At 57.8% G+C, this 139,072-nt stretch overlaps 2 protein-coding genes and 1 long non-coding RNA gene across 9 annotated transcripts; 2 read left to right on the forward strand and 1 right to left on the reverse strand.

Moving 5' to 3' along the window:
- The first annotated feature begins 4,977 nt into the window (after positions 1 to 4,977).
- Positions 4,978 to 14,987, forward strand: RSAD2 (radical S-adenosyl methionine domain containing 2). Its single transcript, XM_016121086.2, has 6 exons — positions 4,978 to 5,491; positions 8,760 to 8,921; positions 10,341 to 10,570; positions 12,373 to 12,522; positions 13,071 to 13,103; positions 14,739 to 14,987. Exons 1-6 carry the CDS (start codon positions 5,140 to 5,142, stop codon positions 14,901 to 14,903), a joined length of 1,092 nt encoding a protein of 363 aa, XP_015976572.2. The 5' UTR covers positions 4,978 to 5,139; the 3' UTR covers positions 14,904 to 14,987.
- Positions 14,988 to 15,086: 99 nt separating this feature from the next.
- LOC118605042 lies at positions 15,087 to 22,651 on the reverse strand. Its single transcript, XR_004951869.1, has 2 exons — positions 21,593 to 22,651; positions 15,087 to 21,009 (listed from the first exon to the last, which is right to left on the reverse strand). It is a non-coding gene; the product is annotated as an uncharacterized LOC118605042 (long non-coding RNA).
- A 218-nt stretch (positions 22,652 to 22,869) lies between these two features.
- Positions 22,870 to 86,927, forward strand: RNF144A (ring finger protein 144A). Of its 7 annotated transcripts, XM_016121080.2 has the most exons (9): positions 50,098 to 50,833; positions 51,109 to 51,431; positions 69,951 to 70,096; positions 73,229 to 73,333; positions 73,479 to 73,539; positions 77,601 to 77,808; positions 80,423 to 80,570; positions 83,472 to 83,561; positions 86,431 to 86,927. In XM_016121080.2, exons 3-9 carry the CDS (start codon positions 69,962 to 69,964, stop codon positions 86,560 to 86,562), a joined length of 879 nt encoding a protein of 292 aa, XP_015976566.2. In that variant the 5' UTR covers positions 50,098 to 50,833; positions 51,109 to 51,431; positions 69,951 to 69,961; the 3' UTR covers positions 86,563 to 86,927. The 7 variants fall into 7 exon arrangements, with proteins under 7 accessions (XP_015976569.2, XP_036079994.1, XP_036079995.1 ...); XM_016121083.2 differs by lacking the exons at positions 50,098 to 50,833; positions 51,109 to 51,431 and adding an exon at positions 22,870 to 22,927; XM_016121085.2 differs by lacking the exon at positions 51,109 to 51,431 and having other exon boundaries at positions 50,097 to 50,833.
- Positions 86,928 to 139,072: the final 52,145 nt, after the last annotated feature.

Here is a 139,072-nt window from a genome sequence, read left to right on the forward strand (position 1 = left end):
GGAGAGACTGCTGTGAACCACGTGGGCAAGGTACTAGGCTGTTTTTCCAAGGGGCTTGTATGGGCCTCCGAAGTCAGTCTTAATTCCTTAAAGCTTTCTGGTGACATCCAGAGTCTGTGCATGTCTCTTCTACACATGGCATTCAGTCAAAGCCTTATCAAGGGTTTCCAATTGTGTCCTATTTTGAAGAGAACAGATTCCTATGGAATTTATGCAAGTGACTTTATTGCTGTGAAAATAATAATACTCATTCAGAGTCTCCAAATTTCTGGAGGGATCAGGTAGGGAGAAAAATATAAATGTTTTAATACCACTTAGAAAAGTACAATTTACCGAACTACCCTGAAAGAGAGAGAAAAAGAAAAGAAGCAAGTTTAATCCAGTTATTCCTTACATGTCTACAAGTTGTCATCCAGTTTAAAGCCATGACCCAAAAAATTCGCTCTCAGAAGCATGTCTCCTAAGCCAGAGTCCTCTCCACAGATCTTTCTGGAGATGAGACTCTTGTAAAAATGTCAGCGCAAAGCAAGGACCACCTGTAAATGCTAAGGCTCAAAATGACATGGTTATAGATCTGATTATAGTGTAATTGACAAAGGACTTTACTTTCCTGTGACATGTAACAGTGTGATGTAACAATGAAAATTACAAATGAAAATATATCATGACTTTGGAGATGGACCGTTGGAGATTTTTATGCTTCTGGACAAACACAAACTAGCGTAGATACGTGGGTGACGTATGGTTACCAGGCAAAGAGTAATTCCGAGGTGAGGAGGATTTAACCCTTTGCAAACAGAATCGTTTTCACTCTCCATGAGCAGTTTGACTGTTGGACACTGGCCGTGCAGAGATGTCTTCGTGTGTGTAGCTCATGCGAAAATAAAAAAGGAAGGAACTCCTTTTTATCCTTCAGGACAGGGCCGGCGCCCTCCCATGGGCCTTCCCCGACCCTTTTCCATGCCTCCCCATCAGGTTTCCCTCTGCACCTGCACCAAACTGCCCCCAACGAGGAGACCGAAAATGAGTGACGCTGCAGCATCTGAGCTCGGTCGGTGTCAAAATAGGTTTCGAAGGCTGAAGATCCAGTACCTGCTTTCGTAAAGGACGGGGAAACCTCCATGGTGTTGTTGAGCTCCAGTTTCAAATTTCCAAGACACGGGATCTCATGGGCCCAACTCGGGTGGATGTTTAGATTAAATAAATTTGCCCATGATTTCGAGAGAGGGACAAGCTGGGAGCTGGAAGAACGCTTCGAAGAAGTCTTTGAATGAATGAATAACACGGCTTTATTCATTTAAAAAGCTACATCGTCTTCGGCACTTACAGTATCAAAGAGAAAAAAACTAAAACTATTCTAGCCATTCTGCTCATAAAAAAGCAGAGAGGATTCACAAATATAAATGTAGTGATTAATAAGAAATAAAATGAAAAATAGCATTTATTTTGAAAGAGATTTGGTTTTCGAACACCTATGTAGATATACACGCTTCTAGGTAGACCAGGTGGATAAAAAGAATGAAACCGAAATCAGCATCACAGGGACACCAGAGAGGAGGGGACCACCAACGAAAAAGGCCACGGAAAAGACGGAGACTGTGGCCTGCAATTTGGCGTCAATAAGCCTGGGCGTCACAAGGTGAGCGGTGCGTCTCCAGGTGGTTTGGCATGCATCTGTTGCTGCTGCGCTCGCTCTGCACCTTTCACCTGAAACAAGTCCTACTTGTGCGTGTGACCGGCTCCTGAGTCTTACGAGTGCTTTCGGCCAATTAGCCGACCTGAGGCTCATCTTGAGACCACTAAAACAATCCGGCACGCGCGCGCGCACACACACACACAGAGACCTCTGTAAATTGGTGACATTACACTCACTGACAAGCAGTAAATAAGTGAGCAGTAGAGCCAAAGAGTGAAAGAAGGTGTTTGCAATACCTAAAACCAAGGAAGTGCGTGGTATACGAGGAATTCCTATAAATTAACGATAAAAATGCAGAAAACCCAACACAGAAATGGGTAAGAGATTTGAACAGGCACTTCAGGAAAGAGAATAGCTAAATGGCTAATAAGCATATAAAAAAAAAGGTGCTTAACAGCATTAGCCAGAGAACCGGAAATGAAAACCCCAAGGAGACGCAGACTATAACCTCCTCGGGATGGCTAAGAGTAAGGAAGACAAGACGGGAAGGCGCAGGGGCGACCGGGCGGCCCCCCTTTCCGGTCGGAGTGCGAACTGGCCCAAGCGCTCTGCATGTCCGCGCGAGGCGCACAGGCCTCTCCCCCTTGCGGACCAGAATTCCACTCCTGGGCGCGTACCCCACATGAATGCAAACGTGTTTTGACCAGAAGACACGTACCAGGAATGTCACAGCAATGTCACAGGAAAACGTTCCAAAGGCTGGCCGGGATAGAAGATTAAATGAGTTGTGATAGATTCGAACCATGGGATCCTGGGTAGGTACGAACATGAACGCGCTATTGCTAAACTCGGCGCGATGGATAAGCCCACGACTACCGGGCGAAGAAAGCTGGGCAGAGGAGACCACATGCTGCGCGATCCCCTCTGTATAAACCTCGGAAACAGGCACCCCGGGAATGTGTTGTAGAAAACAGCGCGGGGCGATTCTGGGCCCCGGGTAGGGGTTTAGGGACTGGGAGGAGGTTTTGGAGACTTTGTGGTTTTGGTAAAGTTTTATTTTTCTATCAAGATGGTCATTTACATACATGTGTTCATTCCGTCGAAACTTTGCTGTGCTGTCCGTTTATGAGTTAACGCACTTTTCTTTATGTACAATGTGCTTCAATAAAAGATTCGCCAAAGAGATAATACGATGGTTGCAAGTGGTAAACCGATTCCACAGTCTGCTGATGCATGGCAGCCACTGAGTGACGCTGCTCCAGGTGACAGTCCTCGCTGGGGACCGTGGAGTGTTACGGATGTGCATGGATGTAGAGGGAAAAAAAGTCCTTGGGCAAAAAATAAAAAAAAAAAGATGGTGACCATTGATTGGGTGTTAACCCGGATGTGTGTGGATGCCGTCAGAGATAGCCAGCTTTGAGGGGGGCAGAGCTGCCTCGGCCTCCCTCGGCACGTCCGTCCTGAGCAGAAACGCCTCCTTGGCCTTCACAAGCCGTGGCGTTGAGGAAGAAAGTCTCCGACTCACTCGTAGATGGGTGGAGAAAGACAGGTCAGGAATAAACACGCTCGTGCCAATAGAATATCGTAATGACTATTGACTTCTGTGAGCTCTTTGTCAGAACAAACTTCGACTTATTTTATTTACATTTTTTTATACACGTTAATATTTTATCTGATATATACGAAGCTCCCAATGAACACTTGTTGAAGGGAAGAAGAAAAGAAGGAAGGAAAGAAAGAAAGCCTGAATGGACGAATAAATGAATGAGGGAATGAATGAATGAACAAATGAATGAATGAAAGAAACTGAGCTGGGCAGAATCAACTGAGGAAGTAATCATAAAGTAACATGATAATAATGCTCACTTGTAGAGCAGTATTGCAAGTGCTTCAATCCCAGTTCAGACGTATGTCCTGTGTGACACAAGTTTTTCCAGGCGTAAAATGAGTGAGCCCATGCAAAGTACGACACAGTGCCCGGCGCACAGAGCGGCCTGTGTGTAAATGTTTGTATTTTCTTTTGTCCAGTAGTACTCACAGCGCTGAGGATACATTGTGCCATTTAATCCTTAAAACACCCCGTGTGAGTTAGACACTAATACTCACACTTGCCAGAGGCGTCGAAAAGATCAGGCAGGTAAAGAAATTCACCCCCGACGAACTATTATCGGCTCACCTAGGATTCGAACCTTAAAACGGTTTAGCTTCGAAAGCCCGCATGTGTCAGTCACACCCGGTATTCGATTCGAAGTGTCAACTGACTTAGTTTTCATTTTCCTCACGTGCACGTGATCTAGCAAGAACAGTGTTTGTTGTTTGCACCAGACCGTGGTGCAAGTTCAAAACCTTTCTGGCCGAGAAGATTTCCACGACCTACATGGCAGCCGCCCTTGCACAACAGGAAGCCGCAGAGGACGACGCCCGGGCTGTGTGCTGCAGGCTGCTTTCAGTTTCCATTCTGAGCAAAACGCAGTCCTCTGCGCTCCCATGGGAGCGGACCAAAACAACAACGGCTCCCAGCCCAACGTGTTTGTTTAACACTTTTCCTGGAATGCCTCCCGGTGAGTCACGTAACTCAGGAAACTCCATGCCCGAGCTGGCTTGCCAGGCCAGGAGCGAGATCCCAGGAAACGAAACTGATCAAAGGCACTCAGCCCAGGAGCCAGCGAGGAGCTCGGCTGGTGGCCCGGGAGCGAGGGGTCTCCGGCTGCTGCAGCTCTCCGTGAGTCTCCTGGAAACAGAAGACCACAGCCTCGGACACAGACCTGCTGGAAGAGGGAAAGCGTCAGCCCGGAGCTCGGCGATGCTGTCTAAGGAAACCGAGGAAGTAAAGAGCAAGCCACAGCAGTTCTTGCCAATTAAGAAACATCCGTTCTTCCTGTCGTCTGTTGCAAATAGTACAGAAACGCATAGAAATGCAGGAAAACACTAGTGTCTAGATGTTAACCCTGATATTGCATCACTCAAGGCTTAAGGCGAAGGTGCCACTGTGTGCCTGTGGGACGGCCGCCCAAGGCGGGGCTCTGAGGCTGGGGGCGTCTGCTGTCAGCCTCGGCGGGCAGGTCACTCTTTTCACTATTCGGCCTCCTAGTGAGCTGTCGCTGAGTGCACACAATGTCAAGGGCGATAGGGTAGAAGCTCCTGCACGGTGTGTCATGTGTGAGTCACGCAGCCGCTAGAGAGACGGCTGCTTATCCAGCCCCTTCCCTCTGCGCCAGACAGAGATGCAGGGAGGTAGCGCTAGGCGGTCTGTGCGGGGGCGGGGGGCTGTGATTTGCACCGGGAGACCGAGGCCAGCGGCGAGGCAGCCGCGGCCCGAATCCCGAGCCTCAGTCTTGGCTCTGCTCCAACTTTCATTTTCATGAAGATAATAACTGAAACTTAAGCTCAGCCGAGTCTGAGTCAAAGGAGGCGTGTCCGTGCTCCCCGTGTGACAGGTTGCTCGGGAGCCTATAAAGCCAGCCAGACTCCCAGGTGCAGGGCAGCTGCGGGCATCTGGCGCCATGTGGCTGCTCGAGCCGCTGGCGTTCGCGGGAAGGCTGCTGAGCGCGCTCGGGGGGCAGCTGGGCTCGCTGTGGGACAGCCTGCTCCCCCTGTGCCTGTGGCTCAGGGCGACGCTGGGGCTGGCCGGGAGCGACAGGGCACAGAGGCAGCCGGGCGGGAAGGGACCCGAGGGGGCCAGACGGGAGGCGGAGGGGGCCGGCGGCGACCAGCCCCTGACCCCCACGAGCGTCAACTACCATTTCACGCGCCAGTGCAACTACAAGTGCGGCTTCTGCTTCCACACGGCGAAGACGTCCTTCGTGCTGCCGCTGGAGGAGGCCAAGCGCGGGCTGCGGCTGCTGCAGGAAGCCGGTGAGCGGCGTCGCGGGGCTCGGGGCGTCCGGGCACGGGGGGTGGGGGGGCGGCTCGGGGCGTCCGCGCACGGGGGGTGGGGGGGCGGCTCGGGGCGTCCGGGCACGGGGCGGGGGCGCAGGCTGAGCATGGGGGGGCGTCGGGGCGTCCGCGCACGGGGCAGGGGTGCAGGCTGAGCGTCGGGGGGGCGGGGGGCGGGGTGTCCGCGCACGGGGCGGGGGCGCGCGCAGCCTGGACAGTCCCCGCAGCACACGGTGAGGACACTGTGCGGGGGAGTCGCCCTGTGAGCTGGGGAGCGGGCACCGGTGGCTGAGCGGGGCGCCCACCCCGGCTCCTCCCGCCACCTCCGCGGGAGTGGAAGCGTGACCCGCAAGCGTTTGGGAAGGGGCCGGGTGGGAACACTGTGGTCCTCTGAGTCTCTCCAAAGCCCTCGTGGGTCGGGGGCTTCCAGAAACAGTTAAGGAGGAAAGTCGAGAACAAAAACGCACCCCTGGACTTCAGAGCCGCGGCGCCAAGTCGTCCCTTCGGGGTCCCATGCGCACGCCTCCCACGACGCAGCGACCTCGCCCCCGAGACCCTGCAGCCCCCACTCCGCGTCTGCGGCTCAGCCGCGGGGCCCCCCGCCACGAACCCCTTCTCCTTCCGCTCCGGATCCGCCTTCCCCAGCGAACCCCCTAAGCCGATGATCCCAGCAACGGCACCCGCTTTTTTTTTTTTTTTTTTTTGCAACTGGTTGAGCTTTGTCCCAGGAGTGCGACGTGCGTTGAGCTTTGTCCCAGGAGTGCGACGTGCATTCACAGAGCGACTGCCTCCTAAGGGTGGGTCTGGATTTCGCCGCTTGACCACGGAGCCGGGGAGAAGGCGCCGCAGGCCGGGGGCGGGGGGCGCGGGGAGACCTCTGCGCCCCTAGCGCGTCCACGCGGATCCCAGACAGACCCGCGCGGTGGGGTCCGCCCACGGGGTCGCCGTCCCTCGCCAGGAGGCTGCGCTCCGTCTCCCCGTCTCTGCTGTGCCGGCGGGAGGTGCATTTTTGATGCTTTGACTCCCCCGCCCACTTTAACTCTCTTGCATGGCTCCCCCCCCCACACACACACACTTGTTAGCACAGCCTTCGAGGCCCGTGGCCAGGCCGGCGCTGCCACCGGCGTCCGCACCCCAATGCCGTGCGCCCCTGGGCCACGGGCACGTTGCGCACACCCGGGTCCCCTCCGAGGCAGCACGATGGAGCCTGTGGCCGTGCTGTCCCCTCCCGGAGTGCGGACACCCCCTCTCTGCTGGCGACTGCTCAGACGCCCTAGAGGGGCCCCCGCCCCTCCCCCTTCGTTCACGCAGGTCTACTTACCCATGGCGTGTTTAGTTGCATTCCCGCCCATCTCTCCTCCGCTAAAATCACAAGAAAATGCTTGAAAGCAGGGGACGGACCCGGCAGCAGTCAGCACGCGGTCACCACAACTGCCCGGTGGCGTGGGGACAGCCCCAGCAGGCGTCTGCCGGGCGTGGACTCGCCAGCCTGCCGCGTGCAGGGCAGGCAGGGTCCGGGCGGGAGCCAGCGAGCATGTCCTGCAGAAGTGAGGCTGCGAGGGGTAAGCGAGGCCCGGGGCGGGGTCAGACCGGCCTACCCCTCTCCTGACCACAGTGGGGGAGCCCCACCCCGGTTCCTGCAGGTGACAGAGGCTCGTTTGCTGCTAGAGCTGAACCAGGAGGGCCATGCTCAGGGAGCCCCAGGCGGCAGGGAGGAGGAAGGGTCCACAGTGAGGACCCGAGGTAGGTGCCCGTCTGCCCGCTGGGCGTGCGAGTCCCGCGAGCCCGAGGGACAAGCAGCTGGTGTACATGGCAGAGGAGGAGAGTTAAGAATCTTCTCCAGGAAAACAAAAAGGCCCGGAGAAAAGGCCAAGGCGCCAGCATGAGGGGCATTAGCCAGTGACCCAACCGGCCGCCCTCCCGGTCCCTGCCCAGAGAAAGCCGCGTCTGAGTGGTCCCTTCCGTCATCACAGAAATGCCGTCCGTCTCCTTCGTGCCTCGCTCCACGATGAACCGACACATAAAAACACCGAGTGAAAAGGCAGATGGTAAAACGGACAAGAGAGAGGATATGGAAAAACGAAAACTTCGAACGATCTGTAATTAAAAGTCGCGGACGGCTGAGCGAGAGGGCTGTGTGCTCGAAATCAGACGCATCCTGCACAAGGAAGGGTCAGGTTAGGGCAGAGGTTTGAGAACTAACAACTGGATTTCTAAAATTAAAGTTTTAATACAAAGTCTCAAAGGTAAAATCTTAGGACAATTGGACGAAAGGTGAAACAGGAGAGACAATAGGAAGACGAATAGGGCTTAAGTCCAGAAGCTCCCGCACGCCGCTAATGGAATTTCCCAGAAGAAAAAGAAGTAGATTTGAGAAGCGGTGGGAGTTACATAAGGAAAATTCCCATAACGGAAAGAGCCGTGTTTTGAGCCCGAGTGCCTCCCAGGTGGCCCAGACAATGAGCAGGGACAGATTCCACTGAAGCACGTCATCTCGAAATTTCAGGACATTAGAAAGAAAGCGTCTGTAAGAGAAAAATGCATACACTTAAAAAAAGATGATTTACGAGAGCGTTACCAGACTAATGAACAAAAATATTAAATCCTAGAAGACAATAAGCAAAGCTCCCAACATGCAGAGTATGGAGCGATTTCACCCAGAACAAGGCCAAACTACTGACCACGAATCTCTAATAAAACCTTCAGGTCCTCATTTGGAGTCAATTATGTTTTTGTTTTTGTTCTTGTTTCAGGAAACTCCTAAAATAATTTTCCAAAATAAGGGAGTAAACCGACAGAGCGGGTCAAGGATTCCAGGACGAGGGACATCCCGTGCACCGGAGAGGAGGGGAGGGGACCCCGGGACCGCACAGAACGGTCTCCGAGGGCCGAGTGTCCTGACGGTTCTGGGGGGGCGGGGCAGCAGTGTTCACAAGTCTCTGAGGCATCTTCTCAGCAGGTGCCTCATCCGTGTAACTAATTCCTTACGGTACAGCGCGTCCGTTTTAAAATAGGGGCAAAACACCTTGAGATGCTTTTGTCCTGGTTTCGCCCTGGATTCCATACATGGGCATTCCCTTAAATAAGCGAGACTGACGGGTCCCCAGCGTCAGAGGAGGCGAGGAGAGTGAGAAGTTTAATTTCACGTCTGTCGCATTGAGAAAATACGACTTGTGCCATTAAGATAGTAACAGATGTGTGTGCCGCAGAGCACCGGAAGGGACCATGTGGCTGTCGCCCCTCCCAGGTATGGAGAAGATCAACTTCTCGGGTGGAGAGCCTTTCATTTACCAGCGAGGTGAGTACCTGGGCCAGCTGGTGAAGTTTTGTAAAGAGGAGCTTCGTCTGCCCAGCGTGAGCATCGTCAGCAATGGGAGCCTGGTCCGTGAGCGCTGGTTCAAGAGTTACGGTAGGACCCCCCCCACCCCCCCACCCCCCCACCCCCCCCACCCCCGTCCCCCTTGCCTGAGACTTCCCCGTCCTGTGGTCGAAGGTAGCTCTATCTCCTTCCATCCTGGGCCCCGGGCCAGGCCTGCGGGGCGCTGGCGGAGAGAGAGCCTAGCAGGCTTATTCTAATCTTCTTTCAAGCTGTGCACGAAGTTAATGGTGTTTTATTAGCTCTGGAGGGCTCTCGGTAAACAAGTGTGGCCAGACAGATAAGGAAAGCATCAGGAAGCATACCTCCTGCGAGTCTCAGCGGAGCGAGTGCCGAGGGCGAGGCCGCCGGGGAGAAGGTTCACACGGCTGCGGCCTTGCAGGCCGCAGCCTCACTGTCGATTGCTCTCAATGTGTATTTATTTTTTTTACTTAACACTCACAGAGCTATTTATTTTTCATGAGTCTCATATAAAGTAAGCAACCGGACGACAGCAGTCCTTCTCGCTGCTTTTGGAATCCCCGGTTTCTGTAATTTGAGAGCGGTTTTGAGAGTTGCGAACTGACGTTGAGAATTAACTTTGCAGTCGAGGCTGCGCAGCCACGAGAACTAGGAAAACTCAAAGCCAGTCCCCTGCGAGGACTTGGCAACGAGCGACCAGGCGGTGAAGGACGCCCGTGCTCAGGGGACAGGTGGATCGTAGGGGGCAGAGGAAAGCGAAGGGGCAAAGAGAAACGCGGAGGAGGAGGCGGCATTACAGAAGCCACGAAACGGGGGCCCCGACAGAGATAAGTCCCGCCAGCACCTTCTGGGCTCCGGTGCCGCCCACTAATCGCGGCCCGCAGTCTGCTGCATTGTGGGGGGTTTGGGGTGTGTGTGTGTGTGGGGTGGGGTTCTGTGCACGGTCCAGCAGCTCCACCAGACCCCCATTATCTTCGCTTCCTCAGCACCTCGTACGGTTGCACATGGCACATCGCAGGATGTCTACACATATGTAGATGATGAGTCATGTTTATAAAAGATGTCGGTGTGCGTGGCAAAACTGATAGGCTTCTTCGAATGAGCGACTTTATTTATGTGGCGGCTAAAGCAGTCAAGCTCTGAGTGCCCAGGTCCACGACAGCAGCCCGCCTCGGAAGTTCCCTGACCCTCGGGCGGCCATTCGCGAAAAGCCTCATTTTAATATATTGATAAATGCTCTGTCTGGTATAAGAATCTCTGTCATCTCATCATCTGTGTGTGGGTTTTTTTTTTCAAGATTATTTTACACATGTGTCAAGTACAATGCACATTTCACTGAGTTTTGTGGGTAGGAAGCAAAATGTTTTCAAAAAAAAAAAAAAAACTAAAGCAAAAATTCAAGCAAGATATGTTGTATCACAAGGAGGTAGGACCAGCTGGAGGGGCCTGGTCCCTTGGGGCAAATGCTTCACGATGATCGTCTTCCCACAGGTGAATATCTGGACATCCTCGCCATCTCCTGCGACAGCTTCGACGAGCAAGTCAACGTCCTCATTGGCCGCGGCCAAGGAAAAATCAACCACGTGGAGAACCTTCAGAAACTGAGGAAATGGTGTCGCGATTACAGAGTGGCCTTCAAAATCAACTCGGTCATTAATCGATTCAACGTGGGAGAGGACATGAGGGAAGCTATTAAAGCCCTGAACCCCGTCCGCTGGAAGGTAGGTTCGCGGCGCCGCCTGGCTGACTGTACTTAAACTGGAGGTAAAAACATAACAAAAGCGTGAGGAAGAATCGAAATGATAAGGACCCAGAGAACGCGGAAGCCGGAGTGCCGGCCGGGAGGCTGGGCCCCTGGTCCAGCCTTTATCTGTTCGACTTTAAACTCCTCCCAGGCCCTTGGCCTCAGTTTTCTCTTCTGAAAACTGGAATGGATTCCCGTCGGGAATCGTGTGAGGATAGAGGCCAGAGATACAATGAGCGCTTGGGATGGTCTGAAGAATATGCCCGCAGAAAGCTTAACCTGTATTTACTTACGAAATACAATGAGACTGAATTTCTTCTCAAAACTCCTGGGTTAAGAATAAATGGACAGTCTTCATAAATCCCGTGAATCCATTCCTCATTGAATTAGTAAAAGATATTGAGGGCCAGACTCTCCTCAAGTTGTAGCAACGTTCATTCACCAAAATTCGTGCTTTGAGACTGGCCCCGATTATCAGCTACTGAGATGTCTGACGTTCAAGGACACGTGAGCCGGTTCAAGGTGTAGCACCCGCAACGTGCGGACGCTTGCACGTACTTATAAATTAAAGTTTCCTACCCCTGGCTGTCCTTCAGAATCAACTCGGACAGTTGTTTAAAAAGCGGCTTCTTGGGCCTCACTGCATAACCACCTTGCTGAATCGGACCCCTGGCGTGGGGGTCGGGAGGGGTAGGACTTTAGCAGGAGGGCTTGCACGAATCTGCATTCTTAACAAGCTCCCCTGGCGATGATGGTCACGTAGCCATCCCAACTCTGTGCCTGACCTCAGACTGGACGCAACTGAGGATAAGACGTCGAGTTTGATTCTAGTAATGAAAAGAGGCCAGGAAACTCATTCAGTGCAAGGCCGTGTGTGTTAGCATGACATGGGGAGGCGGACCAGGCGTTCGGCTCTGCCGGAGTGCCTGGAAGCCTTCCCGTAGGAGGTGGTATTTGGCCCAGCCTGCCTGGAGTGCGTTTTAATCCCATGGGTGCATTCAGGACAGAGTGATGGATATGGGGGAAAGGGTTATTCTGTTACCTCCCTGAGGTCACTCTGCAATAGGTGGAAATGGGTCAGGAAAATAGAAATTACACATTTTTAAAATTTTAAATTGGTCTGCAGAACCTGAACTTTGGTTACATATAAAAGCATGCGAACTATCAGCGACTCTCCTAGGTCTAACAGGGTCTAGAAAAAGTAAATAAATAAAAGAATAAAGAGGGGTGATAGGAGGGAGAGAAACTGTGATCCAACAGCCTGGGGCCAGAGGGCGGCTCCGAGTCCTCAGACCCTCTCTCTCTCCCTCTCTCTCTCCCTCTCCCTCCCTCCCTCTCCCCCCCCCCCCCCGCCACCTCCATCCCGGCCTCCGATGGCTCATGGCTCCTTGTCTCTCATTCTCTATTGCATGACTTTTGCCCACTGTCTTTTTCAGTTCAGGCTTCCACTTGCCTCCCGACCTCTGGAATTGCCTTTTCAAAATTCCGATTTTGATTCCAAGTGATTTGTTTATTTTATTTTTTTCACGCTTTTGTATATGGCCCATATTGCCTTCAGCGAACGTCCATTATCTTGTAGTCTAAAAAATTAGATTATGAGACTAGATCAAATAGAATCTAGGCCAGTTTTGAAAGTTTCCATTTTAGAAACGTGTGTGCTTTCTAACTTTCCGAGCGGCGTCTTCCTAGACTGCTCCGTAGTCAGGGGGTCTGGTGTCTTGGGCGGCGAGGCGGGGTCCGGGGAGGGCGGGGGTCCCACAGTGCCCGCTTGTCCCCCAGGTCTTCCAGTGCCTCCTGATCGAGGGCGAGAATTCCGGGGAAGGCGCAGTGAGGGAGGCCGAGCGGTTCCTCATCAGCGATGCGGAGTTCGAGGCATTTCTGGACCGCCACAGAGAGGTGTCCTGCCTGGTCCCCGAGTCCAACCAGAAGGTGGGCGCACGAGCGCTGGCCATCCGCGCTCGCACCTCGCGCTGGGCCGGCCGCGGGCGCTCCGGGGCGCGCCGTGGGGAGGCGCGGGGGGCGGCCTCGGGCCTGGGGGCCTCGTCGGCCCTGCGCCCTCCAGCCGTGGGGCCTGGGAGGAGCACAGGGCGGCCTGTGACCTGTGCGTGACGTGCTGCCGTGGACATGGAGACGAGCCGGGTCTCTCCGCCCGGGCCGTGTACACTGAGCAAGGGGAGGATCTGGGCGCCAAGTGGACAGAGCCACCGGGAATAGTGATCAGTAAAGAACAGCCCCCCCCGCCCCCCACGCACACACACAGAGCGACCCTGGACCCTGGTCAAGGGGCGGAGGCTCTAGCCCGCGAGAATCTGTTGGACTCTGACGGGACACAAACACGCTTCCGGGATGCGGGTCACGTGGGGGCGGCCCACCTTGTGAGGGAGACACCCAAAGGTGCTCAGGCGAGTGAGGAGCGCTGATCCAGAAGCAACAACAGTGCGCTCGAAACTAAATCTGTGTTCCCGTCCCCTTTGCAGATGAAAGACTCCTACCTTATTCTGGATGAATACGTGAGTATGCTTAATGGCTTGTTTAAATGGTCGCGTAAAAACAATCGAGCAGCGGCGAGGGGAGCCGAGCCGCGCGATTCCGAGCGTGACCCTCAGTCCGTGTTTGTTCCTCTCGGCCAGCACGTCCCACGCTGAGGCCGACGGGCGTTCGCGGCATCGACTCCCGATGTCGCTGGGCCACGTCCTGAGCTGAGCGCCTGGGGGGTGGGGGGTGGCGTTAGCCTGGACCTGGGCCTCGTATGAGCGCTGCTGCCCCCGACTCCGCTTTCTCCTGTGTGGTCACGAACCCGTGGATGTCGCGCCGAAGCCGACGTCACACAGAGCAGGGCCCTTCGTGATGCTAACAGGGCACCGTGGAGGGGGTCACATCACACTTTGCAGGACACGTCAACGCCCCAGAGACGGCCGCTGTCCCTCCGGCCGTGACCTTGGCTTTGGTGAGAAGGGGTCGCAGCCCCTCTCCAAAAGCCGCAGACACTACGCCTGTCCCCGTGGCCTCCGAAGGAAAAGGAAAACCCGCCTCGCTCAAAACCGAACAAGGTTTCCTTGTCGTTGCTGTTGTTTAGATTCCCAAACCTTCGCCACTGTTTCTAGCACAGAACAAATAATTCCACTCGAAGCCCTGTTTTAGAGAAAGGGACTCCAGCGAGAGCCACGGCTTCGGTATTTAAGTTGGGTTTGGTGTTCTGGGAAATGCGTATTGTGGTATTGCATCGTTTTCAAGTTAGTCAAAGACACTTCGCAGCCATTTCATTGTTGTCGTGGGAGCTTCCTTTACGGGTCATAAGGAAAAAGGGGACAAGGCGAAGTTCCAGTCTGTGGATTCGAGGCGGAGGGGTGCGTGCCAGCGGAACTTACGCCTGGAACCCGGATCTCCACGACTGGAGGTTTTGACCGAGGTTCCTCAACCGCGTCTGGTCTCCACACGGCTGGAACAGAGGCCGACCTTTGCTGTTGGCGATTTCAGGACGTCTTGATCCCGCGAACGTTGCGGGAGCCGCTACGAAACGCCCGGTGCCGAGGGAAGGCTGTGGAAGCGCGCGGGCCGCGGGCCGCGTGCCGGCGGTGGCCGAGGTCAGACGCCGCTCCCCCGACCGCGCTCGCGAGTCTCGTCTGGAGCTGGCGCCTCGGCCTCTGCGGCGCCTTCCCCACCCCCGCCCCCCCTTTCTCTAGAGAACGCTGTGTCGATCGTCACGCTCAGGGCTCCGTGCGCACGGCTCGCCTTCCAGCGTTGTCACCCGGCCGCGCGGCGGGCCCACGCCTCTGGGTTTCGGTGCTTCTGTTCCTTGTCGCTGCGAGTCCGGAGCGTCACTTAGACGCCCGCACTTTCTGAAAGCCTGTGCTGATTACCACTGCCCTCCCGGCCCCATGGAGGGGCGTGCGCCTCCCGCGGCACGTCCAGGGTCCTGTCTGCCGCACCCCGAGTCGATGCGCTGCGTTTATCTCGGTCAGCGAGCCCGGGGGGAGTCGAGAGAGGGGGTCTGAGGGGCTCCGCGTGCTCGGCACAACCCCTGGCCCAAAGCTCTCAATAGACACTCGTCGAAATGAGTGGAATAGCAAGTCATTTGGGATTAAGCCCCCAAATTGAGTTTACGGGATAACTTATACAAACCCCTCGACTTCTGAATTTTCCAGATGCGCTTCCTGAACTGTCAGAACGGGCGGAAGGACCCCTCCCGGTCCATCCTGGACGTCGGAGTGGAAGAAGCGATCAAGTTCAGTGGATTCGATGAGAAGATGTTTCTGAAGCGGGGAGGGAAGTACGTGTGGAGCAAGGCGGCCCTGCGGCTGGACTGGTGAGGCCGGCGGCGGGCCCTCCGCGGCCTCGGCCCCGCCGCCGCCGTCTGGGCCGCGTCCTGCCGGCGCCCGCGGCTGCCCCACGTGGGATCCGATGGTCTGTGGTGACTGGACACACGGATGACTGGAATCCCTAGAGAATGCAAAACCATTCACTTCAGTTAGTTAGCCTATTTCGATATTGGGTTTTTTTTTTGAGCTATGTCTACTGTGACTCCTGCATTGCCATTTTGAAGTTATTTTTTTTTCCCAGTTTGTTCATTGGACAGTCAGTTCTTTTCTGCTAAATAATGAAGTGCCGACTTTCACGTCTGAGAAAAGTGAGCTGCTTGCGGGGACACTCTCCCCCTTTCTGCCCTCATCCGATCCCAATCCTGGCCTTTCTGCCAGGAAAGTCAGAAGTTCAGAAACAGCCAGCAGATGTTTCAAAAGACAAGACGTGCTACGCGGAGCCGTCTCCGGGAGGGACCCGGGAGGAGATGGCCAGCCCCCGGCGCGGGGGCCCGGCCCGCCCACACTGACCGCTCCCCGTCCCGTCCCCTTCCTCCTCTCCCAGGAGTCTCAGCAAAACCACGATGCGCCTTTCATTTCATGACGACGGTGACAAGCGGTCAGTGCTGGGGTTGCTGTGGGCAGCTGCTAGTCAAGCCACACGGGTCCCTCACGCAGCAGCACGCGACTCGACTCGGGTAGAGGGCTGTCCCCGCATCTCCCCGCATCTCTGGACGGGCTCTCTGAGCAGCCTGCAGGCACCGCGGTGACCAGTCGGGGTCGTGCCTGTATTTTATGTACGTGAAGCCGCGGCAGCTCCTCGTCTCCCCCGGTCAGCTCTGATTCACCTGAAATAAGACTTAATGTGGGCTAGAATGACAAGATCCAGCGGCTCCCCTTCCAGCACTAAGGAAGTACCGAAGGGGGGGGAATGGTCACGTAAACCGGGTCAGGGGTCGGGATCTTCTCCCACAAACACACTGCATGGCCGCATCACATGCAGTTTGTTTATGTGACCTAGATATTATCTTGTTGCCTGGAAAATAACAATTTCCTGCCATTGTTTTAAAAAAGCCAAGTCATGGAAAAATTTTTGCCCAAGCAAAAAAAAAAAAAAGATTAGTTTTAATCCAGCTGCCATCCCACCCACCATCACTAGGTGGCGTCCAGACGTTGCCTGATGCCATTAACACACCACCCCGAAATTCTCCTTTATAACTGACTATTTTCAAGACTTGGTGATTTTGAAAGGTTTGTCTTTGTATTTTCTCCAAAAAAAAGTCCAACTTCAAATTTTAAGTCACTATAATTCAACTGAAAAGTGTCATCCCGTTGACTTGCCATGTATTTTCAATTTTATATTGATTTTTTTTTTTTAAGAGGACAATGAATTAGGAAGGTTTTTTTCCCTTTACGGATTTTGATAGTGTCTAGTCTGTGATGGTGTTAATGTCATCGGTATAAACATAAAACCTATTTCTAACTTAACATAAGTATACTTTGCTGACCTTCACATTATTCAAAAAGGAGTAAGTTTAAAAAAGAAACCTCGCACACATGAGAACACCGTGGAACTGTCTGGTGCCCAGCAAGTGCTCGACCAGTATTGTCTGACGCAAAACCTCAGTCCGAGCCCAGATTCTCTGAGTTAGGATAAGTTTGTCTCAAGATGAAGAAAACAAAAAAAAAGCTGCACTTACGAAATAAGCTATAGCATTTTAAATACATTTTCTAGCTCATTTTATAGTATCCTCTCCTTTCATTAGGCACTGTCAGGATTTGCAAAGCCTTAATGTTTAAGATAGTTAAATGTTCATTTTTCTTAAAGGGAAGAAACACGGACTTTTAGCATTGCAGGAAAATTCAGATCTGGATTATACAATGTTTTGCTTGATTTTGTCAGGTTTAAATGTGAGTCTCCGGTTTTATTAAATATGTTCCTTTTTATTGGGAAAACAAAAGATGATTTCACCGAGGTATCTCAATTGACGTGTGTGACGGGCAAATATTTTGTGGCACCTTTAATTGTTGCTTGTCTACATTGTAATAACGTGAGTGGAATTTTGTCTTAAGAGACCTAGATTCATCAGACATTCGTAATAGCATATTGTTTTAAAAATGTGAGTTTTCTCCGTTACTTAGTGATCAGTGATATGACAGTTGCCTGTTTCCTTTGAAAAGGGAAGAGGAGGGAGGGAGGATGTGCACCTGAATCACCTGCAGTGCGGGCTCCTGTCCTATTTCTGTCTGGAGTTTGGAGTCCGGTTGGTGGGTCCATAGAGAGAAGCGTGATACCAGTACGAGGGAACGAAGTCGCGAGAGGGCTCCGGGAGGAGACGACGCGGAGCCTAGGCCGCTCCCCTGGCGAAATGACGGTTTAACCAGCCGTGGTTAGGGGGAGACAGATCTCACTGTGAGATTTTCGGGCTCCATCCTGCATGTGTACGGGAGGTCTGAGTTTTTAGGGAAGTATATGTATATATTTTTTCTCCACGTGTGATTGAATGTTGGTCTGTTGTGTTGTAAGATATTGTAATATATTAAAATATATTTTGTACACTGCCTTCGCTGTCAGCGGGTCATTGTGAATGTTTAAAGGAACCGTGTGTGTTACAAACTGCCATTGCTGAGGGCAAGCACGCTATCAAAATCAACAAGGTTCTCAATAATTAATAAGCGCGCCAGACCCCATTCGGCAATAAGACGGAGTGGGGATGAGCTGCTGGGGAAAATATTCTTCTTTTCTGAGATGAAAGGCTCGTGGCCTTGCCGAGTGGGACCTGGTCAGCAGTCCTGGCAGCGGGCGTCACAGAGTCCCAAGGAGACGCAGCCCCCGCCCCTCGCCCCCAGCACCCTGATTTCTAGCTGACGTTGCCTGGGACGCGTCTGGCTGGCCTGCACCCGTCTGCTCCGTTAGCACACAACAGCCAAGGCGGCCCCATCCCCTGCCGCCCCCTTCTCAGCTCTCTGAGCCCAGGGACCCACGACCTCGGCCCCAGTGTCCACCTCGTGGCCTGCGGGCTCCGGCTGGCCCTCCTCGGACGCGCGGCGTTCTCTGACATGCGCCTGCACTTGACCTCGGGCTGCAAGCGCTCGCTCGTGTCCGGGAAGGATGTGGCCGCACTTCTGTCCCCATCCTGACGTGTGCCAGCCCACAGGACGGGGGCAGGTCCAGCGGCCCCACGGCGGAGAAAGCGACTCCACGGGCAGCAGGCATCCCCTGTCCTCCTGGCCGGGCCACTGTCGGCCACATTCGGGGGGTCTGAGCCCCTGAGGATGCCTGCCTGACTGCCAGGAAAAAGATGGGGGGATCGCACAGAAAACCCGCATGGTGGGTCCCACTCGCAGGCCGGAATGTGCGCTAGATCTGAGCCTGTTCGTGTCCCTAAAAATAACACGCACCGGAGCGTGTCTGAAAAACAGTGAAGCGAAGCGGCGAAAACAGGAACGGACCAGAACCAGGTCAGCGGAGGCGGCTCTGGATCCACTTCCTCTTCTCAGCCGTGCACACTTTATTTTACTCATTTTATTTTATTTTTTTATCATTTATGATTAATTATCATTCAGCCGTGCGTATTCTGATAACACTGAGCCCATGCTCGATTTCATTCTCCGCGCAGTGTCTTCCGACGGCGTCTAAAGCCGGCCGGTGTCCTCATACCTCGCTGGGAGCCATCACTAATCGGGGAGAACGGACCGGACGGAGCTGCTGTGACCAACGCTGCTCGAAACATCAGTAGCTCGGCGCACGTGAGTCTGCGCCCTCCGGGCACTGTCCTGCCGCGGCGGCCCGGTGCAGGCTGATTTTATTTTGTGGTCCGTCTCAGAGGGCGGCTCTGGGTCGCTGTGATGGGGACGGGGGGTGGGGGGTAGGAGGCCGCGAGGGTCTCCCCTGCCTTGGCCCGGCGGTGACCCGCCCGCCGCCATGGTCTGTGTGCACATAGATCTTCAGCGAGCGTGAAATGTCTGGCCGCGGTCATGTCCCCCGGATGCTGACGGCCACCTGATCGCGCCTTCAGACTCATAAAGCCTTTCACATCCGTCACTCTGCCAGGGCCACATCCTGCCGATTGCCGTGGAAAAGCCGTGTGATAAAACGTGAAAAAGAACTGACTCGGCCGAGGGCGTGGCACACCAGCACCGTTTACTCCACTAGCCAGCAGCGCCCTTGGAGCCGCCGAGGGCCGAACACTCGAAATCCAGCGTTTCCGTGTGTGAGGTGACAGGATGAGACGTTTCCTCTCTGGTGTGCCCGACTCCTCCGCCACCGCGCGGCAGAGGGTTGCAGGAAGCAAGTCGCTTACCCACTCGGCGACTGTGCAGCAAGCGTCCAGGACTCGCCCTTCCTGTGCTGGCCGCAGTGGTGATCGGGACAGAACACGGCTCGCCTTTCTGGGAGGACGCCAGGGAAAACATTTTCCCTTTTTTGTTAACGTAGTAGCCTTCTTGGTTATTGTCCTTTATTTTACCACCTTTGTGTGGCGCTTCATTATTACGATGACGCTTACCGTTTAAATCGCAGTCACACGTGGGCCCCGCGGGGCGCGTGTGAGTTTGCTAAGGGCGCTGAGTGTCTTCAGTGACAGGAACTCATCATCTCACTGTCCAGGGGCTGGAAACCCGAGGGCCGGCGTCCGCAGGGCTGGCCCCCTCTGAGTCCCTGGGGGGCTCTGCTCTGCGCCTCCTCTTAGCAGCTGGTGCTTTGCCGGCCACGTCCGGGCATCGTGGTCTGGTAGAAACGCCGCTGACCTCTGCCTTCGTGTTTACAACGTGTCCCTACTGTGTGTACGTCTGTCCTCAAATTGACCCTTTTTACAAAGTCGCCAATCACACTGGCTGAGGGCCCACCCTGCTCTACTCCAGGGTGACCTCGCCCAAAATCACCGCATCTGCGAAGACTCTGTTTCCACATAAGTCACCGTAAGAATTGGGGAACACAGTTCAAGCCACGCTAGATACACACGGGGGAGCATTTTCTTCTTCACCTGTACTTTGTTTCTTGAAGTTTCGTTTTTCTGCCGCAAGCTCTTTGTTGGCTCGAGCACACACATTATTGCGAGTTATGTGGATCATTTTTGGCATCTTCTTTCCAGGTGTTCTAGAAAAACCGCTGCAGCGTGCAGTTTTTCTCAGCTCTGGGGGTGTTTGCGGAGCCGAAGGCAGAGCTGCCTGAGGACACCCTCCCCGCGTCCTGTCTGACGTGGGTGCCGCACCTGAGGAAGAGGTTCCTGGGGACATCCGTGCCGGGAAAGACAGAGGAGAGGCCCTCGAGTGGAGGGGAGCAGCGGTGTGGACAGGGAAGCTCTCACGAGGAGCCCCGAGAACGTAGGGACGTGGCGTCGCCTAGAGAAGTGGGGGCCTGTCGGGCCTCCTGGCCCCCCCCGGGGAGCTGTGCGCTTGGTAGAGAGGCCGTGCGCAGCCCGCTTGGCAATGGACCACGTGGCGTGGAGAAGGACTCTGTCAGAGGACGCTGCGGCGACAGGCTGAGGACCGGTCACCCCACTCCTGCCCCCGCCCATGGAATCTCCCAGATTCCTGTGTGTCCCAACAGAGACACTTTGTTAATTGCTGCTCTCTAAAAATATGGAATTGAATTTAAGTTAATTTTAAAAATTCAATGTGAGTTCAATGTCCTTACAGAATGTGTGATTACAAATTCATACGAACCCCGCTGTCTAAAAAAGTCTCTATTTTAAGCTGCGAGTATGACTCTCGAGCCCCCCTCCATTGGTGTCCAGAGGAGACACTTGGGGGGGGCTCCCCTCTCTCCGGCCTCTGCACTGCTGAGGGCAGCGCTACTCCCCGGCCTGCTGACCCTCTGTGCCTGCCGCGGCCATCACAAAGACACGTGCTCCACGAGCACATGATGACTCTCAAACACTGAGGAACACGAGCTGTCGTTTCGAATGGGCTTGACACGAGCCAGCTCTGGGAGAGACGGGTCAAGGTCACGACCTGGGCAGGGAGGTGGATGGAAGACCAAGCAGTGACGAGTGGCCCGACCTTGGGAGACACCGGCAGCTCCTCGCCGGAGGGAGCCGAGTCAGCTGCTCAGAAGCGGAGCTCAGGGTGGATGAAGTCACTGTTTACTCATCGGGCTCTTAGGATGCTCGAGGCCCTATCAGAGATACACAGAAAAATGACTTCGCTATCCTCCTGAATCTTAAGCATTAAGAATCAGAGAGTAAATAACCAAAACACGAAGTGAGGTTGATGATCAACACAGAAACCAGCTAAGTATTACCCAAGCACGGAGAGCCGGGCCTGGGGAAGGCGGCGACGGCTTGGGAAGACCTCACAGAGGGAAAATGCACTTCAGATGCGTTTTACGGCTTGTTCTAAATCTCATTACCCTCGACATCCATCCACGGTGACAAAGACAAACAAACAAACAAACGTGGGCGAAGTCCCACACCGCTGCATAAGCCCGAGGCTCCGCTATGAAGAAGCCGGGGAAGAGGTTGCTCTGCACCCCAGCCCCCCGACCCAACCACCAGCCCCTAACGCCCTTCCCGCTCGATTTCTCCGCCCCTCTTTACTACAGAAATGTCTGCACCTCAGTGTGAGCCGGCTCACCGCGGAACGCAGCTGCCCGCCCGCTCGTCCGTGCAATCATTCACTCGGCGGCGGCGGCACCCCAGCGCGTCCTCGCACCTCGATCAGAGTGAAGGGGCGCTGGCCTCGTGCAGAGCCACGCTCACCTCGTGAGGGGGGGAGCAGCCAAGCGTCCTTGGGGTTCGTCCCAGAGTCCCTTGCTCTGGAGTGACGTTTCCACAAGGTAGAGCTTCAGAAAGCGAGCGCTCCTTCACGTCTCGGAGGACGGGAAACATTTGCTGGAATAACTTCTCAACGTCCATTAGACGGTTGCGTGGTTTTGTTTGTTTGTTTTTTGTTTTTCGTTTTTTAAGACGTGCACATAGCAGAGGAGGACATCATGCAGTGTGATGATAGTGGAGAACCTTGTGTTTTAATCGTTCGGGGGCCGACAAGACACGTGGCAGCTGAGAACGACTGAGTTCCTGCAGTCGCCAGTGGTGTCGACGTTGTTTTATACATATTCGACTTATTTAATCCCTTCCAAGATCTCTGTGACACACGCACTATTACTCCGTGCGTTTTCAAGTTTAAAAGAACTGGAGCGTGAGGAAGTAGCCGGTTTGACGTCACAGGCCGGCGGGCGGTGACGGCGTCAGGGTTCGGACCGACGCTGGGGAAGGAACAGCGCTGAGGAGAAAAGGTGCTGTGGTGTGTGTCCGCGTCGTTCTGGAGGAGAGACGGCGCGTTGGGGCAGACACTCCTTCCCACACGGGAAGTTTCGCTCTGTTATGAGTTCCTGGCGGACAGGTAACTTACCTGTGAACCTTGTGTCTCCCAAATCTTACAGAAATTCCACCTTCAAAGACTGTCCGGTCTAACAAACTGGAGCCCTAAGAACAGAAATTGAGTCGTTTTGCCTGGATCTGGGGCAGCCACAAAACTGAGGGACCATCGGGTGGGCCCTTTCTCTCTATGGACAAAGCGACCAGGTAGTGAGATGCAAAGACGTTTCCCGAGACCCTGGCGTAGAAAGGCCCAGCGTTCACGGCCACGTCCGCCCCTGACAAGGCGTCGAGCTGAGCGTCTGGGATGCGCCGTGGGGAGCTCGCGTGTGGTGACATTTCCCCCCGGAGTGCTGGCACCGGGGGATCGTCTTCTGGCGGCCACCAGGCCGGGAACCGGCTTTCGTCTGGGTGCCCGCGGGCCACCCCGGGGCGGAGGGAAGGGGGGTGCAGGGCGGGGCGGCAGGGGGCGCGGGCGGGCGGCAGGGGGCGCTGCGCGCAGGGCGGGCGCCGGCGAGCTCCGCGCTCCGCGTCTTTGTGCCGCCGGGCGCCGCGCCCTGTCCCCCGGCGGCCGCGCGCCCCGGCTGGAGGGCGGGCGGGACCAGAGGGCGGCTCCGGGCGCGGACCCCGGCGGCGGACGGCGGGCGCGGCGGCGTGGGAGCCCCGCCGCGGCCGAGCAGGAGCGGCGGCCCGCGGAGCCCGGAGCGCGCGGACCAGGTGGGTGACGCGCGGCGCCTTTGTGTCGGCGTCTCCGCGGGGGGCGCAGCCGCGGGGCGCGCAGGCGGGGGGCCGTGCGGCGCCGGCCTCGGCCTCTCCCCGCGCCGGCCCGGCCCGGCCCGCGTCCCGGGTGGCGTACGCCGCGCCGCCGGGCCGGCTCCGCGCCGGGGGCGCCCCCCTGGCGGCGGCCTGCCCCCCGGATGCTGGGGCACCCCGGCGCCCCCGCCCCGCCCGCGCGCGGGTCTGCGCGCTGCGCCCCGTGCTCCGGCGGCGCCGCAGTGGCCCCTGCGCGGGGCGCGCCAGCAGGCCGCGGGCGACCTGGGCCGGGGGGCGCCCGCCGGGGCGCGCGGGGCGGGGGGGGCCGCCCGGCGGGAGTGCGCGGGGCGCCAGCGTCCTCCGCTCTGCACATCCCTGCGCCCGCAGCACCGCGGCCAAGCCTCCCGCAGCCGAGGGGCGCGCCGGGGGCTCCCGCGGGACCCCCCACTCCACCCTCGCGCCCCCGTGGCCGCTGCCCGCACCGGCCTCCGCGCCCAGCCCGGTGGCTCGCGCAAGCCGACATCCCCGGGTCGCTTCTTGTACCCTAATGATCTCCATGGGGAGGGCTGGGGACGGCCACCCCACAAGTGGCCTCTCGTCCTGTCTCTCTCCACCCCGCGCCCCCCTTCCAGCCCCTAGTCTGTTCTCCACCCCCCCCCGCCCCCCCCCCCAGGGAATTGAAAAATGAAAGAAAAAAAATGTCCGTTCAACCGAAAACATCCGTGCTGGCCTGTGCCAGGTGGCAGGCGGGGCGAGGCAGCCCAGGCCCCATGGGAGCTCCCCCGCCCCGGGGGAGGGGGTGTGGTCCCTGCGCCCCCACGCCCCGCTTTTAACAGTCCTGGAGGGAGCTCTTTCCTGGGAGAGGGGCCGGCGGGTCTGGTGAGGACACGGCCGGTGACTGGCGGGGTGACTGACGGGTGCTGCGTCCTGGGGGCGAGGCGGGCGGGGGACACCGCGTGTTCGTAAGCGCCAGGCGGGAAGTGGGGGGCGCACGTGGCTGTGCGCCTGGGCGTTTCCAGGACGCCGAGGCAGGGCCGGGGCGGCTGCGTGCGGGTGGGGGCCCGAAGGTGGGGCGGGCCCAAGCCCCTGGCCAGAGAGATCCGCCGGGCAGGGGAAGAGGGCCGGGAATTCCAGGCGAGGGTCAGGGAGCGGTCCCTTGGGACCTGCGCCAGATGCTCTGCGGTCCGGGCCCCTTCGCCAGCACTGCTGATAGGGACCTGGTCTTCTTCAGTTTTCTAGTCCCTTTTTAATTTTTGTTTTATTATTTTTTTTTTTTTTAGCGTGCAAAGGGATTGTGACCAGAGAGGTCTGATGGGGACAGATCATGACACATTTGAGTTCTAGGCCATGGGCTGGGTCCTGAAGGGGGGGGTGTGTGGGCTGAGCGCTGCTTTGGGGGAGGAGGCAGGGCTGAGGGGAGGGGCAGGGCCCAGTGCGGGCTTTAGAATAGCCCCCCCCCCCAACCTGTGCTGTTATCACCGGAGGGTCAGGCATAGACTGGGGTCCTCGTGAGAAAATGAGAGGCAAATAACGTAACTTCAACGGCCTGGACAATATCCAGACCCAGCACAGTGGGAATGTGGCCGTTTGTGTTCAGGGGGGCCCCAAATCCAGTGTCGGCGGCCTTGGGAGGGACCGGGGCAGGGGGGGTGGAGGGGGCCGCCCCGGCGGTGGGCAGGGCTGCAGCCAGCCAGTGCCTGACGCGGGCGCCCGAGAGAGGCTGAAACGTTCAGATTCACGCGTTCCGTAACGCGCCCAGCGCCCGGGGTGGGTGGTGCGAGCCGTGTGCCCAGGTCCTCACCGCGTGCCGCGCCTCTCTGTGCTGTGGGACGTGGAAGGGACCTCGCACACCGTTCTGTTGACGCTGCTCACGTCCCCGGGTGAAGGGCCGGGCCGGACGCTGGCAGCCCCGGTGCCTGGTCCCCGCCGGGGTTCCCACATTTCTCTTGGGTGCCTTTCCCTGCGGTATGCACGGGACGAGGCCCCTGTCCTCGGCTGGAGGGCACAGAGCAAGATGGTCGTCACGGATGCCGGGCTTAGCCCGCATTGTGACCATGAGGTGGCTGTAGACTCAGAGCAGAGGTCATAGACCCCAGCCACACAGAGGGCCGTGGCTGGCCGGCCTGGCACCTAGCTGGAGAGGATGGGAGTGTGTCCACTCGGGATGACGTTTGTCCCTCAGACTTCCAGGGCATCTGGCCAAGCAAGGACCCCCTGCTTCCTGGGTGGGGGCGAGCAGAGGCGGCCCAGCGGCCAGGGACAGAGCAGGAAGCCTCTGAGGACGACGCACCTCCACAGTCGCTGTGGGCAGCGTCCAAGGACCACGTGGAAGGTGACTTCCTCTAGGCCTAGGACAGCCATCTGAGGCTGTCATTTCCAGTCCCGGCCTCCTCCGTCCTCTGTGCCCGTTACTGAGACACATGAACACCTTTTCTTAATTAGACGAAGAAATTAATTGGAAGCAACTGTTTGCACACCTGCTGGGGGGGGGAGGGCCGAGGGGCAGGGCAGGTACAACGGTGACCCAGCTACGCGCCCGTGGGGCACAGCCCACTTCCTCCAACTGTGAGACTGAGGTGTCGGCCTCACAGATTTCCAGGGCCCAGGAAGGGAAATGCGGGGTGCCGAGCGCTTCCGCAGCAGGGTCGGTCCGCGCTGGGGGCCACCGTCGCCGAACGCTGCGCTTAAAGGTGGCCACAGCCGACCACGGAGCGCCTCGCCGGCTTCCCCTAGCCTGCCGCGAGCCGGGCGCCGGGCGAGGGGCCGTCTCTCTGCGCTCGGTCTCTGCACGCGAGACGCACGTCGGCCGGCCAGCGACGGGCCGGCGAGACCACCTGCCCCTTCCGTCGGCGTTTGGTGCTTTCGTGAGGGCCAGAGAATCGCGGTCCTGTCCTGTTCGTTTCTGTGTCCCTTGGCACATAGTAGGTGCTTGATCAACATTCATGGAGCTGAACAGGCTGCTTTTCCCTCCGGAGACGTTCGATCCAGAAACAGCCTCATCCATTCGTTCTTGCTTTCGTGCATTTATTTGCTCATTTGGCAAAACCTTTTCCGTGCTGGGGGCTCGGGGCAGATTAAGGGCTGCGTGGTGACAATGAGGATGTGGGAAGGGGAAGGGGAAGGAGCTGGCGGGTCTTTCTAGAACAAGAGAGGGCACCGTGCTCTGCACACAGCAGGACAGGGGTTCGTCCGTCACGCTTTTGGAACCGTGTGAACTGCAGCCTCACCTTGGGGCGAGCAGCCCGTCGGGGCGCAGGGGAAGGAACCCCTCCTCGCCCAGGGGCGCTGCTCGCACCTCGCTTCTCCCGTTGGCGGAGCAGCTCGGGATTCCACGGGCGAGCTTCCTGACGCGCTGAGTAAATGCCCGCGGACCTCCGCCCTCCGCCCTCCGCCCTCCGCCAGGTCCTGGGCTGGGGACGGTGCACGTGCGAACGTGGCTCGGGAAGAATGCGCTCGGTTCGGTCTCCCGTGGCTGCGCTCGTCCCTCGCGGGGGGTGGTGGGGGCGGGGGGGGGAGCAGCTCTTATCTGCTAATACTTTAATCGCTCCTGGGACTCTTTCTCCTTTGGCCCGAAGCCCTGCTTCCTTGGCAGTGACCTCGTTTTCTCCTGTCCCTGGCCAGTGCTGCGGGCCGGCTTCTCTCCAGTTGGATCCGCCCTGCTAGCCGGAGGCCTTGGCCGTGTCCTGCCGGCCTGAGAGATAAGGCTGCCCGCTCAAGGACTGCGGTTATCTGCAGAGGGCAGGACTCGCCCCGGGGCAGGCCCTGGGGGGCCGCCAGGGGAGCCGGGCTGCCCAGGGGGTGGCTCCTGTCCTTGAACTGCAGCCAGGCCCAGGTGGGCCGGGCACCTTAGTCCCCAAGACCCAGTGCGGAAAACAGTGTAAACTATCTCAGAGCTTTTACCGCGATGCCATGTCGCAGTGATTTCGGCTTGTTCTGTGTGGGGTCAGGTAAAGTATGCCGCTCACATTCATTTCCCTTGCTTATTTTTATTTATTTATTTTTTAAATTAATGAGGATGCCAGAAAATTTTAAATTGCATAGGTGGCTCCCATATTTCTTGGGACCGATGACCTGGAGGGACCTGGGAGACGGTCTCTCTTTTGTGGCCGACAGGTGTAGTGCTCTCCCAAGGGTCTGGCCACCCCGGGACTTGGCACGGCCAGCAGAGGTGGGCCGAGCAGTCGCGTGCGTCTCCCTGGTTTGTGCCGTGCTGGCACGGTCACCTGACGGTCCCCACTTCACGTCTTGAGGTTCCGAGCTCCCCGACACGGCCCATTGGGGCTCCCTCTTCTCTGTGGCCTGTATGATCGGGACTGAACTGATTCAGCTCGCTTCAGTCTCAATTCAGCTGCGGGAGTCCTTGGACTTGTTTTGTTTTATTTTTTAACGTGTACGATGCGGGGCTTGGGTTAGGTGACGTGACACGTTTTCTCGCCCAGCTCCGCGGCTGCTGAAACCCAGCCCGACTCGCAGCTCCGCGTCAGGTCATGGCGCCGGGCCCTCCTGATGTCCCTCTGTGTCCACCTGTCTCTCTTGCCGCTTCCACAGTGTTCGCCCTTGAACAAGGCATCCCCCCCGCCTCCCTGCGGCACAAACCGGGGAGACGCACACCGTCTCTTCCACGTGGCCGGCGCCCGGCGCAGGCCGGTCGGGGGAAGCCGCCCCTCGATGCCGCTGCTCTTCGTGAATTCTGCCGCCTGCGCCTGGCATGTCCCATGTCCCAGCTTCGTGCTAGAGGACGAAGACGCGGCACCTGCGGCGCCGAGCCCTTGGCCCGGGCCCCCCCAGCTGACCCCCGCCCCCTCCCCCCCCCCCCCCCCCGCCACGCGCGTTTCCACGTTCCCAGCTGCCCAGGAGTTTTCTTCCGCCCCTTGGAGACGTGCGGCTTTTCTGGCCTGGGCATTCTCCGGCCCGTCCTCCGCGGCCGGACGCCTTCCCCGCTGGCAGCCGACACTGCCCCGCGTCCCCGCATCCCGGCCTCGCCTCGGCTGCCCCCGAAGCCGCGCTGCGCCTTCTCTGCAGGTCACCCGGGTTCCCGCTGTCTCTTCCCGTGCGCTCCGCCCGGCTCCTGCAGGCCGCCTCGCGTCCCCGAGCTGCGCTGGCGTTTTGTGGGTGACATTGAGTCCGCACCCTTTTTTCTCTCTGGACCCGTGGGCATGGCTCCTAGGCCTACCAGCTTTGCACATTTAATATTTTAAAATCCTGGAACAAGTATCAACTCCAAAGAATAAAAAAAACAAAAAACAAAAAAAACACCATTAGAATTGACGTCATCCTGTGTCACACAACGTCAATAAAACGTGAAGGTCGTTTAGGCATCTGGAACTCAAGGCTCAGGTACATGGAAATTGTTTTTCATCTGGAGTGAGCGCGTTTCAGTGCGTGGCGTGGTGCCTGGGAGGCGGCTGGAGGGAGCCCCCCGAGTTGCCGAGGACCTCCCTGCTCTGTCTTCTTTCCTGCTCCGCCCGGCAGTAGAGAGGAGCCGCAGTCACTCTCCCTGGGCGCCTGGAGGAAAGGCGCGTCTCTCTCTCATTTTCGGTCCCCAGCACAGGACCCAGGACAGCCAGCTCTGGTGTGGCAGACCTTCAACTGGACTTAATACATTTAAAAAAAAAAAAAAAAAGATCGTTAAGATCCTGCCTCAATATTTATGTTTTCGTTTTTCTGGAATGCCGCCGTATGGGTTTTTTTTTTTTTAAACCACTGACGTCGATGAACTGACCCCCAATGGCACAGACCCTGAGCCGAGCTGCTAATGAAAATAACCCCGGAAGACGCATGCTTTTCGCTCGGTTCTCCTTGGAGCTCCCTGGCGCGGTTCTGTTATCGGCCCCACACTGTCGGTCTGGAACTCAGTCCCCTTACGCTCAGTATCACCATGTGCTCACACATGCTTCGGGTGGCCAGATAAAGGCGTTCTTGATGAACGTGAAATAATTATTTACCATTCTCTTCTAAGCGAAACTGGGACAAGGAGCCTTTGCTAAGGTGACCATGACCGAAGTGGCCTCCGCTGCAGAGCGGGAAGCATTTACATGTAAATCATGTCACACCGGGAGGGAGGACTGTCCAGGCCTCCGGGGGAGGGGCTGGCTTTAGGGTAAAGGCAGGATTTTTCTTTGCAAATGTGTGATTACATCAGACAGTTGCTCTTGGGAATCAGGCTCAAGGAAGTGATACTCAATGCGGAGGAAAATAAATGCTTTCTGCACAAATGCCTCTTCACCTTTTTTTTTTTTAATCATAGCCTCCAATGGAAAACATCTAAATGTGGTTAAATTAATATTAAGCTGTAATTAGATTAGGTTTTTAGAGATTGTGGACATGGGGACATGCTTATGGTATATCACTAAGTAAAAACGATTATGAGACTGAATTATGTGTGCGGTTCATGTACAAACATGGAAAATATGCAGAAGAAGGGAACCATAACTCATAAGGATTGTGACTGTCCTATATTTGTTTTTTATTTATTTATTTTTATTGTGGGTATATTTCATTTTATAGTGAAATAAATGCCTTTAGTTGGAAAGTTTTAATTGTAAATTTGGCCTCCCAACACACACACATTTTAATATCGCGTATACGACACACTTATATTTCAACAGATAGATGAACCCCGGATCTCAAGAGCATGTTTTGCTGCAGGGGGCTCGGAGAGGGCTGAGTAATGCGCCAAGAGAAAGCCCCCCTTATCGATACACAAAGCAAAGCGAAGCGAAGCCAAAAGAGGCAGCGTGTTTCCCGAAGGGGCGTTCTTCCAGGCTGGCGTTTCTGTCATACCCCTGAACGTCTGAGCAGTGAGGTTATTGTCGGAACCGTGACAGCGTGGCCCCGAGAAGCGCAGGTCACCTCGCGCGTAGCCCAGGGGCCTGATGCCCGGAGATCAAAGGGGTGGGGACTGCCGGCCCTGCCACATCCCGTCTGAGGCTTCCGCCAAGGCCGTGCGCTCTCCGTGAACGCCCCCTTTTTATTCATCTAAAAAGCAAAGTGCGGCAGAGGGAATCGAGTCCATGATGTCGTAGTAACTATATGTAGTTCTGGGTGGAACTAGACTGATCGGGGGAGCACTTTGTAAATCACATAAACGTCTACCCACCGTGCTGTACCCTTGAAACTCATATCAAATAATGTTGGCTGGCAACTCTAATTGAAAATAAAAATATCAAATAACGTTGGCTGTCAACTCTAATTGAAAAATAAAAATTAAAAAAAAAGAGAGAGAGCATAGTCGTAGGGTTCCTTCTTTTTCCAGGCTCCTCTGAGGATTAAAGAAACCGTAAAAAAGAACATTTAAAGAAAAACATTTAATCCCGTGCAGACGGCAGGTTCGCAAGTCGCCCCGCGGAGTCCCACGGGGGGCGGGGGGGGGGGGCAGCCAGGTGTGCAGACCAGGTGTGCAGACCAGGCGTGCAGGGCGCGGAAGTGGTGAGAGCTCCGGGAACTTAGACAGACACTGCCGGACACGCTCAGCCTCCGCCCCGAGAACACGTCCCTTCTGCCCAGTGACACGCTGCCCTCCTGGTCCCCATGCAGGTGAAGTACGAGGCCCCCCAAGGCCGTTCCCATCTCCCCTCGCTTTTCGGCCCGAGGCAGGACGTCCTCCCTTGGCGAAACGGGCGGTTCCCCCTCCCTGTTTTCCTCGTTCCACCGCGGTTCTGCTTCAGGCTTTCGGGGAGAACGCCGGCCAACCGGGGCGCTGCTGGTAGACGTGGCGGATGCCTGGCCGGGGGCCGAGGTTAGCCATTCATCGTTTTCCGGAAAGCTCACACCGCGCAGGTTTTATGTTCCCGTCGTCGCCTCCACGGCTCAGCCCGAGTTGACGCCGATCGATCTCACCGATCGGGCGAAGACCCAGCTGTAGACGCCGTCGCGGCTCTCGGCGGTTCTCCCGCGTGTGGTTTCCTGGACCCCTGCTTCGGGTTCGTTACGTCTTTTCTTCCACTCGCTTTAGGCCTGACTCGCTCCTCTCCCTCTGGTTTCCTAAAGAGGAAGCTCGGAGCATCGACTCTAGATCTTTCTTCTTTTCTAATGCACGCACTTAAATCTCCGGATGCCCCCGGGAGCACCGCGCTTGCTGCCTCGTGCTCGTTTCGACGAGCCGTACTTTTACTTCCGTTCACTTCTCAGTGCTCCTCAGGCTCTCACGAGGCTTCGCCTTCGGCCCCTGGGCTATTTGGAAGTGTGCTGTTTAATCTCTAGGCGTTTGGGGATTTTCCAGTCGTCTTCCTGTCATCGACGCCTGGTTTCATCCCATTTTGATGGGGAAAGCACGCTAAGTGTGATTTCTTTTTCGTTTCGTTACGGGTTAAGCCGTGTTTTCTGGCCTAGCATGTTGCATGCGAGCTAGAGGGATGCGTCTGCCACTGTTACCGGACGGGACGCTCTGTGTCGAGTCGGGTCGGTTCTTGGTGCCGTTCACCCGACTGTGCCTTTGCTGATTTTCCGCTGTCCGCACCTGCCAGTCACTGAGAGGAGCAGCGAAGCCCTCGGCGTTGAGGGGGGTGTGTCCGATTCTCCCCGCAGGTTTGTCCGCGTGCGCTCCACGAACCGTGACGCTCTGTCGTTAGGCGCATTCCTGTTCCGTATTGTTACGTCTTCTTGGCGCTTTTCTCGCTTTGCGGTGCCTCTCTTTATCCCTGACGACTTTCCTTCTTCTGAAATCCGTTCTGTCTGCAGTTAACAGAGCAAACCCAGCTTTCCTTCGATTAGTCTCAGCATGGCCTGTTCGGTCTCCGTCGCTTAACCTGAGTCTTTGTTATTTAAAGTGTGTTTCTGGAGACAACATATTGTTGAGTCTCGTGTTTTTATCCACTCTGAAAACATCTGTATTTTAACTGCTATCTTTAAACTATTCGCATTTAAAGTGATTATGGATCTAGTTGGATCGATACCTACCGTGTTTAGAGTTGTTTTCCATTCATTACATCTATTCTTTATTTTTTTCCCTTCCTCTTTTGCTGATCTCCCCGGTTCTGAGTATTATATATCATCTCATTTTATTTATTCTATTAGCATATCATATTTATTTTCAACATTTTTAGTGGTTGCCCTAGAATTCGCAATTTCTATTTTTAAGCTAAATAAAATCTAATTTCAAATAACACTATGCCATTCGACATGTAGTAATGGTATCTTATAGCAGAGGATTCCCGATTCTTCTCTTCCTTCTCCGATGATATTGCTGTCATTATTTTCCATTATCGTCGCCCAGTAGTTATTATTTCTTTTAGCAATTTTCTTTTCGATCAATTAAGAATAAGAAGAATAGCATTTTATTTTTATTTTCATATATTCCTTCTTTAATTCCCTCCCTGCGTTTATGTTGATCCGAGTTTCCGACACGTAACTTTCCTTCTCTATGAAAAATTTTTAACATTTCTCGCAAGGCAGAGCAACCGGCGACAGAGCCTCTCAATCGCTGCTGATCTGACAAAGTGTTTATTTCTCTTTCGTTTTGGGGGAGAGTTTCGCTGGAAATAGAACTTCAGGTTGGTGGCATTTTCCTTTCGGTGCTGCGAAAGTTTCACTTCCCTCTCGTTTGCTCCTGTGGTTTCTGAAGGGACGTCGAAGCCAGCCCTTCTCACTTCTCTGTCCGTAGGGTGACTGCCACCCCCTGCCCCCTCCGCCCGCCTGTCCCGACTATTTTCAAAATTCTCGCTTTCTCTTTTCTCAGCTGACTGTAGTCCGTCTGGGTGCACACGTTTGGTATTTATCCTGCCGGATGTTCTACGACCTTCCTGAATCTGTGGTTTTGGCATCCGTCATTGATTTTGGAAAATTCTCGGCCATTCTGGCTTCAAATACATATTTTTTTCTGCTCTGTCGTCTCCTGGTTTTCCAATCATGCATGTGCCGCGCATTTTGAAACCATCCTATAGCTCTTGGATGTGGCGTTCTGGTTTGTTGTCGTTGTTGTTTCTGTTTGTATTTATTTTGAGAACTTCCCATTGGCCTCCCGCGAGCCTCACTGACTCTGCCCTTGGCTTCCCCCGTCTGTGGGGGAACCTGACGCAGGCATTCTTCGTTACGGTGTTTTCATTTTGGCATTTCCCTTTATTTTTCAAAAACCCCATCTCTCTGCTATGTGAGCCGTTCACTCTTGCCTTATTTTCTCCTTCGTCCGTTAGGACCCCCGACGTCCGACTCGCCGTCATTTTAGCTCCCGTCTGCTCGTTCCACAGACCGCGGCACACCCGAGCGTGGCTTCGCGCGCGCTCTGGCTCGCGGCCCGGGTTCCCTCGCCCTTCGCCTCCCCCTCGTTGCCGCCGTCGGGAGCCGGGCCCGATGCACGTGCTGGAGGGAGCGAGGGCTCGGCCTTCCGTGCGGGGCTCCGTGTCGGCCCGGCCGGGAGCCGAGCTGAGCTGCGTGTGCGACGCTGGGGCTGCCGGGGGTCTCGGATGCCGGAGGGGCCTCCCCTGCCCCCTGCCCGCGGGCTCCGCCGCCGGGGAGCGTGTCCTTGGGTCGCGCCTGCTTCACGGGCTCGTCCCGCTGCCGGTCGCGGTCTCACGGCGGGAACCGCTCGCGGGTCCTGACTCCACGGGCTCAGGGTTGAACCCCTGTCCCGAGCAGGCCCGAGGGCCTGGGCCGTGTTCGCCCCTCCTTAGGGGACACGGGGAGGCTGGGTGGGGTCGTGCCCGGGTTAGCGGAGGTCTGAAGAGGGGGCCTTTGTTACAGAGACCGCCCGGGGGGGTTTCAACTGGTTGTTCTTTCCTTGTGCCGAGCAGCGGCTGGAATTTTCTGGACTTTTCCCTGCGAGACCGTCGTGGGGGCGTGGGGGTCCCGGAGGGCAGACCCCCAAACGTGTGCGGCTCCCTCCAGGCGGCGGGCCCTGGAATTTTGCTTTTCACTCGAAGCTCGCGCAAACCCAGCCTCTAGCAGCCCAGGAAAACTGCCGTCGGTCCCGGCCCCAGCAGGTTCTCCTCCGGGCGAGAGGATCTGAGCTGCGACTCTCCGATGTCACCTCTCTCCAGGCGTTAGGGGATCGGTTCGCCCTGTGGCCTCAGCGTCCCGATGGTTCAAAGAAGTGGCGGGTCGTCGGCTGGTCCAGCCTCTTCTTGTGAGGGTGACTGACCGCCCCCGGCCGTTGACGTGCTGCAGCCGGAGCCGCGAGCCTCCGCCCTCCCGCCGGCCCCCACGTGGGCCCTCCCGCCTCCCGCTCCTTTGTCCCCTCGCCAGCCAGTGACGCGACGGCGCCGGCCGTGGGCGTGGCGCGGGCGCCGATGGCGACAGGGCTCTCAGGACCGCAGCGTGCGGCTGGGCCGTCCTGTGGGTCTCGACCTCGACTTTGGAGCTTAGCACGGAACGTAACGAAGCTCCTACCTCCTCCTGGCTCTGAAGCTGACGTTCTGTTCCTTCTTCTAAATCACTCGCAATCCCCGGAAAGGTGTTCTGTATAGTTCGGGTGGTCAACATTTTCTTTCGGCTGACTCCTTTTTGCCCTACTGAGCAGAAAAGAATTATCTGGATAATCTTTGCATGGATCGTTTCATTTTTCTGTCATCTGTGGGGCATGATAATTGGTTTACCGATATTAGGCAATCAGACATTTTTGAAAAAAAAAAAATGTAATGAGTTACATGGATAGAATTTTTCCAGGAAATGTTTTATATGGATTTTAGTTTTAAAAATCAAGTACGGAAGAAGTCAGACACAAAAGGCCACTTATGGTATTATTCCATTTACAAAAAATATCCAGAATAGGTAAAACAGGAGAGACCTACAGCAGGTTGCCGCTCGCGAGGGGCCAGGCAGAGGGGAGGGGGGAAGAGCCGTGTCGCGGGGCGTGGGCTTTATTTTGGGGCGATGCAGGTGTTTGGGAATCAGGTGGAGGAGCCGGTTGCACAACATTGGGGAATACCAAACGCCACAGAATTGTTAACTTTAAAATGGTTAATTCAATGTGATGTGAATGTCACCTCAATGGAAAAGCATATAGTACATTAAAAATGCAAAAGTCGAAGAGTGCGGGCACTGTGACAAGACCCGGCCGTTAGCCCCCTGCCCAGGCCTCGGTCTTCGGGGGGGCATCTGCTCACCGCGTCTCACGGGCATCTGCTCAGTGTCTCACAGAGACTCGCAACCCCCTCACCTCCCTTTGTAAGGGAAACTACCGCATGTTGCTTTTTTTCAACTTAAATTGGGGATTTTTTCCCCTTAGCACATAAAAATCTACACGATTCCTTTTCCAAACTACATAGTCAAAGGAATTGATTTCTAAGTTCTTTAAAGTCGGGGTACGTTTTATCTTCCCATGCTAAATACACTTTCTCCCCCGGGGCGTGCCTCTACTCCGAAGAGCTTCTCACTTGGTTCCTCGTTCGGGGTCCAGTTGGGTAAATCAGTGTGTTCTTTCTGAACAGGTTTCGAGCCTAAGAACCAACTTCATTTTGTGAGTCATCTCTTAGAGTCGGAAATGATGGTGGAATTAGCCAAATGCCTTTTATGACAAGAGAATTAAAAAAAAAAAATCTCATGTAATTAATTGATAGTCAATAAGCCAATCAATTTGTTCCAGAGCGGTAATTTGACAGACAACTCCATTGCTGGAGAATGGGTTTTATTTTCCCCCAGAGAGGACAAATGCGAACTAGCTAACTGCAGGACAAATCTGAGCGGCTGACTGTGGAGCCCCGTCTCCCAGGGTGACAACCGGTAGTCTGCAGTGTCTAAACAGAGGTGGCTTTATGGAAGCCGGACAAGACGGCCATTCACGTTAACGCCGAACGAATCGCACAGCCGAAAACGTCCACTCATGGCTGCCTTGCTGGACGTGCCCAGAGCTCACTGAGTTTTAAGGCAGTGACTTGCAAGTTCGTCAGTAGCTAAAGGACGATTCTCGATTTGGAAGTCGATAGGCTGGGGAGCAGCAGCAGCAGGGTTGCCTCGGGGTCCCGTTCGTGTGCCCGTAAGGAGTTCCAGGTAGGTGGGAGGGTCTCTCTTTGGGAGCAGGGTTCTGCTGATGGCTGGCGGGCACCAAGTCGGAGAGAGGCAGGAAGGAGGGGGGCGTGCCCCGCCCTGAGGGGCTGCCGCAGGGAGCCCGGAGGCAAAGCCACGGGGCCTTTTAGTGGGGTTTTAATTCAGAGTTTGCAGTACGTGGGATGTAGATGCTCTTTTTGGTGTGAGGCCAAAGTAAAATAGCTACTTTCTCTCGATGTGTATTCTCTCTTCTCTCTCCTGGGTGGTATAGTACATCAAAAATCTTCGGCTCCAGAAGTTTAGAGTTATAAATGCAGAAGGTAAAGAAAACCAGCTCAATAAGGAGTAAAATGAAGAGCAGAATTCCCTTCAGCCTAAAGCGGTTATCGATAGTCTTCGCTTTACGTCCTCCTAGAAAAGTTAGGTGCGCGCGCGATCGCCTCAAACTCGCATCCACGAGTCGGGCTGCCCGAGCTGTGTGCGCTGGGCCTCCTTATTTGCTGCCGCGTCTCAGACATCTCTTCGTGCCGACCTTGCGGGTCCCGTCACCCACTGAGATGGGTGACGCTGGCGTCGTGGGCGCTGGGAGGGCACAGGGGCTGCTGGGGGGTCGGACCGTGACGGGCACGTGGGTGCCGGGGCGCTGGCGCCCGCGGGAGCAGCCTGCGGTTCTTCTCGCTTCTGTTTTCTGTGTGAAATAGGAAACGAAGTCGCCGGCTGAGATGCTGTGTGTGTGTGGCGGGCAGGGGGGTGGGTGTGGATGGGAAGTTTTGGGGGACAGCGAAGGAGGAAGATGTCCCTAGGAAGAGGGAGGTGCAGAGGGGTCCCCCGGCAGCACTAGCAGCTCGTGGCCAAGCAGCGGGGTCAATGTGATTCTCTAGACAGCTCAGCTGCAGGATCAAAGGCACACAGTAGGTCAAGAACTGAATTCTCCTTTGGCCGAGCAGAGAGGGGCCCCTCGCGCTGGACCCTCGCCGTCCGGCGTGGGGCGGGGGTGTGGCCGGTGGAGAACCGGACGGATTTTACGAGAACACACGAACGTGTCTCGGGCCAAGTCGCTGGTCGGCGCTGTGGTTCCGACGTGTAGCGAGGACGAGAAGCAGTGAGAAGAGTCAGAGGACAAGTCGCGTCATGCGGCTCGCCGGCGTTGAGGCATCGTTCCCCTCTGCTTCGAGACGCGCCGCGCTTTCTGGGTCGCGCCCGAAGCCCGGCAGAGCCGCGGAGACACGCGCATCCGCGTTAGCCGAAGAAATGTCACGCCTCCTCCCACACGCACGCTGCCATCGACGACTAACGCTTTAGCTACACTCAGCGTCGTTTTATTAACCGGCGACGAGGGACCCGTTAGAGTCTGGTCATCGTAATTATTATAAAATGAACGACGCATCTCCGTTACCTCAATCTCGTTTTAGTCCTGACTGTACTGATTTTAATAATCGATCTGACGAGCGTGTCCCATAACTCGTTTCTCAGCGTTTCAACAAGTATCTAGCCACACACTTATTCGCATTTAAAGATGAGGTGAAACTTGTTCTGATAGGAAGGCCGTCTCCGGCTGACGGGTTTGACAGTGAACTGTCTTTGCCTCAAGTCATTAGAATGAGCTAAACGTGCAAATAATGTGGACAAGCGTAATCGAAGCATCGTTATGATAAAATCACGCATTAAGATATTTAAACGGAAAGGTGCCCTGATAGTAATCCTCGTTGCGAGCACTTTCTGGGGCACCGGTGGAAGGAAGCAGGGCGCCTTCCGAGAGGGCGCGTGATGAGCACCATTGGGCACTTCCCCAGGTTTGGGGCCTGGGTGACTGACAGCCCCGTGCCCCTCCCCCGCAGCCCCAGCGGTTCCCAGAGGGTCCCCCTCCAGATTCAATGGTCAGCTGATCGCTGAAACTGACTGTTTGTTTCTGTGCGGTTTTTGGCGTCTCCGTGGAGGAGCTTCAGAGCCGAGTTTCATTTTCACGAAACGCTGTCCATTCTCGTCTGTGTGCTTAGGGGAGCAAGGGGGTACGATCAGTACACATGCAAAAACGAAGAACTGGAAGAAAACCGATCTCGAACTGGGTCGATATGCGTGGGAGGTACTTCTCTACAGATCCCCAAGCTTCAGGAGAAAACGGTTCAAATCTTTTTTATTTCTGAGGAATACTAAGTAGTTTCATTAACCTCTTTTTTTTGTTTGTTTGTTTGTGTACTTGTTGAGCTTTATCGAGGTGTAATTGGCAAATAAGATCGTGGCGTGAAGTGTCCAGCGAGTCCACGTGGAGGCGACGGCATGCGGGACCTGCCCCTCTCTGCGTGGCTCGTGTCCCTTGGCGTATCGCCTCGAGGTGACAGCATGCGGGACCCGCCGCTCTCTGCGTGGCCCGTTTCCCTTGGCGTAACACCTCGAGCCCCGTCCTGTCTAGTGGCTGAATAATAACCGCCGTCTGTGCAGCTCAGCTCTTCCTCATGCGTTCGTCGTCGGTGGGCACCTGGGTGGGATTCGCGCCTCGGCTACCGAGAACGTCGCTGCAGAGGACCGTGGGCGCGCGGACATCTCTGCGAGTAACGGCCGCGTTTCCTGTGGATGAATTCGCGGAGCGGGCTTGCCATTCTGCAGGCTAGTTTTGCTTTTACTGTTCTGAGGCTGCGGCAGTTGGCAGCCCCGCCAGCGGCGCACGAGCACCCCCTTTCTCCGGACCCTCGCCAGCCTTCGCTCTCGCTCGTCTTTTTGCTGTAGACACCCTAACAGGTGTGAGGTGGCGTCTCCCCGTGGTTTTGGTTTGCGTTTCCCTGGTGATGAGTGACGGCGAGCACCTTTTCAGGAGCGTGTTGGACCTGTACGTCTTCTTTGAAACACATCTATTTAAGGTCTTTGCCCATTTTTAATTTTACACACACACACACACACACACACACACACACACACACGAATTGCCCGAGCTCCTCCTATGTTTCGGATACGAACCCCTTTCGGGGAGGTGGTTCGCAGACACTTTCGCTTTGTGGACGGCTTTTCCTCTGCTGCGCAGAAGCCGCGTCATTCGATGCGGTCCCGCTTACTCCCGCTCGTTTGTGAGGCCTTTGCGTGGGACGTCTTCATTCAAACAGTCGTCGCCGAGACCAGTGTCAAGGAGCCGACTCCCCGCTTCCTTCTGGGACTTCGATGGTTTCAGGTCTCATCTTCAAGTCTTTGTAATCTGGTTAGAGTTGATTTTTCAGTGTCGTGTAAGGTGGGGGTCCAGTTTCATTCTTCTGCGTGTGGATGTCCTGTGTTCCAAACGTCATTTATTGAAGGGACCGTCCTTCCCACAGTGTATATTCTGGGTGCCTTTGTTGAAAACTAATTGACCATATACACATGAATTTATTTCTGGGCTCTCTATTACGTTTCATAGGTCTGTGTGTTTGTTTTATGCCCGTACCGCACTGTTTTTTTAGCTGTAGCTTTGTAACATCATTTGGAGTTAGGAAGTGTTCAGCTTTCTCCTTCTTTCGCAGGATTGCTTTGGCTATTCATGCAAATTTAGAAAAATAAGGGGCATAACTACAAATCACATTTTTTCCCGACTGCTGTGGCTTTAAAAAGACATTATTTTCGATATGCCGGAAATTATGTCTTTTGCAACTATTTAAAATTCTTATGTAATTTTTAGATGGCAACTGAATAATGTGCTAACGGCCTTTGTACTTTTAGAAGTTATTTTGTCTGCAGCCAAGCCAGCCAGCAGCACATAAATCTCCGCTTTGGGCCACACAGAGCGGGCGAGAGGCTCTGCGGCATGGCACACGGGGAGACGGGGGTCAGCTGGGGACCCAGCTCTGCCACTTCCTGCCCCGGTGAGCGTGGGAAAGTCAGCGAACTCTCAGAACCCGGATTTTTTTTTTTTTTTTTTAATAGGAATGAAGCAGTGCCTTCCTGCCTGCCCGGAAGTCGCTTGTGAGCCTCAGACGTGCCTAAGTGCACACAGCAGTTAGGTCATTAGTTCCTCAAAGGTTAGTGACTGGTTAGGAATGGAAAGGAAATGGAGTGGTCAGCTGCAGTCCGCTCTGGGACCTGGGGAAAGAGGAACGGAGGCCAGGGTGTGCGTGTGCGTGTGTGTGTGTGCGTGTGCATGTGTGTGCGCACACGCACATCTCTGTGTGTGCACGTGTCTGTGTGCACACACGCGTGTGTGCATGTGTGCGCATGTGCGCACATGCGTGTGCACACACGCAGTCTCTGTGCGTGCGTGCACACGTGTGTTTGTGCATGTGTGCACACACGTATGTGTACATGTGTGTGCATGTGTGCGGATGCATGTGTGCACACACGTGTCTCTGTATGCGCATGTGCATTTGTGTGTGTGCATGTGTGCACATGTGCGTGTGTGTGTGTGCGCACACACACACATGATGGACCTGGGCACCACGCAGATGCAGACGGGGTGTCGGGAAGCACCCTGGCCCGCAGCAGTGAGGGGGTGGGGCGTGTCACTGGCCGAGCACGTTTTGTTCCTGGGACGCGAATGCTCCGATTGCAAGGAGGGAGGGGCTGTAGGAATCTGGAGGGTCTGGCCAAGGCCTGTCCCCTATCGCAGCTCAGAGAGAGAGGAAGGGGCAGCCTTAGACGGGCTTGGCTCTGATCGCAGGCTCCTGGCGCCCCAGCCCAGCTGCCCAGGGAGGCATGGGGTAACCACCGATCGCTGCAGCTGGGGTGGCCGCCATTCGAATATTGCCCTGTGGTTTGTGAGTGAGCCCCCACCTCCCTGTGCGCTGCTGGAGCACTAGCTGATGCGGCCCCTCCGTGAGTGCAGATGCTCTGCCCGTTGCCCGGCCGAGAACGCCAGGACGGAGAGGGCCTTTGTCAAGACGCGTGAAGGGGTGCGGGGTGGAGACGCTGCACACCGAGGAGGCCCCGGGGCCGGATCTCACGCGACCTTTCTGGGTGCGACGCCTGGGAGGTGGATCTCTGCACCAGCGGGTCAGGGAGGCCTGGGGCGTCTTGGGCCGCGTCTTGTCTCAGAACGTTGTTCACGATCGATTGCAAGACACGTGGGACCCCGATGGGCAGGCGGTCGGTGGGCGGGGGGTGGGGGTCATCTCTGGATGTTGGCGTTTTGGAGGAACCCCTTTAAGGGGTGTCGGCTGGTGCTTTATGAGTTTCCGAAGGTGTCTTGGTCCCCAGCAGGAGCTGGGCCCAGCCGTACGGGGGTCCTGCTAGTATACGATGCATTGTTGGCAGAGCGTGGGCGCGTCGGGCGAAGTCCTCTCCCGGGCGGGGCCGCTGTGGGCAGAGGGGAGGTGCCGGCGTCTCCGGGGGGCCTGCGCCCGGACGCGGGGGCCCGGCGAGGTGACCACGCAGCACGTCGTCTCTTCGTTCTGGGCCCTCTTGGCCCGATCCAAGTTCAGCACTGTGCTGCCAGGTGAAGGGGAGGCCGGGGACACGAATCGTTTCGCCGGTACCCCCGAGGAAAGCCTGCAATGCGGGGTTTCGAAAAATCGGGGTGAAGCGCATGCCGTGGGCCCCCCACGGCCTGAGCAGGTGGACCAAATGTGAGGATCGACGGGAAACAGGAGGTCGAGAGTCCACGGTGTGCCAAGATGGGGAAAAGCCATGTTTCCTAAGCTTTCGGGAGGGGGCTCGCCTGCCGGAAGCGTCTCGCGGTCATTTTTTTTTTTTTTCTTTTTTTAAGAGAATCAAAAGGTTTCCAGTAGAACAGAGAACAAACGAAGGCGTGAGGAAGGGGCCGCGTCCTGCGGAGGCCAGCGCGGAGGCCAGCGCGGAGGCCGCCCCGCACCCGCGGGGCCGGGGTCCCGCCAGGTGTCAGGCGCAGGGGCCGCGCCGCGGCCGCCCGGTCACCGGGTCGCGGCCTCGGAGCCCCGCCCCGTCTCCCGCGGCGAGTCCGGCCGTTCTGGGGCTTCACGGAAATATCAGAGTCAGTTCATGACGCAGCACCAGCAATGATAAAAACAGCAAGCAGACCCCTTGGGAATTCGCTGGGATCGCCTTAAACCTGTAGGTCATTTAGAAAGGACTGACTGTTTTTTTTTTTTTTTTTTGCCGTGGTGGACCTCTGCCTTTAACACCGTGTTGCTGTCCGTCTGTCTGTCTGTCTTCACACGTGTCTTTTGGCGAAGGGTTACACTCTTCCGTAGATGAGTCTTGCTCATCTCCGTGGTCCCAGTTACGTCCGGCGGATGTGTGTCCGTCCCTCGGGGCCACAGTTCGGGGGAGGCGGTGGCCTCTTTGCTGGAGCATGAGAAGTATAATCGACATTTGTACGTTGATCTTGCTTTCGGCCACTGTGCTAAGCCTTTAGTACTTGTACTATGTTGTCTGTAGATCCCCCCACGTGTAAAAGTCCGTATGTGAGTGTAAAGTATTGCCTGTTTCTTTTCATTTCTCAAATACGTCTCTCCTTGTCCTCCTGTTTGAGTTAGGGCAACTCGAACGTACAGTGTTCATGCAGCGGTAGAAGGCACCCTTCCCCCCTTCCCGATTTTTACGAGGAATGTTCTCATTTAATCACAAATGATGTCTGCTGTCACTTTTTGCCTCAAATGACCCTATCGGGTTAAGGAAGTCCCTTTAGGTATCTGTTTGGCAGAGTTGTGGGTCATGATTTTAATCATAAATGCGTGTCGCATCTTACTGAAGGCAGGAGCCTTTGATGACCATATGGTCTCTCGCTTTCCTCTTGGTGTGTGATGTTAAATGCACGGATTTTTCCAGTATGAAAACTTTCTCGTACTCCTAGGATAAATGTAGCTTGTCTGCTTTATGTTTTATTTTTCCTTCCTCAATGCACAGCCGATGAACATCTGGGTTTTATTTGCTTTTATTTTGTTTTAAATTTTTGTTTCTTTACTCATGAGTGAGGTTGGCCTGCATTTTTCCTTTAACTGCTTTTGTCTGGTTTAGAGGGAAGTTTTTTCCCATATTTTTTTTCCCCTATCCCTTGCAAGATTTTGTGCATGATTTATCTGCTCTTAAAACTTTGGTAGTACTCAGCTAAAATCAAAATCTAGTGATTTTTCCTGGTCGTAAGATTTCTATCCAGTTTTTTCAAGGATTATGAAATTATTTGAACTCCTATTTCTTTATGAGTCAGTTTTCTTAAATTGTATTTTTCTAGGAGTATGTTCTTTGTTCCCTATTTCGAGTTAAACATCATAAAATTTTTCATTTAGTTTTCAATCTCTACTATCTGTTTCACTACAAATATAGTTTATTTAGGCCATATCTTTTCCTTGACTAGAGAGTGTTGGTTTTCTTATTATTTTCAAAGAAAAATACTTTTGACTGTTTTGACTCTATTTTGTGTGTTTTATTTATTTTTGTTTTTATGTCATAGGTCTTTTCCGAATACTTGCTTTGCGTCAATTTTGCGCTTGCTTTTCTTACTTCTTAAGCTAGAGACAGCTCATTAACTTTGTCTTTTTTAATATTAGCATTTAAGATTATGAGTTTTCCTCTCAGTACTGCTTTAATGGCATCTGATAGTTTTTGTTAAATAATATTCTCACTTTTTAGTTCTACACGTTTTTAAAGTTCTGTATTTTCTTATAAACCCACTAGTTATTGATCAGTCTTTCATAGTTTTCAAACCTGGAGAATCTTTTCATCACGATGTCTATATTAATTGCATTGACGTCTGGATACATGATCCATACGATACCAGTTATTTGAAATTTACAAGGTTATTTTTTATGTTCCTGTGTAATGTCAGTTTTTGTAAATGTTCTGTGCATTTTTGAGAAGATCGTGAATTCTCAGCTTAATTATGAGATTTACATTGTCCGTTCAGATCGTTAATAGTGCTTTTCATATCTTCTACATTTTTGCTAATTTTCTGTTTGTTATATTAAGCAGTGTAGTGAATTTCTTCACTGATGGTGTATTTGTCATTTTTTTCAATAACTGTATCATTTTTGTTTATATTTTGAAGCTATTTGATGTATACGAACTTTGAATTATTGAATTATAGCTCCAGAGTAGATTGGACTTTTTTTGTTGTTGTTATATAGTCACCTTCTCTTCCTCTAGTTACGCTTTTTGCTTTACTCCTATTTTGTCTGACAAAAGCTTTCTTTTGGCAGGCATTTTCTCGGTTACCTTTCTCCACCCTTTACGTTATAATCTTTCCAATGTCTTGTGGTTTTATGTGTATCTCTGTCTTTTTAAAATTAAATTTTAACATGTTTTTCTTTTGGCTATCAAATTTAACTTATTTATGTCTTATGATCTTTAGTAAATTTGGATTTTTTTACTCCCAATTATTTTTATACTATTTTCTTTAAAAAAATTCATCTTCGTTTCTTTGTCTTCTTATTCTAATTTTTCCTTTTGTATATTGTACAAAGATATACGAAGAACACGATGTTAAAATTGGTTATCATCACCATGGTAGTCTAGGTTTTTATTCTATAATTTCATTTTATCTTTAATTTTTATAGTATATCAGCATTTATACAGAGACTCACAACATCCTCCCCAACCCCCGCCCCCGAACAAAAGATAAAAATTAGAAAGGTCGGTGGTGCATGTTTTTAAAGAAACCTCTTTGTTCCACGAGTTCCTCAGCGACTTGCCACTCCGGGGCGTGGACGTCTCATGACCAAATGTGTTTACTAGGTGTCGGTGGCACTGTGCCAGGCCCTGTTAGGGCAAGGTCAGAAGTCCCTGTCCTCCTGAACGTTTCATGGTGACACTGATGGGTCTCGTGGCCCCCACGTGACGTCGGGGAACCCCAGAACCCACACAAAGCTCTTTCCGTTTCAGCCCCGCATTCCAGCGGGGGAGACGCCGGAGCGCCGGGGACTCTGGCTGGTGGCTGGACCAGAGTTCAGTCCCTCACAGCCCCTTCTACACCCTCCTGCCTCCTCCCTCCCCTCGACCACCCTGTGAGGGGCAGGGCGGTGTCCTTGACCCTAATTTTTTTTTTTTTTTTGACAGTGGAAGATTTTATTTTCCCTTTTACTCTTATCCAAACACATCCTTTTCTGGAAAACATCAAAGCGTGCACACTGGCGGGTTTCTTACAACGAAAAACGAAGCAGTAACCAAGCTGTAAATCACCAACAATTACAACAGAAACAAGAGCTTAGGTGAACAGGATCATCGGCTCCTTTCCCCAGCCAGGCAGCGTTTCCCTCGCTTAGGAAGACAGTCGGCTACGAGGCGATGTGCACGTTTCCCCTTACTCCAGGTCACGTCTGGGTGTCTTGCTCGGGTCACCCCGGTGTGCCAGCCGTGCGTCCACGCCTTGATGTGCAGTCCTGGGGTCTGCGACTGGCTTCCCCGGGGGTCTCTCAGACCATGTGAAAGCACGTCTGGTGTTTGTGACAGGGACGTGGTGACAGAAAGCCTCGTTTGGTCCCCCGTGTTTGCCACCTCCTCGGTGTGAGGTCCCAGAGGGACCGGTCCTGGCGGCCAGACCACACGCTATTTCTGTGCCGTGCATTTCCAAAGCTGCCAGCCAGCCACCCCTGCGACCACACGCTGGAAGGACGTGTTTGCAGCTATAATCGGCACACTTAACTACTAGTTAAATTCGGAGCGAGCACAAAATCCACACGGCTCCCACGGCTCCCGACTCGGAAAGAAGCTCTAAAAATACCCCGTGGCTGCGGGCCCTCTGAGACCTTTGCCCATGAGGCGGTCCCTCCAAACTTTTTAAGGCTCGTGGGGTGTCCCAGAAGAGCCCAGATTCCATGTTAGGGGGTGTCCGATCCATGGAGGGCCGGGTGTGACACCGAGGAGTCTTGGCTGCCGACTGGCGGTTTCCTTCCTGGCTTCTCTTTTCCTGGATGAGATGCAGTGACAGCCATGTCTAGCTCCTAGAGGGCACCCGCCTTCACTGTCTCCATGTCCTCCGTGTCTGGCACATGGCAGGCACCGGGCACAGTTGTGAAGCGGCCACCGTGGGGGTTCAGGGGTGTTTTGAGTCGAAGGGGCGTCCAGGTCCCTGCCCAGTGGTCATTTGTATGCCCGGGACTTCGGTGTTTCAGGTGCGTGGGTCACCTCTCTGATCCCGTTGACCCCCCTGTGAGAGGCAGGGCGGTGTCCTTAACCCTGATTTGCAGGTGTCGGAACCGAGGCTCCCAGGGGCGTCTGGAATCGTGAGTTTGGCTCGCAGCTGGGTCTCGAGTCTGGGTCTCCCCAGTCTTAGAGTCCACTTCTCCCCTGACTCCAGGCACCTCCTCAAAGACGCTGTGTTTTAATGACCCAACAGCTGGGGCCCTGCTCAGCCTCACTCTCCGGAAGGCTCGGTGCTTTCTGGTCCCCTCCCTCCCTGGATCTGATAGGCTAGTTACCTCCGCACGCTGGGCTCTCACTCACGTGGGCCACATTCTGACCGGCCTGCCTGCCTCTCAGGTGCAGAGCCCGCGTTCTGCAGTGGCAAATGTGTGACCCTGCTCTGTGCGAAACCCCACCAAGTGCTCCCAGGGCCTCGGGGGCCAAGTTCAGACTTTACGGGCACCCGCAAGGCAGCTCCTGGAGGCACCGCAGCCTCCCTGGCTCTGGCCCCCCACATTCACCGGGCTGGGGACCAGGGAGTGGCTACTCAGGGGCCACTCCCTTTCCACCATTGTGCGTCTGCAGGAGGCCCGTCCTGAGGCCCGGGCAGGGGGAGGCCGTGCTCCACGCCTGAGCTTGCCCCGGTGGGCGCCGCATCCCTCTGCCCGGTGATCAGGGGCACACTCAGCTGCTTCTGGACCATGAGTCCAGCGCGGGAGGCCGTGCGGCTTCTCAGCCTTCGAGCCCGCAGGTCCGATGCACTTAGTACGTGTTGCTGGACGGGTGACCCGCAGTTAATAATCCCATGTGGCCTCCCCGCGGGCGAGCGTGGGAACTGCTGCTCCGCAGACGCTGTGGTCGAGGCGGGAAGCCCGGTGTTGGGATCGCTCGGAGGGGGCCTGGCCACCCGCTGTCCACCGTGGCGTCCACTGGGCTCGAGGGACGCGACGAGCAGAGCGTGCCTGGAGCGTGCGGGGGAGCGGCGGCCTCGTGCCCGCTCCTGAGGGGTCCCGAGCAGCCGTGCGAGCTCGCACACGGCGCCCCCGTGCGCTCGGGCGGCCGCAGGGCTCCGCCGCTTCTCGGACACGTGGGCGCTGGGGCCGCCTCGCGCTGGGCCTCCCTGTGGTCCCGGGACGCGCGGCGTGCGCGACCCCGGCCTCGGCCCGCGCTTGCGTCTAGTGAAGGACAGGCTCCCCCCCACCCCGCGTCTCCTCCAACCGTTTGGCCCCTCCTGGGCGCAGGGAGCACCTCTGACCCCCTCCCAGCACCGCGCCCCAGGGGGCCTGAGGCCCCCTAGTCTTGGACGCGCCAGGTGGCAGACTGAGGCGGGGGGCGGGGTTAAGTCCGGGAAGCGCGCGGCTCGCGGGGGCGCTGCTGTCACGTCGCGCTGGGAGGCGACAGGTGCGCACGCAGCAGTCGTGCGGCGAGGCCGCCGCCGGGCGCCTGGCACGCTCGACCCCAGGAAGCTGGAACTCGGTCGCCGCGCGCCGTGGCCGGACTCCCGTTCGCTGGCCCGCTGCTCGGGGCTGCGGCTCGCCCGGGAGGGCTGGCGACAGGCCCGGACGCGAAGAGGCAGGATTTAAAGACAGACGCACTCGCTCCCCAGCTCCGCGGCGGCGACGGCGACGGCTTGCACGCGGGGCGCGTGCTTCACCCCCCCCCCCCCCCCGCAGCCGTCGCCGTTTGAGAGAACAGAAAATCCGGTTGTGCTTCAGGCAGAGCGGCCCAGGGCAAGGAAAGTTCCAGACGCAGGGGCTCGGGCGCCTGTCGCCGTCTCGGCGTGAGCGGCCGCTGGGGCTGCGCGCCCCTGGGGACTTGCCGAAGTCGCTGGGGCGCGCGCTCCGCCCACCGCGTGGCGACGTCTCCCGAATCCTGGGGCTGAGTCCGTGGAACGTGGACGTGGCCTTCGTGCCACGCAGAGCGGCGGAGCCCGCCGTTCCAGGAGTGTCCGTGGGACCAGACGGCTTTCTCGGAGGGCCCTGGGCTGGCCGCTGTCCCCATCGGGCCCCGTTGCCGTGACTAGGCAGGGGGCGTGGCCGGGCACCTGCGTGCGGGGGCGTGGCCGGGCACCTGCCTGCGGGCGGCTCATAAAGGCATGGCCAGCCAGTCCGTGCGTCAGACACCAAGGGCCTCACGACAGGTGGGCCCCGTGTTTCCACTTTGTATTGGCAGAACTCCCCACCCCCCAAATCAGATGTCACACGTAATCTGTCCTTTCCGTTTCCCCCCCGGGGCGGGGGCGGGTGGGGGGGGGCGGCTCAGGCGAGATGCAGGGCGCAGACCCCGTGTCCCCGGGGGCATCTCTGCCACAGGGCCGGCCCTCTGGGGTCTTCAGATCAACGCGTAGAGCCCGGCTTGCTTGCCGATTTTTCCAGACGCCCCGGCAAGGGCGCGCGTGTGCCCGGCGCAGGGCGGGCAGGCCGGGGCCGCCCGGCTTTCGCTCGCTGGGGAGATGGAGTGGGAGAGAGTTGACCTGGGTCCCTACGGTCTGCCTCCCACCGAGTCGAGGAGAGCGGCCAGGACGTTCTCCGGAAGGTGATGGGGGAACAGCATCACCTGAGTGTGGGCCAGAAGCGGGCGCGACCCGGCGGGGCCGTGGGCTGCTTGGCCCGGCACGTCCCTCGTGTCGCCGGCCCCCGGCGCCGGCCTCCGTGACGGACGAGGGCGTGCTGCGTGGCCTCCGCGCCCCCACAGGCATGCTCTGCGGGGGTCGGGCGCTGCCCTCGCACTCACGAGGGGTTTGTTACTTCCCCCAGCAGGGAAGACCAGAGGGAAGCGCTGGCCGCGTTTTGTGCCGAACTCGGCGGCGGAGGGGTGGCGCGAAGTCCCTGGCCAGCGCACCGCGCGTTGAGAGCGCGTGCACGTTCGATATTGAAAAAAGCTTTAAAAAAAAGCAACCCTTCTCTGACATGAGAAATAAACCCGGCCCCCTCAATCTTTCTTGGTTTGTAGATTTATTACTTGTCATCTTTATGCCTTTTCTTGTGTTTTCCCTTGGAAACATCACAGGATAACTTTTGCCCTTGGAAAAGAAGTAAAACAAGCTTTTCTTTTCTAAGCCTAATGTTAAGTCAGCCGGGGTTTCTGCCTGCCCAGCGCTGTGTCCAAGGAGGGTTGTTGCTTCGTAGGTATTCGATTTATTTTCAGATTATGTTTTCTTTCCTTCATGTTATCAGATGTTAAAATGGTAACGTGCAGGACGGATCTGGCCAGGAATAAACAGGTGCTTTTCTGAGGCGCGGGGGTATTTGATGGTCAGGATCGATTCCTGGGAAAGCACATGCCGAGGCTGGGCCCGTGGCCCGCCCCCCCACCCCCCTGACGCCTGCGGGTAGTGGCAGCCACGCCGGCGGCCCCGTGAGCGAGGCCCTGCGGTCCCACGGTGTTGGCGTGGGTCCAGCCCTCGCTGTGTTCGCCGGGGGCCGACATGCCTGCCAGGACAGCGTCCGCGTCCGCGTCCACAGACACGTGGCAGTGGGAAGTGGCGATGGGGGCGGTTACGCCGCGGGTGGCGTCCACAAGGTCACGCCGGCCTTCCTAGCCCGTGGCGCGCGACGTGGTCACTGTCTGGCCCTTGGGCCTGGCACCTCTCTCCTCCCACAGAGCGACATCTGCCGGCCTCTCCGGCACACCCCCCGCCCCCCGCACACTGCTGCCCACCGCCCCCCACACGCCGTCACCGCCACACCCGGGACACCGCTGCCCCCCCCCCCCCGCTTCCTCTTTTTCTGTCCTCGCGCCTTCACTGAGGTGCTCATCAGTCCACACGTGGATTCTAATGACTTCTAGCCCATCCGTTGCGTTTTCCCCAGTTAGAGTCTAATTCGTCTCATGCAGATAACCGCAAGTCCAGCTTCGAACGTGCTTCGTGAAACATGTAGTTTCTCATCTGTAGAAAGACATAGCTCGTTTGTCACTTCCCCTCTGCAGGACACCTGCCTGGGGGTGCGGGGTTTGGGCACACGCTGGGGGTCGGGAGGACAGACAGACCCTCTGTGGTGGCTCCTGTTCCTGCACCCCCGCCTGGGCGTGGGCACCCCCATCTCCCTGCCTGAGCGCCTTCTCCGAGGGGCCCCTCGTCCTGAGGGCCACAGGTGTGGAGACGGCACCCCAGCCCGGAGCCGCCCCCGCCGATGGGGGCAGAAGGTGGGGGACGAGCTCCCTGGCCATGCCCCCGAGGAGGGGTGACGAGGGCGTGACAGACCCCCGAGCGGCCCAGACGGAGGCCTGTTGACCACGGCGGCGTGGCTTGGTGACGCGTCCTGCACTGACTGTCCCCGCCTGCTCACTCCACGACTGTCTCCCGGGGTCCCTTCCCGGACAGGCCCCTCCACGGGGACCACCGTGTCTGGGTCTGCTTCTGAGGGAAGCCACCTCAAGGTGCTTCCATGGATCTCTGCTTCCTCTGTGCAGAACGAGGAAGAAGCCACGAGCTCGCCGGGAGAACCCGAGGAATCGACGGGCGGGGATGCGTCTCGAAACGCGAAGCCCTCCGCGCTCTGGCTGGAATCCGGGCTCTGGCCTCAGGAACACTGACGCTTCTCAGAAGCGGGCCCCGCGTGCACGCGGCGAGCCGCGGGCCTCTGCGGAGTGGGGGGCGCGTTCCCCTGGGGAGGCTGTCTCCTTCCGGGACATCTGCCGTCAGCTGCTTTCGAATCGTGTGTCCCTCCCGCACTGACACCGCTGCTCCCCGAGCACTGCAAGCGCGTCCGGAACAAAGCGGAATTTTGTAAGAAGACGGCAAGTCACTGACCGAGACAGCGCGATGCGAAGCCCGCCCGGCGCGGGCGGAACGTGCTGGACCCGCGGCCAGCCGGCCCGCCCTCGCCAGCCCCGCCCGGGCCCCCTCGTCCAGCCCCTGCTCCCCTCCAGGCCTCTCTTACAGAGGCTGGAAGAGCTATGCTGCAGAACCTTCGGGCCTGCTTTATTTGCACTCGGAAATACAGAATAAGACTGTCCTTCGGGGTGAGTCAGAGATTAAAATACGCTGGTGGAGTGTGTTTCTGCTTCCTTTGGTGGAAGGGGGAGGACAGTGGACGCCGCGGGCACGGCCGCTGGCCAGGCGGGTCGGGCGCCGGCACCAAGCCCCGGCCGGCACAGCGGGCGGAGCCGGCGGCTGCTCGCCCCTCCCTCTGGGGCAGCCCCGGGCACAGTGCGCTTATTCCGGGAACGCAGAAAAGCACCCCAGTCACCGAGGCGTGTCCTTGTGGCGGTGGCAGTAATGAGGGCCTCGTGCTTAGTTGCAGGACTCCTGGCCTTGAAGACACACACGCCCCCTTCTCTGAGTCAGCCCGTGCTCGTCACGAGGAGCAAACACACTTGACAGAACGGTCATTTTCTCTAACCATTCGGAACAGCGCCCCGAATTACCTGCAGAGCTGGGATTTTTTTTTTTTTTTTTTTTACAAATCGAGTTAGCCACAACGTCTAGGAAAACAAACGAACTCTTCTTCAGGACGGAGGAGATACCTGGAGTCGGCCCGACTTCGGTGGCACCGTGAGCCCTGGCGGGTGGCTGGGGGTCCCAGCCGTGGGCACGCCGACACCGACGCTGGTCAGAAAGGTACCGCCTGCTGCAGATTAGAACGGGGGCCACTGGCGTGCCGTGGCGGTTAAGGCTGGAGAGCAGCCGGCGCTCCGGGGTCAGCTCCAGGGTGACCGGGTTTTCCTGGACCTCTGCTCTCGCAGACTGGGCGCCCTCGGCCCATTGTGTCGGCTCCTAAGACGGGGCCGCGTGTCCCCTGCACGCAGACAGCCAGGGGCTCGGCGTGCGGCCCCGCAGTGCCGCTGGGCAGGGGACCGGAGTCCGGCCGCTCCTTAGATCCTGCCGCTCGGCCCTGGGGCCGTGGCCGTCACCTGTCTCGGAGTGGTGAGGGCTTGGAGGAGGGCTGGGCTGCGTGGTCCCGGGCGGTCCCTCGCGCTCGGACGCGGGCTGTGTGTTTGGCGTGGATTAAGCTCCCCGCTTTTCCGCTCTGCAGCCGCCCTCTGCACGAGGCTTGGCGCGTCTTGCTGCAGGTCGAGGAAGCAGGGGCTGTGCGTCTGGCCTCCCGCTTCCGTTCCTTTGAACGTGATGCCGTTTTCTTTCCGGTCTTTCCTTGCTGGTTTGCAGACGGGACCTTGCAGCCTTTTGGGGGGCGGTGGGCCCTGGAGGGAGCCTGCTTTCCTTCCACACGGCCCCGGGAGGGACCCCTCTTCCAGGCTCCAGCTTGTGGTGTGCCAGCCCCTGGAGCCATGGCCACCCACCCCCCGCACCCCTGAAGCTGGGGCGACAGCAGCGCGCACTTGCGTGGGCCCTAACCCCTCCTCCTCGCCCCCCGCACCCCGGGTCTGGGGCTGGGGCTCAGGCGCCCTCGTGTCCCCAGCGAGGCTGAGGGACGGTCTGGAACCTGCCTGCTCCTTTGTGCCTTTGTCAGACAGGGAGAGAGAACTTCGCCCGGAGCCACTCGGCGGATATTATGCAACTCCCCCGCCCCCGCCCCCCACACACCTTCCCAACCGGACACTCTTCCTGTGGAGCTTGCTTTTCCCTTTCAGAAGCACTTTTCCAGCGGCTGGGCTGAGTGGAAACAGCCCAGCTGGTTTCTTTGTGGGCGAGCCGCTAGTTCTTGGAATGCGAGGGTGGGGTTCAGTTCCCCTTAGAAAACCCTCCCCTGCCCCTGCCCGCCTTGCCGGCCTGTCTGCTTCGTGCGCCAGTTTGCCTGAGGGGGGCTGCCTGCCGTAGGTGCCCTGGGACCGCAGCTGGCCCGGCGGCTGGTGCGTCCAGCCCTGGGTGGGGGCGCTGTACGCACTGCCGAGGCCAGCGTCGGGGGTCCCCTCCCCGCCGGGTCCCGGCCCCAGCTCCTGGAGGAAAACGCCTTGTAGATGCTCGCGACTGCAAGCAGGGGATCAGGAAGGGGTGTCGGTGAGGCCGGTCCGCCCGCCCCTTGCGGGAGGAGAGCACGTCCTCGGCCCTGGGCCTCAGCGATGGCAGGAGCAGCCCACGCCGGCCAGCAGACGCCATCGCCAGAGATGCGGCTGGCCCAGTGCGTGGCGGGGGGCGCGGCGCGAAGCTCGGCCCTGACCTTCCGACTGGGCGAGCGCCGTCCGCACCGAATCGCGTGCCCCTGGCCGCACCCCGAGCCGCGGACGGCTGTCGGCGCCAGCGACTGCCGGTTGACGCCACGGACTAGCCGGGCTCGTCGACTGCTCTTCCTCGGCTTTTCCGTGTATGTCAGCGTTGGCAAGCCACCACACTGTCATCGAACCCGCAGGACAGACGCCGCACACGAGCCCAGGGCGCGCGGCGCGAGGGCGTGGCTTTGATCCTGAGGATCTTGCGGCCTCGATGCAGGAGGGACTCTGCCAGCCCGGGGTGTGGACGAGGGGCCCCGACAGGGAACGTCAGACGTCCTGGGACGGCCGTGGCCCAGGGAGATGCCAGGGAGCTGGACCGCGAGGGGGACGCCGCTCACTGGGGGGACGGGGAGAGGCGTGGGCACTCTCGCCACCGGAGCGAGCACCTTGGGCTTCCTCAGGAAGTCGGCGTGAGGCGGGGTGGCCCACACGGGGGCTGTCCTTGGGGAGACAGTGGGCGTGCGGCCTGCGTGAGGCCAGGCGGGCTGGGCGGGGCCGGCCGCAGGTGCCCGAGAATCCGGCTGTGAAGCGTCCCCGTGGAAGGCTCAGGCATTAGGAGCGGAAATGAAATTCTGGGGGGAAAAATTCCGACTTGGTTACAGTATTTGACGATGTTTAGCAGCAGCGGGGGGTCGGGGGAGAAGATGGGAACAGTGGGTGGGTCATCAGCAAAGGTGGCAGGCGACAGGGACATGGGGTCAGCGGTTGGTGTGCGGCTTTGCGGGCGCTCGGCCGCTGTCGGCCCAGAATCGCCTCAGGCCATGTCGGTGCCGCACGGCGGAGTCGGTGGCTGCTCCAGAGACGGTGGCCTATGAAGCCGACACGTGTCCTGTCCGGGCGTCCGGGCAGAATGCACCAGCCTCAGGTCTGTGTCCCCTGCGCTCCGGGATGACGTGTGACCCGTGCAGGGTGGGATGAGGCCCCGCGCCGTGCCGTTTCCCAGGCCGGGGCAGGGCAGGCTGGGTGGGCTGGGTACGTGACCTCAGCCTCCCTGGCCAGCTCCCTCTCGGCCCCGGACGGGACCCCTTCCTCCGGTCTGCCAGGAGTGCTCAAATGGGGCGACACAGAACCCTTAAGCAGCGAGACCCGGGGCGAGGCGAGGCGGGACTCCCACGGCGCAGGGCTGCGGCCGCCTGGCGACCGCCCATGTGACATGCAGGCTCGTTTCATCCCGGAAAACGTGTGAACATGGCCTGTGGTGAAGAGGAAGGGACGGGCCCCGGCTGCCCGGAGGCCCACGCCTCCACCCTCGGCCTCGCAGTGCCTCAGTTTCCTCCCACAAAATGAGGGGCGACGGTCCCTACGATTAAGCGGCTAACGAGTCCGTACTCTGTCACTTTCTCAACGCATCTTCGCTGTTACTATTCTTTCTTAATCCTTATTTGAATTAATGTTGCTTGGTTTTCCCTTGTGGGGAAAATAAAATCCTCCCGAAAGGCTGACCCTCATTCCACAAGCTGACGGGCACCTGTCTAAAAATCCTAATTCCGACAGGCTGTCTGTCTGTCAGAGGATGTCCAACCTTTCAATGATAGAAGGAACGTAGGATTTTAAATTCAGAGAGCAGATGTATGCAGACATTTCTGGTAATCTGAGTTACTTCAGAGAAGAAAAATACTATTAAAACATCATCTGGAACTTTTCTCTTAATTTACGCAATATCGAAATGCATCTCCTGACTCGAAGCAGGCAAGTTACAACTGGCCCACACTGTGTCAGGTTTGCAGCGTAGTGATTAGACGTGTGCGTGACTCACAGAGTGGTTCCCCGTGAACCTAGTGCTCCTCTGACACCTTATCACAATATCATTGGCCACATTCATGTACTTTCTACCTCCTTTTTTTGTAACTACCTCTTTATCCTTCTTAATCCCTTCCCCCTTTTCTCCGAACCCCCAACCTCCCTCCCATCTGGTCACCCTCAAAACGTCCTCCGTATCTAGGAGTGTGTTGCTGTGTGTGTTTATTTCGCTCCCTCACATCCACGCGGTCGTGGCCTGTCTTCCTCTCTGGCTTGCTGCCTCGTGGAGTATCTTTTTCCATCCGTTTACTTTCGGTCTGCATGTCTTTTAATCGGAAGTGAGTCTCACACCCACATTTTTTAAAAGGTAAATATTGAGAAATCCCGTTTGCCTCCGTGCCCGGCGGCCCGTTCTCTCCAGCGCCCAGCCCTCCCCGCCCTGTGAGGTCACCGTTTTCACTAGGACCTTGGGCCTCCATCCGGTGTTTCTCCGTGCGAGTAAAAACCGGACAGCTGTACGCAAAGTGCATACGACGTTTACCATGTCGCGTATGCTGTTCTGGGCTCTGTTCTTTTCTTACACGTTCTGCCGACCTTTTCGGCTTCGTGTCCGGGAGGCTCCTTCCTCCTTTCTGTGTGGCCTGGCGTTCCACTGGGCGGGCCGTCCACGGTTCACTTAGCCCGTCCCCTACGTGGGTGGCCTTTAATCTTCTGGTATTTCAAACAAGACCGTGATGACTGATTTCACACGCTGACTGGTCGCATGCCTAGAGGCGGCATTTCTGGGTCAGTGGGCGAGAGCAGGTACGGTTCGGGCAGCTGTTTGACGGGTCCCCCAGACACCCCTTTCCTGTGCTGCCTCACGTGGCCCCGCAGTCGGCGGGGCGGGGGGCTGGCGGGCAGCCCACAGCTTCGCCCGCGGTGCTTGGCCAAACACGTGAGTTTCCAGTCGCACAGGTGAGAAGCGGCATCTCATGTGGGTAATTTGTATTTCTCTCCTTCTGAGCACCTGAGTTGGGGGGCTGTTCGTTTTTCTTTCCCTGTGATCTAGTTATTGTTCTTTGATTGTTTCCTGTCAAACTGTTACTCTTTTAATTTATCAATTTCTGAAACTGTTTTAAGGAGATTCACTCTTTGGGATATGTTTCACATTTTTTTTTCCCTCATTTTATTATTTATTTAGATTTTCCATGGCTTTGCAGAAATTTTCAAATTTATGTATGAAGGGGAATATTGCAGGAAGAAAACTAATTTCTCTTCATTCTAATCAAACGGTGCTTTTCCGAATGCGTGTGTCATCTGTAATGTCCAACATAACGAGCGTGTGCTTTTCACACTCGCTTTCCACTCACCAGTTGTGCCCTGAAGCCATCGGTCAGTAGTGTAAAGTGACATTCTGTGGCCCACACTCTTTCACTCCGCTCACCCTGCTCACGTGTCCACCTAGAGCTGTTCAATATTATAGAAAATACCTTAACGAACATTTTCGTGCTCCCAGTTTTTCATTCTATGACTGAATTCCCAGGAATGGGGTCGCTTGACCAAAGGATCGAAACGTCTTTGAGGTCCTTGATGAACATTGTCTGTTGCTCCTCATAGCGTTCTGCCATGGTATGCTGTCTCTAGCCACGTCTGTTCGTGAGTTTCTCCATGACTATAACCAAATCGTTATTATTCAGATGATGTTCGGTTGATCTTATAGGTGGAAAGGAGCCCCGTCTTGTTCCACGTGAGTAACTTGGGGTGCAGAGAGCTTACAAGTGTCAAGGTCAGAGAGCAGGCTGAAGGCAGACCCGGGGCGAGAAGCCGGCATCCTGGGTCCCAGGAAGGAAAGCCGGCCCGTTTGTGCCCGAGGTCACACTTGAGCACAGGTGACCGGACGCAGCTCCTCGCACCATTTTCACACACGTTTATCGGGCCAAAGTGAGCATTTTTACTTCACCGAAGAAAAGTCGCACCTAGTTTCTAGTAGCGATGGGGCCTTCCGCTCCATGGATACTTTCTACATCTGGCACATTTTACCAGGTGTGACGTAGACTGCCATACCGGGTCGCTGACATTACATGGGCATAACATTCTCGCTGTTGCCTGGAAGCTTCTAGAGTAATAGCGCAGTGATCCTCGGAACGCTGTCGCCTGAGCCTTTTCCCTGGTGCTGAGTCCGGAGTGTCAGACACGTCGTGCCGACCCGCCCTTACGCACACCTGCCCTGTGCTAGCGGCCCTCGCGCCGTCTCTGGGGACAGGACTGGGCAAAGCAGGTGGCCGGCGCACTCCGCAGGGGGACAGCAGCAGCGTGGCAAGTGGGCGAGGTGGTGGGCGAGGAGAGGAGAGGGAGGGGGTGTCGGAGGTGTCGGTGGGGGCCGCGGAGGAGCTGTCTGTCGCTTAACGAGCATCACTGAGGAGTCCCCGGGAGTTTCAGGGCGGGGGGACCTGATGAAAGAGTGTCGTGGCCGGCTCGCCATTGTCTAGAAACCAGAGACGCTCGCCTGGCCCCCCACCCTCCTCAGCTTTGCCCAGGGCGGTGACTGCAGTCCGCCACAGCCCTGGAGAGCTTGGACCTGCCTCTCCCTGGAGGGCCAGGAGCCTCCTGAATGGCCCTTGCCGCGTCAGAGGACAGCGCTGCCTGCGCGTAGCGGCAGGCTCTGCTATTTTTGGTGCCACGATTCTATACTAATGATTCTCAAGTGACCAGAGTTCTGCATCCTTAGAAGACCCAGTCCCATTAGACCCATTATCATTTCAACAACTTTGTCCTCCCCGAAACAGGCTTGCGAGGCGGCCGCATGTCCGTTCACTGTGACTAAGGGCTTCACGCCCAGGGGCACCATGCGGAGGTCCTGGAAGTAAAAGCCCAGGTCAGAGCAGTGCACCGGGAAGGACGCGCTTCTAGATGGCCATTGTCATGACGGTCCCAGCAGAGACGCTTCCAGCCACGGGAGGCCGTTTGCAGCCAGGCGGTGGTGCTTCCCAGGGAGCGATTTGAGGTTCCGCCTCTGTCTCCCTCCAGGAAAGGTTGCGTCAGTTTCTTTGATGACGCCCGGCTCCCTAGAGGGCGGGTGTCAAGCGAGCATCACACTCAGAAACGGCGAGCCGGCTCCGCGCTTAGACCCAGACTGCTCGGCCGAGGCTGTCCCTCCTTTTGTGAAAGTCCCCAACGCCCCAGCGCTGGGCTTCGGCTCCCGCGGGCCCTCGCCGGCATGTCGGAGCTGATTCTGAGTGAGTCCACGATTTGCTTTTCTGTCTCCCGGAGCCCTGCATGTCGTCTCGCTGAAGGACGGAGCGTGGGCCAGGGAGCCGCTGGGACCGAGGGGGACACGAAGCTGGTCAGCCACGGCTGCATCTCTCCGTCGCGGCTTTGGTCGTCTGCGTTCGGGTTGCCCTAGCCAGGGTCAGACGAGAGAGGCTGCGGTGGCCTCGGGTGTCCTCTGGGTCAGTCCCTGTTGCAGCGTGCGTTCTAGGACAGTGGGTGAGGCAGGTGTGGGCCTCGGACCCGTGCAGAGAGGTCTGTGTGGACTGGGTGGGCGGACCCTCCTGACCGCCCGGTCCGGTCACAGCCCTTAACCTGCGGTCTTCTGGTGTGTCCAAGGACGCACTGACCACCCAGGCCACCTCCCGGTGAGGAGGGGACACACAGGGGAGAGGACGGGTTTTCCTTCCGGCGAGTGGCTCATGTGGCCCCTGGCATCAGCCGTGGGAGGACAGAGGAGCTGCCTGTGACACGCTGACCCGGCTCCTCACGGGGGAAGCCGCGCTCCGGCCTGTTTTCAGCTTCTTAGCCGGCCGAGTGTTCTGCCGCTGCCGTCTCAGGCCAGACGTCTTATTTAGTAACTGGGGGGCTCTCTACAATGGAAAAATATCTTAGGGGCATCGCATCGCGCCTTTAACATCCTCAGGTTGAAAACCTCGGCGGTGTTTCTGTGTTCTCGGGGTAGACAGCTGGACTGAGTGTGCAGTCGTCAGCAGTGGGTGGCTGGGGCAGGGGCCTGGAGGGCAGTTCCTGGGACAGGGGGAGGCGGGGAGCCCTGCTGAGCCTGACCCGGGCAGCAGGGCAGACCGCGGCTCGCCCAGGCTTTGGCGCCGGAGGGGGACGGGCTTCTGAAGCCAGGAGCCTGGGATCAAGATCCTGGATTTGCCGCCCGTTACCGTGGGCCTTTGGGCCGATGGTTTACCCTTCTTCAGCCTCGGCTCTCGGTCTGCTCGCTGGACGTGATGAGCTGCCTCCTGTCCCTGTGGAGCTGACCGACGGGCTTCAGAACAGAAAGCGGAAGGTGGACGTGCAGAAGCAGCGCAGCCGCCGACCGCGTGGCGCAGTGCTGCGCGGCTTCGCTCGATCACAGGACAGGGGGATCAGGACCCCTCTACTCTATCCTGTTGTTGGAGAGAGAAATTGTCCTCTTCACCCCAAAGAAACCGGCAGTGGCCCACCGAGGCGGCATTTGCTCTACCTACTTGAGCAGGCAGTAAAGGAAAGAACGATTTGTTTTTTGGACTAGGTGTTTTAAACAGCCGCGCGCTGACGCTGACTCCTCATGGCGCTCACGCCCTCGAGGGTGAGGAAAACAAGGAAGGAACGAGGAAGAGCAGGCAGTGATGCCGGGGGCCCCAGTGCCGTGAGGGCGGGGCAGGGTGCTGGGTGCGGCGGGCCCTGCGGCCGGTCACAGGGCCCGCAGGGCTGGGCGGTGTCAGGCCGTGAGTGTCCTGGTGCTGTTGCCACCGACGTTGTACTGCCGAGGTGACATGGGGCTCTTCCGGGCTGTCGCGCGTGTGAACGCGGGGTCCTTCGGTCGTCCTCAGGCCACTGCCACAGCGAGGACATAGTCGAGCCCCGGGGAGCAGAGTCTCTCGCCGCTCTGCCCGGCTCCGGCTGTCCATGATGCAGCGTGAGCCCTGAGCATGCCCAGAGGTGGCCACGAGCGTTTGGGGTAGTGCAGGTGTCTGTCACAGGCCCCGTGCCGGCCTCGCCTGCTGTCCCCATAACACGCAGGAAGGGGGCCTGGGCTCCACAGGGTCCACCGAGCTCCCTGCAGCCCGGCTGTAATGACATGGCCCAGACCTGCTCCTCCCCTGGACCTCAGTGGTGGCCGCTCCGTCCTCTGTCCTCCCTTCCGGTCGCTAAGGTCAGAGCCCTGGGTGACCCTTGGCTGGGCACGCTCTTATACCCTTACCCAAAGGGTCAGCACATCCTAGCGGCTTTTCTTTCAAAGGGCATCAAGATCGTGACCACTTGTCCTCAGCCCCGTTTGTCATCGGACCCTGCTGGACAGACCGCCCCCCGCATCCCTGTTGTGGAGCGTTGCAGGCACCGCACGGCAGGTCGCTCCGCCTGTCTGCCCCCCGCTGGTGGCGGGGCGCCGCAGACACGCTCCGGGGAGCCCCCTCCCGGCTCGGTTCCCCACAGAGCACGCTCTGGTTTTACCGACGCGGCTTCTTTAGCTGTTTTCTGCCTCCGCCGCAGCGTAAGCTCCCGGAGGGCAGGGACACGTGTCGACTCTGCGCGCTGTCGCCGCGGCCTGTGCCCGAGCGGAGTGCTCCGGGGCGGCGGCGTGACGCATGGCGGGGCGTCTCCGCCTCCCGTGGTCACGTGCGCAGACTCGGCCGTGCTGTCTGTGACGCGCGGCAGCGTGACGTGCAGCGGCGTGACGTGCGGCAGCGCGTCTCCGCCACCCGTGGTCACGTGCGCAGACTCGGCCGTGCTGTCTGTGACGCGCGGCGGCGTGACGTGCAGCGGCGTGACGTGCGGCAGCGCGTCTCCGCCTCCCGTGGTCACGTGCGCAGACTCAGCAGTGCTTCCGGTTACGCTCGCGTTGTCTCCCTCCCGGATGCCACGTATCATTCTGCCGGGCTCGTCTTCGGGGAACCTGCAGGGGACGTGGGCTCCGACACCGGAAGCAGAGTCAGCTCCTCTCGCCCCGGAATCGGGGTGTCCGCTCGCTCCTGTGTCCCCAGGATGCCCACTCCCCTCGCCCATGCCCTGTCCAGCTCTTGGGAAGCAGAGGCGAACTCCAGGCAACCCCGAGAGAGGAAGTCCAGCCCTCGGGGCGTCTGTGCCACAGGGGGTCTGCCGCGTACCCGGGACCCCGTTTCACTTCTCGTGGCAGAAGTGCGTGAAGTCAGTGACAACCGCAGCCGGGGCCGATTAAAGGGTGATTGCCCTCGGCCCCCTGAACGGAGTCCTCGTTTTTACCTTTTATTTGATCCCCTTCCCTTCCTGACGAGGCCACCGAAGGCAGGTGCTTCAGCCCGGAGGAAAGGCCTTGTCCCTTGTCAGAGGCCTCTCCGTGGGGCACCCCGGGTGTCCCCCTGTGCTCCCACGTCTGGGGCCGAGTGCAGCACAGCGTGGACGCCTACCCTTGTTCCACGTGGCTAACTGGTCATGAGTAAGGGGACAGCGAGGATCCTGGAAACATAGAGCTGGGAAGGGGAGGCCCCTCGAGGCGGGGTGGCACGGGTCCCTGAGAGGGAGGGAGGGTACCGGATGATTCAGGGACCCAGCGGAGGGAGCCGGGCTCAGCCTGTCCTGGGCTGTGAGAGGGGTCTGCAGTGACCGGTGTCATCCTTTGAGAGCGCTCACTTCGAGACCCATTCCCGACCTTCCAACAGGAGCCTGGCGCTGTGAGCCGGGTCCCACCTTTTCAGGGGGGTGGGAGACGGAGGTTTTCACAGGCTGAGAGGAGCCCGAGGCCAGCTCCCCAAGCAAAGCTGCAGACGAGGCCCTTGGTGCAGGAAGCTGCAGCCCCGGGTCCCGGAGGGCCGCCCGGTCACTCAGCAGCAGGGCTGAGGTGATAACCCAGGTTTTTCAAACCTCCCCAGCGACCTCTCTCCACCCCTGAATGCCCCCTACTCCATTACGCCTTCTTTCAGTAACTCAAGGGGTCTACAAGCCCCAAACCCAGGCTGTCGCCCCAGCAACAAGGCTTCCGCTGGCTGCCTCGAAGGGACTGGCCTTCGCGCCTGTGCTGCCCCCGTCTGAGCTGGCCAAGGGCCCCCAGAGCGCCCGGCCCTCAGCCAGGACGGACCTGAAGGAGCAGATGACAGCGTGGAGCAGTCTCCGCACCCCGCAAACCGCTCCTGTGTGTAAGCTCAGCTTGGGGCAGGGAACGGATGGCCCGTGGCTATGACGCCTTCTCATGGGCATACGCGCTGCTGCTCACTCTGTGTCCTTATCGGGAAAGACGGAGACATGTCTGATTGTGTCACTGCAGCGTTTGTCAGAAATACGTTACCTTGTAGGAGGAAGTGGTTTGGGGTGCGGGGGTGGGGGGTGTTGTGCGACCTCTTAGCGAATCTCTCAGCGGCCGGGAGCAAGGAAATCATCTCATAAAGGACAAAGATCCAAAGCCCTTCAGCCTTAAAATGCAGTGACGTTGGTTTTCACAGCGTCGCCCGCTGGCGGCCGGCGCGTAATGTTTGTGTGGGCAAATTGGAGCTGAAATAATAGGTCCTTTGTAAGTCTTCCTCTGCATTTCATTCCTGGATGGAGGTCGGTGAGCTGGCGGGGCCAGAGCACAGCGTGGGAGCTGCCGACGGTCAGGTCTGCCGGTGGCGAGCTTCGCGGGAGCCTGGGGGAGGGGGCGGCGGCTCTGCCTTAGAAAGGACGGGCTGGGCTCTGCCTGGTCACCCCTGCTTCCCAGGCTAAGTGGCTGGCCAGCGGGAGAGGCGGGAGAGGCGGCTTCCAGAGCAAGTGCATGGCCCGGGAGGAGGCGTGGCAGGGCCAGGCCCTGGCCGATGACCTGACCTTGCAGATCCCTCCAAGGCCACTCGCAGCAGGATTGCTGTTGAGTCCTGGGGGGGGTGGGGAGGCATCCCGGCCACGCCCCCGGCAGCAGCAGCAGAGCCCTGGGGCTTGCTGGGAACCTTGCTCAGGTGGCCTCTCCCCAGCCCAGGCTTTTTTTTTTTTTGGCAAAGGAAGCCCAGACCTGGGGCTGTGGAGGGTGGGACTCCGGGCGGGGCGGGGGGGGGGGCTGCCTGTCGGAGGAAGCGGCTCCCTCTGTGTGGGCTCCCTCACCCAGGTGGTTCCCTCCTGGTCTGGATGCTGCATCCCGCCCACACTGAGAGGATGCCCCAGGGGACGGAGCCCCTTGCCGCCCTCACCTGGGCAGGTGCGCACCTCAGGAAGAGCCCACTCGGCCTGCTCTTAACTGCCTGTGGCTGTTTGTGCAGCGAGCCCCCTGGGAACTGAGAACGGCCTCTGAGCAGGGGGCCGCGCCCTCGTCCGCGGGTCACCCTCTGTCGGTTGTGTCTGCTCTTCCTGCCGCCCCGCGGACTCTGGATGTGGGTGCCTGCTATGTATGGTGCAGTGACCAAGAGTGCTTCCCTCCTTCCCTCCTCCTTCCTTCCTTCCTCCCTCCCTCCTCCCTCCCTCTCTCCCTCCCTCCTCCCCTCCAGGAGCCCTGGAGGTGTGAGGTCCTGTCTGAGGGGGCGTCTTGCTGTGCAGTGGGCCTTACCAGGGACCCTTCTCTGGTGTCTCTGTGTCCCTTAGCACGTGAAAATCCATAAGGAGTTTTGATGGTTCAAAACAACACTCAGACCTGTTCTGCTATAGTCAAGCCAGTATTTTTCAGATTTTTAACAATGTTGAGTGAGGAAACAGGAGCTTAAAATTGTGCCCTTCCCCATTGAATCTGCATTTCAGTAGGCTTATTGTGGTTTAAATAAAATCAGTAATTTTTAAACATAAACTCGATCTGAGGGTGGTTCTGCTTTGCTTTGCTCCAGGCTTAGCTTCCGGTTTAGATCAGGGAGCTGCTGCAGACAGGCCCTGGAGTTTGCGTCTGGAAGGGCTTCGGGCCACAGCAAAGCAGGGGACGCACAGGTCCCGCCTGCTTCCTGCCCCTCGCACGGCCTCTCGCCGCTGGTAGTGCACCTGTCACCGTGCCCGAGCACACGCCGATGTGTCACGGTCCCCCAGCGTCCACTGGTCACTGTTAGCCGTGGCCACCGTGACCAGTGCCAGACTGGGCTTAAACTACGGGAACTCATCTGTTCTCTCGCAGTTCTGCAGACTGGAGGTCCAAGGTCAGGGTCTGATTCCAGGGGAGAGCCCTGATTCTGGCTCTCAGATGACCACCTTCTCGCTGAGTCCTCGGGTGTGTGCGTGTGTGTGCGCGCGCGCGCGCGTGTGTGTGTGAGAGAGAGAGAGAGAGAGAGAGAGAGACCTTCCTCTTGGATGAAGTCACAGTCCGACTGGGTCAGACTCCACCTTCGTGGCTCCATTTAACCCTAATATCTCCTAAAGACATATTGCCACACCGAGGACCGAGGTTTAGGGCTGCAATGCACAGATTTGGGGGACATAGTTCAGCGCACAGCATTCTCACTAGGGCTCACTCGTGGAGTTGCACATCCCGTGGGTTTCGGGAGCTGTGTGCAGCCACCCGTGTAGTGTTTCGCCGAGCGGCGTCGTGGCCCTGAAACTCCGCCCGCGCTCTGCCGGCCACCCCTCCTCCCCTGCAGGCCGGTCTTCCTCTCTCTGCTGTCTCCGTAATTGTGCCTTTTCCAGGATGTCGCGCAGTGCGGGTCACACAGTCTGTAGCCTGTCAAGACTCGCTCTTTCACTCAGGAATGCTAACTTGGGGTCCCTGCACGTCCTGTCACAACCCGGGAGCTCACTTTGCTCAGTCCTGAGGGGCACCGTGTCGTCTGCAGGGACCACAGCTACCTGTCCACCTGGGGAAGGGCTTCTCCGTTGCTTCCAGGTTTGGGAGACGATGCGTCGAGCTGCAGGTTTTCAAGTGCATGCACGTCTGCACGTTACTCGGGGTTGCTGGGACTGGTGGCGTCTGAACGTTGAGTGTGGTCCTCGCCGCCTGAAAGTTACGAAACCATGCGCGTGAGTAAGTCAACTCCGACTGGCCTTCTGCTCAGCTCCCGTCCTTGTGCTTCTGGGGGCCGCCGACAGTGATGAGGCCGTGACTGACTCTCTGCCGCCTCTACCGGCGTGGACGCGGCGAGGGAGTGCCCAGGACACCGAGGCAGAACTGAAGCTAGTTTCTCCGAACCCCTGTGGCCCAGAGAGCTTGGCTCTCATCCCTCGGGCCACCAGGGTGCGCGGAGGAGGCCTGGGCGCGGGCCTTGGCCACACCTGCGGGCCGGACAGAGGGGCCGTCCAGGGCCCTGCCCGCCCCAGCAGGCGCCTCGCCCTCTGTGCCCCGGGTTCCTCAGTCGTGAACTGGAGAAGAGCAAAGTGGTAGAGTCTCAAAGGGATCGTGCCGACAGACGCGGTGGCGTGCGGAAGCGAGGGCGCGGCGCCCGGCGCACCTGTGCGGTCGAGGTGCGGGCACACACGTCCGCGGTCAGGGTCGTGAACGTCTGTGTGGACGTTACCTGTGGCCGGCGTCGTCGCAAAGCGTAGGAAACGGACTTAGCCTTGAATGTATTGTCAGGCCGGGGGGCTTGACACACGTGGGGCCTGGGAACGCCGTGCCTAACCCACCCCAGAGTCGTGAAGGCGGATAAGCGAGAGTTTGCGTGCGGGGCGGGGGCGAGGGCGGGGCCCGGGCCAGGCAGGCGCAGGCTGCACAGTGTGCTCTGGGGGCGATGACGCCTTTGCTGGCCCTGGGGTCGGAGGGAGCCGGTGGGGGTGCTGTCGGGAGCGGCGGCGTGGGCGTGGGGCTCAGACCCCGCTGTGGACGAGAATGCCCTGCAAGGCCCCGGAGGTGCAGATGGCTGCGCCTGCCCGTCCCCCCGGATGTCCCTGATTTAGTAGGTCTGGGCTAGGGCCCCGGACACCGTGCACCAGCCGGTTCTTGGCCACGCTGGGGCGGCTGTGCCACGGAGCACAGGCTGAGGACCCCTGAAAGGCCACTGCAGAGACTCAGACGTGGGGACAGCTGCGGGCTCCCGAGCAGCCGGGGGGACGTCTCAGGGCCCCGGGGACCAGGGACTGGGGTGGAGGGGAGGAGCGGCGAGGAGGGGGAGGGTTCGGCGGGGGGAGAAACGTGGGCGGGATGCCACCAGCTCTGGGAGACCAGGGCTTGCGGAGGCCGTCAGAGTACGAGGGGGCAGTGGCTGGGTGACAGCTGGGCAGGTGGGGGACAGGAGCCCACGGAAGTCGCGGCCCCGGAGCCTGGGCCCTGACGGTCCTGGCCGGACCGCGCACTTGGCCGTGTGTCACTACATGGGCGCAGCGACCGCCGTCCGCCTGGCCGCCCGTCTCCCGGCCACCTCTCCCGCCCCAGCGTGGCCCGAGCCCAGCGGTGGCTCAGTAAGTGACGCGCCTTGTAAACAAGGGAATCGCTTGGATTGAATAATACTTATAATCGGCCAGATGTTCTTAAAATAGTTGTGTTGTTTCAGATGACTCCACGTTCGCATTAGGAAACAAAGGCTGTTTTTTTTTTTCCTTTTATTGTGCATTGTGATTTTTTTAGCAAATTCCTGTTTCGAGTCCGCAGCTGTTCAGTTTGCAGTCGTATTCAGCCCATCTTGGGTGCAGGGAGGTTCGGCATGGGCTTAGACGACATACACTTTTTGTCGTTGTCGAAAACTGTGTCTTATTATTGACACCGTTTGAGTCAGGATTTCGAGTGCAGCTCAGAACATCAACTCTGGAGGGGAAAGAATACGGACCTGGTGCCGGGAAACTGGGATCTGGCCTTCCAGAGCGGCTCCTGGGCCGGAGATGAGGGGCCCGGCGCCGTGGGAAGCCACAGTCTTGCAAAGTCAAGTGGAAGCCGTGGTCCAGGAAGAAAGGAAGCGAGAGGTCAGGCCTGTAATTTGTGCGAAGGGTCACGTCTTCGGAGAGGCTGTAAACAGGAAGAGGAGGCAAGCTGGGAGCGGGGAAGAGGGGGAGCCCGGCAGGACAGGCAGTCGGGGGACAGGGCCTGGCGTGGGGGGCGGGAGGCTGCTCGCGAGGTGTCGGCGTCTGGGACTGACGGTGGCCTTCGAGGGCTCCGTGTCGAAGGGCGAAGCCGGGATTCTGCCCTGCTGGGTGCGTTTGGGGGTGACGTCCAGTCCCGGACCAGACCGCACAGAGGATGGGGAAGAAAGAGGCTTTGGAGGCTTTAGGTTTTCTTCTTCGGCAGAGTACGGCCGTCGCCTTGAGCTTTCCTCAAAGACTGGGTCTATCGTGGCTTTTCTCCACTCTGTTTCCTCGCTTAGAGTGTGTCCCTTAGTGTCCCAGTTCTTAAACCCGACTCGGGCTAACGATACCCACTTTCCAAGCAGGCGATAAAGCCCCGGGAATTTAAAGCATATCACTTCTCACTCGCTCGGTACCGCGAGCCCGCGTGGCGGGCGATGGTGTGCGATTCTACAGACGGGAAACTCTGGAGTGCATACAGGTTACGTAATAACGTCTCCCAGATCACGTGACCGAGTGGCTGAAGGAGAGTTGGAACCCGGGTCTGCGGACTGCAGAATGCGGTCTCCTCTCTCCTCGCCCTGCAGCTGCTGCCCCAGGCCCTGTAGCACCCAGCCCAGGCCCTGTCACACAGCGGACAGCCACCCCCCGCTCTCCAGCACAGAGACGGCCTTAGCAGCCTCTGCCCCCAGGGGTCATTTCCGGGCCTGAGTGACCTCTCAAGCCAGCCCTGAGCCCGTGTTGCTTCTGCTCGAGGTTTGTGGGTTCCCTGTGGGCTAGCCGACATTCCCAATCAAAACATAGTTGCCTCCCTGTACAGTGAGCCTTGAGGGATGTTACTTATAACGTGTTATTAGGGATTAAAACAGAAAAGGATGCTGACGAATATGAAGAAAAAAATCCTTGGCCTGTGAGCCTGGGATCCAGAAAGATCTTGCGGGCATTTAAAATACTAACGGGCATGAGCATGGATTCAGGGTGTAGAATTTGGGGCGATGAGGCTGGATTCTGGTACTTCCTGCACCCCCAGATAGAGGGCTGACCCCCAGATCATGAGTATTCTGGTGACAAGGCTCGTGTACATGACCTGGAAGGCTCAGACCAATTCGGAAGCGACTTGGGATTGTGCGTGAGTTGTTTTCCAACCATGGAAAGCCCAGCTACTTTAGACTGAGCTGCTCTGTGATTGGCTGTCCCGGGAGGAGGCCGGGTCCTCCCCGCCGCTGTCCAGCCCTGCCCTGGACGCTGACCTCCCCGCGTCACTCCCCGTGGGCTCTGCTCTGCCTTGGGGAGCCCCTCCTACCCCCGCTCGAGTGCTCGTAGGTCAGGGTCCCTGCTTGCCTAGTCCGTTCACGTCACCTGTGCCCTGACACCTGAGCGCCTCCGAGCGCGCTGTCACGCCAGGTCCTCCCTGCACCCAAGTGCCCCGCGTACGGAAGGCCCACGGCGCTTCGTCTCGGGGTCGACCTAAGACACAGCTAGTATGTGCCGTGACACCGGAGCTGTGACTGACAGAGCCTGAGGGAGGATTGTGAGGGTTTAAAAATCCGTCCTGACGGCTCCTGGGACTCACCGAGTCCTGAATCACAGGGCGTGGCGGCCTCAGTCTCCCTCGCAGGACGGGGCTGTGGCTAAACGAGGCCCTCGGGAAGAGGGGGCCGGCTTCTGCCTGAGCACGTCCCGTCTGTGCCAGCCCCTCGTCTGACCTCGTAGCTGTCATGACGACGCTGTGACGTGAGACCACCCGCCCGTCACACCAATGAGCGCACTCAGGCCAGACGTGAAGCCACTGCGGGCTGAGTGCGGGCGTCCACTGGGCTGGCAAAGGCGTTAGGCTGCCCCTCTGGGCTGGCGAGGGTGTCAGGGTGCCCCTCTGGGCTGGCGAGGGTGTCAGGGTGCCCCTCTGGCTAGTGAGGGTGTCAGGGTGCCCCTCTGGCTGGCGAGGGTGTCAGGCTGCCCCTCTGGCTGGCGAGGGTGTCAGGGTGCCCCTCTGGCTGGCGAGGGTGTCAGGGTGCCCTCTCTCTTGTTCTGATACCTGCTCCTGCGTGGAACGTGACCCCGCTTCCGAGCGCGAGCCTCCTCCCCCGCAGAGCCCTCCTGGGCTGCGGCTCTGCCCCGGCTGCCGGCGTCCTCGCCGGAGCCCGGAGCCCCAGTTTCCCGCGGGTCCCAGGCCGCCCCGGGTTGCCGTTCGTTTTTATGCGGCGGGGGACGTTCGTGATTCGAGTCCGCGGACCCTGGGCCGGGGACGTGCCTGACGCGCTTCCGAGGTTCCGGGACCTCGCGGCCACGCGGAGGGCCGGTCCCCGCCGGCGGCCTGTTTTGTGTTCCCTTGGCTGTGCGTGCGCGTGCGACGTCTTCCTCGAACTGCAGCCCTCTGCCGTGCGACGTCGGGCAAGACGGACCAGCAGGGGCCGGGGGACGGGGGGCGGGGGGCCGCCCTGTGTCCACCGGGTTCCCTTCCGCAGGCCGGACGGCGGGGGGGGGGGGGGGGGGGGACGGGGACAGTCCGAGTCGGTGTCCACCTGACCTGTCGGCAGCAGTCAGGGAGGGCCCGGCTGCCCAGGGCTTCATCTGAGACTTCAGCTTGACTCTCACCCGGCTCCGAGGTGGGGCGCGTGGGGCGCAGGCATGGTACAGCACGTGCGTGCCTACTGCGGTGCCCTCGAGTGGCACAGGCTCAAACCAGTGCCGGGGGCGGGGGGGTCTGGAGTAAGAATTCAGGTCTCTAGACGCAACCCACGGGCAGTGACGGGGGCCCCATGGCTCGGGTGCGGCTGGGGGGTGGAGACCAGGCCTCCCCGTGTCCCCCGAGCCGCCGCGGTGGCTCCGTGTGGTGAGTGCAGTGGCAGGAGCTTACTGGCCCTGCTGGGGGACACGGGCTGGGGGTGGGTGAGGACGGGGAAGTGACGGTGACGTCCGCTCATGTGTGTCACGCTGGTCGCTGCTGGGCGCCCCGGCCACACCGTGAGCAGACCTGCCGCAGGCCCTGGCCCCGTGAGGCCGGCAGGTCAGCGCTTCGGCCGGGCGCCGGGGCTGTGGTGCTCGGCAGCGTCCGGAGGGTCGGGAGACGCCCGGGTGGTGTGGGTGGGGGCCGGTGCGGAAAGGTGGGGGCGTTCGGGGGGCGCCACTGCCCGGGCTCCCCGGGAGTTTCCCCAGCAGAGACCGGACCCCAGCCCCACTCAGCCGCAATTGCTTTAGCACAAGCTGCGCTTCCGCGGTGGCCGAGGGGGCTCCGGGGCTGGCCGCCGGGCTGGTGGGGGGGGGGGGGCAGGGCCAGGCCCATCACCAGCCACATGGCCCCCACCCGGCGCCCCAGCTGCAGCCCAGGGTGGTGCTGCCCACTGCGCCCCGAGGGCAGCCCAGGGCCGGGCTGCGCACAGCGCTCCGGGGCGGCCGCAGGGCTGACACCGTGCTCCTCTCGTTTCAGACTGCGCTGCCATGACCACGACGCGGCACCGGCCCACGTGGGACCTGGCCCTCGACCCGCTGGTGTCCTGCAAGCTGTGCCTCGGGGAGTACCCGCTGGAGCAGATGACCACCGTGGCCCAGTGCCAGTGCGTCTTCTGCACCCTGGTGGGTCCGTGTTGGAGGCGACACCGTGTGAAAGGCTGTCGGCGGGTCAGCCTGCGCCTGCGCTTCGCGTCCCCGGACCGCAAGCCACGCCCTGTTCCGCTTCCGCGGGCGAAGGGTCCCCCCCTCCCCCGTACCCACCCCCCAGGCATCCCCGTGTTTCCTCGAGTGGGCCAGGCCGCCCCCGCGGGGCTGCGCCCCAGGTGCTGGGGGGGGGGCAGCGGCCGGCAGCGGGACGGGGTCTGGAAGCGCGCGGGGGTCCAGGAGAGCCGGCCGTGCGCGCTTGCCGTCTGGAAAGAGACGCCTCGCTCCTCGCTGTGGCCCCACGGCGCCCGCCTGGCCAGCCCCGAGAGTGCCAGGCGTCAGGCCAGCTCCCCCGGGCGGGGCGCCGGGCGGGAGTGCGTGCGCGCGCCCCGAGGTCACGTTCAGATGCCCCCAGGCGGAGCCAGCCCCACCCAGACCCGGCGTCCTGCGCGCAGGAGGGGGGGGAGAGCACAGGTCTGCGTTCCGTCTCGTTTGATTTTCCGTGCTTTTCTTCCCGTTCAAGGCATCCAAACAAACAAAGGTCCAGAAAAGGGAAAGAAAAGGACCGTTTTCTCATTTTCTTCAAATTATAAAAAGCCAAAATCACTTCTGCATCTGAGTTCTCAGTGGACCACATGTCTGGCCTGCCTAGTATTTAAATATCTGGGTTGAAATCTGTCACGAGGCAGACTTGCCTGCTGTTTTGCAGGACACGTGGTCTTCACTCTCGCTCACACTTCGCAGACCTTGCTCCACACGCGGCGGGCCCCGCCTCCGGCTGGCTGCACCAGAAGCTGGTGTCCAGGGGGCAGAGTTCCGCCCCCTCCGGACCGCGGGTTGACCCGGGCCCCCAGTGGCTGATCCACGAAGGCTCCTGTGCTGCATGGAGGGAGCCTCTCCCAGCGCTGCAGCCGGGACACTGGCCTCCTTCCGGCTGGGGAGAGTTACCTGAGCCTGCAGGACAGGAAGTCGCTTTGGCCTTTTTCTGAGACGGGGAGGATGGGAGGGAGAGGCGGAGAGATCTCCCCCCATAGATACAGGGACAGTTCACGGTCATTTCTGGACGGTAGGGAGGATGGTGCAGTTGGTCAGGGTGCGTGCAGTCGCTGGCTTTGGGGCCCTCGCCCCCTCCTGCCTGGAGGGACTTACAGGCGTCCACAGGCGGAATCTAGTCCCCTCTGCCCTGACGCCCTGGGGGCCTCCTCTCACCACCAGGGCTTGTCTTTGCTCCACGTGGTCCCTCCAGCCTGCCCAGCCTGCCTGGGCTGAGTCGCCACTCGGGGAGGCTCACGTGGCCCCCGAGGAGGCGTTCGCTGTTGTTGTTTTGGTTTTCTGTTTCTTGAGAATTACAGTAGCAATAAATAAGCAGCTCCAGTGCAGATCGGACGCTCAAATCAGATTGGAGACTGTGGACAGGGCAGGGAGGAGCCGTCTGCTCAGAGGGGCTGCGGGCTCCCGGAGGGATGGCGCGGGGGCCGAGGGCGGCCATGGGGGCTGGCTCTCCGGGTCAAGGGCACAGGGCTTTCGTCACCGCCCCCACCCCCGGCCCCCAGGTCCCGATGCCGTCCTGCCCAGGAAGGACACGTGGGGCCCACTTTCTTTCTCCCGTTCTGTGCACCTGACTCTCCATCCTGGAGCCGACCTGCTCCCTTCCTTCTGCCCGGGAGCCCTGCCCCATTCTCAGCCAGATGCCCAAGTGGGGGCCTCGTACCCGTCTCCCCAGCCCCTTCTGGTTCCTGAGACAAACAAAACTCTTGGTTCCTGCATTCGACGGAGCGACAACACCTTGCCGGACTCTCTTGTTTTGTTCGGCGGACCGAGCAGGTGGAGTGGGGAGCGCTGAGCCGGTCTTCCAACAGCCCTTGGCGGCCGGCGGCTGCGGTTCCCGGGGCAGCGGGCATGCGCATCAGGACCTGCTCTCGGCCTGCACGTTCGTCTTTACAGAAGTCTCTCTGTCACCCCGTTCCTCCGCCTCGCGCTCATTTCAAGACATCTCTCTGCTACGAGGTTGGATGACAGACGGAGCCTGTGAGTCACGACCCACGTTATACCTGAGAGCCGCCCGGGCTTGTTTCCCGTGGCCGACACGCGTGTCCTCGTGTGTCTGTGGTAGACGCTTCGAGTCTCCCGGAACAGCCACCGTGCAGACTGTGTCAGGGCCGTCCACGGCGTGGGACGCCTGCTCCGGGCTTAGGAAACAGCCGTGGGCTTTCGGCGACTCGCTCGCACAGTCCCTAGCAGTGCCGGGGTCGTGGACCCCCGTGGTGGGCTGGGCCGCGATCGGAGGTCGACCTGGGGGTGCTGCCGTGCGTCACGCCGTCGTCCGTCATGGCGCGGCGTGTCCTGAGCTCCCCGAGCTCCTCCGTAAGCCGGAGCGTCTGTCTCTGTCACTCGGCCGTGAGCTCGCCTGGAGAACTCTGTCTTTCCTTCTGGCTGCTGCTCTCAGTGGGCTCGTCGGGGAAGCCCCGGGTTTCTCAGGCTGGGGGGCTGCGGAGCGAGAGGGATCGGTTCCGTGACAGCCGCGTCACCTCTGATGTGAAATCCGCTGTGTGCCTCTGACTGGCTTCGGACGCTCGGCCAGGCGCCCAGTGGGTGAGGCCGGGGTGAGCAGCCGCCGGCAAGCATCGGTGCAGACGGCTCCCCGGCCCCCAGCGGCGAGAGCAGGGAGATGCAGGGTCCGAGGCCGGCTCGGCCGTGGCGTCCGGGTCAGCTGGCACGCCCCTTCTTGGGCGACTCCGTGTTCACGTCTGACAGGTGGAGGGGTCGTGCGGTTCCTGTAAGAAGGTTCTCAGGAGGACACGGAGCAGCGGACAGGGCCTGGCGTCCTCCGTGCACCTGCTCGTGTGGTGCCCGGGACCCTCGCCGCCTCCCCTTGTCCTTGCCGGGGCCGTGTGCAGAGACCCGACCCGCAGACGGTCCTGTGAACCAGCATGGCGTCCCTGGAACGGGGGTGGGGGGCGCTCCGCAGACATTCGCCGAGTGAACACAACCTCACATTTGGGGGTCGCCTTGGGCCGCACGGTGTGGCGGGTCGCGTTTTACGCATGCCGCTGCCTCCGCCTCGAGGAAGGAGAGGCGTTTGTTTACAGACACTCCTCTGTTTCTTTTCAGTGCCTGAAACAGTACGTCGAGCTCTTGATCAAAGAAGGATTGGAAACCGCCATCAGCTGCCCGGATGCCGCCTGCCCCAAACAGGGCCAGCTGCAGGACAGCGAGGCACGTGCGGGGGTGACGGGGTTCGGCGGCGGGCGCGGCGGGCCGGCATGCTTGCCGGGGTGTCGCGGGCCCCGTGCCCGCTGACCTCCGTGACGTCCCGGCCCTCGGCTTGTCATACTCCTCATTTGTATTTCTTTCCCCTTAGATCGAGTGTATGGTCGCGGCTGAAATGATGCAGAGATATAAAAAGCTGCAGTTTGAACGAGGTGGGTGCAGACGGGGGCCGGTCGCGAGGCCTGCGAGGGAACCCGGGTAACGTGGGGGGGGGGCACTTTCCGCAGACGCGATTGTACATCGTTTGGCCCAAGAGAAGGGAGAGGCGATGGGGCTTAGACCCGAAATCCAGCCATGGAGCTAAACCCTGGGAGGAGTGCGGAGCGGGGCGGCCCTTGCCGGGGAAGGTTTCAGGAAACAGGACTTGCTGACGGGGCTGTGGGCGTCCGGGGGAGGGTGGACAAGACACGAGACCCCAGGGCATCCTTCGGCCAGGTCAAGGCCGGGTGGTTTGAGGGCGAAACCCTCAGAGCTGAGCTGGGCCTAAGAGACGCGAAGGCCTGGCAGGAGGGCCCGAGGCTGCACCGAGGAGGGTGTGACCGCGGAGCGGCCTGGCCCCCGGCACGGCACGCACTGCCCGCCTGCTGCAGGCCCCGACCAGCACGTTCTGAGTCCCTCGCCTCAGCAGGTTACTATGGCAACCTGTCCAGGTCGCCTTCGCTATGCACCGAGGCCCCCCCGGAGGCTGGGTGATTCCCCCCGAGGGCGGGGTGGGGTGCGGGCCAGACTCGAGGTGGTCCAGGAGCATGGCGAGGACAGTGCATGGAGGAGCAGGGGTGACAGCGTTTTCGAGGTGACGTCGCAAAGCGCCGCGACGTTCGCGTGCCGGGAACGGCCTGTTCGCTCTCTGAAGTGCCCAGGACCGTGGCGCGATGCCCCGAGGCGCCTGTGGGGTCCCTGCGGCCTCTTCTCCTGGGACCCCCAGGCTCAGAATGAGCAACGCACGTGCCGCCCCTTCTGCCCAGCGCGCCGTGAAGACGTTCGGCTCGCGCGTGGTCGCCGACCTCCACGCTGCCCTCCGCCTGGTGGGGTCTCGGGTCCCCGTCTGCCCCAGGCGCCCACGGCCGAGAGGCCGCTCTGGGCTCTGTGTCCACACAGGGACCTCGGCTGAGGGAGGAAGGCAGAGGAGGCATCGGGAGCCCGCTAGTGTAGCTAGACGCGGAAAGTGTTCTTTTCTGGGTGCGTTTTCTTAAAGAAATCCTAGAGATATTTGATATTTCGTCTTGAGGCCTACTTCTCAAAAAAAAAAAAAAAACCAAAAAAGAAGGAAAAGAAAAAGAAAGAAAGAGGAAGAAAGAAAAGAAAAAAACCAACAATTTGTGACCAACAAAAAAAACCAGCATTTTTGATGGCACTGAAATTTATTTTCAAGAGCTTGTTCGTTTAAATGGCATGCATCATTTGGTTTAGGCAGTTTGTAACTTAAATACAATGCCATGTGATACAAATGTCATTGTGTGGAGCTATAAAATCGATTAATTGGGATTTCTGAGCCAGGCTCTTCCAAAAGCATTTTCCAGAGAGAATCTTGACAGAAATGGGTAGTTATTTGGGTTATGAGAAAATGAACTTTCTATGACACTGAATTTAATTTAAAAATGCAGCTGGGTAAATGTTCCTGTCTAATAACATTAATGGTTATTTTTCTTTAGTACTTTGGCTTACTCAAAGGAGATTTTTTTCCTTCTGCATAAAAATGAAGCCAGTTTGACTTAGGTTAAAACAATATATCTCTCAAACCTATCACTTTAAAGCATTTTGCTAACATTCCATTAAAAGCCAAAAAAAATACGGACTCAGACTTAGTAGGATGGAAGGCCTGTCTGAACGAAATGTTAGAACGTTGGAGCTGAGCGATGGCTGTTGACCACGGCGTCACCGAGCCGGCTTTGAGGTATGATCAGAGAGCAAGTTTTGACTCGTTGCATCCCGTCGAAATGCGGTCAGCGGAGGCCGCCCTGGAAGAAAGACGGTCCCGTGCTTTCCCGAAAACATTCAGTTACCCACACGTCCTGCGGTTCAGGTCGCGAGCGCCATCTCCGTCGAGTCTCGGAACGCTTCCTTTGCTGTGAGAGCCTCGATTTTCATTGAAACTTCCCCACGTGGCTCCTGCACAGGGGACTTCGGCGAGCGGGAGACCAGGCAAGGGGGTGGTGGGACTCGCTTTCTGAGAACCTGCTCGTCTGACCGGAAGACCCCGAAGGCTGGGAGGGACCGGGCTGTCGCGGCAGAGGGCCCTCGCCCTCTCCGCCTGCCCGCGCTCCTGTCCGAGCTCTCCCGAGGCTCCCCGCACGCAGAGGCGGGGCTCGTGGCCTCCTGGCTGCTTTATCCCTCTGACAGCAGAGCGCCCGGCAGGTGAAGGCTAACGTCGGGTCATGTTTTCTTTTGTGTTTTTAAAAGGAAGTAAAAGTCAGAGAGTAAAGGCCTTTTTAGGTTTGCCCATCAGGACTGAGGCCTGGCCAGAGGCGAGGACTCCTGACGGTCACTCCACCTGCCCGCAGGCGGGGACCTGCAGCCACCGGCCGCGGGAGCGGGAGCTGGCGGGGACACCAGCCCAGCCACCAGCGCAGGGAGACTTGCCACCTGTCCCAGAGGACGCCGGGTGCGGGCCCCTCACAGCACGCCTCCCAAGGGAAAACCATGCCTGAAAAGGAACAGCACCTTTAAAAAGGAGTCTTAGGAACCTGCTTCATTACCATAGCATTAATATATCTTGGGAGATAGGAGTTAAGTTAGTTTCTAGACGTACAGGTCCTCACGAAGGTCTGTTATAGTCTGGTGTACTGACGGGCGACCTGAACAGGTGTTTGTTTACTAAGATGGAGGCTCTAACGCTCATCATCAGGTGTACACGTGACAGATACGGGTAGATGCGGGTCTGTGTGCACACACACAGTCTGAGACGAGACACTCGACGCTGCCCAGTGTGGGTCCCCGTGGCGACCTGCGTCCACCCCGCTGGCCGGGCTCAGCAGTGAGGACGACGATGCAGGAGGCTCCCGGGGTGGCAGGAGCAGCGGGGGCTGTGGGCACGGGGTCCCAGGCGCCCGGGCGGCGTGCGAGGGCTGCGCGCGGCCTGCACGGGGCAGTGCCCGTGACCCCTGCACCGGGGACCTCTCCACTGCGGCAGGCCGTGCCGTGTCACGGCCCCGGGACAGGAGCCACCGAATTCGAGCCGTCACCATGGAAACCGCAGCCGGGCCACTCCACCCTGCGCTTCGTGGCATCACTGGCCCCTCACGAGAAGGTGGCCGACGGCGGCGTCCCTGTGCCCGCAGGACGAGGGCCGTGGGCTCTGCCTGGAGCGCATGCAGAGACCTCTCACGGCTCGGGACGGGGCCCCTTCCTGATGCCACAGGCGCAGAGCGGAAGGAGGGGCAGGGAGTCACGGGGACCTGAGGGCCTCGTGGGCAGTGTCCCTTCAGGCCCTGCACAGACCGGTGGCACCCGCGGAGTCAGATGGGAGGGACGGCGGGCCGAGGCGTTCTCCCCACAGCCCGTGGGGCCGTGCCGGGCCTGGCGCCCACGTCCTGTGGCCCCCTTGGGAGCCCTGCGTTCTAGTTGGGCAGAGCTGGGTGCAACCACGCACCCCCCCAGGTGAACCGGGGCGGGGGGCAACCCTGCCCGGCCTTCTTTCCCAAGGAGGACGCCCTGGGCCGTCCCCCGACATCGAGGTCTCCCCAGAACCCCACGCAGTGCCCGGCGTCCCAGCCCGAGCACCCACCCCTCCCCTGCCCCCGGTCCCTCGGCTCAGGCCAGTGGCTGTCCCCACGCACTCGTTCCCAGGAGGCAAAGCTGCGTCTTCTCGCAAAGCCCCCTCCTGGGACCTGGCAGCCAGGGGCATTCCTCGGAAAGCAGACGCCGTGAGGGGACGGCAAGAGCCCCCGTCCCTGGCTCGGTGGCGGGAGCCGCGCCACGACGCCGGGCGACCGTAACGCGGAGCGACGGCTGTGCGTTCCCCTGGAGTCCGCGTCCCCTCGCGCGGCCCAGCTCCGTGTCTGCCGCGGGGCCTGCCGGTGCCAGCGTCTCGTGCCTAGAAACAAGATGGGGGATTTAGATTGGGTCAGCAGTCAGCCACCCGCGACCAGTGGGCGCAGTTGGCCCGGCCCTCCGCCTGGTAAAACGGACGCGTGCCCTGGGGTGACCCCTCGGCCCGGGCCGCGAGCCCCTCTGCCTGCGAGGCCTGACTCATCCCTCTTGTCTCGCCCCCCAGAGGTGCTCCTGGACCCCTGTCGGACTTGGTGCCCGGCGTCCGCCTGCCAGGCCGTGTGCCAGCTGCAGGAGATGGGCCTGCAGACCCCGCAGCTGGTGCAGTGCAAAGCGTGTGACACGGAGTTCTGCTCCGCCTGCAGAGCCAGCTGGCACCCCGGCCAGGGCTGCCCGGAGACCGTGCCGATCACCTTCCTCCCCGGGGACGCCAGGTACCTCTGCGCACAGCGGGCGCGGGCCGGGGGCTGGGGGAGCCAGCGGAGGGGGTGGGCGCCCCCCTCGGGGAGCCACGGGGCGGGAGGGGGGGGCGGGGCGCCTGCCCCTGGATCAGTCACTTCCTCTCGAGCCTCGTCCACGCCGGGTTTGTTCGTTCGTTTATCACTTGTTTCGGGGGACGCATTGTGCGCCGCGCCCTGTGCAGAGGAGGCGGGCTGCACCCTGCGGGTCCAGGGGGCGAGCGCGCGGAGAGCTGCGGCTGCGAAGCACACTCGGTCCCGCGAGCCCCGAAGGCGCCGTCCTGCTGACGGCGGTCAGAACCGGTGCCGGAGCAGGGGGCCCTGTGGGGGGCTGTGGCCGGTCACTGCTGCGCCTCTGCCCTCCCGTGTCCTCCGAGCGGGTCCCCAGGTGGACACTGCGGCCCCTGGAACGCAGTGGGAAATCAGTAACGTTCGGCCCTCCACGTCCTACGAACCCTGCAGCGCTGTGCGGTTTGGTTAGAGTCGGTCACGTCGCTGCTGAGGCCGCGTTGCTGACGTGCGGGTCCCGCCATCCCCCCCGAGCCGCGGTCGCCGCTGCTCCCTGTGCCTCGCCCCACCCTGCTGCCCCCGCCCCGCTCTCAGCTCAGCCGGCACAGAGACCCGCCCGGCGACCCGGGACACGGCCCTCTCCCGTGTGCCTGTGCCCGGAGGCCCCTTCTCTGCCCTCCGCGTCCTGGAGGCTCCGTGTCCCCCCCACAGAGTGGCCCGCGTCCCCACCCCTGTTCAGCTCCCCAGCTCTCAGGGCAGGGCTGGCGGCCCGCCCTGTGTCCCCACAGGAGACCATCTGTGTTGCTCACGACCCCGGCCACACTGTGTTTCAGCTCGTCGGTTTATGTGGCCGGTTCTTCCTGACGCCGTGGCCTGCCTTTGTCACCCAGGATGGGCACATGCCCGGCACCCACACGCCAGAACGAACCCGTGGGCTACACTTAGGTCTCAGTGCTCGGCACTTAGCAGGAAGAAGTCTCCAGTTGGGCCAGACTGCACATCCCGGGAGAGCTGGCTTCCAGGCTGGGGAGGGAGGAGGGGGCCGGCGGGGGGCACTTCCCCTTGGACGCAGAGAGACCCCGGTCAGTGCGTGCGTGGGCGCCTACCTGCTAGAAGCAGGGAGACCAGGAGGGAGAAAGAGCCGGCGTCCCCCGGGTGGGGGCGGCCTCTTCAGCACCCGGCCTTAGGACGGAGGGCGGTGGGCGTGGGTGGCCTGACGACCGGGCCTTCGTCCGTGGTGATCGGGGTTGCCGAGGCCCTTGCACAGGGCTGGCTGTCATTTCACAGCGGTTTGCGTGGTTAAGCCATCATGTCATACATTTTACAAAGAACAAAAATGATACAAAAAAAGTCCATGCACAACCTTAAAAAATGACTCAAGGGCAATTTCAATCAAAGTTCACAAATTGCAACTTGTGGAAATTTAAAACGCAGGTATTTTACCCAAAGGTCTGAAGCCCCGGCTTCTGCGGGAAACGCGGGGGCCCGCGTGCCGGCGGCGGGGGCGTGGGGTGTCTCCAAGGCCCACGTCCTCACCACACCCTCCCGTCGTCCGCTCACCCAGCGGCTGCTGTTTCAAAAAGGCCCCCGGACGGACGCTCCGATCGTGGCACCGTCTTCAGAATTAGCTGATGAGTCAGAGCAGAAAATCGGTTCCATTGCTTTAAGGCCACACGTGGCTCTCAAACCAACGCAGTGTCACCTGGCCCGACAGTCGGCATCGACGCCCGGGTCGGTGCCCGGTGACCTGGGGTGCTGCGTGGAAAACGCACTCCTCTCAGAAGGCGGCCGCGGCTGGTGTTGGCGCAGGCGACCTGTGCCTGGTCCACGTGACCCCAGTGAACTTCTTAACAGTGGGGGGGGGTCCTTCCGTGGTCACAGCTGAACAGCCACGTGACCTCCGTCAGCAGCTCAGAACCGTTGCGCCGTTCCCTGGGCGCGTCCCGCACGCGGGGCACCGTGCCCTGCACTGTTCTCCCCGGATCGTCCCTCACGCCCGCACCGACGAGGAGACCGAGGCCCGGCGGCTGCCACACAGCTGGTCTGTAGACGCGCCAGCTCCGGCCCCGGCCCCGAGCCTGTCACACCGGCCAGCCGTCTGCAAGCCCAGGCCGACTCCGCCAGACGGTTCCTTCAGGACAGGCCGGGGGGATCGACCTACGCGGTCAGCGTGTGCTTGTGACACTTATTGTTTTCTAAAAACAGCAAAATGAATAAAAATCATCAGCCTTTTGCAAAGTACACAAACACATAAAACCAGGACCTGAGCCGTGACTGCGATCCGTCGCCCGGCGCCTCCGTCAGAGCCGTTGGTCGCATCGCCTCCCGTTCGTCCGCGCAGACGTCTACGTTCAGATGTGCGCCGATGGTGCTCCTTTTTCCCCGAAATCTAACGGCCGATTCACAGTTTTCGATGATTTGTTTCTGGAGTTTTTGTTTCCTGGCTTTGTTTTACCTCGTTTAATAACACGTGACCATGGTCCCTGCAGTTGAGCTCATGGTCGGTCCCAGCCCGGGCCGCGGGGACAGAGCCCCCCGAGCCCCTGCGGCGGGCGGGCCCTGACGGCCTCTCTCCCCACAGCTCTGTCTTCAAACTGGAGGAGGACGACGCGCCCATCAAGCGCTGCCCCAAGTGCAAGGTCTACATCGAGCGCGACGAGGGCTGTGCCCAGATGATGTGCAAGAGCTGCCGGCACGCCTTCTGCTGGTACTGCCTGGAGTCGCTGGACGTGAGTGCGGCCGCGGCCCGGCGCCCGCGCCCCCCCCCCCCGGCGCCCGCGCCCCCCCCCGGCGCCCGCGCCCCCCCCCGGCGCCCGCGCCCCACCCCCCCGGCGCCCGCACCCCCGGCTTCCGTGTCCCCGGCGCCCGCACCCCCGGCTTCCGTGTCCCCGGTGCCCGTGCGGCGGTGCAGGCTCGGAGCGGCAGCAGACCCGCCTAGGGAAGGCTCCTCAGGCCCTCAGAGTCCACAGAGATGCGGTCCATATGTGTGTGTGTGTACACATATATACACACACACACACACACACGTGTATATAGTCTTTATATTGCATGTTATGTATATAATTTTGCATTTTACCGTGTTCCAATGTTTTTTGGAAAACCGACCGTTAAGTCGTATCATCTACTTCCTGGCCTGCACTTTGCCACTCCTTAGAACTTCCCCTAACGGGGCACGGGAATGCCAGTGTTACTGTGATTTGCCAAATCTCCTTGAAGCTACTTGAGGGGGAGCATCGGAAATGGACGGACAGGTCTGATTTCTGGGTCAGGCATTGTCCCAGCTGCCACCTCCCCCTACCGTGATCGAGTTCCAGGGCATGGGCGGCCAGCCCTGCTGTCCGAGCCTTTGAACACAAAGCTGCTCGTTGTGCTCCAGTCCCGGGGGGCAGCCCCTCTCTGTCTGACTCAGTTCGCACGCCCGCCTCCTGCCCGTGCAGGAGGCCCAGTTGCGCGCTGGCTCTCTGTGACCTAATGACAGAGGCCCCCACGCGGCACTTTACTATTGAAAGTCATTGTGCTCATGGCCAAGCATTTCCTGTTGTTCTTGGTAAGTGAGGAGCCACTGGGAAGTGACCCGGTGGCCATAGAAAGCAGATTCTGAGGGGCTCAGGTGAGTGATGAAGGCCAGGGCCTAAAGGCTGGGCTGGAAGCCAGCGGCCCATCGGAGACGGGCGCATTCCACGCACCTCCCCTCCTCGCAGGAAGGCCCCCCGGAGGCCCTGTCTCCCGCCCCGCTGTGCGCCGGGGAGCTCCCTTCCCGTCCTCTGCTCCCGGCCGGGCAGCACCGCCTGCCTCCTCGCCGGCGCGGGCCGTGACGCTCCGCTTCTCTGGTGCCCCCTCCCCCTCCCAGCGCCCCGAACCACAGGAACCCGTTGCCCTGCACGCGTCAGGCCAGGCGGGACACGAGCCGGCGCTGGCAGCAAAGGTTCACTTAGGGAGCTGGCACCAAACCCGGAGGCACCAGTGAGCTGGGGCTCAGACACCTGGCTCCCCAGCGGCGTGTAGGTTACAGAGTCCGTGGGGCAACGCGGTTCAGGGTCGTGCTGGGAGCCGATTGGTCGGAGGCGAGGCGAGGGTGGCGCGTCCTTTCCGTAGGTCTTGGGGACGGTGCCGAGGTCTTTCCGGCGTCCCTCTGTCCCGTTTCATGGGAAGGTAGCCGGGGGGTCGTTCCATCTTAGGGCTCAGGCGTAACTGAGGTCAAGACGTTACCTTTGTCCTGCCAGAAGTCCCCGCAGTGTGACCGTTAGCTCCGGGCTCCTGTCTGCTGCCACCTCGGGGGTTGGTGGCCATTAGGAGAAAGGCGAGGTCTCTTGCGGGGGAGGGGGGACGATTTCTAGAGCCGGGACTCAACACTAAATATGATCCAAGCCGGAAGGACCCGCGGCTTCCCCAGCACCCGCGGCTTCGCCAGCACGTACGCCTTACGGTCGGAAGGGGCGCACATGCGCGCCTTTATGTGTTTTCGAAAGACAAATAGGTAACGTTATCAAAGTGATTGTCCCATGCCACCGAGTGACTTCTACACACGTATTTTACGTAACACGTGCAGCCTTTCTGTGAGAATTGGAATCGCCATTTCCTTTTTTATCAAGACGTCCGGGACGGTTAATATTCTTTCCCAAAAGCACCGAAGGGGGCAGGGACGGGGCCTGCACCCACACTCCGAGCTCGCGAACCCTGAAACCCAGCAGCTCTGGCTGCAGCCACCTGACGGCTGCTGTGTCCGGGGAGCTCTCGCGAGGACGCCCTGTCCACTCAGACACATCGGGCCCCGCGCCTGTTCACTGTCTCCTCAGAAGGAGGGTGTCTGTTTGCACACCCCCCCCCCGAAGGAATACGCAGCCACCGGCCCCCCCTTTGTGCTGTTTACTGAGTAAACGGGTGGGGGGGATGGCACTTCCCGTTCGGGGCCTGGGGCAGAGGGTTTTGTCCGGAAAACCCCTTCCCACGAGCTCGCTGGTGCTTGTCGGGCCTGCGTGCCAAGCCCTGGGCCGGGAGCCTCGTCGGAGAGGTCGGCGTCAGCCAGCGGAAGGGGGAGCCCAGTGCAGGTCGTCATGGAAGGCGGTGGCCCTCGGGGAATGTCACACTCAGCACCAGAAGGAGATGGGAACAGGCTGCGTCCCGAGAGGCGGGAGCCACTGCCCCCTTCTGGACAGATAGGGAAGTGGCGAGGCTGGTTCCAGGCTGGTCCCTAAGGAACAGGAGGTTCTGGGGGGCTGAACCCAGAGGAGGCACCGCAGGTGGGCCGTCTGGGGCCAGTCGGGGCTGGCCGGGAGTGACGGAGCCGTCCAGCGCAGGGCCGTCCCGCCTGGACGACAGGAGGCTGCTGGGCAGGGACCGGTGGGTGAGGCACTGCAGGGCCCGGAGCCGCCTCTGAGCAGCAGGACCCTGCCTGCTCCGTCACACTGCGCACCGCGGGGCCCCTCTGCTGCAAGCCGCGAGCGCCCGCCGGGCCCAGGGCCGCTTCAGGCCGACGAGGGAATCGGGGCGTCCCGTGCGTGGGGGGCGCGGGGTCGCCCTGCCTCCGCCTCAGCCCTCGGCTCCGTCACACCCCCGCGTACGCAGCGTGTGGAACGGGAGCTCGGGCCCGGCGGGACTCGTCCCTGAACCGAGCGGCTCTCTCCCCCCAGGACGACTTTCTCCTGATCCACTACGACAAAGGGCCGTGCCGGAACAAGCTGGGCCACTCCAGGGCGTCTGTGATCTGGCATCGGACGCAGGTAGGCGGCCACTCACCCGGGGCTTGCGCGTGCGTGTGTGCACACGTGTGCGTGTGCGCGTGTGGTTTTCAGAAGACGTGCCGGTGGGTCGGGGATCTGCTGCCTAGAAACACAGAGCCAGGCGGCGCGGATCCGGCGGCCCCGGCCGGCAGCCGGAGCACACGCATCCCGGTGGCCCGCGGCGCGTCTCCACGCCCCACGCGGTCTTGCTCGCTCCCCGCTCACGGGCTCGGAAACCGTTCGCCGTGGGTCGCTCACCCCTGCAGAGCTCCCTGCGGAGGCCCAGGGTAGTGAGTGAGTCACAGGGAAGGGGGACGGGGACAGAGCAGAAAACGTGCCTGCGCGGAGGTGTCCCTGCAGCCTGCACGCTTACGGACGTGGACCCGGTCCCAGCACACCGGGTCCCTGCTGCGTGCCGGGCTCGCTTCCAGGAGCGGGGAGACCCCAGGGAGGACGATGGACGCATCCTCCTCCGGGGGGACCCGCATTCTGTTTCGGGGCAGAGATCAGAAACCAGCAGCAGGCGCGTAATGGGACTTCAGCCGTGGCGGCCACATGATGGGGACCACCCTTCAGAGGGTGTGGTTCCGTGGCTGAGTGCTGAGCTGGCCGCGGGGCTGTGGGGACCGGCAGAGAGGACAGTCCAGGCAGGGGGGACGGTCCAGGCAGGGGGGACAATCCAGGCGGGGGGCACTGTCCAGGCGGGGGCACGGGGATGGGTCGATGGGTAGGACTGGCCTGCAAGTCCTGGGGACAGGGCAGGAGCGAGGTGGGGACAGGACGCTGCGGGGGGGTTGGCAGGAAGGGCCTTGGGCCTGGGCGGCTCCCGGTTGGCGAGGGCCCGGTGGGCTCACACCGCCACCGCGGTCGCATCCCTGCCGAGGCTGGCCTGTCACCCGCCTGGAAACCAAGCAGCCAGGCCCCAGGGCAGCGCATGAGAACAGGAAACGCCCTCCCCGCACCGCCAAGGGGGCTTCCGGCGCAGCCCTCACTGCGGGGCCACCAGGACCTGGCCCACGTCCCTGCCCGGGGCCGATGGCCGCAGGCCGGGCTCCGGGCTGTGAGGTCTCCACTTCCGCCCCCACCGCGCCTGGTGGGGTGTCAGCAAAGGACGTGGCCATGTGCCGCCAGACCCTGTAAGAGACCAGGGCGTAGACGTGGCCGTGACAACGGGCGCTCAGTCTGAGGGCACCGGAAGCCGCTGAATCACACGCCGTCGGTGGCGGCTGTCAGGGGTGTGGGTCCCCGTCCGTGCAGCTGTGGGAAAGAACCAGACATACGGATGAGGCCGGTTCCGGTTCGGCCCCAGGGCCCGTTTTTGGCCCGGGTCTGGACAGCTGCTTCCTATCTTCCCCTTCCGCCCTGCTTGCCTGCAGCCCCCTGACGCGGGTCGGGGTGCCCCCCCCCATGGGCATCGCTGAAGCCCCTGCCCGGTGTCGGGTCGGGAGCCCCCTGGGGAAGCGGGTCTCCCTCTGCCGCTGGTGGCCTTGCCCAGCGCCGCCCTCCGCAGACTCAGCCCTCGCCCTGGAGCCGGTGTCCTGGGGCCCCAGCTTTTCGGGGCCATGACCTGTCGCCCAGATAATTTGCGGATTTCACAAAGTTCCCGCCCCCAGCTTCACCTGCCTTTGGATGTGAAGTCAGGTGACGTTGTCTGAAGAGATTTTTGAGGTTCTCAGCGCGCCCCCTTGCGACGATCACAGGCCGCTCTCGGTGTTTTGGTAGGAGCAAAAACATTCTGTGCCAAATGCCTGTCGCCTGGGGCCCCTTCCAGCACGGTAACCGTGCGCGAGTGGGAAGAGTCTGCGCCTCTGCGAGATGACAGCTTTTGCCGAGTCCCAGTGGTGCCTGCTCTGTGGGGCAGGTCCCTCGCTGCAGTAGCGCCTTGCCAACAGCGGGGAGCCGCACAGCAGCCATGAAGGCCGTGCGGCAGGCTGTGGGCAGACGTCTCATTGACTCGTCACCCAGAGGTGCTGGCTATGGTCACCCAGAGGTGCTGGCTATGAGCGCTGGACGCTGGTGGCCGGCCCTCCCGCCTGCCCTCTGCACGTCCCCTTGGCGCGATGGCCGTCAGGCATCCGCCTGCCTTTCCCGGTGCCGTGGCCGAGAGAGAAAGGGGCGCTCCTCCCCCACTAGTCAGTCCGTGTCCTGCCTGCCGCCCGCACTGGCTCTGCCCCTCGCCCCGGCAGGGAGCTCGCCCTTGCCCTGGGGCCCGCTCACAGCGAGGGAACGCTCGCTCTTGGCCGAGGGGCATTTAAGAGCACCGGCTGGCTCCCGAAGTCTGCGTCCGCGTCCTCCGCGGAGGTGTGCCCAGGGCCGCCTGAGGCGGGGCTGAAGGTGGGGCGGGAGTTGGTCCCAGAGACACTGGTGTCCCCTGCGCGGTGACCTGCTTGCTGTCGCCGTGTTCGCGGACCTCGGTACAATTGCAGGAGGCGTCTCTTGTACTCAAACAGCAGGCCTGGCCCTGTGTCACAGTCAGATGCCGGGGCCTCTGTCACACTCAGGTCCCAGAGCCTCTGTCACACTCAGGTACCAGAGCCTCTGTCACACTCAGGTCCCAGGGCCCCGTCACACTCAGATGGGTGGATGTTTGGGTGCTCAGGTGGAGAGGGAGAAGAGAAAGGAAAAGAAGAAAAAAGGGAGAAAGGGGAAGAGGAGTGGGGAGAAGAAAGTGAAGGGAAGGAAATGTGGGGGGGGGGGGTGGATGGATGGATGGGGGGACGGGGGGACGGGGGGACGGGGGGACGGGTGGGCGGTCGGGAGCGTGAGATGTGGGTGAATGACAGACCGTGGGGCCGCGCGGCTCCTACCTCGGCCGTGGGGCCTGCAGCCCAGCCACCTCACCCTCTGCTCCTCCGTCTCCTCCTTGCAGGTCGTGGGCATTTTCGCCGGATTTGGGCTCCTGCTCCTGGTGGCGTCACCCTTCCTGCTCCTGGCCACCCCGTTTGTCCTTTGCTGCAAGTGCAAGTGCAGCAAGGGCGACGACGACCCGTTGCCCACCTAGGGGAAGGCGCGGTGCCGGACCGAGGCCCCGCCCCCCGGAAGCGGGGGCCCCCCACCCCCGCCGTCTCCTGGGGAAGGCGCGGCGCCGGACCGAGGCCCCGCCCCCGGAAGCGGGCCCCCCACCCCCGCCGTCTCCCGCTAAACATCGTTCTTGCCTTATGTGCCCCACTGAGCTTCACAGTGTCATGCGGGTGCCGTGATTTCAGGGACTGATGTCAGAAGGTTTGCCCGGCCCGGGCGGAGGCGCCGAGGGCGGGGCAGGCAGGGCTGGCGTGGCCGGGGACTGTCCCCACGGAGCCCGCCTCCGCAGGCTGGACGAGGGAGGGGCTGTGAGACGCGCTCGGGGCAGTGGTCCCCTTGTGGCGACAGACGACAGACGCTGCTCGGCTGGTGGCTGCCCGAGGGAGCTCCTCGTGCAGAATGCCGTCCGCGGCCTCCTTGGCTTCAGTGGGGCCACGTCGCCGGGAGACGCCCTTTAAGGACTGCCGCTCCCTTCAGACAGAATCCGATTACTCTGACTAGAGAAAAGCACTCTGTTTATGACGACCGTTTTCTTACTAGTGGCATTTAGTGAAATCCTTTTTAGAAGGCGTTTTTTCTTTTTCCAACTGAGAAGTGAAAACTCAACAAGGTGCATCTAAAACCATCCTATGCCTTTCTTGAAACGTGCATTTTAAGAAGTGATCGTGAAGCGACTCTTCCGGCCCGGCCGCTCTCCGGGAGACTCAGAAAGCCTTACACGCCCTTGTGTTTTCCTCGAAACGCGTGACGACTGTCTGGACGCCGCACGCTGTGTGCCGTCGCGAGCGTGGCCCTCATCCCGTTGCATTTCTCTGAAAACAGCGATCTGTTTAAAGGTGCATCGCCATCGTGGGATCTGCCTTTTGTTTCTTCTCTTAGGTGATTCAGTTCAGCTCACAGGCTCGTCTCTCCTCACCCGGTGTCAGCAGGTCGTTTTAATGTCTTCAGAAGCTGAATGTTTCGCTCGGACGTAGTTCCGCGGGGGGCCACACGGTCTGGCTGCTGGCCTCGGTCTCTCCCAGCAGACAGGAGGAAGCAGGCAGGCCGTGACCCTCAGAGGCGGGCTCCCCGCGGGGCTCGGGAGGAGCCTCCTGGGTTTGCACGGCTTTTACATAACTGAGATTTGGTAAACCGTGTATCTCACGGAGCTCCAAGGCCTTTTGCTAACCATTCTGCCCACGCCGGAAACCCGCCCATCTCACGTGGTTACTTTGATTGGGGATTTTACCACTCGGTCTTTTACAGGCCCCGTGTGACTGTTACCATGGCAGCAGGATGCACAGGCCGATAAGACACACGTCACCCCATGGATTGACTTTGAAAAGTGAGGAACGTGTCCTTTTTACAGAGCTGATTTTAATATGGCTTTTAACACTTTGTGCTTATAGAGGGCAAACCAATCACATTGAACTTGGGACTTCTACAAGTAGTGGGAAGGCAAATGTGGCTTTATCACAGCAGAACTTTGTGAAACTTCTTAAGCATTCCACAGAGGAGCAAAATGAAAACGAAGCCCGGCTCCCGTCCCAGCCGTCTGCTCGTCGCGCGCCCGCGTGGGGAGCGGGGTGCCGTCTGCGCCTCGACTCGTACGTGCGTGCTCATCTCAGGTCCGGGTCACCTTCCCGTGGAGAAGCGGCTTCATTATTTCTCAGCGATTAGTGCGCGAGAAGAAACAGGATCACCCCGCTCCTGACCTGCTGTCTTTATTTCCAAATGAAGCAGAAGCCATTCTGGAAGCCGGTCCGTGTCAGGCCGGTGTCGAAACGATTCTCCTCGCAATGCTAGTTTAAAAATTCAGTAACTGGATAAGAACACACAGGACTGCCTTTTCGGGTGAAGCTTGTGGGGTGAGTCTGTAGCTGGGGGTATTGCAGGAGGGTCCGGGGGTAGGACGGCTCTGAGAGGGGACAGCGCCATGGGGCCTGAGAGCAAAGGCGGCGGCCCAGGCTCCGAGCCCCCTCCCGGGTCTGTGATGCAGGCTCATGGCCGTGCCCAGCGGCGGGTCGGTCCCCCGCCCTCCCTGTCCTTCCCACCCCACCGGCTGCTGCTGCTGCTCACACCCTGCACGACAGGGTAGGGTGGGGACCAGGGCCTCCGGGTGGATCAGGCCGCCTGTCCGCCCTGGACGAGGCTGTGGTTTGCCCCACCCTCCTGTCGCCCCAGCCAGCCTGGGGCCATCTCGCGAGCTGTGGGCAGGGAGGGGCCCCACAGGTCCGGGGCCAGCACCGCCTGCTCCGGGGGTGCGCGTCAGGTCGGGGGCCAGCACCGCCTGCTCCGGGGGTGCGCGTCGGGCCTTGCTTCGCTCGCGTCACGGCTAAATGTGTCCGATCCCCGGAAAGGTACCAGCAGGATCGCGGCGAGGCCCTCGGCGGCCTCTGACGTCGTTCGCTCAGGAGCGCCACAGTCACTGTCCCTGCGGCGTGACACGTGTGTGGCACGTGGGGAACGGCCCGCGTTCCGGGTTTCCACCTGACGTCACCGCCTGGTAAACCTCGGGGGGCCGCACGCTCAGCGGGCGGACACGTCCCCGTTACTCGGCTCAGCACACTTTGTCTTCATGGGCCCTTTTTACAGGCGGTTTCCATGCTGACCTCTGGTTCATTCGGAGCCTTTAAGCCCTGGGCAGGAGGGACGAGGCCCTCGGGGTGGACCGTGGCCCACGCTGCCGCCGTCAGCTGGGGTGGTGATGGAGGGCGCGGTCGACCGCCAGGCCCTCTGAGGCCCCGTGGACGCTGGCCACGTCGCGAGGGTTTGCTGGGCGTCCCTGTCCTGTGCCCTGCAGCCCGGCCCGCCGAGCTGTGCTGTCGTCACCGGAGGCCAGTGCCTCCGACAAGGACTCGCTGTGGCAGCTCGCGTGGCAGAGGTGGCTGAGCACCTGGGTCTCGGCAAACCCGCGATCACACGCATTTCCGTCCCCCCGTTTTCCTCGAGCCCCGGGAGTAGCAGCCGACGGAGGCACCAACGCCCTTCCGCATCTGTAAAGGGGAACAAATTCTCTACAACATGTGACCCGATAAAACTGACCTAGAAACCAGCCCGATTCCTGATTCAAATCCAGGTCCCTGGGAAAGGAGTGATCAGACAGGCAAGAAAGACTTCGAGACAAGGTCATCGTTTCCAGCGGTGTCGCGAGAGTTCAGCGGCAGTTCACGAACTAGAAGAGGACGCTTCCCCTCCATGGTCTTTAGAAAACTAGGGGACTAGTAAGAACCAGGGTGAGCTTTTTGTATATTTCTCCAGTTCTCATGTAGTAGGAAATATCCCCTGTATATATTTACATATGAATCATCATGAAATCAAGGAAAGCATTTTGCATGTGGAAAAGCCTCACGAAGGTCTCGTTGAAGAATACCAAAGCCTGTTTGTTCCTTTTAATTACCCCAAGCCCTTATAAAGATAAACAGAATGAAGAGATTGTGGCTGGTTTTGCCAAAAGTACCAAACGGGATGGAGGGGCCTGCGTTGACCTGACTTGCTGGCGTCGGAGCTGGGTGGGGGAGCTGTCTGGGCGCTGAGAGCCGGGGGTCCCTGCCCGCCCCCCGCCCGTGCGGGGCTGTCTCCCACCAACGAGTCCGGGAGCTCCCCACTGGGGGGCGGTGCCTGCGTCTGACTTCTCCTTCCTCCTCTGCTCGTTTTACCGTGGGTGTATTTTACTCTCGTATAAAAACATGCATGAGTGAGTCACGCCCTTGTATCCGCAACGCATTCGGCAAGCGGCGGTGACGGCAAACACAAGCCCCGTGTGCGTTTCTGGAACGTCGTGCGTTTTGTGCCGCGAACACTGTGATGTACAGAAGAGCCGTCCGAATGCCTTTCGATGTCGTGCTTTGTACTTGGGAGTCACATGGAAAAGTGCGATTTGTCATTTCAATACGTATTTTTAAATGTATCGTGTCCTAGGTAGCTTGTGCCCCCTTCAGAAGGGGTTTCTTTTTGAAAATATTTTGGCTGAAATACAGGTTCCTTTTGTAAAAATCCTGTCTGGCTGCATGTTTTGTGCGTTCTGAGCGGGCTGCCGGCGGGGAGGTGGGAACTGCCGGGGGGGGGGAGGGAGGGCGGCTGGCCGGGAGGGGCCTTGCTCTGCGGGGAAAGTGGGTTTCGTCCGCCCCCCCACCCCGGGTTCCATCCCAGGACAGTCACCAGCGGGACCGGGGTCACTGGGGCGTGGGCCCCTCGCGCCTTCCCCAGCCGTCCCCAGAACACAGCGACGCACTGTGTCTCTGCCGTGGGGCTCGGCCTCCCTCCGCGAGGACAGGTGCTTGCACACCCGCCCAAGTTTATGGGGATTTCCTTGACATAAAAACCACGGGATTTTTTTTTTTTTTTTTGTCTGCTGGGAAAACAATTAATGTGGATGCTTCTTGTTTAATAGGAGAAACGAGAGAACCAGAGTAACTAAGAATCCAGTGCATGACCTCGGCTTTCGTTGGCCCGGTCTAAACTTCCGGGAAGAATTGGGGGGAAGTTGACCTGTCAATCAGCCAGCAGAATAAGGTGGCCCAGGGCAGGCACAGCCTCTCGCCAGGTCAGGGAGGGTCGTAGGGGTCCGCGGATGAGTGGGCGTCAGCCAGGCAAAGACGAGGACAAGAGTGTTCGGGGAACGGCCTAGTCCAGCAAGTGCGAGGAGCTCGGTGTGGCCAGCACATCGGATGGCGTGTCACCAAGCATCTGACCCGGGGGAGGGGAAGGGGGTGCACAGAGGGAAACCCGTTAAAGCTATGGGGGGGCGCGGGGTGCTACCTGCCGCAGCGAAGCACTAGAATGGGGGCGTAAGCAGCAATCTACCAGGTCGCCGGTGGCTCTGGAAACCCGAAGCCCAGGATGAAAGCTGGCGAGGCGGTTTCTTCCGAGGTGGGTGATTTCTTGGGCATGTGACAGCCTGGGGCATCTGTTTCCCCATTTGAAAATGAGGGTGACAAATACTTCACCACGGAGTCTTTCTAAGGACAAATGAATCAGCATGTGTGGCGAGGAAGGCAGTGAGTCGTAGCTGCGGTGTGGACGAAGGCTCCGCGGAGGGGGGCGGAGGGGCGGACCCCCCCGCACGGCCAGGACGCCCAGGGCCCCGCGCCCCTTCCAGGGCCCCTGAGCGGCCAGGCTCGGCCCACGGCGCCCTCCTGCCTCACGGCTCAGGTGCCAGGGATTCTGGGTGACAGAAGAGGAGCACAGTCGCCCACATGGGGGAATCGGAGGCCACTCAGCCCCTCGAGACGTTTCCGGGGACACGAGAGCGAGGTGCGGTTGTCGCGAGTCTGTCTCTCTACCCCGCACAAGTCCTGGTTCATTGTTGGGGTGCGATGAACCCTAAGTGCGCTAAGTGCGAGTCAACGTTACCTCGGACAAAGGAGCGACCTGCATGTTAATGCGACTCGCAGCGGGCGGCAGACTGGGAGCTGCCAGGGACACCAGTTAGGAGCAGCAGACGATGGACGGGCGAAACAGAGGGGAAGTTACAGCAAAGCAAACTTTGTTTACTTTTTTTTTTTTTTGCAACAAATGCACCTGCAGGAAACCAAACCAGCCTCAGGGTGCCGGGAAGCCCAGAGGGCGGGCGGAGGGGCCGGCAGAGGGAGCGAGTGACTCAGGCGCAGGGCGATTTGGAAGTGTCTGGGGGTGACATGGGGCTGTCTTCAGGGAAAACCACAACCACCCCTGCTTTCCACGAGAACACACGTTTCGGAGCGGCGGTCTTGTTCTTAGTGACTTCACACTAAGAGGGGTCGTCCTGGAGGTGTATTCGCCAGTGTGTGAGGTGTGTGGTCCCTCTGGGGACCAGCTCCCTGCCCCCCTGATCCCCACCACCCCCATACTGCCTCCAGGAGAACGCTGCCTTTTCCGTCCTTGACACTACATTATCTTTTTACATTTCGGGGGGATTCTTACTTCGCAGTAATTAGAAGTTGAACCCCACACTGCTCCTTTTCTAAGCCGTTCACATTCTAAGACTTCAGCGTGAATTCTTCATGCCCCTCTGGCAAACCCAGGGAACTCTGCTGGGTTCCCTGGGGAACCAAGGGGACTTGGTTCTCTCTTCTGGCCTCACTGGGGCCTCGTGACCCCACGTGCCAAGACTCCAAAGCAGCAGCAATGTCTAAGGAAGGTTCCGGGGGCATCGCCAGGACCCCGGGGAGAAGGGCACTCAGCCATCACCCGTTTCTACACATGAGGAGCCCGGAGCCCGAGGGGCGGCGGCGGCGCCCACGGCTCCCAGCCCCTCTCAGCAGCCCCTGCCTCCCTGTCCTGACGCCCACACAGACCACGCACCTGCCTCCGGCCCTGCCCTCGCCTCCACAGCCGGCAACTCAGTGGGGATGGAGGACAGCGCCCCACAGGAGCTGAGGGGACAGGCCTGGGGTGGCCGCAGGGAGCAGGGCTCTGCAGGCAGTCGGGGCCTGGGGGGAGGGGGAGCCCCGCACAGCCCAGCACAGCCTCAGAAGCGCCAGCGAGCTTGGCAGACCTGAGGACAGAGCTTCGCGGGGGGCAGACGGGCGGTGACGGGGCGGAGTAGGACGCGCACCTGGACCGCCAGCCTAAGCCGGACCGGGAGACCCGGGCCACGGTCGGAGGCGACGAGGTGCTCCGGGGCTCTGCACGGCCTGGTAGTGACGGGCGGGGGAGGGAGCTTGGGGTGCAGGGGGGCGAAGGCCTGAGGTGAGTAGGGAGACGACTGGAGACCGCCCTGGCAGTGGGGGCTCTGTGGAGTGACGAGGGATCACGGGGGACGTCAGGAGGAAAACGCTCGCGGTCCCCGGCGGGGCGGGGGGAAGCGGCAGAGGCTTCTCCGCCACGAGTCCGCGGCGCGCGCGTGCTCGCCCTCCCCACGTGACCCCTCCTCCGCATTGCCAGGCCCGGTGTCCCCTCGGGACACCTCCTGCTCTCCTGTCCCCCCAGCCCCGCCCCCCCATCTCTGGAGACTTCTCAGCTTCCTTTTCCTGCCGATCCTTCTCTTTCCAGCCTTCCGAATGACGGGATTATGACAGCGTGAGCCCTGCGACTCTCGCTTCTCTCTTCCAGACAGTGTTCCCCACCCCCTTCACCCCCCCCCCCCACTTCCTCAGCCCAGGCCCTTCCTCGGCGGTTCACGACTATATGGGCTGACTGTGTCCCCGGAGTCTCGCACGCTGGAACCCCAACCGTCAGCACCCCGGAATGGGACTGTATTAGGACCCGGGGTCTCTCAGTAAGAGAAGGAACTAGAACGAGGCTGCCGGGCGAGCCCCGTGCAGTGTGGCTGGTGTCGCACGGAGGTGGGACCCAGACACGTCGGGGACATGCTCAGAGGAAGGAGCACGCGGGACATGGGCGACGGTGGCCCTTGGCAACCAAGGACTGAGGTCGCAGGGGACCCCGCGTCCGCCGACTGCCTGACCACGCGTGACCCCAGCTCCAGACCTCGGCCGGTCACTGCTGCGGTCTGAGCCCCCGCCCGCGGCTCTCCGGCCCGGCGCCCCGGCCGCACGGGGGCGCGCTGCCAGCATCCCGCCGTCCCCTGCCACCCGTGCCCCCACGCGGCCCGCCATCCCCCCTCCCGCGTGTCCGGCCTCCCCCGACTCCCGCAGCGCCCACCCGGCCCTGCGTCCCGGGGTTCAGGGGTCTCTCTACAGCGCTTCGAGTTGCTCCCCTCAGCTCCCCCTCCTGCCGGGGGGGGGGGTCGCCCTGGCGGGTTTTCACAAACAGCCTTGAGGCCAAGCCTTCGCGCAAGCCCGCCCCCTGGTCCGGCCCCCTCGTCCCCTGCCGGATCCCCGCCGCGTGGCCGCGGTCCGCGCCCTCCGCGCCCGCGGCCGCCGCGCTCAGCCCCGCGCGCCCGGCGCCCCCTGGCGGTCTGCGCGCTGCACCGCGTCCGGAGCCCGCCCTGCCCGGCCCCGCGGCCCCGCCCGGGGGCGCCCGCCAGCAGGCGTCCATCGCAGGAGCAGCTCGCACACCCCGGGGGGTGTGGGGGATGCAGAGCCCGCGGGCTTTAGCCCGACACGGGGCAGGACGGACGCGCGAAGCCACCGCGCTCGGTCCGCGCCCACGGAGCCTCCCGCGCCCTTGCCGGAGACGCTGCCGCATCGCATCGCATCGCACCGGGTCTGTTTTCACTGCGTCCTGGGTCATCTGACGGCGGACTCTCCAGACCCGTCCGGTCCCGGTTCTGGTGCGGACCCGATGCGTGCTCAGGGTGTCGCGTTGGCCGAGCGGGACTCAGGGACGCCTAGAGAGCAAGGACAGCCCGACATGAGAGGCAGACGCCGGGGGGCCCCTGGCAGGGCTGCACAGTCACCGGGGTATCGGGCCATCAGGACGCCCAGCGACCCAGCGTCCACGCGTCCACTAGAGGGCGAATTTGGGCGAGTTCGGGTAGCAGCAGCCCCCGCGCTGGCCGCCCTGTCGGGGGGCGCGAGCGCAGCGCGCAGCAGCCGCCCACCCGCCGGGGGCGCAGCTCGCGGAGGTCACGCCCCTCCCGTGCCGGCGGGACTTCGTCCCACGGGCCCTCCGCCTCGCGACCCTCGAGCCGCGGTCGCCCTCCGTCGGCCGGGCGGACTCTAGGCGGCGGCCCGTCGGCCCCGTCCTGCCCCCGGGGTGGGTGGGAGCTGGAGGGAGCACAGCGCGTTTTCTCGCCTTCCCGGAGGCCGGGCGTTGCGCGGGCACGTGTCGGCGGACGCGGGTGCCCGGGAGGCAGAGGGACAGGAGCAGCCTGAGAACGTCTTGGACGGAGAAAGGCAAAGGGGCGCGCGCGTCGGAGCGGCGGGCGGGTGCCGGGGCGGCGACCCACGCGGAGCTGCTGTCGCGTGCCCGTGTCCCCGCGCGCCGGTCACCTCCCACCGCTGGAGGGCAGCGCAGCCGCCGCCGTCTCGGTGCCAGCCCTGGCGGCCCGCGCGGAGCTGGGCCCTCCGATCGGCGGCTGCGCGCGGGGCCCGCGCCTTGCCCTGATGCGGCGCGGCCCGGGAGCCGAGGCTCGAGGAAGGTGGGAATTACGTGGGGCGGGAAAGGAGAAAAGACGAGGAAAGGACGAATCAGGGACAAGGCGCTCCGGGCAGAGAGAACGACACGGTGGCGCACGCCGCGACGGCCGGTCGAGGGCAAGGGAATGTGCGGGCACGCGGCAGAGAATGCCGTCGTCAGACTGCGTTTTTAAGTTTTATTATTATTATTATTATTATTAATTATTACCATTATTATGGAAAAGTTCAAGCATCTACAAAACTATGTAGAAGGGTGTATGAGGTATAAAGGGTGTAAGGGGTGTAGGGGGCGAACGGGGTGTAAGGGGCCCTTATGGATGTAGCGTTCTGGTTCCGCTCATTACATCATGGCCATTGGCTCTTAATTTTTTAATTTTATTTGTCAGTTATAGTTAATGTTCGACATTGTATTTGTTACTTTTATATAATTTACACAGTGGTCCCCAGACAAGTCCGGTCCCCACGAGGCACCACGCACAGTCGTTACAAATGTTACTGACTTTATTCCCCATGCCGGACTTCGCAGCATTTTTTCGCATGTGTGTGGAATCTATGAACAGAATAGATGCCATCGGCTCCCCTCTGCTCCCTAATCGCTTTCTCGAACGTTTAAATTCTGACATCAGACATCGTGCGACCAATCCGTAAATATGTCCCCAGGCGTTTCTGCAGGATAAAGACTCTTACACATAATTCTAATACTATTGTCGCACCTGAAAAGACGAACGATTACTACTTGCTGTCACGAACCTGTAACTGGTGTTTACATCAGCCCCCGACAGGCCCCCAGAGTCAACGCCGGTTCTAGCGAGAACCTGAGAAAGGTCCAAAGGTGGCTGACGTTCCAGGGACCTTGTCCCTGTCCTGGCGCAAGGTCAGGCCATCATCGCCACAGAGATGGCATGAACTGGAGGGCATGGGGGGCGCTGTGTACCAGATGCGGAGCCGGGATGAAGGGGTGTGGGGCTGGGCAAGACAGGGGGCAGGCAAGGAGGCCTGGGGCTGAACAGAGAGGGTGGCTTGGGGGGCCCAGAAAGGGGGCCTGGGGCCGGGGTGGGGAAGGGGGGCGTGGGGAGGCGTGGGGGGGCGTGGGGGGCCGGGGGGCCGGGGGGCGGAGCTGAGCACCAGCCCTCGGTGTCCGCCTGTGCCGGGCGGAGGAGTTCAGTTGCTCCTGTGTGAAGTGGAGCCACCGGGGGGGGTCTTAACGGGCAAGTCGCATGCTTTAGAGAGACCATCTGGCGCCCGGCCGGGGGGGGGGAGAGGCGGGTGATGGGGCCCGAGATCTGCGGGGTTTGCTGGGCGTTGAAATTCCTCAGGGCCGTGGGTGCAAGAAGCGGGCACGCCGGCCAGCGTGCAGTGCCCCACGACGGCCAGCAGGTGGCACTCCAGCACTTCGTTTGTGCCGTTTCCGGCGGGGCGGGGCGGGTGGTATGTGCTTCGTGTTCATTTGCTGCTGTGATTTGAAGGTTTCGTTTTTCGTGTTAGTTGGGTTTTTGCGCCTGCCCCCTGCTTTTCCACCCTGTACCCAGCCAGGTTGCTTTCACCCTCTCTCAGAATACTTTCTTCTCCCCACCTGAGATTAACCAGACAAGGCTGGGCAGCAAAGGAAATAAGCAAGAGCTCAGTTTCAGAAAGGACCGTGTGCTGGGGACAGCCAAATGGCCCCACTCTGCGGCTCTGTGCTCCAGGTCAGACCTCTGCGGCCTGGGGCCACCACCAGCAGCAGGAGAAGCCTCGGGCAGAGGGAAGCCCGGGTACCAGAAGCTGGAGACTGACAGGCCCCTTCTCCACCACGCACCTGGCCCCCCTGCTGCGTCCCAGGTGGGCCCACCTGTCCGGACGACGCAAACGGCCTTCACCTCAGAGGGCGTTCAGTCACGTCCCGTGCTTGCTCTCCGGGCCCAGAGGTTTGCTCACCCAGCGACGTCCCCCGGGGGCTCCCTCGTGGTGGAGTGAGATGTCACCGTCTCCTCGGCGGGGCGCCGGCCCGTCCTGCAGGCCGCCATGCTCCACCTCCCTTCGACAGGTGTCTTCTGTCTTTAAGCCTTCGAGGGAGTCTGAGCTAGTGCCGCACTGGCATCTCTTCCGCCTCCCGATGTCCCTGACACCACGGGCACTTTACCTGTCACCCTGCGGGTCCCATGTCCGCTCTCCATTCATAAAACATGGACGAGTGCGAATCCGCTAAGTGTTCCCTTAAAATAAATGTGGTTAAAGTTGGGCTTTGTCACCGTGGTGATTAGCATCGATCATATCGTGGGACCCAGCCTGATTCCGAGCCCATGCATGGATGGACGACGAGGGGACCTGTTTTAAACGTGAACGAGGGCGCTGGGTATTTTTCATCGACCGACTGCCAGATTCTACCCAGAATGCATTGCCAGGAACAGTCATTCGTCAGCCCTGAAGGTGAGAAGTCCGGGCTGCGGAGCTCACTCTTACCGCAGTGAGAAGAGCGGCCCAAGCTCTCTCACTCCGTGTGGCTCAGCCTGGCGCCTGGGCTGGGATGCAATGGACCGGCGCATCACCGGCTGGGAACCAGAAGAAAAATGCCAGAAGACCCCACGTTCTACTGCTGCCCCTAACCACTGGCCGGCTGCCAGGTCTCAGGCGACGTGCTCCGCCTCTGGGCGGGGTTCCTTCTCCTTGAAGCAGGATCGTGCCTTTCTCGAGCACCTTGTAAGGCCGCCGTGAAGGTCAAAGGCAGAGCATGGGTGTGCAAACGCTTCTTGAACTGCAGAGATCTCTGTGGACGTAGCGGTTAATAGTGAGTCATTTAATTCTCGACAACCTGCAGAGCTCTCGCACCCCGGTGCTGTGCCAGGCACCTCGCGGGAACCGGGGTGCGACGTAGCCCCAGAAATGAGCAAGGCGTGTGTTCCTCTCTCCAGTCACTCGCATAGAGCCCCTCGACTTGACAGTGTTGGCGTCCATTTATTTATTGTCCCTAAAACGTCGCTAGAATGGGATTGAGCTTCTATTTCCAGGAGGCATTCCACCCAACGCACATGTAGATTTCATTTTAAAGCTTTAAAAACAACGTGTTGATGAATGGTGCCCTCCTGGTCTCTAAACAACGCTTCATTTGCCTGGCTCGTCAGCTTCCTCAGTGAGCATGGCGTGAACCACGCGGGAGCCCACGGCGTGGGCGTCGTCTCCCCCGCTACCTGACGGAAAGGACGCCAAGCCCGAGCAATTGCCGCGGTCTCTCAGCTCTGGGGACAGCCGGGCACTTCTGAAACTCAGGCCGCTGCGCGGAACACGTGGGTGCCGCCGGCGTCTCCCATTAGCGCCCATCGCGAAGGCGTTTCTCACCTTTGCATTATCCACTCTTGGTCTTTAAGAATCGCTCCCAGTTTTGACGGAGGCATCGTATTTGCATGCAAAAGTTTACCAATTTTCTCACATTTTATAAATTTTTTATTTTTTACCACTTTCCTAACTTTTCAGAATTCCTTTAAGATTCTTCTTCCCTCTTTCTACTTAAAAAAAAAAATGTTTCTTATATCTGAAAACCACCCAATCTTGCATTCAAAGCTGCCAAATCTGCTGCCCCAACTTTTCTAGAGTTAGAGGAAAATGTTTCATTTAAAAGGAGACAAATAAAACTAATTGCGGTGCCCTAATTATTTTTGCCAGCTCTGTAACTATTCACACGTGTGCACTCCTATGTGTGATAAGACTGTTAACCCTTGGTTCATGGGTACGAGGCCAGGAGAATATGGGAGGACATGGGGAGTGTCTCACGCATAAATATGTATTTTCTAGTTTTTATTTATTTTTCTAATATTTTTTTTATCTTTCGGTTACAGTCGACACACAATATTGTATTAGTTTCAGGTGCACGGCATAGTGGTTAGGCATTTGCATAACTCAGGAAGTGATCGCCACAGGACGTCCGGTGCTCATCTGACACCGCATGCGGCGATCACAACATTATCGACTACGTTCCCTCCGCTGTACTTTGCATCCCCGAGACTATTCCGGAACTACCAATTCGTACTTCTCATCCCTTCCCTTTTTTCACCCAACCCACCAAACCCCTTCCCGTCTGGCAACTCTCAAAATGTTCTCCGTGTCCATGAGCTTGCTTCCGTTTTGTTTGTTTGTTTTGTTTTTTTGGATTCCACGTGTAAGTAAAATCATATGGCATTTGTCTTCTCTGTCCGACTTATTTCACTTAGCGTAATGCCCTCGAGGTTCATCTACGCTGTTGCCGATGGCGAGATTCCATTACCTTTTTGGCTGAGTTGCGTTCCATCGTATGTACATACCATCTCTCCTTTAGCCGTTCATCGGTCGATGGGCACGGAGGTTGCTTCATATCTGGCTGTTGTAAATAATGCCGCGATGAACATACGGATGCATTTGTCTTTCCAAATTCGTGTTTCGGTTTCTTCAGATAAATACCCAGAAGTGGAGTCGCCGGGTCTTTCTTCGTCATTTGTTACAGCTCTCGTCGTAAAGTCCGTTCCGTCAGGTGTAAGTATTGCTACTCCAGCTTAATGGTTCTTGCCTGGGAAGCTCTTCATCTGTCCTTCAATTCTAAACGATAGCTCTGCCGGGCAGAGTCATCTTGGTTGTAGGTCTCGGCTTTTCATCGCTTTGACTATTTCACGCAAATCCCTTCTGGCCTGAGAAGTTTCTTTTGAGAAAATCATCTGCTGATCTTATGGGAGCTCCCTTGTAGGTAACTAATTGCTTTTCTCTTGCTGCTTTTAAGATTCTCTCTTTGTCTCTAACCTTTGGCACTTTCATCATGATGTCTTTCCGTGGGCCTCTTCGGGGCCATATTGTTTGGGGCTCTCTGAGCTTCCTGCAGTTGTCCGTCTGTTTCCTTCCCCAGGTTAGGGACGTTTTCCATCCTTATTTCTTCAAGTAGTTTTTCAGTTCCTTGGTCTTTCCTTTTCCCCCCGTTACCCCCGTGATGTGAGTACTGGTATGCTCGATGTTGTCCCAGCGGCTCCTTAAATTATCCTCATGTTTTGGATTCTTTGTTGTTGCCGCTGTTCTGATTGGGCGTTTTCTGCTACCTTGTCTTACAAATCGCTACTTCGATTCTCTGTTTCGTCTAATCTGTTCTTAATTCCCTCTAACGTAGTCTTCATTTCCGACTGTTCGGTTTTTTGTTTTCTATCCCTGTTTTTTATGTTTCCTATCTCTTCGTTGACATTCTCACCGATATCGCCGAGCATCATTATGACCCGTCTTTGAACTCCGTATCTGGTAGATCGCTTGTCTCCATTTTTAGTTCTTTTTCTAGAGCTTTGTTCTGTTCCTTCATGTGGCACCTGTCTCCTTGTCTCCCCGTTTCGGCCGCCTCCCTGCGTTTGTCTCTCTGTAGCAGGTAGGGCCGCTTTGTCTCCCAGTGGCCTGAGGTAGGAGGCGTCCTGCGGGACCAGTGGCGTGCTCTCCCTGGACGCCTGAGATGGCTGTGGCAGGTGTGTCCCTTAAGAGGGTTGTGTGTGTCTCCTGCTGTAGTTGAGCCTTGGCGGCCGTTCGCATGTCAACGGAAGGCACTGACCTTCGGGTTGGTTGTTTGGGAGAACTGGCCGTGACTGCAATGGAGGAACCGTAGTCGTGCAGGCTCCGACCCTACAGAGCAGGATCCACTTTTGCTGGCCTCTGGTGCCTGCCCGGTCCGCCCTTTTGGTGTGTCGTTTGTGGAGGTGGGTTGGGTGTGGCTCAGGTGGGGTGAAGCTGGGCCTCAGGTGTGTTGGTTCTGGGGCCCTTGTCGGGGAGGGGCTTGGTGCAGGCCAAGGTCAGCTGCTGCTTGTGCCCTGCCTGAGGCGCTCGACACGAGCTACAAAGTGATCTGCACGTGGTCGCCACTTGTGCTGGGTTCAGAGGCACCTGACAGAGGCCGAGCCTTGGACCCGGGCCAGCTGGTGCTAGTGCCGGTTTAGCGCTGCTCGGCAAGACGTACAGGGCACGCCAAGTCCAGGTGCTGCTTGTTTGGGGTTCGTTAACCCTCGAGAGATTTTAGGAAAGTCTGCAGCGTGAGCCAGGAGGGGCTGTCAGTGTGGTAAAGCTACTGGAAGCGTCTCGGGTGGGCCCGCAAGTTGGGCGGGGTCTCAGGAACTCACCCGGGAGGGCTGAATGGTGTTAGCTAGGTTGATGGAGACTAAGATACGGCCTCTATCTGCAGGCTGGGGACGATGGCTTCTGCCCGCACTGCTGTCTGGGAGAGGGCCGTCCCTCCATCCGTCTCCCCGAAGCGAGGCGACTCCGTTCCTCCCCGCGTGTCTCTGGCAACTCTCGAGCTGCCGCCCCGGCATTTGCTCCCAGAGCACGTGAGTCTGTCAGCAAGCCAGTCCACGCGTGGGCCCTTTAAGAGCATCTCACTCAGCTATAATCTGCCCTGGAGATTGTCACAGCCGGAGGTTGCGGGGACTTCTCTTTCTGGTAGTGGAGCCTTGGGCTGGGGGCCCAGTGTGGGCCTGGGGCTCCTCTCTCCTCAGGAGGGATCTCTGCAGCCGAGACACCCCTCCCGGTTTTTACCTGCCACATGTAGGTGTCTCTTTTATTTGGTTATTATCACTAAAATAATACAGACTAGTTGTTTTGTCACTAAAAAGGATCTATTCGGGAAAAAGAAAGGTTGCAACCCAGCGCGTGCAGACACGACGAGCCACGTGCACTCCCTGGCCTGAGAGCCAAGCCGGACGGGTATCTACGGACGCCGGAGGGGACGTTCGAACCGCAGAGCTCTGGGCCCACGCGGACGTCTTCCTCCGGGGCTCTCGCAAGGGCGCCGCCCTCGAGGCGTCCCAGGGGCCCTCGCCCCCCCCACGGGCCTGCCGACCGGTTATGTCGGCTCGTGGCTCGGCTCTTCTTTGGCTCCATCTTTCCTTTAGTCCCATCGCAGTGATCACTGTGTTCTTGTTACTAATTTTAAAACTTTGGCTACTCATGTGTCGGTGAGATGCGACGAGCTTCATAGCTTTGCAAACGCGCTGAGTCTAAGTGCCACACCACACCTCTCTGGGCCCTGATGCTGTGAGTCGGCCGAGACCCAGGTCACCGATGGCTACGCCGTTCTCGCCGCGGGTCCCACGGGACTTTGCCCTGGAGGAGAGACCTCTCGGCCTGTCTCGGAAGGGGCTTAATGGAAAGACTGTAAGTACAAAGAATTTTACACTCTGGCTCATTCCTATTTCATTAATACGCTTGGTAACACGTATTAAGAAATTGAACACACTGTTTTTAAGCGCGGTTGGCTCACAGTTTTCTTTTCCTTTTTGCCTCTCGGTCGGGTTTGGTTTTTCTGCTTTGCCAGCTTTGGCAAAATGGTTTGGAAATTTTTCTTTCCCTTCTACCTCCTTCTTGTGATCAGAAACATTTAATGGTATTCAAGTAATCTCTCTCAAATTGGTAGAAATAGTCCGTTAAATGGCGGGACTTGGCGCTCCTTTGCAGGAAGGCAGTGAATTCTCTGACGATTGTTTTTGTTCCATGTTAATTGGTCTACTTGGAATGTTTTCTTTTGACTGGGGTCAGTTTGGGTGACGTATGTTTTACTCCAGGTCCCTCCATTTATTTGCATACAGTTCAGCGAAGCTCACCCTATTTTTTTTTTTACCTCTCTTCCATCTTAGTCAATTCTTCATTATTATTACCTATTATTACTAGTGCATGCTTTTTACTGCTACTGTTGCTGTTTGATGTTTAAAAACCAACTCTTGAATTTATTAATTTGCCCTACTTTTTTCTGTTTCTAAGTAAACAATTTCTGCCTTTATTAGTTCTTTTGTTCTGCTTTTCTTGACCATATTTTTCTTATTTTTTCTAATTTCTTGGGTTGAATAATTAAATGATGCATTTTTGTTTATACTTGCTAATTAGGATAAGTACCGATTGCAGAGAAATTCGAGTGTTTTTCTGTCATTTCTGCGGATTCTGGTATCACAGTTGTTCACTGTCACTGTGTTTAGTATTTTGTGTTTTCTATGCTGAGGTTTCAGGTTACTCTTTGACCAAGTGTTGTTAAGTGGAAATTTTAAAACTTTTCTTATGAAAACTTTTATAATTGGTTTTACTTTCTAATTTTGTTTTATAATTTCTGAGTTTTTCTTAGGTTGTCTGTAGCCTTTCTACTCTTTCGTTATTTAGTGAGGATTTCTTTACTCGTGGCCTAATAAAAGGGCAATTTTCAAGGCCTATTACATGAACACTTGAGAATGTTTACATATTATCTGTTTCCATGCGACAGAATTAGAAATGTATTAATTAAATTCATCTCATTAAGTATGCTATTTAAGTCTTCTGTACTGCGATGCATTTTGTCTACTTTTATCTCTTATGTAATGAGCACACCAAATCAATATTCTGCCACTGATATGTTTCGAATTGTCCAAGTCTTTAATTTTTGATTCATAATGTTGACTCTAAAGTATTTGGAGCACACACCTGAGGTTCGTTCTGGCTTAAATGTAAATCCCGGCTCTATCGCCTACTAAGAGTTTGGCCTTGGTCGAGTTGCTTCGTTTCGCTGAGCTGCCCAGGCCTGGGAAATGGAATCGTGATTCGTACGTTGTAGAATCATGACAAAGTTTAGGCATCTCCTTAAAGGGCCAGAGCATGTGGCGCGCCAGGCGCGTGGGGGGCCCCGGGGGGCCGTCGTGATTGCAGCCGCCGCCGTCGTTGTCCTGATTACGCTCCGCTAGCGGAGGTCACGGGCGGCCTTTCCGACGGGGCGGCGGTCTGCAGTGCGCGCTTGCAGGGGTTTCTTCACCTCTTCGGAGGATATTTACGCAAACGCGTCCGCCGCGTGCACCTGTTCACGCTCCTCGCGCCGCGCTAACCGCCGCCGCCCTCGCGCCGCCGCCGGTTCCGAAGCCGCCGTCGCCGTGAGCTGGCGGCCGCCACCGTCGTGGCTGATGCGCCAGCGAGGCCGCCTTCGATGCTGCTGCTACTACCCCTGCGTCTCCGACACAGCTGCACCGAGTCACGGCCGCCGTCGTGGTTCGCGGTCACGGCCACTCACGGGCACGTTAGCGTGAGGCCGCGGGGCCGAAGCCGCCAGGGCAGGGCGGGGTTCGCTGGCCGCGAGTTCCGAGTCACCTGCTCGGCCTCTGACTGCGCTTCCTCGATCGCCAGGGGAGGCTCTCACAGCCTGCCAAGTGCCCTCGCAGTGGCCGTGAGGCTCGAATGACAACATTCGCGAAAGGTCTGCAAAGACACCAAGGCACGAGAGGTGCCCCGAGGTTATTAAGGGCCTGGCTGTGTGTGTGTGTGTGTGTGTGTGTGTAAGAGAGAGAGAAGGGGGGAGAGAGGGAGCTAGAGGTGCCGAGTCTCAGTCCCCACCCCAGTCCCAGACCCAGCGCATTCATGTGGAGAGACCACCAGGCCGGGCTTGGCATCCCGGAGCCACGTGGGCTCTGGGCGGCTCCCCGAGAGCGAGGTCAGGAAGTAGAGGCCAAACTGAAAGGGGCGCTCCGCCCTTCGGAATGTCAGCTCTCAAATTTCGGTCGCATCTGGTCACATCCTAGATAAAAGTGTGTTCATAGGCATGACTATCTAGTCGGGGTTCCAAGGCTGATTGTCTCATTAGCGAGGCCAAGGAGGTGGCTCAGCCCGGGTTTCCGGGAGAGCCGGGCCGCACCCCAGAAGGGGACGTTTCTTGCACGAAGGCGTCGGGTGCGGTGTCCATCAGGGGTGCCAGCTCGCAGGTCACGGAGAAGCCTGTCACTCCCCAGCGAAACGCGCGTTTACAGGTCCCCGAGCCGCAGGACGGAGGCACTGCTCTGTCTCTGGCCTTCTGCAGCCCGGTTATAAACACAATATGCCGGTCCTGGCCGTGAGCGCCCACGCGGGGAGCCTCGCCATCTCAAAACACTTAGTCACGTCTTCGAAGATGTTTTGTAACCGTTTAACTTGCACAGGGTCCTAGGGTTAGGACCCGGGTGGGCTGTGGGAGGGGGGGAAGCTGTGGCCCAGCCCCCCATCCCTCAGCAGGGGCGGACCTTCTCTGGCTCTGAGACGTCTCTTCAATTATTCGACAGTTATTAAATACTCCGCGTGTGCTTCTTCTGGAACGCCTATTATTGAGACGTTTGATTTCCTAGATGAATCCTCTCAATTTCTTACCTTCTCCTGTGTCCTATTTTCTACATTGTTATATCAATTTCCAGGAGACTTTCTCAAGCTTAGTTTCTAGCCCTTTTATTGTGTTTTTAATTTTATGTTTTAAAGTTTTAACTCATAAGTGCTCTATTCTGTTCACGTGTCATGGCATTCTGTTCTCGTCTTAGCGATGCTCTTTGAGGATACCGGACGCATCGTCTGAAGTTCCCTCCGCTCACCGTGCTGCGTTAGTGCTTCCTCGTCCTTAAGTTTTGACTCGTCCTTCCTGTCGAGGGCCCCCCCCCCCAGGTCACTGGTGCTCTTGGTCAAGTGCAAAGGGGAACGGTAGGGCCGCACGAGCTCCTTGGTCACTAGAAAGCTTTGCTCAGGCGACTGCCCTTGGGACGGGTGTGACTGTATCCTCGGGCCCTCGCCTCTTTCCTCGCTCTCCACCCCCCTGTGCTTCGAGCCAGGGAAGGAGCTCGGGGGGCCCCTCTACGTGGTGACCTCGCCTGTCCCCCCGTCTTCAGCCTCGAGCTCCACCTGCTCTCGCTTTGACCTGTCCATCACGCAGACCCCCAGGAGGACCCGGATGCAGGGCTGCTGGGGGAGGAGGCGCCCCGCAGGCCACGCCCGCCCGCTCCGCATGGACGGTCGGCTCCTCCTCCGTTCGCAGCCTTTCCTTCTGCTTCCGCTCCGGGGTGTGAGCGACGCCTTCGCATCCTGAGGTTTCCGTACCGTGTGTCCTTGGTAAACTATCAGCTCCTAAATGCAGTGATTGCGAGGGGTTCGTTCGTTTGGGTAGACGGTGGACGCTGAGCACATGCACCGTCCAGGGACCAAGCCGGGCGTGACGCCAGTCGCGGGGACGGCTGGGCGAGGTCCGCAGCCGGCCGGGGAGACGCTCGGGAGATGATCAGGAGTCGCGTTGAGAGGGCTCAGGACAATCTAATCAGAAAAGTCGCCGTGTGCTGTACCCTGGAGGCTGCAGCCGTTCTGTGGGTGGCAGGGCACCTGGGAAGAGCACGAAGCCGGAGTCGGGGGTCTGGCAAAAAGGTGAAGCCCGGGGGGTCACCGCCTCCTTCCCTCCCCGCCCCTCCCCTTCTCGTTTCTTTTTCTCTTTGGACCCCTTTTTTCTCGAAATCTTTCTGATAATAAATGGTTTCATTTTTAAATCTTCCAAGTGGATTTCCTTTCTTCGAGTTTGAAGTATTTAATCAAGATCTTTTAACTAATTTAGCTACTCTTCGTTTATGCCACTATTTTTTTTAGTAACAAGCTCAGAGTTTGATTTGTTCGAGGCAGACTTTTTTCATTATTAAAATGAACAGTTCACACCAATCGAAAGAAGTCAGTGCTTAGAATAGCTGCAAATGGATAGACGGAGAGAGATTTAGAACATATTTCGATAACCGAACAGGAGGACAGCTTCAAGATTTGTGACTAAAGGTTGTCCAAGATTCTCATATTTTAAAGATTTGCAGGCGAGCTCGAAACCTGTTTAAAGCGAGGAGCTCCTGCCTGAAATGCCGACTGCGCTTGTCCTATGTATAGATGGTGCTTCTTCTATAAATGTCACCCAAGGGAGGGTCAGAGCTACCCACCTGGTCCCTATCTGTACCAGCTGCGAGAAGCACTTCCAAAACAATTCATGTCTCGGCGGGGGGGGGGGGGAAGCCCAGCCTGCGGAGCACCTATCCGGCTCACGGGCGGGTGACCCGATCGCCGTCCTCCGACGGCACAGCCGAGGCTCAGGCCCGAGGTCCAGCCCAGGGGAGGAAGCGGGGAGAGCGGAGTCTGCGCCCCGGGCTGCCTTGGGTCCCGCGGCTGCATGTGGGGTTTCGAGAGAGAGGATAAATCACGTGGCTCGTTCTCACTGTCCCGTGCCGGGAGCAAGGGCTCCGGACGTGGCCGTGCGTCCGAAGGGACGGCGGGTCCTGTCCACGCTTCGTCCTCAGCGGGGAGAGCCCCCCGCCTCCCCCACCCCTGGCGTGGTGCAGGGGGTCAGTTTAAACCCTCGGAAGTGCCAGAGCCCCATCTGCTCCTCCGTCTGAAATGGGAATATTTTGCTCCCTTTTCTTTTTTCCATCTTGATTTGGTCTTTCGGTGTTTGCGTTGCCGCCTTCGGCCCGGATGCCAACGAGGAGGGACGGGAATCAGTGACATGGGAGAGACTCGCGAGGATGCCGTGGAGGGGGGATGGCGGGCGGGGCCAGAAGGCGGGTCTTGCCTGAGCTCCGGTCCGGGGGCGGCGGCGTGGAGGGCACGATCCCGGGGCTCCCCCAGGGCCGGCGGGGCCCGCCGGTCTGGGCGGAGGGACGGCAGGGCCGCGGGAGCCCCGAGCAGCCCGCCCGGCCGCGCCCCGGCCCGGGAAGCGGGCGCTGCCCTCTCGCGGCCAGTCGGAGTCTGCGCGTCGCTGGCTTCACGCCCACGTGCAAAGCTGCGACTCTCCAGCGTAAGAATGTGAGGACGATGCTTCAGAGAATCACGGAATCCCGCTGCCGCCCCAGGCTTCCCGGGGCCAGGGCCCCGCTAACGCAGCCTTGGTTGGCCGCGGGCGGGCTCCCGGCCAGGCGGCTGAGCGCCAGAAGGCTCTGATTTCTTTGTTCTTTGACTCGGAAAACATTTGCTTTCCCGTTGGTTTTTCTTCCTCCTGTCCCTGGCCTCTCATTCGGGTTTGCTTGTTCAGCACAGCAGGCCTTATTCCCAGCAAAACCACCCGAGTATCCTTCCAGACGGGGACGCGGCAAGCGGGCTCGGCCCAGCGGGAACGGTCTTTGAGAAATCACCAACTTTGTCCTGAACAGCAGGTGTCACTGTTGCTGCAGAAAACCCCGCCGGGCCGGGCCAGCCCACATATATTTTTACCCAAAGAAGAAAAGGCTCAACACGAGAACCAAAGTTGGCAAAAGGAGCTCCGAAATGAGTGTGAAACCTCATAAAAGGCTATGAACGAACAGCGTGTCTTTAAAGGCGGCACGGCCGGCTTTGCACACTGCACCTTTGGGAGGGAGGCCGAGGGGCTGGGCCCGCTCGGTCACCCCGGCGACCCCGCCCACACTGGCAGCAGCAGTGGGGTCCTTGATGTCAAGTGCTGTTGTCCTTCCTCGCCCTGGAGGGACAGAAGGAAGGAGGGACCAACGCCCTCATCCCCTGGATCACAAACCTCGGGGACAGGGGCCTTGTGATATGCCGTGCTGGGTCCAAGAGTCTCGATGACAGGGACGTCGGAAGGTCCGTGTGCACAGTGTACTAGACGCACCCAGGGGTGCCCAGGTGGAGCAAAGCCGTGAGCCCCCACTGGTCTGGCCGCAGCTCGGGCAGAGAAGAACTGCGAGGCACCTGTCACCCTGGCTTCTCCCGGGTCTCCGTGTGCAAGAGTATACAAGACCCCTCGCTCACTCCCAGCCATACCTTAGCGTGGAAATGTGCTTTGTTCTTTGCAGGCGGGGCTGTTCATTTAAAGTCCAAACCTGTGAAATATCAGTTAGAGGTCAGAGTGCACCCGCCTGGCGCACGCGAAACCCGCCCACGCCCACGTTAGCCCTGGGGCTTTGCCAGGCTGATGTCCAGCCTCGCGCACAGCCGTAGGGTTTAGATAGACTGTGCAACTCCGTTAAGCAGAGAAAGCAAAAAACATGGGAAATTGGGAGCGACCGAGGCAGGGACTAGGTGGTCATGAGTGAGGCCCTTCGTCTTCCCGAGCAGGATCTGGGGCCAGCGAGGGGCGGGTTGAGGTCTGCTGTCGCATTTAGTGGGGTGGGGCTTACTCTGCACACAGGAGCCCCGCCTGAGGACATGCACTTCCTCAGCACTTGGAGGTGGAGAGGTCGTCTTGCTTTTGCTTCGGGGCAAAGAGAATCAGAACATCTGTCCTCAAAAGTTTTAGGTGCTGGCAACGCCCTGGCTGGGAACAGGCGTGGTCGTCCTAGGAACTGGAGGCGGCATTGTGTGCCGGGCTCAGAGTCAGTTCCCGGGCTGGGTGGCCGCGGTGCGTGTGGGGGTCAAACACATCCAACAATTTTTTTTTTAATTGTCTTTAAATTGTTTTGTTTTGTTTTCTTACATTAAGCCATTTCTATTAATGTTATATATGTTGTAATTTTAAAAGTCATCTTTGCCGGATCCCTGCTCATCTCCTCTTCAGTGAATTCTTCTATTTACTTGTATATTTTTTGGTATTGTTATACTATTATTTCACTGCCTTTAAAAAAAAATAGTAGACCACATTTTAGAGCAGTTTCAGTTTCGTGGAGCGTCGGGCAGGTGGTCCTCAGAGCTCCCATGCACCGCCTGGACCCTCTGCCACAGTTTCTCCTATGGCTCGATTCCTTTGTGGCTTCTGACAAATGCGGGGTGGCACGTCTCCGTCTGCTCAGCCTCACACACAGGAGTTTCACGGTCCTCGAGAGTCTTCATCTCTATTCCCAGGACAGAGTAACACAATGTGAATTTCGCTACCTGTCCATCAGCAAGGGCAGTGCCACTGGCCAGAATCCCTGAGAGAGCTCGCCGGGCCCTGGCGAGGTGACCGGCAGCCCGATGTCCTCTGGACGCGGACCTGCAGCACCGCAGTGGGTGTGGCCGATGCACCAATGGCCGTATTTGGAAGTACGTGTCCTGGAAAGAGCTGGAGCCGACTGCGGCCTGGGGCTGCGCTCATTTTAAATGTCACCTTCTGTCCCCCCCCCCCCACCTCGCCGCTTACGCCTCCCTTGGGATCCCAGACTCCCATAGCCAACATTACCAGAATTTTGACTGCAGTCGTCCAAAATTCCATTTCTAGCAGATGAAGTATCTGTTTGAACAATACGCAAGGCTTCTTTAGCTCAAAATATGTACAAATCACGAGAAAATTTGCTGAGAAGGGCAAATGCGCATTATGGAATGAGAGAAAAAAATACTACACCTAGTATTAGGCCTCTTCGGGCACAAGGTCGGGCGCGCTCTCCGTGGAGCCTCCGAGGCTAACTCCTCGGCTGCTGTGGCCGGCTGGTCTCCTGGCCACTCTCCCAGGGCCGCCCCACTCCCTGGGCCAAACTCCGCTGCGCGGCCTCTGCAGGCGCCAAGCTCTCTGGGGTGCCGTTCAGCCCAGGGCACCTTGGGTGCCAGGGACTCGGGTGTCTCTCCCAGGATGGGCACGAGCTGGCGAGCTGGGGGCCCCGGGATGCAGCCTGGACCTGTGCTTCTCGGCTCACAGGAGCCAGGAACCCACGGTTCTCCAGCTACGTTCTCAGGGATCCCGTCGACGCAGATGCTGGGCATGCAGAAGGGAGAGTGAGGCAGAAAATGAGGAGAGACTTGGGAAGAAAAGTTGTGAAAAATATTAGGAGAAAAAAATCTAGAACGAAGTCCAAATATCCTAAAGGTTTGTGTTGGATTTTGCATGTGTGCGAATACAGTTTAAAAACAGTAGGATGAATCAGGAGAAAAATGAGCTGCTATTTTCTGTACTGCTGAGGCTGACAGTGATTAATTAGGATAAAAATGTACAGTGCTGAAGAGAGGGTCAGGGGTGTGACTCGCCCGGACACGGCCTGTGGGAAATTTAACCTGTGGCCTCTCTAGACAGCATCGAATGCTTAGAAAAGCCCAGTGCTGTGAACCGCTTTTCGGGGTTTATGTTAAGGAAGTTATTAGTCAGGTGCCAAAATACGTATATACAAAAACGTTCACCAAAGTGTTTTTTAAAAGAAAAATGATAAAAGTTAATCAACTATAATCTTAATAATTTAAGGCTGTGTAGCAAATAATGGTATTGCGCCTGTATCATGGAACGGCATACCTCTAAAGTGGTATTAGACGTTATTTGCACACTATAATGAACATAGTAATAAAAGTATTAACATGGAAACTTTGTTATGTATTACGGATAGCATATACAGTGTGATTTCACTGTGTAATGTAAACATGTGTATTATAAATCTAGGAAATAAAACAAGAAGCTCCAAACAAGTTAAAGGGGATAAAAAAAAGACCCCGCCCCCCAGAAGCTGGTCAGCGTAAGTCAAAGCAAGTTGGTGTTAGTATTCTGTTATCTCTGAAGAGATTACATGACAGTTTTCCTCTTTTCTTCCCTTTTTTCTTCTCTATTTTGTCTATTTTTCCAAACAAGCATGCATTATTTGTGTACTAACGGTAATGAAAATTAAAATAAAAATGAATAAAACGTTAACCTGAATTTGAATGTGTTTTCCTTAGACGAAGAGATCACCCGTTACTTATTTAATCAACTTTGGTTTTAACCGCGATTTCTTTATAAATGTGAGAGATTTCAGCTCAGGGCCCGTCGAGTCTTTCTCTCGATCCCTTTTGGGCTCCAGTTTGGAAATGCCTGTTACCTTCGGTGCAGGCGTTGACCCCGATCGTTGGGAGGTAAAATCATGCTTAAAAAAGAAATACAGAAGAAAATTCTGGGACTTAAAATACAGCCGAAGCGCAAAGCCCGTCGTTCTTCCTGAGAGAAGGCCCCAGAGCTCGGGCTGTCCGCCGGCCCGCGCTTCCATCCCGCTCGACTTCGCTTTTGCAGCTCTTCCAACGAAGGCGCAGTGGACGGATGGACGGAGCACACGCCTCTGACTCTTCGGTTCCACCCTCTGCTATTAAGAAGACCACCTTGTCTCCACACAAAACACTCGAAGACGTGGTTCCTGTGCTTTTGGATTGTGATTCAATATATTACTAGTTGGTTCAGCCCTGTGTGTGAACTGATCAGCATGAACGGCGACCACGAAAGGGCACGGTGATCACATTTGCACGCGGGCTGGCTCTCGGCGGAGCTCAGGCGCCTTCACGTGGCTTCCAGTTAGACCGCTGGGCTGGGAAGAGCCTCCCGCTGGGAGCAGGACGATGTACTGTCCGGCAGGACCCCACGAGGGCCGGGCTTCTCTCGGGGTTGGATTGACTTTGACTCCTCTTTCTGGTGGACTTTCTTGGGCTTGGTGGCGGTGGTCTGGCTGGGTTAAGAGCACCTTTGCCCTCTCACAGAAGAGACTCTGAACCTCGGCGGCAGCCGTCATCCACCACATGTTCTCGGGCAAATTATTTAAACTTTTGAGGCTTAGTTTCCTCAACCACAAAACGGCGCTGGTGTTATTTATCCAGCCCAGTGTAGTGCAGTCGAGACGAGATCAGGCGTGCGGGATGCCCGCAGGGCGCGGCAAAGACTGGTCAGCAGGACCTGGGAATATTGTTACCAGAACAGAGTTAAAATGAACCTGGCTTTTAGATAAAAACCTGCTTCCCTTTGACTATGAAATGATCTAAAACAATGAGCTAATTCTGTAGCCAGTGCAAGTATTAATTAGCAGTCTAGCAAGGTGCAGGTCACAATGCTGGATGTCAATGTGCTAAGATGTCTCCTGGTTACGAGACGGCAGCACCTTGCTAATTTGTCACGAAGGGGCCCCCGGAGCTGAGAGAAATGATGAAAATCCGTGTGAAGAAGAAATTCTCACTGACTAAATCAAGCTTCTGTAGTCTTGTAAAAATGTGCTACTTTTGTTAGCTTTTCTTTGGTATTTTTAATGACATCTGTGTCATTGACAGGGTCTTTTACGGGTGGACATGTGTCTCTTGAAATCAAGTGCGGCAAAATTTTTTCATCTTAAACGACAGAATCTCATCGTGGGCCTGGACTAGAGACTTATCCGCATTTAATTATTTAGTTCCACTGCCTAGATATTTTACAACTGGCTCTTGCTTAAAGATCAGCCGATTCTATTGTGTTATCATCAGGAAAATGTTAGGATTATTTGGTATTTTCTTGTGAATATGGGGGAGTTTAATCAATTAAACCCTATGAGAAAAATAGCATGATCCATTTCAAGAGTTAGGAATTATGTGTTGAAAAAGCCAACGTTTTGTTTTCAAATAAGCCTGTATTTGACTTCTAATTGCAAAGCGAGCGTGCGACCGTGGGTCAGACAGGTAAAACGAAGCCGGTTTTTCCTAACTGACCAGGTTGGCGGGGGGAGGTGTGTGGTGTGTGGGAACAGAGCACTCCGCACACAGAGGTCTGCAATTTCTCAAATTTATGTGCTTATTAAGTAACCGTCCCCGGAAAAGAAAAAAAAAGCTCAGGTACCAGTTCTATTCTTGGTTCAATCATTTTCGCCCTTGACGAATATTTAGAGAGACTTCGAGGTCAGATGTTCCCGGCAGGACCTGCTCATTTTGAAAGCAGCGGCTCGGTGTGACTTCAGTGCAGCCGTGACCTGAGCAGCAGCCTTTCCGAGAGGCCTGGGCTCAAGTCCCGCCGGGGCCGAGCTGGGCACGAGAGGGTGCCTGAGCCGAGGCTTCCTTCCGAGCACGTGGCCACTCCACACGCGCCCTGCGGTCCCGAGTTCAGACCTGGGAGAGCGGCCGGGGCCCTCACGCTGTTTGCTTCTCTGGTTCTCACAGGGTCCGCGTTTGGGGCAGGAGGGGGAGGGGGCAGGCGAGGCTGGGCCGTGCCGTTTCGATCGGCCCGATGGCGGGGCTGGGACCTGGCTCCATCGATGTCTACCGCAGCGCGCCCCAGAGCCTTGAGCACGACACGCTTCCTCCCGGTCGGCCCCTCACCCGCGGGTCCTGCGGAGGTCCCCTCTCCGCTCCCCCACCCTGCCGTCTAGGAAGCGGCATTTGCCCAGGTCCGGTTTGCCTCCAAGAGCCCCTCATTCAATACAGAAATAACGGGGAACGAGTAGTTAGAGCCAGCGCCGCACGGTGGCTTTTCGGTGAGAAGGCGCAGCGTCTCCGAGCCGGGCCCGTTCACGTGCTCGGAGAGTTAACACCGGACGAACGGAGCTCACCCGCGTCTGCCGGTGGGGTCGTCTCGTGCGCCCACACGTAACGGTCCACGTCCCCCCCACTTTTAGCAAACAGTAAAATTCCTCCGTTGAGATACTTATGCTCCCTAACATTGTTCCATATTCTTTTGTCATAATTAATATTAAGTTCTGCTTGTCTTCCAAAGGTTAATGCATAATTCTGTGTACACAATAATTTGTCTTTGTCTATAAACTTGTGGTTAGAGATTCGACTCATTTTTCATAAAAAAAAAACTTTTTTATGAGTCAACTTCTTGATTCTAGTGGAATTACATTGATAACACAAAGGTCTAAAACAATAATGTCCAACTCCTTTACCCCACGCGCTTTGTGTGTGGCCTTGCTCGGAGTCGCGTAACTCATTTAATCACCATGAACAATCTTCGGGCTCGGACGCATAGTGTGGTCTCCATCTCGTAGATGGAACCGCCGAGGCGCCGAGATTAACGGTCATCCCCAAGGTCGTCGAGCTCGTCAGTGGTGGAAACTGCCACTAAACCCAAGCAGGGTAAGCCAGTGTGTGTAAAACCGCTACACTGTTCGGCCTGTCACGGCAAGTAGTGAATTTGGTTAAAACACACAGGCTTGGGAGCTGAGAGCTCAGGCTCTTCGACCGAAGTGTCTCCTCTGGGGTGGCCCTCACCGCGGTCCCCTGCTCCTCTGGGGTGGCCCTCACCGCGGCCCCCGTCTTGGCACAGCCCAGCCCTCTGCCCTCGGAACTGCCCCCATCCAGCCTCATTGCCTTAAAGAGCACCTCTACTCCCAGGTGCGTGTGCGAGGTCCTCCCTCCTCCCTCCCTCCCTCCCTCCCTCCTTCCTCCGTGTCTCTGTAACGCGATATCGTGGACGCCGTCCCTGGACACTCAACAATAGTTACCCCTCCCGCACCGCCCCTGGGGATTCCGCCTTCCCTACCTGGCTTTGTTGCTCTTCGAGGCATCCAACAGCATCTAGAGGCATCCAACGCCATCTAAAGTGCTCCGTGATTCCGACCATTCACTGTCTGCCGCCCCCGCTCCAGCCCCTGGCAAGGTGCTGTCTCGTGAGGATGGGGTTTCATTACTTTCATTGCAGAATCCATAGAGCCCATAGTGGTCGGGTAATAAACACTTGTTGAAGGAAGTGATGAGCGAGTCTCCAGGAAATGTCCAAGCTTCACGGAGCTCAGCCGCCTGGGCTGGGCAGCAGGACCCGGGACACGGTGTCTGAGGCCGAGCCGTGAGTGGAGGAAGTTAGAACCGGGTCCGACCCGGCTGCTGGGCGGGCTCCAGACCCTAAGAACGAGGCGGGTACCTAGCGTGCCGGTGTGGTGAGGAGGTCCGTGGTGGGGTGACCTTCGTTTGATCAACACCAGCGTCAACATGCAGGGCGTCCCAGGTGAGGGGCAGAAGGCGGCGTTCGCAGTAAAGGTATCAGAAAGTCGAGTCTATTTGGAGTGAAACGAAGTGTGTGACCGGGGCCCAGCAGTGGAAAGAGCTCGACAGGGGGTCGGGACCGAGCGAGCAAGGCAGGGTACCAGCGAGGCAGCCTGGGGAAAGAGTCCAGGCTGTGGGTCCGCGTGGGGTGCCCGGCCGGCAGGAGGAGGGCAGGCAGCTCTCGGTCCACAAGGACGGCCGCCCGTCTGGGCGAACACGTCGGCGCCGAGGCCTGAGCCCCGCTCCCCGTGTGGAGCCGACCCAGGGCTCCCCCCGACCCCCGGGGGCGGGGCCGGGCTCTGCAGGTGCCGTGAGCGCCACCTGCAGTCAGAGAAGCCGGGGAGGCGGCTGGCACCTCCCCGCGCAGCACAGCACGTTGCCTTCGTGGGGTGTTCCCGGCTTCCGTTTACGGTATTTACCTTCTGCTCCTTTTGGGTTGTTTGTTTGTTTAAAGGAAGATTAAATAACCCCACACAACATCCTGCCACGTGAAAGCAAAATGAGTCTTGAGATTGTTTTTCCAAGGAGATGGTGAGGTAAGCAAACACCTCTGTCCCCTGCCCGCCGCGCCCGGGCCGTCAGCAGCCTCCGAAGAGCACCTCGCTCCGGGGGACCCTTCGTTCGTTGTCACGTGCGAATCTGGTCCATACACCTCAGTGCCCAGGGCGCCGTCTTCCCTGCGGCTGCGTGAGCGCCCTGCCCGCGGAGGGCGCCGGCTGGGATCAGACATGTTCGCTTCCTCTTTAAACGTGCGTTTATTTCATTCACGTTTAAAGCAAGGAATCTTCGTTGGATTCGGTGCTATGGAGGACAAAATGACCCAGTTCTTATAGTCAAGAAATTTGCCCGAATTGACCAGCTGACGCGTCTACGTGCGGATGGTCTTTGGAAAGGAACGAAATCCAGCATTGTAGAGCACTTTATAAACCACGCTTGTTACCTCGTTGGCTTCTCACAAGACGTATGGATCAGATGATATTGTCATCTCTTCATGAACGAGGAGACTGATGCACAAAGGGGTCAAGAGGCTCTTCCAAGGACCACGATGACTGCCCGATAGTCAAAATTAGGACTTTAATATTGGCCTTCCTAAATGTTGTGCATTTTACCTCCACCATGTGATGCCTTTGACCAAAACAAACGATGTGATGGGCTTCGGGGACTGAGCGCTTGCATCGCTGCGTGGGTCAGGGAAGGCTTCGTGGAGAACGTGTCTAGTTGAGATACCCCTGGAAGGAGAGAAAGCCGTCCGACCAATGAAGTAGAGGTGAGCAGCCATTCTATGAAGCCAGGACGGAGTGAGCAGGTTGCGTTTGGGACATACACTTTTTGACTGGGGATGATTCTGGAAAGCTTTAAGTGCTTGTCAGAGTTTTTGATCTTGAGGAGAATAAGAACACGGATGGCTTTAGGGCAAGAAAACATAGTGATGGACGTGGTGTGTCTCGGGTCCCAATGTGGAGGTGATGCTGAATGGGATGAATGGCCGGAGGTCCCCAAAGGCAAGGCAACCAGATGGCAGCCCCGCGTGGGGTCATGTTCTCTGACGAATGGACCGCAGAGGCAGTTAGCTGTGCGCCGTCATGTTATATCCAGAGGAACCTTAATCCATCTTTGATATCTGACCAGACGTAATATTTCTGTTAATATGTTAATATTTTTGTTTATAGTGAAAATGTGGTTCGGTGTTATTGATCGGTCACAACAAATAACATTAGGGCCCCAGCTACGCACCCGGCATCGTTCCGGCTGTGGACGATGCCACAATGGCCAGCAGGTACTGTGAACGGGGCGTCTCCTCTGGCATCGATGTGCCCAGGGCACCACCGACAGGCCCTTGGTGACAAACACCCTTGTATTGGGGGGTGAGCGAGGAAAGGGGGAATGGTCTGAAGGACGAAAAGAGAAGCTGGCCCTGCAAAGAAAAAAGCCTTGTTTTAGCAGTTTACGCCTGAGCGAATTGGGATGAAGCTATACAAGTCTGAATGCTTGAAACTATCGGAAGGAACTCAGTTGAATGGAACAGAAATCTCGCTCCTGTGGGCAGCTGCATGGAGAGCATGAGGCTTTGTTGTCAAGAACTGGTCATTCTCATCAAGCTATTCAGAACATTCTGGTCTCCCACGGCAATGACCGAGCGGGAAGCAGGTACTGAAGCACATTTTTTTCTAAATTTAAAATAAATCCAGAGGGTTTCGTGCCAAATAATCACCAGCTGCTGCGAGACCAGCGTGTGTGGAATTATTAACAGGAAGCAAATTACTAACTACAACCTATGGAGAAAATTCGTCTCAGGCAAGAACTTTCTTTGAAGGATTGCACCAGCATGAAAACATTTAATTTCCCCGCAGTCACTCCACAGGGCCCCGGCGAGGGCGCTGCTGGTAATAAAGAAGAAGATTCTGGCTGCAGAGCGTTGGGATTCCTGGGCTGCATCACAGACGGGGACAGAGTGTGGACTTGCTCCATGGACGACGGCTTCGGCCTTTGCGTGAGACTCTAGACTCCGATTTTCGAGACCAGCTCCCTGTAGCTGGTCCCGAGACTGCGCTAAGAAGGTCCCAAGTAAACGTGCACTGTCATTGGTTGGATGTGACCCTGCCGGGGCCCTCACGCAGAGCTGAAGTTGGTTCTTGATGCAGCTGGCTGCCCCGGAGGGAACCAGACGTAGATCTTCAGAGGAGAGTCCGCGGCTCAGTCTTCCTCACCAGAACGGGTGTGAGACCCCGGATGGCAACTGCTCAGTCATCAGCGGATGAGGAAAATAGGGCACAAATCCACAAATCCAGGGGGGGGCTGGGTCTCCGTGGTCCTTTTCCTGACTCCTCCCTGTGCCCGTGGGGCACGCAGACTCTGTCACAGAGTCGTCTGGTAACACATGAAGAGCCTGCGAGATAGAGGAGGATTTCTCAGCCCCAAAGCGTCGCAGATGCCGTGAGCTCCAGCTTTGACACCTGGCCGGCCGTCAGGGCCAGCGTGCGGGGCTCGGAGCAAGGCGGGGTGCGGGCAAAGCGGATGAGCCGCAGACTCTGGTCCAGCTCGTGGTCCTATGGGGTCCTATGGTTCACTAACTACTTAATCGTAAACAAGTGACGTATTCGTTAAGCTTCATTGTCCGCAAATGCCTTTAAGGAACTCACGTTCTGGGTCGAGAGATAGACAAGTGCATAAACGATTACAAACTAAATGCCGAATCTCAGGTTAGCGCTACGTTTAGGGGACTGTGACAGGGTCACTAACACCAGGGAGAACGTCCTAGAATCGGAGCCGTCTGAGCCGAGTTCAGCAGAACAGGCCGTGCTGCCCAGGACTGCCAAGCACCTGTCCTCTGGGTGCAGGACGCTTCGGGACCGAAATCGGGGGACCGGGAAGAGCAGCGACCTGAGCACTTGGGAGAAGCTTGGGTGAGAGCCGAAGGCGCCGGGAGGTGAGCGGAAGGCCATCCGACGGGCGCTGGCCGTTCCCGATGGCCTTTTCTACGCCACGGGCTTTGACTTTACGCTGCATTTCACAGAAGGATTTTAACGCGGCATGAAGAGATTCGGATCTCACGAGGTTTCCGCCAGTGGCAACGCAGACGAGGACTTTGAGGAAGGGCTGTCTTCTGGGGTGGATGCAAAAGCCGGCCGCAGGAGGTATCAGTCGAGAAGGGCGAGGTCACCGTGGAAACGACGGAACCCCAGGTGCCGGGGGCGCGACACTCCCGGGGTCTATTTCTCGCTGGCGCGCGGCGTTCGGCCGGCCTGTGGCTGTCGGGCCGGCCTCCCTCTGCAGCGCCGTCGACAGTGGCGGGGCAGAGCGCGCACGACAGGGCACGTCGCCAGGAGCGTCTGCCGGGGCCGCGTGCGCCTCTCACGCGCCACGGGCCGGGATGCACCGCGTGGCCACACCTGAGCTCCGCGTGGGGGACACGCGGTCCTCCGGCGGGGACGGAAACTGGGTGTTGGCGAAGGGTGGCGGTCGGCCACTGAGGCGGGGCGCCGAGGACGCGGGTGTCTAGCGTCGCCCGGGCAACCGCGAACAGGTCACGCCTCGCTCGCATTGTGCGGGCTCGGCCTTTCGGTTTGGGGTGAGTCTTATGACCGATGGAACGAGGGGGCCGGGCGTGCTTGTCCCGGACGTTAAAGACAGATGGTCAGAACTGAAAGGTCGATTTCTTTCTCTCTCTCAACATTCCGGTTTTATTCCAATCAAGAGCGAAGCCGGCGAGAGCCCCCGTCTTTGTTAAATAGGGACGTCGCACCCATTTCGCTGGCGGCAAGATTGTCTTTTTCCACACATCTCTTGATTCCAGATAAGTTTGGCCTCAATCCTTGCGTTTGGTTTTGTACTTTTCTGGCTACCCGACAAAGGCTGAGGTTGAAAAAACTCTGGAGAACAAGATCGCGGGGCGACGTGTCTGGTGTCCTCCTAAGGCCCAAGGGTTGGCGGACCGGTGGGCGGGTCCTACCCGTGGCGTCAGAGGCGGGAGGCGCGTTCCAGAGGCGAGCGCCCGCGGGCCGCGGTGGTCGGGAGCGGTCGCCGTCCGTCCTGACCTGGCGGGGAGTCCGTGCCGACGTGCGGAGAGTCAGCCGGAGGGCGGCCCCCCAGCTGTCCGGTCGGCAGTGCCGGGTCCCACGTCCCTTCTCTCTCGCCCGCTGAGACGACAGCTGCCGTTCCGAGCAGTGGTTCCAATCATTGTGGGACTCGCGAACGGGCGCCTTGTTGTTCGGCAAGTTTTCAACTCGACCTCTGGATGGGCGGGAAACGGAGGGTGTGGTTTCCAGCTGAGGAGAGTGTGGCACATGGAGAGTCTGAGTCAGGTCGTCAAGGGCTCTGGGGTTGGAAAGTCATAATTTAGGTCAGAGTTGGTGACTATACTATCCTAAAGTCAGGATAAATAAGCAAAAAAACAAATAGACTAGACTTTCAGAAGAGACAGAGTACGCAACAGCTCAGAGGCAACTTAGAGACAAAGAATATTAGATTTGTCACTTGCTAATTGCTAATTCCAATCTCACACAGCCTGGCTTAAACTCGGTTTTCCCTTCCTGAGTCCTATAATTCTTTAAATTCTTGAAATAATGCCCACTCGATTTATTTAAATTTGTTTAAATGTATTTTTGTTGTTTGCCACTTAAAGAATCTGGAGTGGGCACTGCTAGCGCCGGCCTGGAGACGGGAGGGGCAGGAGGCCCTGCCCGGCGCACGGGCTGCTGCAGGAGGCGGCCACGGCGTGGCCTTGCAATTCGCAAATAGCCAGGTCCTCATCACGGTTCCCGGGGCGGGCGCAGGAAACCGGCCGCGCTGTGGATACTTTCGAAGGCGATACCGTTTAGCCATTTACCTTTGCAGTTTAATAATTTATTCTTTATATATCTTTTAGCAGAGTTTGCTAAAAAAAAGTTTTCAAAAATGAGTCTGGACCTTGTTGAAAAATTAAGAGAGAATCGTAGTGGGTCTCAATGAATATACGAAAGCCGTTAGGTTTTACATGAGATTTTGGAATTATTGTTAATTTGCGTAGGCATTCGTCGTTATCTCGTGATTGCTTTAATGAGATGCTCACTATAGCATTGGGGGTGTAGCATCATGATGCCTGAAACTTAGACATGGTTCAGGGGAAAAAAGCTAAATACAGAAAAACATGAGGCAATTTACACACACGCGGTTGAGACGGTCGCGTCGCCGAGTGGTCATGTCAAGTTTCCTGTGCTGTCGGATGAATCTCCACGCATTTCGCGGCTGAAAAACCCCCACGCATTTATGATTTCACGGTTTCTGCGGGTCAGGGCTCTGGCCCGGCTTCGCTGGGTCCCGTGCTCGGGGCCTTCCGCCTGCAAAGCTGTCGGCTGGGCGGCGGCGCCATCAGAGAGCCCCGCGCCACACTCGCCGAGGCCGAGGGGCGGCGCTGGTCCCGCCCCTGCGCTGTGCTCACGCTGCCGCTGCCTCCTCGAGGGCTGGGGGTGGGCGCGGGCGCTGGCGGACCAGGGCCACACGCTGGCGTGGTCGCTGCACACTTCCGGGTGTGACGCTGTTGCCGCATTCCACTGACTAGACCAGCGAGTCACAGGCCCTGCCCACACTCAAGGGCACGGCCCACGGCAGGCAAGTCCGGGGCGGCCACCACGGGGCCCGCGGCGGTGCTGGCGAGGGTGCTCGTGAGAGGCAGACGGCCTCGCGTGGCCCCTTCCTGCACGGATTCGAAATGAGTATCTGGGGAATTTTATAAGTAACCGGAGGACGTTGTAGGGGAGATGACAGTTCATTGTTCTATTCTTTCGACCTCTCTCTCTCTCTCTCTCTGTGTATGTATATATAAGAATGCCATTTTCGAGTCAAATTTACATATATATTTATATTTAATATGTATTTATATTAAACTTGTATATTAAAAGACAGAGATCATCACGTAGGAATAAAACACAAGACCCAAGGACCTGCTGTGAAACTTAATGTGCCAAGTGCGCATTAAATATAAAGACACTAATATTTTGAAACAACGAGGTTGGAAACAGCTAGAAAACTAAACTGGAGAAACCATGTCAATCAAATCACAGTCTGGAGGGAAAAGGCGTCAGCGGAGATCAGGAACTTCGAGGTGATAAAGGAGCGAATCGATGAAGAAGACGAAGTTCTAAGGGTTAATTCACCTGATAATGTAGCTTCGAAACATGTAGAAAAACTGAAAGAGCTGCAAAGATGAGTGGACTGACTGGTTGGCCGTTACGGCTGGAGATTTCCACTGTCCTCCCTCCAACACTGGTAGAGGTAAATATAAGATTAGCCAGAACGTATTCATCTTGCTAACTATCTGATTCGTGGGAGAAATCATACGCGTATTGGGGTTTTCTAGAGCTCTGACGTTGACCTCCACTTCGAAGGAGTCGGAATAAAGTGTTTTCTCATCTGGGTTCAGCAGAGACGTTTGTGGAGGATGCGTGTAAAGGGAAGGTGTTTGGGACCAAGTGTTCCCAGGGTCACGTGACAATCACTGGGATTTCGAGTAGCCCAGGGGTCGCATTCTGTCCTCACACACAAAAAACCTGTTGCTAATTGAAGATTTAAGAACTACAGCTGGATAAGTAACATCGGCCCAGATGGCATTTCAGGAACCCCTGGTGGGGTCGCGGCAGACAGCGCGGCTGCCCGATTTGTCAGCCGTAGGGGGCCTGGGATGCCTGGCCCGACACACTTCAGGTGGACAAGCCCCTCATGGGCTGGAGACTCGGGGCCCGGCTGAGACTTAAACCTCCCGGAATCGCTCGGGAACCAGTCGGCCCTCAGTCCCTGCTCCTCTCGTCTCTGTCAGCGTGTTTGGTCCAGCTGGGACCCGAGGCATAGAGAGGCTTTTATTCAGGAAGCTGCATGGAGGTTTCTGCCTAGGATCTTCACCTCCGTATGGGATCCGATGATCAGATTAACTGAGTGGAGCTTCAAGTCCTGCCATGCACAGAGCACCATGCCGACCCGTAGGGGCTGCAGCGGAGGGGTAGTTCCTCAGAACACTCTTTCCGCAGCAAAATGATTAGTCATGGGCCAAAAAGGAAAAACGGTGGGTTCACAGACAGATAAAAACAGAAAGCATTGCCTAAAAAAATCATCGACTGTTTGTTTTGTTTTTGAAGTTTGAATTCGCTAAAATTATCAGAACCTATAGTAATTTAGAGACTAAAATAATTATCCCTCCAGCCCTGGGGAACTTGACCTTACCGCTGGATCCCCAAACACACCTTTGGGGTCCGTGTTTGGTCACGTGGCAGAAAGAGGAATGGAACACTCTACGGCAGGTCTGTGGATCACGGCATCTCACCGTAACAGCGGTGAGTTGCCTTGGAAACCTAACTCTTGTTTATATCCGTTAGCCTGTGTTCAAGATGGTTTCATTACACATCTATTCGCCACAGGTCCAAGAAGCTATCGATGAGTTAAGCGAGGACTTCCTGTCTGGTGGCTTCTCCTGGTCACCACCCGGAACTCCATCTTGGCTGACCCTCGGGCTTGGGGAAACTGTAGCATCATCGGCCCAACAAAGATGGGGTCACAATGATGTGACCTCAGTCTTAGGCAATTTGGGTGGTCTTTGTTGAGAAAAAAATAATTATAACTACAAAATTAGGCAAGAAATGGAATGTGTGTTCAGAATGACGTATACCTAACAACAAATCTCTGAAACATTAGAGATTCAGGTCCCGGTCTTCCGCAGACATGCTTCCCCACTGCGAATCGAGTGCGAGTGATTTAGTTTTGCTTTGCTGACAAGAAATCGAATGTCTCCAAAGAAAGTCACCGAGAACAACCGACGGAGACCGCGTGCGAGCTCCCCGAGCGGCGGTGCGGGGGACCGGGCTCGTGCCTCGCTCAGGCGCCGAGCGATGAGAACGCCCCCTCGGTCCCGGGGACGGGAGGAGCAGGTCCGCGGGACCGTGGCCGGGCACGACAGAATGAAATTAAGCAAAGGAAAACTGAGCAGAGGGAAATGAAAGCGATCTCATCCGTGAGGACGATTACAGAGCTGAAAAGTCTCCCAGGGCGGGGTGACGGGAACCTCCTCGCCCGAGTCATTTTGGAGCCGACGGAGCAGCGGAAAATGTGCAGCGGGGAGCGGTCGGCCCCCCACCCGCCCGGGGAGCGGACGCGACGACTGAATCGGCCTTTCCTGCCTCCTCTGCCTCCTCTCCGCGATCCGTGAGATTGCGCGGCGGCTGGAAACGAGAGACCCCCCACGCCGACTGTGTGTCTGCAGAGGCTTCCTCTGAACCGTGGAGTTGAAAAGAGGAAAAAAACGCACCCAAACGTGCGTCAGTCCTCCACGCTCTTTTCACGAACTCGGGTTTCACGCGGGGCCGGACGCTGGGGATTACGTCGAGCCGAGCGTTCCTTTCACGTGCTCTGCGAGAACATCTGGAACTCCAACGGACTTCTCGAGTTCATCCCGTTTGTCCCGGTGCGCAGCACTCGAGGACCGAGAACGCTTAATGTTTTTGTGAACTGCCATGTCAACATCGACAAAAGCGCAGCTTAGAAAATAAACCTTAACCAAAACAAATTTCAGCACAAAAGAGAAAGGGGAATACAATGCGAATATCAGATTTTTTTTTTATACCTGGAAATCTAAAAGACAAGTATATTGTATCCAAAAAAGGGCCCTTGACTTTCGCTGGTGCTTAATTCTTGCTTAGAGCCAATCTCAACAGGCAAGAGGGCGGTTACGGAGGGAGCCGCACGTGGGCCACACAGTGCAGACCCGAACGCTTCACTAAAGCCGGTTTGGGGTTTTCTCTCGAGAGTGTTTGGAATGAAGACCTTGATGTGTTCCGGAATAAGGACAGTTCCTTACGGCTTTCCATTCTTACCTTAAGATCCCACGTTACTAATACTTGCTGTGTTCCAGACCTGCTCAGCCATTTACGCATACAATGCTTTTGTCCAACAATATTTATCGAATTCCTACCCCGAGCCAAAAGCTGCACAATAAGAACGCTTTTCAGAGAAGACTTTCTTTTGGGGGGCGTTCCGACGTGCAGAGGAGCAGAAACAGAGAGCCCCCCCCCCCACGTCGCACACCCTCTCACGTCGCCACGGGGCGTTGGTCCAAAGCAAGAAACCGGCATCAGTGCCGTATCGGTAAACACGCTCCCCCTTCATCGGGATTTCGCCGGGTTTTCACGAACGCCCGTTTCCTGTCCCCGAGTGCTGTCCCCGCCACCATGTCACATCTAGTCATCGCGAGTTCATGGCCTCCTCGGTCTGCGGCGCTCCCCCGACGGTCCTCGTTTGTGCCGACCTTGCCGGTTTCAGGGTCATGGTCAGGTCCTCCGCAGAGTGCGGCTGTGTCTTTTCTTATTACACTTGGTTAGGAGTTTTGGGAAAGAATACGACAGAGGTGACACGCCCCTCCGATCTCGTCCCCCGAGAGGTGCCCGAGCCCCGGGCGACCTCTAGGACGCATATGCCTGAGCCCTGGGGTAAGGAGCGTCGGCCGGGCCCTCCAGTGCGAAGCTATCATTTTCCCTCTCTGTTCGCTCTCTGGGGAAATGAGTCACTAAATTCGGACCACTCTCGAGTTCTCCGCACACTTCCTTGGAATATTTAGGGCACGTCGAGCACCCCAACTTACTCTCCTGGTCTAAGCTCCTTGAGGATGAGACCAGACTTACCCATCGTTCCCCCAGAAGTTATTTCCAGAAGAGGCTGAGGTAGCGTCAGCAGCGAAACGCGAGTGAGAACCCAGCTATCCTGACTCCTGGCTCTGGACCTTTCCTGCCCCGCCAGAAATTCATCTATGGACTTAAGATTTTGTACATTGAGGACTGCATGGATTTCCAAAGTGGAAAGTTACATATATTTAGTCAAAAACCCAGTACGACTGAAAATCTGAGGGTTATTTTCTGGTTATTTCAAACATCTCCTAAGCCTTCTGCAGGAAAATACGTTTACCACAGCTGATAAGACCCTGTCTCGCCGCCATCATTACGTTTCTGCGAAGCGTTTCCAGTGAGAACACTCCCTCAGCTAGTTCATGTGTTTAGTCAATAAGCGACGTTTTATTGCTTTTATGAATTAAGCCCGCTTCGCGCCCGATCGTTTTGCAAACATCTGCAGCAGAAGCAGCCTCGGGAGCGTTCGAAAAATCAGTCAGCGGGGAACGGCGTTCGCTTCATGCGTGTGTGTGTTTTAATAAAGTATTTACATATGTTTGCTCTGCCCGAAATGGAACCGTGAGGGGGGTGGCCGAGCTGGGGCGGTGGCGAGGCCCCTCTCCCGGCCCCGCCAAGGTGACAGCCGCCCGCGCACCCGCCGCCTCCTGGATGAACAGCAGGGCGGAGCCAGGCTCGCGGCATCGGGGCCGCGTCGCCCAGACGGACCTCGCCGACTGGCTGAAGAGTCCCGCCCCTCGCTAACGGGGGCACCAGATTCGCAGACGGTGAGTCAGTGCTGAAGAAGAAGAGGGTCCAGGACAGCACGGATCTTGGAATTTGCCCGCCTCGCAGAGGGCGTAAAACCCCATGTTCCCGGACTTGACATTTTGGGCACAGTGGCCGCGGGGCTCTGGAGAGGGGCCGGGGGAGGGCCTCAGCTCCCGCGCGGCGAGCGAGGCGGCCCTCGCGCCTGCTCCGAACCCTGCTCCGTTCTCGGTCCCCGGGCAGCAGCGGCTGCGTCTGCCCGCTGCGTCCGCCCTGCCCCGTGGCCTCTCCAGCCATGGGCGGCAGAGGCGCCCGAGGTGGCGGGAAGCCCTGGACAAGGATTTAGAGGCGACATCCTGGAGCACGCCTCTAACCCTTCACCCCCTTCTCCCAGCCCCCAACCCCCTCCCCCAAACTGATAAATAAAATAAAATAAAATAATAAAATAAAATAACCCCTAGAGCGGAAAGGGAGACGTCAGCCTTTTCTCACAGCCGGTTTTCAGAGAAGCCCGGAGCTGCCCAGCCGCGGCGGGTCGCGAGACTCTCCGTGCTCGGAGGCAAAGCGTGGCGAGCTGTCCTTCCTCACAGCCTCTCCCGAATACCCACTGACAGGATCTGAGCGGAGAGGCAGGCCCCCGCCTCCCTGCGCCCACCCCTCCAGCAGGCGCTCTTCCCCGTTACTTTCGTGGCTGTCACTACCCCAGGCATTAGCACGCCGGCGTACAGATCAGACGCTCACATCTGTTTATTCATCACACCTTCTGCAGGTGGCTCCTACCAGCAAAGGACTTAAATATATTATCTTTTAAAAAATATGTAATGCACACTTCACTTTGACTAACGTGAAAAGGTATTTGTGTAGCATGAACGTGCTTGAAAATACTTGTGCTAACACTACTTTGCACCGCACCCTGATTCAATGTTTCACGGCTTCGGCTCTACCCTAAAGACGGGCAGACTTTGGAGGAACTATGGCATGCTGGTTCTGCTGCTGGCTTACTCTCTGTGGCTTGTTAGAAACCTTGCTGGTTTAAGTGGTGCCCTTCAGCTCCCCCCCTGAATACAGAAATCCCGGGTCCTTCCTCCCTACTCACCGCACACCTCAGAGCAGCGCCAAGCGAGGTCTTCGGAGCCATCTCCGCCTACCTCCTCCTAACCGAGCCCCCACTGCGTGCTGACCCCATCCGGGACATTTGTGGTGTGTTTTAGGCCACACGCTCTGGACCAGAGAAGGGGATCCTTCCGGAGCTGTTCTCTGCCCTCTGACGAGACGTCTGTGGTGTAAACGAGGCGTCTCCCTTCGTTCCTGGCTTGGTTGACAGGGATGTTTCTGGTTCATCTTTGCGTAGGGGGCGTAACGTGCTCGCGTGGAGTGAGAGGTGGAGGCTGAGGAGTGGGGGAGGGGGGTTGGGGGGCAGGGAGGGGGCGCGATGGCGGACGCAGAGGTTGGAGCGACGCGGTGGCATGTGGCCAGCGTCGCCGTGTGGACGAGTCATGGGCCCTGCCCCCGGGACGCGCATCTCCGTCGCTCACGCTCGGGGCCGCGAGCCGCCTGGACCCTGCCGAGCTCTGGCTTCCCGCCCAGCTCTGGCTTCCCGCCCGGGGGCGATGGCCGCTCCCTGCTTCGCCCCCTGCCCCGTCTCCCCCTGCCCCGGCGTCGCCCGCCCCCTGAAACGCCTCGTCCCCTGGCTGCCGGCCGATCGCTTCTCCTCAGTCTCCTCTGCTGGACCCCGCCGTCCTGGCCCCCACACGCCCGAGCGCTTGGGGCTCAGCCCCGCGCCCCGTTGTTTCGCAGTCCGGCTCCACCCTCACGGGCTCACGCGCTGTCACGGCTTTAGTTTGTGCCCAGCCAGGCGCGACCCCCGAGCCGAGGGTGTCTGCCTGGGGAAGGGAAGATCCTCCCCCACCCCCCGCCTCGCCCGATTCTGAGACAGAAACGTCCTTCCCGCCCGCGTCCAGCCCTGTGGGACCGGGCGCCGCCCGGAGCCAAACGCACCGCCCCACGGGCATCGCCAGACACAGGAGTAAGTACTAAGGACGCGGTGGTGACAAAACGAAGCCCTTCCTGCCCTCGCGAGGGCGCGGCCCAGTGGGGAGGAATTCGGCACACGGTTAGAACGCAGCGTGACGAGTGTCTGAAAAAACGTACGTGAAGAGCAAGCGACCCCGCGTGCGTTGTTTTAGGAGGTTTTCCCACAGTGCGAACTGTTAGCGAGGTAGTTAGAGCAAGGACTGAATTACATAACGTCACAGCTACCGAACTGTGGATTCGAAGCTGACTTTTAAGAACTATCCAAGCTATACTACGACAGGACTTGGTGTCAATAAATAATAGTCAAAACAGGTTTGCTGGAAACCCAAAGTCGCATCTTTTCCTCTGACGCCGTTTCTCGTCGTCACACCTACGGCAATTGGTCGGATTCCCAGGTGGAGACGTGTGTGCCTGGGCCGGCGTCAGCCTCAGTCGTGGGGCTGCAGGGGTGGGTGGGGGGCACGAGGCTGGAGGCTCAGGGACGAACAGGGACCTGGGGAGTCGGTCGGACTGAGACCGACGCAGCGGGGGGCGCCGAGCACGCAGTTCTGCCCCGCGACCCCTCCGGGGCCGGCCTGCCACGCTTCTGCGCCGCCTGAAAGACGAGGCTCCCACCGCCTCGGGGGAGGAAGACGGTGTTTATGGTCTCCGCGAAACCCTCTGGTTTGCTGCGACCAGAGACGCGGCCGCCCGATGGGGCGGGGAAGCACGCTGCCTTAAAATTTGTGGAAACGGCTGATTGCTGTATGTGAAAAGTCTTCTTTATCACTACAGAGCTTTCAGCACTGACTATGGGAGCAAGACGAACTATCGTGACATCTGGATGGGGCCCCGAGAAGACTTTAATCACCGTTACACCATCCAAGGCAAAATAAAATAGAAAAGGGACGTTTCTTTCCCTCTAGTCTCCTCAAGCTGTCCCCCCCCCCACTTGTATTTCCACTTCGTTTTTCAGTAAGGGCAGTCGCATTTCAAAACGTGCATCAGGAAACCGGGTACTTCAGTCCGCACCGTCTGTTTCCGTGCTAAAGGGTCCCTGTTATTTTTCTGCAGTGTCTAAATAGAAACCGTTCATTCAAATGTTCTTCGACTTCCTAGAAATAAAATATGGAAGTGGGCGAGAGCTGGGGCGCCCTCTGCTCGCCAGGGCGAGCGGGCGCAGATCTCCTCATAGCAGAATCCTCGCCTGGCTGTCATTCTCGCATGGGGCACTTCGAAGCCATATGACCCGAGTCTTGCACCTGCTGCTTCGTACACAAGGCAGACGAGCCCCCCACTCCTGACGCTGCTCGGACTGTCTCTGCAGCCGCAGGGTCTCGTCTGCACGGCAGTTGACTGCTGTACCCGGCCGCCAGCAGCTACCCAGCTGCTCTTTGTTATACTGGAGATTAAAGAAGGAAGAAACGGCCATCGCTCGCACAGGCGAACTAACAAAAATATCAAGAGTCACTCCCCTCTCCCACCCGAGCCCAGATTTTGTTGTAAAGACGCACGGGAAGATAAGAATCGGGGTATTTAACACCAGTGGGAAAGGCATTTCATCTCCCCTAGTTCTCATGAAGGGGACGAAGCTCCAGGCGCCCCTGCGGCGCGGTGTGTCCGGTTATGGCGTGTGGGGGGCGGGTGGAGGGAGAAGGAGGGCTTAACCCAGGGCCAGTGTGGTCTGAGGGAGGTCAAGCTCTCAGGGGACCGGAAGCTGTAAGTGTTCCCTGACAGCTGTTTATTATGTGAGGATAATGCCTGTCATATTTCCCTTCAGCTTCTATCCACAAGGAAGCTTTGGTCTTTAAACTGCATGTCTCTCCTCATAATGGTGGAAGAAAATTGGAGAGTGTGATTCTCACTGCTTTGTGGCAAGCTGTTACTTGTTCTTTGGCCAGCACGGTGCTCTTTGTTCGTTACGAGCTGGCCACCAGGCGTGGATTTGTTTTCCTGCGCGATGGCTCCAAGAAAAGCCAAGGGAAGGTTGGGGCAGATGAAAAAATACATACTTGTCTTTTTACACTAAGTCACCAAACCCAAGGACTTAACTGGAAGCATAATGCCTTTCCAGTGATCGTTGAGAAAATGATTTAATCAAAATGGCAGGTTATTTTTACCCATATACTTTGAATTCTTGATGGTCCTCAAAAAACGTAATTTCTGTGAAATAATGTGAAACATTACCTTCTGATAAAGGGAGGTGAACTTGCGAGAGTCGGCCAATAGGTGGCGCCGCACACTCGCCGAACCAAATCGCATCGCAGACAAGTCTGGAACAAACCACGCACACTGAAGCCTTGAGCTGCCGCTGACTGTGAGACATATGGGTTGAGTCCCAGGCCTGCCCAAGAATAACTTTGAAGAAATTTTGTTTTCTGGAAATACAGATGCTAACACACCACAGAACCTTTAAAAAGAATAAATATGTAGATGGTTCATAGCTTTCGGAATAATTTAACCTTCCCCCAAAAGTAAGTTAGCATCATAAGAATAAAGTAATATAAGCTCTTTTTGTGTGTGTGTGGTTTTTTTTATTTTTTATTTATTTATTTTTTGCTTTGAGGGAGCAGAAAACGACTTGGTGTCTGTGATACTCTCAAGAAATATTTGTCAATTAGTTTCTATTTAGTAACATTATTTCGGCCTCAGATGTAGAGCAAAGAGTAGAATTCATCTTAAAATAAGGTAATCTTTGATGAATAAATAATATTTAAACACAGAGTTCTATATAGGAAAATGTCATTGCCTCAATTTAGAATTTTTTTTCTTTTTTTGCTTCTCTGTTCTGTTGTATGAAATGTAGATAAAGTGATCTGTTTGAGAACCAAATGCATGCCTTACCAAGTCCTTTGTTCTGTCTTGGGAGAACCTAAGCATCCCACTGGAATAAGGTGGCAAACAGTTTCCAAAAAACAGGATTTGCAAAGTGATTCATTTTAACTAAAAGAAGAAGCTGTCGCTTTAAGATAAGTCAGCCTTCAACCTTAAAACGTAGATTTTCTTTACAGAGCGACTCTTCACAAACATCTTGGGGTTGATGTGTGTCTGTTGGCCCTGACGCTGGCTAAGGTCACTCTGGACACAGGGCCCTGCTCGGGTGAGGGAGGCCTCCAGCGAAAGGCAAGCGTCATGCGGGGGTGGTCGGTAAAAGAGCCCCGACTAACACAGATGTCCCTTTGGCCAGCACAGGGCTTCTGTCACGGGAGCGCGCGGGGACAACCTGGGACAGAGCATGCTCTCTGGCGTGTGCTTTTGTCCTTGTCCTAGAGAAGGGCCTCAAGGTGAGGCTTTATTTACCTTTAAAGCCAGGACGATTTGTCCGTTTTGCTGTCCTGGAAATGGATCCAACAGCTGGTCGTCTGGAACGAGTCTCAGGACGTACACAATGGGCGTCCTGCGAAGACAACACAGTTAACAGCGGCTCGTGTGATGGCATCAAATTACTGCGGTCCGCGGCTCTCGCTCCCGTGGCTTCTCGAAGGTAAAGGGGAACCAGAACCTGATGCCTGCTCTGTGCCAGGCTTGCTGTCGGTCGTCGGTCAGTGCGCCTCTGTGTGTGCATGTGTGCGTGCGTGTGCATGTGTGTGCGTGCGTGAGTGCGTGTGTGACATATACGTTTTCACACACACACCCCGCAGTGACGAGCGGTCGGAAGATCTTCGAGCCGGAACCCTGGCGCCGGGATCACGGCTGTAGAACGCGCTGACCGCTACATTTTGACGTCCCGCGCCGCCGAGCAGGCGTCCCGTCCTGTGCCTGAGCCACGGCGAGGGGTCCCTAACTGCTCCTTGCTGCTGCCGTTATCGCCCTTGGATCCCCGTGTTGTGCGCCGATTGATTGAGCCGACCACGTGAGTCCTGCAGGCCGACCGCCGTGCTGGGGCTGGGCAGGCTGCACACGCGAAAGCCGTGTCCTTCCTCCTACGGAGTCAGCAGTTGGATTATGGAGAGACACTTACGCCGGCCCTTCCCAGGCCCGCAGGAGGTGCCGGGCGGGGCCACGGGAGCCCCGACACACGGCTTGCCGGTGCTCGCCCGGAGCTGCTGCTCCGAGCACACTGTCCCCTGGCTGCTGCAGGGCCAGCGTGGACATTTTTTTGGGTTAGCGGGGAGATGGCAGGTGTAAAACACAATAGTTCACTCAGCCTCCCGCGCGACTTTCTGAAGCAAACAACTACGACGTGCCAAACGCACGCCGGGTGTGCGAGGGTCGCGGAGAACTCACACCTCAGCTCACGTTCCAGCCGTCTGTTCCCTGACCCGCGGACAATCAATGAACCGCGGAAGGCGGGGCGTCTGAACGGCAAGACGACCAGCGCAGGGCCCTGCTCAGAGTTTGGGGTGGGGCGTCATGGCCCCCCAGCTCCAGGGCGCAGGGAAGGGCCGCGGGCTGAGCAGGTCTGCAGAGGTGGGAGGGGGGTCCCCGCAAGGGCGGAGCTGTGGCCGGTGGCGTGGAGCCGAGGGAGGCGAGCTGGCCTTGGCCTCCGGCTCTCTCTGCGGGGCTGCCCTGTCTCCACTGCAAGTGATGGAGGATCAGGCTAATGAGCATCCCCGCTGTGGACGGTGGGGGCCGGAGCGCGCCTTGGCGCCCAGCCCCGGTGATTTTTCTTTTAAATAAAGAAGCAGGCCGTCTGACATCAGGCGGAGACCTCGGCGCCGTGCGCAGCCTCGGGTTGGAGCACGTCTTCGCCGCAGGTGACAGATGGTCCCAGCACACTCCATCTCCCAGGCCCTGGCGGCACCGCGCACGTGACGCGCGGGTTGCTGGTACTCCGTCAGCCGCTGGCACTGACGCGCGCGGGAACGCAGTCGGCCCGGCGCCAGGCCCGCGTCCGAGGACGTGCGGGGAGCGGACACTGCGGCTGGGACCCCCGGGGCACCCGCCCTCCTCCCGCCCGGCCCGGCTCTGGACGCGGCTGATGCCGCTGCCTCGAGGCGACTCGCGTCCTGGAGCGTGTCCTGCTGGCTCGGCCCGCAGCAGAGCGCGCCTGCGCCCGCTCCTGCTCGATGCTGCTGCGTCTGGAGGGGGGCGTCTGGGGGTGGGAATCGGAAGGGGGGGAGTCTGGGGGGGCGTCTGGAGGGGGGCTTCTGGGGGGGGCGTCTGGAGGGGGCGTCTGGAGGGGGCGTCTGGAGGGGTGCGTCTGGAGGGGGCGTCTGGGGGGGCGTCTGGAGGGGGCTGTCTGAAGGGGGGGCGTCTGCAGGGGGGCGTCAGGGGGGCATCTGGGGGGAGCGTCTGGAGGGGGGGCGTCTGGAGGGGGGCGTCTGGAGGGGGGCTGTCTGCAGGGGCGGCATCTGCAGGGGGGGCGTCTGGGGGGGGGGCGTCTGCCGGGGGTTGTCTGGGGGGGCTGTCTGGAGGGGGCCATCTGGAGGGGGCCGTCTGGCGGGGCGTCGGCGTTCGTGGGCGAGCCGGGCCGTCGCTGGGGGCGCTGCGCGTTCGCGGGCTCAGCGTGCCAGGCGCGCATGCGCCGTTCTGCGCTGTCGCGCGCGTTTCGTTGTCACTTGCTTCGCGTCGCGCTGCTCCCTGGCGCGGGCCGCGGAGGGCGGGGCCGGTGTCAGGACTCGCGTCCTGTCTGCACCGCGGACCTGCAGAAACGCACTGCAAGCCGCTGGTTCGGGAAGCGGTCGCGGTGGCCGAAACCAGCGGAGGACAATGTCGCGCCTGTCCTTCCCCTTCCTCGGCGGCGGAAGTCCTAACGGACGCTCCCCCATCTCCACTGTGGCTCGCGGCGGCCACGCGACTAAGCTCTGACCAGTGGGGTCCAGACGTGCTCTGTGCGACTTGGGGGTCACACCCGGGGATGGGGGGGTTGCCCTTCTCGTCTCCCCCTGTCCTGTCTGCCAGACGTGTGGTGTTGCGGGGGGGGGGGGGGGGGGGGGGGGGGGGGGACTTTGTTCTGACCAGGATGGTTTCCTTAAAAACGCATGATGAAACCACTCGGTCCGCCTGACTTTGCCTCGCTCTGTAACACCGAGGACATCATCTAAAATGGGGACAGCCAGCTGTGAGAATTCCGGTAACTCCGTTAACGACACCAGCCCCAGAGACCGAACCGTTTAGGCGCTCGTCCGGCCGCCATCCCTCACTGGACCAACTTTGTCTCCGGCCACCATCTGACAACCGTAGGGGGTTTGTTTTCCCTGTGTCCTGTCCGCATTCCTGAGAGTTGATGTACGAGATGAAATCTCCAAAACGTCCTCTGCTGGGAAAGGCCGAGCTTCACGTCTGTGGTCGTAAGCGGCCAGCCGCTGGTCCACTGGTCTGAAACACGGGCTCTAAGGGACGTGCTCGGCCGGCGGCTGCCAGCCGTCCCCTGGTCATCTCCTCTCACACCTTAGCACGTTGGTCACCGCAGTGCACCTTTATAACCCGAACGCTTGCACACGCATCATGAAACGGCACCATTCACCAGTTACAATTTCACCAAGGATACTTTGGGGAATGTTTGATATGACCAAATCGCCCATCTTAGAAGCATTTCGGAGCAAAAGGGAAGAACGGTTTCTCATGTTTGTGATCTATCTTCATCGGTTGGCTTGAGAAATTAGTCTAAACAAAAATTCAAGTTCAACAATAGCTTCTTTGCAGAGTGCTGTTCGTGAGACCTTAGCTCCCGACTTCCAACTCTTTCTTTTTTTAAGATCAAAGAAGAATCATCATTAACTATTGAGAGCCAGAGTCATCATTTCCTTATAGATACCCAAGTACTCAAGTTTTAATAAAAAATTATACCCCTGGGCCCATCCTCTTCCTGGGTCACTGAATGGCCCGAATGCTGGGCCTCTCCACGAGCCTTAGACGTCCTCTACATGCCGGTGACAGTGGTCACCTGGGCCCCTGATGGAGAGCAGGCTTCCCCTTGTTAAGATTCCTTCCCACCATCCAACTTAACGGGGAAGATTTATCAGCAAATAGATTGTTGGAGTAAATGCTCCTTGTAAGATCTCTTCCTTGAAACTCCGGGATTTCTTCCATTAACACTCAGATAATAATCGCTAACACAGATGATAGACCTACTGGTATTCTTCTGCGTAAATCAGACCCAAACTTGACTAGGGAGGAAGAAAGATCCTAGACTCTGTAGCAGAGGTTACTCCACAAAGTGGGAATAATAATAACGGTACCAGTTGAACACGATCCCAGTCAAAAGAACTTAGAGCCATGTGTGGCACTCGGCACCTTCACGGTTGTCATAAACAGCATCCCTGTCAGCGTTGTCGGATTCAAGGGAAGGTTGACTGCAGAGCGGTGGTGTGGACCGCAAGGCCCCACGCTAATGGGACGGGTGCTGTCCGATTCAGTCACAGGCGGAATCCTCCCCAGACACCGAATGACACCGTCTCTCTTTCCGGACCAGGCGTGGAAATCCTCCCTGTTAAACTGTGGAAATTCCTCCTGTCACACTGTATCTCGTTTAAAGTAAATAACCAGATTTGAAGAAGCACGTAAACAACTCCTCCGCTGTCTTTATTTGGGGGGGGGAAAAAAACTCTTTAATTTATCTTTAAAATATATCTCTATTATAAAGTCACGAATCTGGTTCCTCCTATGAATTCAAAATTAGGAAATAAGAATTTCTGGAAATATGTCTCTAATGTGTCCAGAGGCATATATATCAGTTGGGTTTGTGTCATATGAGAATTCACCCAGTTGAAGTAATCATGAGAATTTTGTTCTTATTTTTGCTTTGTTAATCGATCAGCTGGATAAATGTGATCTATTCGCTTTACTTCTCTGGGCCTCAGTTTCCTCATCTGTACACCAAGGAGACTGGAGGTGAATAACCATACAGTTTCGGGCAGTTCCATTTATTAATAAGTGCTACAATTCTACGAAACTTGTTCACAGCCTCTAGCCTCCAGTGGAATTAAAACGTGTTCCTGCGCCATGGTAACCCAGGTGCGCTTCACCTCGGTTAAGTCAGAGAGCACACAAGTGATGCCAGCCGACAAAGCTGGGTGTCGACCCGATAGGTGGCTTTTACTATGACAACTCCAGAGTCTACATTTAAAGCTATGGGTGCATTAAAAAGGAAAGGAGCAAAAAAGGCAACCTCTCTGTAGAGCCAATGAGCTAGGAACGCAAGAACGGAGCACTGTCGTCATCACGAATAAATTCTGCAGTTTTCATCACAACTTTAGCAGAGGCTTTAGGGTTGGGACCCAAAGAGGAACCCTCGCAGAGTAAAATAAAGTCATTCGTGGCCAGAGACCCCATGCTCCTGTCTTCCGGCTGCATCCGGCAAGGAGGTGCCGGTTACAGAGTCACCGGCGCTTCCTGGGAGCTGGAGAAGCTGCTTTGCTGGAAGCCGCCGCCTCGATTCGTGCCCAGGGCTCATCACCGAGGAGCAGCAAAAACGTGTATTATGCTTTTCTTCATTCTAAATATATGTGCTTTTAATCTCTGTATTCAGCCTATGGAACAGCCTGCCAGGGAAGAAAATCAAATTACATACTCTACATATAAACCTCAAAAGGTACCGATTACAGATTCGAGAAAGAAAAGAAAAAAAAAAAGGAGGCTAGAATTGCAGAAGGAACCACAAAAAGGCACAGGTCCGAACTGTCAGGAACGTTTCACTATGGTGTTGCTCTTGGAGAGAGGAAACAGCGACGTGTATTTTAATTAAAGTAGGAAGCATTCCAGCAAGTCCCACAGAGTTCATAGTCAGCATCTTTTAAAAAGAGTCTCTTTTATCTTTGTTGAAACCAAATGTAAAGTGATTTATTGGCCTGGAAATGTATGATTTGTGAGGCCGTATAAATCAACTGTTCGAGGGTAATTGTTTCAAGCGGCGACATATTCCTATTGGGTTAAGCAAGTGAGAATTCTGGGAGAAGTTCGTGAGCTCTAAGAGAAACTGAAACGCTTGTCGAAAAAAAGAAATCGAAAGGCGTGGTCTGGAGCTGTTTCTGGAACGAGGCATTTGAGGATTGCAATGTCACTTGTGATACATTAAAGAAGATGCACATAGTCTAGAACTTCCTGCAACTTAAAAGGCCATAGTGACTGCAACTCTCATTTCATTGGGAATTAAATGCGACATCCTAAATTATTCTCCTAATCGGTTACTGATTCAAGCGGAATCAAAGAAAGCCAGGCTAGGTCTTTGTCTTTTGAGATAAGGTGCAGAGAACTTTCATGGTCTGCAGGATTTACCGCATCAAAGAGATCCACCCCCTAAAAGGAAAAACGCATCACAACCTGTTTAACCATTTCAACAAAGTGAAGATGAACATGATGAGTCTTTGGAAGAGTCTTGTGACTCTGAATGAACCGACCTTGTCTGGCTCATCTGAAAGTTTGTTCTCGCAGAGCCACAAGCGAGGGTGCGGTCTCCCTATCGCCCTGCACACAGCAGGAGCGTGGAGGCACTAGGCATCGCCCGGGGCTTCGGGACGGAGAGATTGAAGACCTGGAGTCCCCCTGAGAGCTGCTTACCTGCAGAGCAGACACATTCATTCATTCAGGGGACACGTATGGCCCCCCACGGGCCCCGTGGACTATATTCATAGATAAAATAGTTCAGAAACTTTCACAAAAATGTTAGTGTTTTTTTTGTCCTCTGTTTCATTCTGTTTTTTAACAGATGCTTGGCCTAAGGGGTCTTCCTGTTCGCATCCTAGGAGGTCAGCGATGAGCCGTTTGTAAGCGTGCCTGCCGTCTCTGAGTCGGTACCGCTGGCGTGTGTGGAGCCCAGGGACCCTTGCATGTTGACAGCTTCAGAGGCAGAGAACCACCCGAAATGATTTCTGTTTGTTCCATGCCAAGGGTTTCTGAGGGGAGAATTCGATCACTGTGTATAAAAACGCGACTCTTTCACCCAAGCATGGGTTTAATTTGAGTGTTCATCTTGAACATCAGAAGCTTCAAACATGCAAACGAATATATTATGTTTTTTTCCCAAGTTGGCATCAGCTTTTTACTCTCTTGCTTTATGCCGGTTTTGGAATATCCCATGGTTTAAACTTGGAACTGCAATACACCTGTGTTTTGCTTCGGTTTAGCGTACCAGAAGCTTCCTAGGCAGTACCGCGGCTGGCAGTCGGCCAGGCGTCAGGTAAGACAGGTGGTCTGTCCCAGCCTCGAGAAAGCTTGAGGTCCAAGTGGGGAGGCAGGTTACACATAAACAGGGGCGGGCGCGGACGGAGGTCGGGGCGAGGAAGCGGAGAAGCGGAGAGAAAGTTGGCCAATCCTGACTGAGGAACACGAAATGCAGGGGGTTCGCGACGGAGAGTGACCATGTCATTTTCGATCGTGAGGAAGATGGGACGCCAGGGGACTGAGAGGGAGTGGAAAGGTGCTGGGCTCTGTGGCCGAGTGGTCACGTCGGCGTGAAAAGTCCACTGGTGTTTAG

The sequence above is a fragment of the Rousettus aegyptiacus genome, unplaced genomic scaffold, assembly GCF_014176215.1.
Source record: "Rousettus aegyptiacus isolate mRouAeg1 unplaced genomic scaffold, mRouAeg1.p scaffold_m13_p_7, whole genome shotgun sequence".
NCBI classification, from domain to species: domain Eukaryota; kingdom Metazoa; phylum Chordata; class Mammalia; order Chiroptera; family Pteropodidae; genus Rousettus; species Rousettus aegyptiacus.

What these genes read in the sequence shown, in the direction of transcription:
- RSAD2 (XM_016121086.2), top strand. Translation starts at nt 5,140, where the DNA reads ATGTGGCTGCTCGAGCCGCTGGCGTTCGCGGGAAGGCTGCTGAGCGCG. An exon ending in GCGCTGGTTCAAGAGTTACG is followed by an intron (nt 8,922 to 10,340) that starts GTAGGACCCCCC and finishes GTCTTCCCACAG; the next exon opens with GTGAATATCTGGACATCCTC. An exon ending in ACCTTATTCTGGATGAATAC is followed by an intron (nt 13,104 to 14,738) that starts GTGAGTATGCTT and finishes TGAATTTTCCAG; the next exon opens with ATGCGCTTCCTGAACTGTCA.
- RNF144A (XM_036224101.1), top strand. Translation starts at nt 32,810, where the DNA reads ATGCATGTGCCGCGCATTTTGAAACCATCCTATAGCTCTTGGATGTGG.